This window comes from Chrysemys picta, chromosome 13, assembly GCF_011386835.1.
Source record: "Chrysemys picta bellii isolate R12L10 chromosome 13, ASM1138683v2, whole genome shotgun sequence".
NCBI classification, from domain to species: domain Eukaryota; kingdom Metazoa; phylum Chordata; order Testudines; family Emydidae; genus Chrysemys; species Chrysemys picta.
Genome location: NC_088803.1, coordinates 10,533,064 through 10,655,615, shown reverse-complemented (window position 1 = coordinate 10,655,615; position 122,552 = coordinate 10,533,064). Strand labels below are relative to the sequence as shown.

At 47.5% G+C, this 122,552-nt stretch overlaps 5 protein-coding genes and 2 pseudogenes across 5 annotated transcripts; 5 read left to right on the top strand and 2 right to left on the bottom strand.

Moving 5' to 3' along the window:
- The first annotated feature begins 43,135 nt into the window (after positions 1–43,135).
- Positions 43,136–44,068, top strand: LOC101933392 (putative olfactory receptor 10D4). Its single transcript, XM_005311989.2, has one exon. It carries the CDS (start codon positions 43,136–43,138, stop codon positions 44,066–44,068), a length of 933 nt encoding a protein of 310 aa, XP_005312046.1.
- Positions 44,069–48,469: 4,401 nt separating this feature from the next.
- Positions 48,470–49,402, top strand: LOC135975111 (olfactory receptor 10D3-like). The gene has a single exon (XM_065565152.1). It carries the CDS (start codon positions 48,470–48,472, stop codon positions 49,400–49,402), a length of 933 nt encoding a protein of 310 aa, XP_065421224.1.
- Positions 49,403–53,646: 4,244 nt separating this feature from the next.
- LOC101933944 (olfactory receptor 10G6-like) lies at positions 53,647–54,658 on the bottom strand (annotated as a pseudogene).
- Positions 54,659–64,731: 10,073 nt separating this feature from the next.
- On the top strand, positions 64,732–68,015 carry LOC101934208 (olfactory receptor 10G6-like). The gene is made up of 2 exons (XM_005311991.2): positions 64,732–65,628; positions 67,917–68,015. Exons 1-2 carry the CDS (start codon positions 64,732–64,734, stop codon positions 68,013–68,015), a joined length of 996 nt encoding a protein of 331 aa, XP_005312048.2.
- A 4,089-nt stretch (positions 68,016–72,104) lies between these two features.
- Positions 72,105–74,885, top strand: LOC101934483 (olfactory receptor 10S1-like). The gene is made up of 2 exons (XM_008175968.2): positions 72,105–73,016; positions 74,859–74,885. The coding sequence occupies exons 1-2, from the start codon at positions 72,105–72,107 to the stop codon at positions 74,883–74,885; spliced, it is 939 nt and encodes a 312-aa protein (XP_008174190.2).
- Positions 74,886–81,522: 6,637 nt separating this feature from the next.
- Positions 81,523–84,859, bottom strand: LOC101934759 (olfactory receptor 10D3-like; annotated as a pseudogene).
- A 21,236-nt stretch (positions 84,860–106,095) lies between these two features.
- On the top strand, positions 106,096–113,845 carry LOC101935057 (mast cell protease 3-like). The gene is made up of 5 exons (XM_005311994.4): positions 106,096–106,184; positions 106,841–106,997; positions 107,189–107,324; positions 110,579–110,839; positions 111,611–113,845. Exons 1-5 carry the CDS (start codon positions 106,127–106,129, stop codon positions 111,758–111,760), a joined length of 762 nt encoding a protein of 253 aa, XP_005312051.2. The 5' UTR covers positions 106,096–106,126; the 3' UTR covers positions 111,761–113,845.
- The last annotated feature ends 8,707 nt before the right edge of the window (positions 113,846–122,552 follow it).

The window sequence follows — 122,552 nt, the reverse complement described above, 5'->3', positions numbered from 1 at the left end:
AAGCAAAGTGAATTATTGAAAGGCAAAAGCACCCAGCATGTCTGTGACTTTAAACTTTAAAGGAAATTGCTTAAAAAGGGACAATCCAATTAATAGGCTGGGTTAATACAGAAACACAACACTTGAAGGGACTAAGCCATAAAGAGCCTCAGATAAGCGAAGAATGAAAGAAAATGTGGATGTGCCAGCGCCATCTACTGGATAGTGATTGTAGCAGCAGTGAAAATAACAGACCAGACATCTGAGAGCAGTTAGCAAGTGTCCAATAGAAAATAAGAAGATTGCCATCCTCCAACGAACCCCAGAACAGGGGACATAAACTGAGGTCAGTGCGGTGGACCTCAGCGTTAACTGAACTCGCCAATGAATCTGGAGAACCTAGAAGTGCTACCAGACATTTGTCCTGCTCTTGCCTATTCCAGGTTTACATGAGAAGAAGTTGTGAGACTGCATTTTTGGGGACTGCTGTGAGGGAGAATTGGATTTGCTTTTCAGCAAATATATGTCTATTTGTTTAGGGCAGATTTGTGCCAATAATTTTCAGATTAGGGCAGCTTTTAGCTAATATTTTCCAGTTTTTGACACATTTTTCACCATTTTTTAGTTTGCAGCAGTTTTCAGCTCTTTTTTGGGGGGACTTTTGGGAAGTTTTAGGCAATTTTTGGGGAGGTGGCTTTCAAGATAAAGTCTAAATTTTCCATGGGGAATCAAACCCCTTTTCTGAATAGCTCTTAAATAATAATAGGAAGGAAAGGAGAGATTAAATCATCTACCTTGCAAACGAGATTTGGGTAAAGCTGAGAAGAGGAGGAAAATCAGCAGAAGAAACAGTTGGAATGAGTTGGATGAAATTTTGAGCACCTCAAGGAAAGATCTGAAGTGACAAGATGGATCAGAGAAGCTCACATGCACAGGTCAGGAATATCATCATGGTACTGGTGTCTTCCATCTTCACGGACTGTCATAGGTTTCACCCCCACTCTGGACTTTAGAGTACAGATATGGGGACCTGCATGTGAACCCCTAAACTGAATTTCCAGCTTAGATCTGGTTTTGCTGCCACCACTCCCAAGTACTAACTCCCTTCCCTGGGTAGCCTTGAGAGACTTCTTCACCAATTTCCTGGTGAACACTTATCCAAACCCTTGGATCTTAACACAAGGAGAATTTAACCATCCCCTCTCCTTTCCCCCACCAATTCCTGGTGAGTCCAGATCCAATCCCCTTGGATCTTAACACAAGGAAAAATCAATCAGGTTCTTAAAAATAAGACTTTTAATTAAAGAAAAGAAAGGTAAAAGAAAACCCTCTGGGAGATAGCATACAAGCTGATCTCACAGACAACAGATTCAAAACACAGAGGATGTTCCCCTGGGCAAAAACTTAGTTACACAAAAAATACCCAATTTGATTATTCCCTAATGCCCAAGACAAGTTACAAAGAAAATAAACATAAACCTATTTTTTCCCTTCACTAATATTCACTACTTGATAAGAGGCTGATTTCTGGAGCTTTCCCACTCCGGTCAAAACTGAAACTGATTCTAAACAAAGGAAACTTCCCTCCTTCCTTTTGAAACATCTTATCCCCACATTGGTTCCTCTGGTCAGGTGTCAGCTAGGCTAGGTGAACTTCTTAACCCTTTACAGGTAAAAGAGGAGACTTAGGAGACAGGACATAAAGAGATGCAGTCCAGTGGGTTGTTTTCTTTGGTGTACTGGACATCCCTGAAGAAGAAGAAGAAGAAGAAGAAGAAGATAGGCTTTTGGTCTAGGCCAAAGCAGTACTGCCAGATGTAGACGTTCTGCCTGGGCTCCACAGTGATCTGGATTGATTCCTCTTCCTCCCCGGCTTTGTCCAGTACTCCTGCTCCATGCGGATGCTTTTCCTGCCATACTCGTGTGCAGGAAGAACTGGGATTGGATTATGAGCTTCATCCCCACAGGACATCTCATTGCAGATGCTCCAGTTGTGCTCGGTGATTGGCATCTCCTCCATGGCATAGCCCACCTTCTGGTGATCCTGTCAGACAAGATGATAGTGGGGTCTGTGGCAAGGCACCTTCTCGATCTCACCAGCCTCAGCTGTTTTTAGCCTGGGTGAGACAGGCTTGGGGTAAAACAGTCCCTCTTGGCTGCACGGGGGCAGTCCATCCTTCTCTCAGCCAGTCTTTTGGGCTTGTTTTTCTCCCTTATGGGAGGGAATGCAGCCTCCCGTCCTTGTCAGGCTCGCTCTCTTACTGCTACTCGCCTACTGGCAGCTTGACTCCTCTCTCTCTCTTCTCCCAACAGGGGAGGGTTTAAAAAGGTCTCAGGTAGCCCTTAGTTGGAATCAGCTGATCCTAACTGACCTCAGGTAATTCCCTCTCAGCTGATCCTAATTGATCTCTGGTAACCCCTTCTCAGCTGAACCTGATTGACCTGTAGTCACCGCTCCTCAGTGGATAGGGAGGAGGGCCTTTTAACCTTCTGGGACTGTTTTCTACCCTCCCTCCCCCCGCAGTCATCTGTCCTGGGTTTATCACAAGTCGGAGTCATTGTGCAGGGTCTTGATACATTTTCAGCCCCCAGAGGAGGTGCCTTTGGCAAGGATCAGTCCCCCAGGGAAGAAGATCAGCCTGTCAAGTGGATGGAGTAGAAGAAGATCAGTTTGGGGTAGCTCTCATCATAGTACAGGTGAAATTGAGCCCCACACTTCTGGTCCACCTTGATTAGAGTTAGGAATAACTGGATCTTGAAGTAGTAGAGCCCCTTGCAGCATTCAGGGTCCAGGGGGAGTCACAGCTGCCTTCATCTGTGCTCAAAGCCATGACCCAGAAGCCTACATTCTGGTCTTCAAAGAGGACACTAAATGTGCCACCACACTTCACATAGTGGTCCCCACCATGGTACCTGAGATACAGCTCATAGATGTTGACACTCTCATCCATGCTCAGGATCTTCACCACCTGGTAAGAGCAGGAATCCTGGGTATAGTTGCTGAAAGGAAGAACCATGAGACAGAGGTAGCTGATATTTCATACACGTGACTGAAGGACACCAGTCTATTATCTTGTATTATATCTGTAATTTTTGTTAAATCTTTTTCTATCCAAATTGTTTTCAGGATGGAGGTGGCCTTGATATTGAGGCACGGATTATCCCATAATGGTGAAAGAAGAGAATTAGTAAGATTGGATGCTGTGATCATCTTAACACATTGCAGGATGCCCCATGTAGATGCAACAATTGGATTTTTCCTTAAGAGTGTGAGTAACCTCTTAAGCTACATAAAAGAGAGAAAACCAAATAGTGTAACTAAGCTATTTTCAACCTCAAACCAGGCCAGTGTGTATACCTAGCTACTGGAGGGGAACCACCTTACTATAGGATGTGTTTGGAATGCTAGATAATCTAGATGATCATGTAACCCTTCTGCCAGGTGGAAATGGCAGCAAGAAGGGCCAGGTTCAATATCTAGGGGTCCCTTTTCAACAATACAACACAGAACCAGCTTGAGACCCCACCCAGTAACCTGGGACAATTACACATGCAACCCTGGGTGCCCCTGAGAGGCAATACTTCCCCTCTCACCAGCATAGAGCCTGAGTGTAGAAAAGAAACTTTTAATAAAAGGAAAGAAGTCACCCAACATTAATTTTGGAAAATGTCACAAGCAGGACTCATAAACTTAAAACTGTAAGCTGAAGACGTACCCCCGAGTACAATGGGCAGTGTCCTTTCACCTCAGGTTCTTAAGTCCAGCAACGAAAATTTCCTTTAACGTGTCCCTAACTACGCCCTCCACTGCATCTCACTCACTGCTGATGTCCTTGGTCAGTGAAGACCCAGAGCCCTTCAGAGGTGCATCTGCATAAGCAAACCTCCTATCCTGGTGGGTGGGGGGTGCATCTTACTTGCTCTGCTGCCCAGGTCCTCACTCTCACATCAGAAGCCCTGCCAGCCACTCTACCCCCTCTGGGATGTTTTCAGGTCCCACTACTTAACAGCTCTCAATGATTTCAGCTGTTAGTGGGGGAGTCTCATGGCTAGTGCAGACTGGGCAGTCTCTTGCATCAGAGACACTGTCCCAAAGTAAGACTAATGCTTAGGCCTGGTTATCAGTGATTTCAGCTCTGTTCATGTGCAACAAGTTTCTCAATTGAGTCTTAGGGTATGTCTACACTACGAAATTAGGTCGAATTTATAGAAGCCAGTTTTATAGATATTGATTTTATACAGTCGATTGTGTGTGTCCCCACATAAAATGCTCTAAGTGCATGAAGCCGGCGGACCGTGTCCACAGTACCAAGGCAAGCGTCGACTTCTGGAGCATTGCACTGTGGGTAGCTATCCCACAGTTCCCGCAGTCTCCGCCGCCCATTGGAATTCTGGGTTGAGATCCCAATGCCTGATGATGCAAAACAGTGTCGCGGGGGGTTCTGGGTACATGCCGTCAGGCCCCTCCCCCTCCATCAGAGCAACGGCAGACAATCGATTCGCGCCTTTTTACCTAGGTTACCTGTGCAGACAACATACCATGCGAAGCATGGAGCCCGCTCAGCTCAGCTCACCGTCACCATATGTCATCTGGGTGCCGGCAGACGTGGTACTGCATTGCTACACAGCAGCAGCTAATTGCCTTTTGGCAGTAGACAGTGCAGTATGACTGGTAGCCTTCATTGGCGATCTGGGTGCCGGCAGATGTGGTACTGCATTGCTACATAGCAGCAGCCTCTTGCCTTTTGGCAGTAGATGGTGTATTACGACTGGTATCCGTCGTCGTCGTACTCCAGTTCAATCAGAGGCACCTGGGCAGACATGCTTTGTCTCCTGGAGACTCAGTCCTGCCGGCAATCCTATTGAACCATCTTGACGATGATGGCTAGCAGCCGTAGTACAGTATCTTCTGCCAAGCACCCAGAAGATGCCGAGGGCTATCAGTCAAGCTGCACCGTCTGCTGCCAGCTTAAGATGTAAAAAATAGATGTATTCATTTGCTTCCCCCTCCCTCCGTGAACTTAACGGCCTGCTAAACCCAGGGTTTTGAGTTCAATCTTTGGGGGGGGCCATTCTGTGTGACAGTTGTTTGTGTTTCTCCCTGATGCACAGCCACCTTTGTTGATTTTAATTCCCTGTACCTGTACGCTATGTCATCAGTCGCCCCTCCCTCCCTCCGTCAGTTTCGTTTGGCTTTTCCTGTCTACCTGGTCAGTGCATCTGAGTTGAGAGTGGTGTCCAGAGCGGTCACAATGAAGCACTGTGGGATAGCTCCCGGAGGCCAATAATGTCGAATTCTGTCCACACTACCCCAAATCCGACCCGCAAAGGTCGATTTTAGCGCTAATCCTCTCGTCGGAGTTGGAGTAAAGAAACCGGTTTAAAGGGCCCTTTAAGTCGAAAGAAAGGGCTTCGTCATGTGGACGTGTCCAGGCTTAATTCGATTTAACCCTGCTAAAGTCGACCTAAACTCGTAGTGTAGACCAGGGCTTAATCAGCTCTGTTATTACACAGTGGAGAGAGGAAGGGTCAGATGGTGTCTAGGACCCTTATTCAGGGCCCACACCACCAAGTACAGGTACAGATTCTTTCTCCTTCCCCCCACCCCCAAACACCACTGGGCTTTAGCATCTGCTTCCCCTGTCTAGGGAGTGCAGTTTAGAGTGATTCTCTCAATCAGTGCATGCCAAGCACAGTTCTGGATAACAACCCATTAGTACCCCTGTCCCCAAAAACAGAATGACTGTGGTCCAACACCAGCCTAAAGTGATCATTTGGGGAAAGCAGCCCCATCGTGCTGAGCACCTAGGGCCCAAGCAAACAAGGTCAGCTCCTGAAGTCCTCTTCCCCAGTTCACCACAAGGTGTCAGGGGAGAGCTAATTTGGACCCTGCTTACACAAATCTGTCAATCCCATACCTCCGGTTACCCTGGATGTATTAAAAATCTTGTGTAACAAGTGAGGCTATTTTTACCCCATATAAATTACATGAAAGGCCTCTTTACTTGAGCAAAAAGTCAGGGAGAGACCTTGAAAGGCAATAGGCTAATTATATAAGCTACTCTTGGACAGATGTTCGTGTTGACTGTTTCTGCTCTCCCTAATAAGGAGAGAGGGAGGAGATCCCACCTCTCTACATTCTTGGAAATTTCTTTTTATATATAGTCCATATTTATAGAAACAATTTTGGGAAGATTAGGACAAATGTTAAGGCTTCAGTAGGTTATTTCCTTGCATATTTGCAATGGAAAATGCTGAAACTGAGAAGGAGCTGCCCTTTCCGATATATCTATAGCTTTTGATTTAGTTGAGTTAATGTGAAAATCAGAGCTCATTCCAAAAATTTCATAAACTACCTTCAGTAATGATGGGATTGATGAGGATGGATTCTTCAATAGTACAAAAATGATGCACTGAGCTTTGGACACTGAGTCTGGAAGATTCTAAGGTCACTCAGCTCTTGAAGGACCATGAGAAGCCTGAGGCTTGTGACGCCTCTTCCTTTTGTTCCTCTCCCCAAGCTCATTTCTCATTTTTTCACAGAATCAAATTCCCACCCCCAATTTCCATGTTTCTTTTATTTCCCACCATCGTCTCCACAGAGACTCCAGCTCCCAGGCCCTTCCTGTCTTCCTGCTGCTTTGCTTCTTTTGCCTCCATTTTTACTCTTCTATAGACACCCCCTCCCCCACGCACACACAGACAAAGGAGAAAACAAAGGAAATTCAATCCCAACAACTTGGTGAATGCTGAAATAATCAATTCTTTATTTAGGCTTCACAATTTCCTTGCAGTTCAGCAGCAGATTCAACCCTGAAATGATCCCAAAGCAGAATTCAGACTGCAGGTTATAATGAGAGAAGCCAGAGAAAAGATGCAATGCAATCATCTGCCCTGGTAACTAGATTTGGAGGGAAACTGGGGAATGGGAAGCAGATGAGCTGGGAGGAGAGTGCTGGGAAGCTGTAGGCACGGATTTGAAGGGACTGATTTAGTCCCATCAATTTCCAGAAAGCTAATGCAAAACTCAACTCAAGAAGCTCTGGTTCCTACAGACACAAATAGAATTCATAGAATTCATGCCAGGCTCCACCCTATAACTTCAGGCACATAAATACTTTTAAAAAGCTGGGCCCGTGTCCACTACATTTAGAAGAACAATACAAGCTTGTGCCTGTTTTCTTTCAGACTGATTGTTGCTTTCTGGAATTGATAGGGATTGTCTGGCACAAGAAAGAAAATGAATTATTCAAAGGCAGAAGCACCCAACTTGTGTGTGACTTTGAAACATTAAAAGAAATTGCTTTAAAAAGCGGGGAACCCAATTTGTAGGCTGTTTTAATACAGGGATGGAGTGTTAAAAATGAAACAGTCAAAGAGCCTCACATAAGCAAAGAATGAAAATGTGGATGCACCATCTACTGAATAATGATGGAACCAGCAGAGAAAGTAACAGACCAGGAATCTGAGAGCTGCAGGCAAGTGTCCAAAAGAAAATAAGATTGTTATTGTCCAGTAAACCCCAAAACAGGGTACATAAACTGGGATCATAATGATAGACCTCAGAGTTTTTCTGGACCCACCAATGAAGCTGGTGAACCTAGAAATGCTGCCAGTCACTTGGACAAACCATGTGTCCTGCATTCCTCTGAGCTAGGCTTACCAGGATGAGAAGCAGTTGTGATACTTCCTTTAGAAGATTGTGTCTCCTGGTGTTTCTTTAATCTTAGTATCTGAAAGTTCCCCCATTGTGTCTGCTTACATTGTAGCACATAGTTGAGGAACCGTATCTTGGATTTTGACAAAGCTGTGCCATTAGCATGTTGTTCCTTCCTCAGCCCAAGTAAATAGCCTCAAAGAACCTCCAACAATAATTTTAAGCAACTGCTTCTGCTACTTTAAACTAATCCCTTTCAAAACCCCACACTAGAACAAACAGGGAACAGATTACTAGAATGCCTTCCAACAAAGTGCTCCAGAGAACTATTTAAAGTGTGACAAATGTATTTGAGAGACTGAAGAACAGATTATAAAATAAGGCTTGGTCTACACTACATATTAACTTTGTTGTAACTACATCACTCAAGGGTGTGAAAAAAATCATGAGGGACATGGTTATACTGACCATGTGTAGACAGTGCTATGTTAGTGAGAGCTCCCTCCGACCTAGCTACCGGCTCTTGCATAGGTGGTGTTATTGAGCCAACTAAGTGATTGGTCTATGGTATAAGTCCTGGGCCCCAACACTGGTCTATCTGTGTCCATTGAGTGCAAGACTGCATGTGTATTTTGAGTTTGCTACTTCCCTAGGACATTTGGTGTTTCTTGTCTTTGATCTGTGAAATCGATTATGATATACTTTGTTGCCTGCAGCAGTACTGTCCAGGGTACACGTAGATGTGAGAAGAGCTAAGCATTAAAATGAGAATGCTAAGGCTTCTGAACTCAATAATAAGGGGTTATCCTAATTAAATTTTATTCAGACATGGACGGCAAATGTAGCTTGCTAAATTTCACCTTTCATATCCACTCTGGCACCTTGGCAAATCCATAGTATTGACCCCCCAATTCTTACATAAAACTCTTCACAGATTCCCTGGTTTCTACTGGACTCTGGACTGTGAGGGGGCCCAAAACAAATTCTAGGCTGTGAGTAACAGTAACAATTAAGGAGAGAACATCCCATTCCGTCACTGACATTACAGGCAAGATTTGGAACAAAGTTTGGGAAAGGCTGTGAAGGAGGTGGATGAAGGACAATGGAAGAAGGAGAAGTGGCTGGGGGAGAAGTGTCGGCCCGCTGGGTGTTGTCATCATAATTAAAGCTGTTTGAAACATTGGTTTTCAGGGAAAATTAGATTTTTTTTTTGCAAATGCAAAATATTCACAGCAAGTGTCAGCTTCCCTCAGAATCTATGTTATTTTTTTGGCCAGAAAACCTGAAAATGCTTGGCTACCAATAAAACATTTTTCAGTTTTCAGCAAATACGTTTTTGTTTGTTTTGACAGCTTTCTGCCAATAATTTTTCAATTTTTTTCAGTTTTAAGCACTTTTGTGCCCAATTTCCTGCAGTTTCAGCAGCTTTTAGTTATTTTTTTTATTTGTTTTTCACTAGAAAGTCTCAATTTTCCATGGGAAAATCAAACACCATTTTCCAACCAGTGTACTAATAGCAATAGGAAGGAGCGAACATTTAATTAAACAATCTTTGTTGCAAATGAGATTTAGATAAAGCTGGGAACAGGAAGAAAACCAGGAGGAGAACAGCTGGGATGAGGTGGGTGAAATTTGGCCAGTCCAGGGAAAGACCGGAAGGGGTAAGCTCACATGCACGCATCCCGAATAGCATCATGGTGCTGGCATTCTCCATGGACCCTTAGGGGACTGGAGGCAGAGGGATGCGGTCGGGTGGATTGTTTTCTTTGGTAAACTGGAGGTCCCTGCAGAACAAGATGGGCTTCTGGCCTGTGCCAAGCTGGTACTGCCAGATGTACAGGTTCTTTTTGGGCTCCAGGGTCACCTCGATTGACTCGTCTTCTTCTCGGGCTTCAGTCCAGTCCTCCTGTTCCGTGCGGATGCTTCTCCCACCGTACTTGGCCCTGAGGGAGAACTGGGACTGGATGATGAGCTTGGTGAGGTCTCCGGCCCCGAAGGACATCTCAGAGGAGATGCTCCAGTTGTGCTCAATGCTGGACATCTGTTGCTTGGCGTAGCCCACCTTGCGGGTGACCTTGTCAGACCAGGTGACGGGGGAGTCGGAGTCATTGTGCAGGGTCTTGATGCACTCCCAGCCACCGGTTGAGATGCCGTTGGTGAGGGTCAGTCAGGAAGAAGTTCAGCACATTGGGGTGGATGGAGTAGAAGGAGGCCACCTTGTCATATCTGACATCCCGGTATAGGTAGAACTGAGCCCCCCACTTCTCGTCCATCTTTATCAGGGCTAGGCAGTCATCGATGCCGAAGTAATAGAGCCCCTTGCAGCATTCAGGGTGCAAGTCGAAGTTCAATTCACCTTCAGCTGTGTGCAAATTAGTCACCCAGCGGATTTTCCCTTGGTTTTGGAAAACGATGCAGAATGTCTTACCAGCCCTCCCATAGTGGTCCCCGCCACTGCACCTGGGATGCAGGTTATAGACCTGAGCTCCTTTATCCGTGCTCAGGTCTTTAACCACCCGGTAGGAGCTGTCCTTGATTATGTAGATATTGGATTCTTTCCTGCTGCCCACATAGTGATCCCCACCCTGGCAGGCAGGGTGCAGTTTCTGTATCTTGATGTTGCACCCCCTCTCAAGGAACTCAGTTGTCTGCAGGTAGCAGCCCAGGTCGGAGCGGACAATGCAGTCTCCATTGTCATTGCGGAAGATGTCTGCGCTTGGGGAGTCCTTCCGAGGGACGAATGATCCAATGACTGTCCTGGAGCCCTGGAGTGGGGACAAAGGGGAGGGGGCGGGAAGGGAGCAGTTGCAGAAGGATCAAGGCAGCTTGAGAAGACCATGTGCTTGTGGGGTTGGACTGAGAAACGTCAGGGGACTTCTCTGTTTCTATCAAGGGAAAAACTTTTCAGTGACACCAGGAGTGAATCGCTCAGGGCAATAACAACTCCTCTTCACTCACCCCAGTGAAGCTACGGCCGATATACACCAGCTGGGATCTGGCCCATTGCCACCAATAGCGCTATGGCCCATTAAAACCAGCTGTGAATCTTCGATGCTTGAACACCCCCTGCCCCCCAGTTCCAACAGTGACCAGGCACCTGGGATAGGAATTGGGGCAGCCCTGGGAGGTGTCTGCAGTTAAGTCTCCTAGATATGCCTGGGCCTGCAACACTATCTCCAGAGGCTGGGATTGTCTTGAGAGAGGGGTGGGAGGGGAAAGCCCAGAGTCCAGCCTTGGGAGGATCCTGACTCACAGGGGATCCCACTTACCACCATTGATCTATCTGACTGGGCCATGTCTCCTCCGTCTCACCCTGTAAGTACAAAGGGCTGCCCTGTGTGGAGATAAAGAGGTGAGGAAATAAGACAGCAATGATGCAAGATAACAACCGCGGCAAATAATGTTTTTAAATATCTTGTCCTACTAGGAAACCTATATTTATATAAGTTTCCTAGTCACAAATCAAGCATTCTGGAGCTAAGTCTCTAAAACATACTAATCTAGCTGTCCTAAGAATGAGAAATTGTATTAATTCCTTCCATATATGCATAAACTTTCACAAAATTTCAATAAAAAAGGAGCTAAGCTCACTGTGGCTGCCCGGTTGCTGTAAGCAAGTTTATTACATTTTCATCGGCAAGGCAATTTGGCACTAACTCTTGGCCCCACATTTTAAACATCTTAAAACACCAATAAACATCAGCATTTTAATGTATGATAGATAGATAGATAGATAGATAGATAGATAGATAGATAGATAGATAGATAGATAGATAGATAGATAGATAGATAGATAGATAGATAGATAGATAAAATGAGCCCTGGTTCATAAGCTAAGCATTGAGTGGTCGATCCAGAAGCCCTGTATGTTAGACAAGAGCCACGGCTGAGGGGCTTCTCTTGGCACCTCTGGAATGACCTTTTCCCCTCCAACCAACCTGAAGAACTGAGCAGGGACTATATCTATATATATACATATATGCTTTTAAAGTATGCATGAATGTTTCCATTTCAATTCAAATTTCCAACCAACAACTAAATGGATTTTTTTTCCTATTAGAAAAAATTTAAAACAACTAGTTTTGATGTAATTAGTTGCCCATGAAGGGCGGAGGAGTTCAGCCCTCCTCCCACAGCTCTGCAGATGTCCCTCAATCCCAACCTGCAGCCCCCTGCTATCTCAGCTCTGAGCTGGCTAGTCATGAGGGAGGTACTCACTTTGAATTCACTGTCCCTGTCCCTGTCCCTGTCTGGGTGTCTTCCTGTAAGGTGAATGGAGCTGGAGATTGCTGTTGAGGATCCTCCTCAACATGAGACACTCACAAAGGAACCAGGTTATATCAGTCAGACATTCCCACCCACTTCCCCTGACCTGCCTCTCTGGGCATCACCAACACGCCCTGCTCTTCCCTGGATTCCTGGAATGTACTTCCCCCTCCTCCCCTGCCTGGACAGTCTCTCTGAGCCGGGACACACCAGTTAATGAGCCATCTACGCCCATGTAGTCCCAAGGCTTGTGCCCTAGATTGTCCTAGGTAACAATAGTCCAGCTCAGTCTGTCCTGTACAGTTGCTAAGGAAATTAGGGCAAAGCTGGAGGCAAACAGCTGGAACAATTTGTATTGTTTAGGTGAAAGGAGCAGAGCTCAGGAGTCTGCAGAACTGGTGTTAGAAGCCTGAGTCTGCTTGACATGAGCTGAAAGGGCCTCAGGTTGGGAGGGAATGTTTATAGCTGAAAGGACCAAAATGCATTTTGGTTGGTGAATGGCAATGGAATGAGGCTGTCACCCCTTCTCGGACCTTGTTTGTCTGGTGTTCATGCCTGGGAGAGAGGGCACAGGGGATGTTCAGATCCTGAAAATTGTCCAGAGCAGACTGTTCTGGAGAGGGACCCAAAAAACATTGTCACCTCCCCCAGCTTTGGCTCCATCCTGACCATCACCTGGGATGGAAGATTTAGGGTATTGCTTTCAACTCCTGTGCCCCCCCTTCCCCCAATCCCATGTGCCCTTTTACTTTCCTGCCTTATTTCTTCTTTGGTCTAAGGATACATCTGCACTGCATCATGTGCCTGGGTCCATGTACCCTGCCTGCCAGACCATGCTTTCCAAGCTTGCCTACAAACATCCACTCAGCACTGGTATGCATGCCTCATGCCCACCCCATACCCGGGCCAGTGCATTCACACATGTGTGATGTACTCACACATCTCTGGCGCTGTTCCTTTTGCGGCATATCCCAGGGCCTTAGCGCCCTTGCTAGCAGTAACCGCTACAGGGATTGGGTCATGGTGCATTGGTGGAGATCTTCTCTGTCCGTCCTGCAGTGCTTGGTTGGAAGGGCCCTTATGCTGCCAACTCATCCGCTGAGCCCTTTCGGGCCTGCAGGCTTCCTGCTCGTAGGCACAGGCCATGGATCCAGCACCGACTCCATGCTCATGTCTTCACTGCTCTTGCAGGAGTCAGGCAGCATAGGTCCGAGATGCGGGTGGACATTTCTGCTGCAGTGCCCAAGGCAGGTCTTGGAGGGGGTCTAGCCATGGCAGTCATGCCACAGTTGATATAGCTGATGGTGGCTGCTATCACTGTGGATCCCCCATGGGCAGTCTGCAGCTTCTAGGAACGGTGGATGCTAGGTGCTGGTTTCACTTTCTTCCCTGTGTTGGAATCCAGCCTGGACCCCATGTGGTGTCCGGGGGATCACGGCCCCAGCTCCACCTACAGCTCTGGGACTAGCTGGGCTGCTGCTTCCTCTGTGGGCTGCCCCTCAGGCTCATCCCCAGATAGGTCCTCCAGATATGAGCCCAGGATGCCCTTGGCTACTTCACCCGTGTTGGCTAATCTCATGCTGGCAGCAGCACCAGGGTCTGCTCTGGTGACTGCATGATCTGCTCTGGTGGTGTCCCTGTCCCCACTGCCTCTGCCTCTGGGTGCCCAAGTCCATCCTGGCTCAGCAAACTGTCATGCATGACTCTGTTCTGGTTCCCAGCAGCAATGGAATTGCTGGTGCAAGGGGCAGGTAGTTGGGGAGCTCCCGGATGCACCCTTCCCATCCTTCCCTTTGCAGCAAGTGGTCTTGAGGTGCTTGAGCTGCTCCCAGCCCTGAGAACTGTCCAGTGGATCCAGCTTCCTTGCTGAGCTTTCACAAACATGCTGATTTCTTGAGTCCTGATAAAATCCTGGACCTTGCTGGCCCACATGTTGACCAGAACCCAGGTGTGTCTGGCCTGCTGTCAGCCAGTGGCTTAGGGGCACTGTGTAGCCTATAAGACTAACCTGCTTGCTTGTATATATATATATATATCTTTTCTTATAGTTTAAGTATTTGATGTATTGTGATAGGTTTATAGATTTATATTAAAAGTAAGTTTGGCTGTAATGCAAGATCTACCTACAGGCCAAAAGCCTGTATGTTAAGCTAATGTGAAGTTAACACCTTTTGAGACCCTCACCCCCAAAAGTAAAATTAGACAAAACACCCACGCAGATGTCTAGAGACCTTTACCTGGACCAATAGCCTTAAAGGGTGGAAACAGGGGGTTTTCCCACAGACTTAACAAGTACACCACAAGAGACTGATGTGCGTACATACCTGTCATCAATACGCACATACATACCAGCCTATGGGGTAAGTGTACCCTAACATTTCTGTGGGTAAGGAATGAAATTTGGGCATAAGAGGAAGGAGGTCTGGCATTTGCCCTATAAAAGAGGTAACCCACCTCAATAGAGGCTCTCTCGCTCCGTTCTCTATTATCTCCATTTTCTCCGTTCTTACTTTACTCCATCTCCATTTCTCACTATCTCCGTTCTCACTTTACTCTATTTTTCTTTACTTTCTCCACTCTATCTACGATGACTGCTACTATTCGTAAGCTATACTTGTTTTTCTTAAACTTTAAGTCTCAAGGGAACTAGGCTAAGCTTGGTTTCCCTAAGTTTTATTCTTAGTTTGATTATTAGGTTTTGCTTTAAGTTTAAGTTAGTCAAGTAAACCCTAGTCAGCTTTAATAGCTCTTAGCATTTTCTAAGCACTGCATCCCTCACTCAAAAATTGAGAAACCTGAACCACACGGCTGTTCCTGTGTCTCTTACCACCAGGTTATCAAGGAAGGGTGTAAGTATGTTAACCAAAGCTTTGTTACATATAATACTGTATTATCATATGTATCTTTTAAATAGCAGTAATGCAATTGTAACTCTGTAACTCTGGATATTTTACCATTTACTTACTATTATTAATTTTAATAAGAAGTCTTTAAGACTATATCTGTCTCAGTGTAAGCTTCCTGTCATACCCCCGAGAGTCCTTTATAAATTCTGTGGAGCCTGATTCAGGTCAAGAACTTTTATCTTCTGATCAAACAGATTGGCGAGTCTAAACCCATACTCATTAATATTAATAATAATTATTATTAAATACAATTAAATTAATAAATTAAATTCCCATATTATCCAAATTAATATTATCAGTACACCCTAAATCAGGCTACAACTGGCTCAGTTTTCCAACAGGCTGGGCCAAGGTATGTTTGAAGTCAAGCAATCCACATGGAAAAGAAGGGTTAAATATCAGTGGCTGTATTTGAACCAGGAGGTGAGTGGGAAGACAGGAGACAGAAGGCCCAAGATGTGCGGGCCCAGGGGATTGTGCGGTAACATTGGTGAACCATGCAAACATGAGCCTGGCAAGAAACCTTCAGCTGTGTCCTTGCTGCCAGGTGGCCAGGTACGGTCACATGGGCTTGGACCCATACCTCTGAGAAAGGAAGCTCTCCTGTGTCCGAAGAGGGGACAGGCACATGTGAGAGGGCTTTGTGTGCAGATACTTTGGGCTTAAACATGTGTCAGGGCCTGGGCCATTCTGTAGACCCACCCTGTGAGAGCTTGGACAAGCCACCTCCCATCTCTGTAAGTCTCCGTTGCATCCTCCTCTAAGTGGGGTTAAAATAAAACTGCCCTTGTGGATGTAGGTCTGCAGGGGAAAAACTCCAATTGATGTCAGGGGGTTTGTGAAGGTGCCCTGGGCTTGCCAAGGCATGCAGGGTAGGGTAGAGCAAAGGGAACTGGGCTGGGATCCCACCTTCACTGCTGCACTCACAAGGAAATGCTCTAGTCCAGGGGACCCTTTGGTGTTCAGTGATCACTTTGCAGGGTTTGCATAAATACACCTTGCTCCTATTATGCTCTGAGTCTGTGCCTCTGGGTTTGCCCAGGGAAACTTCCTGCTCTGAGTCCCTTAGAAAAGGATGAGCTGAGCAGAGAAAGAAACACCCAGCAAGGTAGCAGAGCAAACCTGGAAGACGAGTCCCTGCTCAGTTCTTCAGACTGGTTGGAGCAGAAAAGGTCACTCCAGAGATGCCAAGAGAAGCCCCTCAGCCCTGGCTCTGGTCTATCATACAGGGCTCCTGGATCCACCACTCAGTGCTTAGCTTATAAACCAGGGCTCAGGTCTTTGCTTCCCATTGGACCCAGGGCTTCAGCTCTCAAAGGTTTTGTGTCTCCATCCTAACATGCTGGCATGTGGGACTGGAGGATAAAACCCTCTCATCTGGAGCAGGCTGTTAGCACTGTGGCCTGATTGACAAGCCGAGCATCTGAGCAGGGACATCTCCCGGGCACCCTGACTGTGAAATGAGCGTCGCTATGCACATCATAAATGGAAACAACCATTCCAAAAGTCAGACATAAGGGTGCACAAATGGAGCTGTTTGGAGAGCACAGGATGAGCCCAAGCCTGCCATAATAGGGGATTGCAGGCTGGGATTCTGGGGCATCAGCAGAGCTGTGTATGGAGGAGCCCAGTGCTGGGAAGCAGAGAGCTGTGGCTTGGGACTGATGAGAACAGAAGAGCCATTTAAAGTCTCCACCTTTGTCAGCAAATCTGTCTCTTCTCCACTCCCCACCCGACTTGGTGAATTATTTCCTTTTACTCCGAATACTTTGGAACGTCTTGGAACTGGCTTTGTTTGCTGGGTGTAAAGTCCCATATCTCCCTGGCTCCCTGCCCAGCCGGGCTACAGATAACAATTAATGAAGAGGAAGGAGGCTCAGGAGATTTCATTTCAGAAGAAATTTCACAGAATAGAATCAGAAATGTGGGGCTGGATTGCTCCTCGAGAGGTCATCTGGTCCATCCCCCTGTCCTGAGGCAGGTCCAAGTAAACCTGGACCATCCCTGACAGGTGTTTGTCTAACTTGGTCTTAAAATCCTCCAGTGATGGGGATTGCACGAGCTCCCTGGTGTAGTAAGATGAGGCCCTGAAACATAAACCCTTGGTATCAGAGGCCCAGTATGAGGCCTGAGGCCTGAACTGAAGTAATGGTCAAGACTTTGCTAACATAAAACAAAGTTAAGCTGTGAGCCAGAGGCAGGCCCTGGTTACAGAAGTTGGTAAGAAGGCTGCTAATTGCACGTATACATGTATCTAAAAGGTGGACCAGGATGGCACCAGAACAGTCCGGTTCAAACACATTCCACAGAAATAATGAGGAACAGGCTGACCCATCCTAAAAGATAGGGTCAAAAGAATAATATGATGGATAGACTTGTTTGTTCAAACCAACATGTACCAGGAGAGAGGCAGTACCCCAATATGCAGAGGGGTTGCACCTTGATATGTCAGGAGTGATGTGTAACTTGTTTGTACCTGTGTATAAGAATTCATCCCTGGGGCACTGTCTTTGTCTGGCCTAAGGGGCAGTGGTAAATCCTGCCAGAGACCGAGCCGGTCCATTGTCAGGGTGCACATATGTACTAGCAGAACTGTAGACATCTGATCCGGGGAGCTAGAGACTGTGTTTCGTTTGGCAATAAATGTGGCCGGGTGCCTTCGTACCTTATCAGAGTGTGTGGTCATTGGGTGGTTCGCTTGAGATCTGCTGTGCCAGCAATCTGCACAGAGCCGGGACAGCACACCAGGAGAACACACACGCACGCAGCTGACTGTTATCAACATTGGACAGAGCAGAGCACCACACCAGTGACGTCTGACAACACCTGGGTCACCTGTTCCAGAGCTTAGTTTCCCTTAGATTTAGAAAGTTTTCCCTACTGTCTAACCTCAATCTCCCTTGCTGCAGATGAAGCCCATCACTTCTTATCCTATCTTCTGTGGACATGGAAAACAAGTGATCCCCAATCTCTTTACAACAGCCCTTCATGTATTTGTTCTCAGGTCCCCTCTCAGGCTTCTTTTCTTAAGACTAAATCTGTCCAGTTTCTTTAATGTTTCCTCATAGGTCAGGTTTTCTAAGCCCTGGTCTACACTACGAGTTTAGGTTGAATTTAGCAGCGTTAGGTCGATTTAACCCTGCACCCGTCCACAAGACCAAGCCTCTTTTGTCAACTTAAAGAGCTCTTAAAATCGATTTCTGTACTCCTCCCTGGCGAGAGATTTAGTGCTAAAATCAACCTCCCTGGGTCGAATTTGGGGTAGTGTGGATGCAATTCGGTGGTATTGACCTCCGGGAGTTATCTCCGAGTGCTCCATTGTGACAGCTCTGGACAGCACTCTCAACTCAGATGCACTGGCCAGGTAGACAGGAAAAGCCCCGCGAACCTTTGAATTTCATTTCCTGTTCGGCCAGCGTGGCAAGCTGATCAGCACACGTGACCATGCAGAGCTCATCAGCACAGGTGACCATGGAGTCCCAGAATCGCAAAAGAACTCCAACATGGACCGAACGGGAGGTACTGGATCTGATCGTTGTATGGGGAGAAGAATCCGTGCAGGCAGAACTCCGTTCCAAAAGACGAAATGCCAATATATTTGCCAAAATCTCCAAGGGCATGATGTACAGAGGCTACAACAGGGACACACCGCAATGCAACATGAAAATTAAGGAGCTCAGGCAAGCCTATCAATAAACAAAGGAGGCAAACGGTCACTCCGGGTCAAAGCCCCATACAAGGGGGGAGACATCATGCAACAGGGATGAGGATTTTGTGGATGAAGAAGATGATGATGAGGAGGAGGTTGAGGATAGCGCACAGCAGGCAAGGGGAGAACCCCTTCTCCCCGGCAGCCAGGAACTGTTCAGCACCCTGGAGCCAATACCCTCCCAACCCTCCAAGGTGGGCTCCCGGACCATGAAGCCGGAGAAGGCACCTCTGGTGAATTTACCAGATGCATTCACGGCCAGTATAGCTACTGGAAAAGTCTGTTAACATGTCTGGGGATGGAGTGGAAATCCTCCAGGGACATGAAGCTCTCCTGGAGGTACTCTAAAAGCCTTTATCTCTCTGTGTTAGCCTCAGGAGAGTGATATCATTCATGGTCACCTGGTTGAAATACGGGAAATTTGTTTAAGGGGGCATTCAGAGGTGCCCGTTCCTGCTGGCTGTTTGCCTTTGGTTGAAAAGAAATCATCCCCGCTGTTAGCCACACGGTGGGGGGAGGTCCGTTCATGCTGAGCTGTTCGCGTTTGGCTGACAGGGATCTTCCCTGATACTAGCCATGTGGTGTGTGTATGTGTGTGGGGTGAAGCGATCATCCCAGAGAATTGGGAAGGGGGTTGGGTTGTGCTGCACATTCACTCTAAAACCGCAGCCCCTCCTTTTAAATGGCCAACCCAATGGGCTTTGCTTGGTATGGGAAAGGAGGGCGCTGCTGTTTGAAACCATTCCCACATGTCATGAAGGTTGAAGAAGCCAAAACCCTTTGCCTTACCATGGTTGCCTGCAAGCCGAACCAGCAGGCACTCAATATAAGAAGCAAAATGCGACCTTGTAGCAAAAGCACATGTGCTATGTAATGTGAATCGCTTGATTCTGTGTGAAATAGTCTTCCCTTCGTTCTCTAAAATGTATCTTTTTAAATACTACTCTCCCTTTTTTTCCTCCTGCAGCTGCAAATGTTTCTATGCTCCCCCTATCATCTCCGTCCCAGAGACTACTGCAGATTAGAAGGCGAAAAAAATGCACTTGCAATGACATGTTCTCAGAGCTCATGCAGTCCTCCCACACTGAAAGAGCTCAGCAGAATGCGTGGAAGCAAACAATGGCAGAGTCCAGGAAAGCATTAAATGAATGCTATGAGAGGAGGGAGGAGCATGATGAGAGGAGGCAAGATGCAATGCTGAGGCTAATGGGGGAGCAAACCGACATGCTCAGGCATCTGGTGGAGCTGCAGGAAAGGCAGCAGGAGCACTGACCGCCGCTGCAGCCCCTGTATAACCACCTGCCCTCCTCCCCAAATTCCATATCCTCCTCACCCAGATGCCCAAGAACGCGCAGGGGGAGGCTACGGGCACCCAGCCACTCCACCCCAGAGGATTGCCCAAACAACAGAAGGCTGGCATTCAATAAGTTTTGAACTGTAGTGTGGCCTTGTTCTTCCCTCCTCCCCTCATCCACCACCCCACCCGCTGCTTCCCTCCTCACCCACCCTTCCCGGGCTACCTTGTGAGTTTTCCCCCTATTTGTGTGATGAATTAATAAAGAATGCATGATTTTGAAACAATAATGACTTTATTGCGTCTGAAAGCGGTGATCGAAGGAGGGAGATTGGTTGGCTTACAGGGAAGTAGAGTCAACCAAGGAGGCAGGTTTTCATGAAAGAGAAACAAACAGAACTGTCACACCATAACCTGGCCAGTCATTAAACTGGTTTTCAAAGCTTCTCTGATGTGCAGGGCTCCCAGCTGTGCTCTTCTAATCACCCTGGTGTCTGTCTGCGCGTAATCAGCCACGAGGCGATTTGCCTCAACCTCCCACCCTGCCATAAACATCTCCCCCTTACTCTCATAGATATTGTGGAACACACAGGAAGCAGCAATAACAATGGGAATATTGGTTTCGCTGAGGTCTAACCTAGTCAGTAAACTGTGCCAATGAGCTTTTAAACATCCAAATGCACATTCTACCACCATTTTGCACTTGCTCAGCCTGTAGTTGAACAGCTCCTTACTACTGTCCAGGGTGCCTGTGTACGGCTTCATGAGCCATGGCATTAAGGGGTAGGCTGGGTCCCCAATGTTAATCATAGGCATTTCAACATCCCCAATAGTAATTTTCTGGTTTGGGAAGTAAGTTCCTTCCTGCAGTTGTTCAAACAGACCAGAGTTCCTGAAGAAACCAGCGTCATGCACCTTTCCTGGACATCCCACATTGATGTCGGTGAAACGTCCCTTGTGATCCACCAGTGCTTGCAGTACCATTGAAAAGTACCTCTTGCGGTTTACGTACTGGCTGCCAAGGTGGTCCGGTCCCAAGATAGGGATATGCGTTCCGTCTATCACCCCATCACAGTTAGGGAATCCCATTGCAGCAAAGCCATCCATTATGACCTGCACATTTCCCAGAGTCACTACCCTTGATAGCAGCAGCTCAGTGATTGTGTTGGCTACTTGGATCACAGCAGCCCCCACAGTAGATTTACCCACTCCAAATTGATTCCCGACTGACAGGTAGCTGTCTGGCGTTGCAAGCTTCCAGAAGGCTATCGCCACTCACTTATGAACTGTGAGGGCTGCTCTCATTTTGGTATTCTTGCACTTCAGGGCCTGGGAAAGCAAGTCACAACGTTCCATGAAAGTGCCCTTACACATTCAAAAATTTCGCAGCCACTGGGAATCATCACAGACCTGCAACACTATGCGGTCCCACCAGTCTGTGCTTGTTTCTCGGTCCCAGAATTAGCATTCCATGGCAGGAACCTGCCCCATTACCACCATTATGTCCAAATTGCCAGGGCCCGTGCTTTGAGAGAAGTCTGTGTCCATGTCCTCATCACTCTTGTCACTGTGCTGTTGTCACCTCCTTGCCTGCTTTTGCAGGTTCTGGTTCTGCACATACTGCGGGATAATGTGTGAGGTGTTTACAATGCTCACAACAGCAGTGGTGAGCTGAGCGGGCTCCATGCTTGCTGTGGTATAGCGTCTGCATGGAAAAAAGGCACAAAACAATTCTCTGCCATTGCTTTCACAGAGGGAGAGGCGGCTGACGACATATACCCAAAACCACATACAACAATGTTTTTGCCCCATCAGGCATTGGGGGCTTAACCGAGAATTCCAATGGGCAGCGGAGACTGTGGGAACTGTGGGATAGCTACCCACAGTGCACCACTCCGTAAGTTGAAGCTAGCCACAATAGTGAGGACGTACTCCACTGACTTAATGTGCTTAGTGGAGACATAAGCAATCGACTGTATAAAATAGATTTATAAAAATCGACTTCTATACAATCAACCTAATTTTGTAGTGTAGACATATCCTAAACCTTTGATCATTTTTGATGCTCTCCTCTGGCCTCTCTCCAATTTCTCCTTGTCTCTCTTAAGGTTTGATGCCCAGAACTGGACACAGGACTCCAGCTGAAGCCTCACAAGTGCTGAGTAGAGCGGGACAATGACTTCCCATGTCTTACATACGGCAGTCTTGGTCATACACCCCAGAACACTATAATCCTTTTTAATATCTGCATCACATTGGTGGCTCATATTCAATGTGTGAAGCACTATAACTCCCAGATCCTTTCCAGCAGGACTACCACCTAGACCAGGGGTGGAGAACTTTTATCTGTCAGGGGCCACTGACCCACAGAAAAAATCAGTTGAGGGCCACAACCAGCCCCCCCCGGGGGGGCGGGGGGGGGGGCTTAGGTCTTCCACTGGGCTCTGGGGCCAGAAATGAGGGGTTCAGGGTGTGGGAGGGAACTCCGGGCTGAGGTAGGGGTTTGGGGTTCCAGAGGGGATGAGGGCTCTGTTTGGGGGTGTGGGCTCTGGGGTGGGGCTGGGGATGAGGGGTTTGGATGCAGGAGGGGGCTCCGGGCTGGGGGAGGGGTTTGGAGTGCAGGAGCGGGCTCAGGGCTGGGAATTGGGGTGCTGCTCTGGCTGGGGGTGTGGGCTCTAGGGTAGGGCCAGGAATGGGAAAGGGGGTTGGGATGTGGGATATTCAGGGTGCAGGCTCTGGGTGGGAGTTTGGGTGCAAGAAGGGGATCTGGGTGGGGAAGGGGGATTGGGGTGCAGGTGGTTGCGGGTGCAGGCTCTGGACAGGAGGCACTTACCTCAGGCGGCTCCCAGGTGGCAGTGCAGCGGGGCTAAGGCAGGATCCCTGCCTGCCCTGACCCCATGCTGCTTTGCTCCTGGAAGCAACCACCAGGTCCGGTCCCTAGGCAGAGAAGCCAGGCTGCTCTGTGCAGTGTGCGCTGCCCACACCAGCCTCCCATGCAGCTCCCATTGTCCACAGTTCCCTGCAGGGACGCAGTTCGAGCCGGCGCTTGTGGCACTAGTCCCACGGGGGAGGGAGGTGGGAGGCTTGGGGTGTCCAGCCTGCAGCGCGGAGGCTTGCCGCTGGCTGGAGGAATTGAAGCAGCAGGCTGGATCCAGCCAGCGGGCCGGAGGTCCCCCACCCCTGATCTAGATGTTTAGTCCCCATTTTGCAGCTCTACATTTCATTTTTCCTTCCTAAGTGTAACACTTTGCACTTGTCTTTATTGAATTTCACTTGGTTGATTTTAGATGAATTTTCAAATTTGTCAAGGTCTTTTAAATTCTAGTGTGGTCCTCAACAGTGCTGGAAATCCCTTGGTGTCATCCTCAAATTTTAAAAGCATACTCTCCACTGCATTATCCAAGTCATTCATGAAAACATTGAATAGTTCTGGGCCCAGGACTGATCCCTGTGCTACCCCATTAGATAAGCCCTCTCAGTTTGAGAGCCAACCATTGATAACTACTTTTCACATACCAAAAGAACCAGGGTCACCCAGCGAAATGAATAGGCATCAAGTTTAAAACAAATATAAGAAAGTACTTCTTCACATAACACACAATCAGCCAGTGGAACTTATTGCCAGGGAGCGATGTAAAGGCCAAAAGTATAACTGCGTTCATTAAAGAATTAGACAACTTAATGAAGAATAGGTCTGTCAATAACTATTTGTCAAGATGGTCATGACTGCAACCCCGTGCTCTGGGCATCCCTAAGATGCTGGGACTGGATGACAGGGATTGGATCACTTGATAATTGCCCTGTTCTGTTCATTTCCTCTGAAGCAACTGGCTAGATGGACCATTGGTCTGACCTAGTATGACCGTTCTTATGTTCTTGTGATTGATGCCCCCTGGAAGTGATAGGAATTGTCTGGAACAAGAAGGACAATGAATACTGAAAGACAGAAGCACCAAACGTGTTTGTGACTTTGAAACATTAAAAGAAATTGCTTAAAAAGCAGGGGGAACCCCATTTAATAGGCGAGATGAATACAGAAATACAGTGTTTGGAATGACTAAGCCATAAAGACCCTCAGATAGCAAAGAATGAAAGAAAATGTGGATGCACCCGCGCCATCTACGGGCTAGTGATTGTAGCAGCAGAGAAAGTAACAGACCAGAAATCAGAGCTGGTGGCAAATGTCAATAGAAAATTAGAGGATTGCCATCCTCCAGCGAACCCCAAAGCATGGTATATAAACGGGGGTGATCATGGTGGACCTCAGAGAACTGAACCCACCGATGAAGCTGGAGAACGTAGAAGTGCTACCAGACACTTGGACAAGCCATGTGTTCCGCTCCTGCCTCTCCTAGGTTTATGTGAGAAGTTCTGAGACAGCATTTTGGGGGACTGTTGTAAGGGAAAATTGGATTTTTTTTTTTTTTGCAAAAGGAAAATATTCACAGAAAGTGTCAGTTTCCCTCAAAAACAGTCATTTATTGCCTGAAAAATGGCACAATTTTGGCTCAAAACAAGCCATTCTTCACTTTTCAGCAAATATATTTTTGTTTGTTTTGGGCAGCTTTTAGCCAAAAATTGTCAGGTTAGAGCAGCTTTTAGCCAGTATTTTTCAGTTTTAGACAAGTCTACATTTTGCACTCAAAAATCAAACAGCATTTTCTGACCAGCTGTAATAATAATAATAGGAAGGACAGGAGAGTTAATTCAGTCATCTACATTGCCAATAAGATTTAGGTAAAGTAGGGAACAGTAGGAAAAACAGCAGGAGAAACAGCTTGGATGAGGTGGGAGAAATTTGTGGAAGCTCAGGGAAAGATCTGAAGTAGCAAGACTGGACCAGAGAAACTCACAGGCACAGGTCAAGAATATCATCATGGTGGTTGCATCCTCTATTCACACAGACACTGAGGAGACCAGAGGCAGTGGGTTGTGGTTGGGTGGGTTATTTTCTTTGGTGAATTGGATATCCCTTCAGAACAGGATGGGCTTGAGGTCTAGACTGTGGCTAAACTGTCAGATGTAGAGATTCAAACTGGCCTTCATGGTCACCTGGATTGACTCCTCTTCCTCCCAGGCATCGTTCAGTCCTCTTACTCTGTGAGGATTCTTTTCCGACCATACTCAGCCTTAAAGGAGAACTAGAACTGGGTGATCAGCTGGGTGAGTTCTCTGGCCCTGAAGGACATCTCAGTGGATATGCTCCAGTTGTGCTTTATGCTGGACATCTGCTGCTTGGCAATGGACCACTTTGTGGCTAACCTTGTCATACCAGATGATAAAGAAATTGGAGTCATTGCATAGGGTCTTGATACACTTGCATCCCACATAGGAGGCATCTTTGATGAAGGTCAGGCCCCCAGGGAAGAAATTCATTACACCAGAGGGGATGTGGTAGAAGAAGATTTTTCTGCAGTAGCTCTCATCCTGGCAAGGTGGAATTGAGCACACCACTTCTTCTCCACTTCCATCAGGGTTAGGAATAGCTGTATCCTGAAGTAGTAGAGCCCCTTTCAACATTCAGGGTCGGGGGGGAGTCACAACTGACTTCATCTGTGTTCAAATCTATGACCCACCAGACTATGTCCCGGTCTTCAAAGATGATACTAAATATCCCACCATGGAACCTGGGATGCAGCTCATAGACTTTGGTTCCCTCATCCGTGCTCAGGTCCTTCATCACCCAGAAAGGGCAGGAATTCTGGGACATAGCCACTGAAAGAAGGAACTGTGAGACAGAGGTAGCTGATATATGACACACATGTGATCGAAGGAAATTAGTCTATCATCTTGTATTACCTCTTTAATTTTTGTTAATTCTTTTTCTATCCAAATTGTTTTAAACATGAAGTTGGCCTTGATATTGAGGCACAGATTATCCCTAGTGGTACAAGAAGAGAATTAGTAAGATCAGATGCTGTGATCGTCTTAATGTGTTGCAGGATGCCCCCTGTAGATGCAAAGATTGGATTTTCCCTTAAGGATGTGGATTGCCTCTTAAGATATAGAAAAGAAGAGAGAGAACCAAATGTCATAACTAAGATTTTTTCACTCTCAATCCAGGTTGGTGTGTACACAGAGCTATTGGAGGGGAATTAACTTACAATGGGGTGCAGTTGGAGTGCTAGATAATATAGATACATATCTGGCAACCCCATACCTCCAGTTGCCCAGGATTTTATAAAGGTCTTGTGTGACCAGTGAGGCAGTTTTCTATCCCATATAAATTGCATGAGAAGCCTCTTTATTTGAGCAAAGAGCAAGGGAGAGACCTTGTGGTAAATGGTGGGGGGATCACCCTTTTATGGACACCCACCAGTCAGTTAGCTATAAAAATCCTTCTTAGTAGCTGTTCTCTCACACTTGCTTCTTATCAAACTGTCTGTACTGAGCTATCTTGATTATCACTTCAAAAGTTTTTTTTCCCTCTTACTTAATTGGCCTCTCAGAGTTGGTAAGACAACTCCCACCTGTTTATGCTCTCTGTATGTGTGTATATATATCTCTTCAATATATGTTTCACTCTATATGCATCCGAAGAAGTGGGTTGTAGCCCACGAAAGCTTATGCTCTAATAAATTTGTTAGTCTCTAAGGTGCCACAAGTACTCCTGTTCTTTTTGAGGATACAGACTAACACGGCTGCTACCATGAAACCTGTAAAGGATTAAGAAGTCTCACTGAAATGCTTAGGTAAGACGAAGTGAGTTGGCACCTGGCCAAAAGAGCCAATGGGAAGACTAGACACTTTTAAAATTGGAAAAAACCTTCCCCTCTGGGGGCTGTTTGTTGTTGTTATCTCGGCTGGAGAGACAGAGCAGCAGGTGTGCTGTAAGAAGCTTGGCCCAGGTATGAAAATCATCAGCATCCATACCTAGACTTACTCATTTGGAAATACAGATATGGAAGTAGAACAGGAAATGTTTAGTTAGACACGATCAGGTTTATCTCTTTATTTTGGGTTTATGGATTCCTCTGCCCTAAACACAGACGCTTTTGGGTTTTTTTGTAACCTTTAAGCTGGACCCCAAGAAGGCCATTCTTGGTGTTTTATACTTTCAGTTGCTCTTTTAATATCTAGCAACAGCCTGATTTTCCAGATGTGTTCTCTTTCTCTTTTTATAAAAATTACCCTTTTTAGAACAGGATTGGATTTCTGTGTCTTAGATCTGTGCACATGTTATTCATTAGCTACTAAGAGGAACAAAAAGAACAGGAGTACTTGTGGCACCTTAGAGACTAACAAATTTATTTGAGCATAAGCTTTCATGGGCTACAGCCCACTTCATTGGATGTAACCCATGAAAGCTTATGCTCAAATAAATTTGTTAGTCTCTAAGGTGCCACAAGTACTCCTGTTCTTTTTGCGGATACAGACTAACATGGCTGCGACTCTGAAACCTAAGAGGAACAAAGGGTTCCAGGTTCAGCTGGTGGAAATAGCGGATTTCTTTTTCTTTTCCTTTTCTCGGCTCTTCCCCGGAGGGGCGGTGAAAGAACTTGAGGGTACCCCACAGGAAGGAATTCCCAAGTGAGCCTTCCTGGGCTCTCAAATGGGTTCTGCACTTGGGTGGTGGCAGCAGTACGACACAAGACCAGGGGGATCTGTAACCTTGGGAGTTTAATACAAACCTGGAGTGGCAAGTATTCTTTTTAAGGTTTTTGCGGGCCTCCACCTTCTGCACTAGACGTGCCAGAGTGGGGAATCAGCCTTGACAGACCTCAAAAGGCAATCGGCTAATGATATAAAAATCACTCTTGGACAGATATTCATGTTGACTGTTTCTATTCTCCCCAGTAAGGATAGAGGGAGGAGATGCCACCTCTCCATATCCTTGGAAATGTCTTTTCATATTTATACAAATAATTTTGGGAACATTATGATAAATTTTAAGACCTCAGTAAGTTAATTCCTTGTATATTTCCAATGGGAAATGCTGAAACTGAGGAGGATCTGGTCTTTTGGGTATATCCATACTTTTTATTCTACTTAATGCAGAAATTAGAAATCTTTCCAAAAGAGATCAACTACATTCAGTAATGTTGGGACTGATGAAGATGGATTCTTCAATAGTACAAAAATGTCATTAGCATATCAACTGACTTTGTATTCTTTCTTATTTATAGAAACACCTTCAATGACTGAGTGTTGATATATTTACATTACCAGTGGTTCAAGAATGAGATTAAAAAGGAGCAGTGTCATGCCACTCTTTCTAGCCGAATATGGAAAATGCTGAAAATCTTAACTTTTTTCAAATGCTTTCTCTGTGTCTAGAGACAAGGCTATGGAGAGTACATTGACATCTGAGTTTGCTGGATCAAGTGAGTGATTTTTCTCCTGTTATCAGCACCCAATCTTCCTGCAATGAAATCGACCTGATCTGTGTGTATAATTGATGGGATGGTGACATTCTGTTGTATCATTAACATTTTTACAGTTATTTTGCAATCTCAGTCAGATATCAGTAAAAGTCACCACAGTTCCAGACGTCTTTGTTCTTCTTTAATATTCAAGCAATTAAAGCAGTTCGCATGAGACGGGGTCCTTTTTGGAATGTTTCAGTGAAGACCTTTCTACAAATAAGGAGTAAAAGCAAATTTGGGGCACAAAAATAGTAATGTTAAGAACATGAAGCCTTAAGGTGGCTCTGAGAGATCAATCACTTTCATAGGGATACATGGAAGAAGTAGAAGCATAAAACAAACAGTTACATGTCATGAAAATTAACATGATTTTTTGGCTCATAAAGGGTAATGGTTTCACTATGAAAGGAAGGTCCATTCCCATTAAACGTTTTCCAGAAACAGGCAAAACAACTGTCAATAAGACATGCTATTTCGTTAAAAACCTGTAGAGACTCCAACAAGAAGCCACAGTAGGTTATGTTTTCTTTTTCAGATGGCTGCGTGCTTTGGAAGTAAAAACCAACCCAGCACCGAGACAGATCAGTGAATATAAAAACTGGAACTTAACCATTAACACTCTTATCCAAAAGTTCTGTCTAGCTGTGGTGTAAAGTAAATGTTATTAGGAAGTAAAAACATTTATTGTAGCATTTTGTAAATGGAAAATGAATGCTTGTATTAAAATTAAGCAATCGTATAAAAGATAGAAAGGCCCTAGATTCAAAACAGATCAGAGAAATGGCTCAGGGTTACATCTATTGAAAATATTGTTTAATAACATTTAGTTTATTAACATGCCGTGTGTTAAATTTCACCAGTCTGCAGTCACTCAGGTTTAGTCAAACATGTTCACAAACTATTGAAAGAATTTATGAACAAAAAAGGAAACTTTTGCATCAGTCTGCCAAGGTGGAGCAGCACCAAAGCGAAGGCAGTTTCGTGGAATTGGCAGGGAAGCCCAGATGTTCGGACTGGTCTGTCACTCAGACAGCAAGCTGACAGAGAGACGCTGTGGGAACATGACCTAGCGTTTCAACAGAAGCTAGCAGCAGAAGTACTCAATCCATTACATGAGCAAGGCTTTCTGCCAGAATTAGCATATTCCGAAGAGCAACAAATTTATTAATAAACGACCTTTAACTATTATAAATCTACATATATATAAAATGTTGCAAATGTTTTTAAATGTACAAGATAAAGTCAATTTCCTATCAGGAAAGGTGAAAAGAAAACACAATGAGACAAGCTCCAGCTGCTCCCACAGACTCATGAGCTGTGTGGGGGGAGCCCAGTGCTGGGTTTGCAGGGGTTGCGGGTCAGGATTGAGAGGCACCAGAAGAGCTGTCACCCTTCTTCTCAGTGATGAATGGCATGAAGCTCTCTATCCAGAACCTGCATCGCTATGGAGTGAGGAGGTGTATCAAAGCGAATGTCTCCCCTTCACGGTTCCAGAGCTCCGCTACTTGCCAGGCCGCTGGGTGAACTGAGAACCAGCAGTTCTGTTCGGCCTTGTGCTGTAGCATGTCCTCCCCGTTGAGGGAATATCTGGTGATGGCTCGGATGACACCGGTGGCATCGTCCAGCTCACAGCTGTGCAGGACTTGGATATAGTAGGGCTATGGGGGCAAAGTGATTGCATGGCTGAGCATGTACCTGCCACCACGGTGCAGAGGAGGGGGCGAGCTTTCTCCTCTAACCCACTAGACCCCACTTCCTTCCAGAGATGGGGGTAGAATCCAGGAGTCCTGACTCAGAGCCCCCTCCCACACAGTCCTAGCCTCTAGGTATCAGGGAAACCACTCCTCTCTTGTGTCTCCTCCCCCAGCACCCACCGACTTCCTTCAAGTCGCCCACCCATCCCCTTCACAAGCCGAGCCAAACGCTGGGTTTGAGACTCACCAGCCTTTGGGGAACTGGAGTTCATCTCCAGCACCAGGCCTGGTACTTGGTTTCCACCCAGGAGTCCCAAGACAGACATAGAGCTCTGCCTACTCTCCAAAACTGGTCAGTCTCCTGTTTGCCCAGCGTGTAGCCATGGCGAGGAGCCAGCCTGCTGGTCTTGCAGTCATTGGCTGAGAGCACCAAGTCGTTCATCCTCTCCACATTCTGCCGCTTGGGCAGACCGGGAGCTGCCTGGGGAGTGATCAGCTGGAGATAGAAGAGATGGTGAACCCCTGTAGAAAGGAGAATGACTTTGATGGGAATGGGACCCAGACATCTGGGACAACAACCCAAGGGGGATCTGTAGCACCCAACCCTAGGAGAAAGGGACTGGGGTGAGTAATGGAACCCAGGTGTCTGGGAGAACAAGGGTCACTTACCAGCTGAGGTGGCGGAGCAGAGAGACAGGAGTCAGAAGGCCACGAGACAAGTTTAGCCCAAGGAGCCGTTGCCTTGGAGGGGATAGGATGGCAGTTCTACAGGTTGAGGCCTCGGACCAGGACCCAGAGAACTGAAGAGGGCTCTTCCTGCTCTGACAGGAAACACAAGATAAGAAACCCAGACCCACAAGCTGAGTAAAATTCAACAAAGACAAATTCACCATCCCTTCACTGCACTCTCGCCGCATCACTGGAAGCCTCACACTCCAACAGCACAATAAATATTTAATAACTCCTGTTTCTGCATCTAAGTCATCTCTGTTATAATATGTGTTTCCTTTATGGAGGTTTTCTGAGAGCACATCAGAATAGTCCTCAGCTGCTCCAACACACAGCCTTTGCACTGGGTCGGGACTATGCAGAGACACAGGACTTTGTGGGTAGATGTCAAGGGTGGGGATGGGGTCACAGGTATAAGGAGAGGGGTTGTGGTTGTGGATGCAGGTAGTAAATGAGGACAGGTGGATGACAAGCCTTGGATAGTTTGCTTGTGAAAATCTGTACTTTACTAGCTGGGGGGAATTATGGATCAAGAGAAAGGGAAGAGCCTAGAAGATTCTCAGGATATTCTCAGGATTTCCTGTTGTTCCCTGGTGTGTGTTGACTGTATCAGTTGCTGTAAAGTCTCTCTTATTCTTTCTCCTAGGCTAGAGAGACTCCATGTGTTTCCCAATCCCATTCCAGTGTTTAATGTTTCCCATATGGTATCCCTTTTAGCCATTCCTCTTCTTTCTACATCCCAGGCCCAGTACATTTTGTATTGTGCAATCCATTTAGAATAGTTAGGATAATGTTTATCAATCCACTCCTCAGGGAATAAGTTGATAACAATTTTAAATCTGGACCCATTGTATATGTATCTACGCCCGTGGTCAAGGTCTGGAATTAACCATTCTATACGTTCAGAGGAACAATTGGTTACATTACGATGTTCCTGGGTCACTTTAGTTAGTCCACTGTCAGTTAAGTGTTTCTTGATTGGGCACTTACTGAGAATAGTCCTTCCTCAAGAAGCTGACCAAATGCTTCACTGAGGCTACTTAGAATCAAACACATTGAGATACAAGTACATAGCCAACATTCATAACTTCAAATACAAAAATGATACACACATACAGACAGCATAATCCTAACCAGCAAACTACAACCTTTCCATAGACACCTCACATGACCTCCTCTGTACAAGACCTGGTGCAACCATAGTCTTGGTTGCAACAATGATCTATACGGTCACAGTTCATGTTAATAACGTCATAGTGGATTCATGGGGTGTTAATTTGTGGTTTCTGTAAGCAACAGAGTGTTACTTTCCACATTTCCTGCAATAGTACTGCACCCATGGCTCCCAAGCTGTGTGATACCATTAAGTAAAAAGATGTAGTTGAATCTGGATATGCTAATACTGGTGCAGGCATAACTGCTTCCCTTAACTTTTTGAATGCCTCATCATGTTCTGGGCCCCAGTGCCATTGTTGGTTTTTCTTTATTAGGGACCACAGGGGTCTGCAAATTTCAACAAAATTTGGTATAAAATCCTGGACAAATCCCATAGCTCCTAACAATACCCTAACTGAATGCACATCCAGTGGCTTAGGGAGGGTGCTTAACATTTCCACTCTTTGTTTGCTGATAGTACAACCCTCCTGTCCCAAAACAGTGTCTAAATATTCAACTTCTTGCTCTACCAGCTGTGACTTGTCCCATGATAATTTAAATTCTGTTTTCTCCACTATTCCCAGGACCAGCTTAGTTTGATGTTTACACTCCTCCTGGGAAGCCACATAAGAAGTAACCCCCGGCTGATCCAAATTGGGGACTGGTCTCACATCCTTGTCACATGAGCATCGTGGTAGCCCATTGGGACACATTGAAACGTGAGCTGATTGTTCTGGAATGAAAATGCAAACCGAGACTGACTCTCATGGGTTAATGGAATAGCAAAGAAACAGTTATCAATATCCAACACAGACAACCATTTAGCGGCTACAGCTATTCCAGCTGGTACAGCTGGGCGAGTAGCTGTTATTGGTGCTATCAGGACTGTAGCCGCATTGATTTTTCTATAATCAATCGTGAGATGCCATCTTCCGTCCCGTTTTCGCACAGGCCAGATCGGAGAATTGTATGGACTTTGGCATTCCACCAAAACTCCTTGTTCTTTTAAATCCTGTAGCAATTCCTCTATGTGTGGAAGAGCTTCTGCAGGATAAGCATATTGAGGAACTGGTTTTACAAATTTTCCTACTAGGTGGAGTTGATTATGGCTTATTGTGCTAGAATGTTGTTGGCAGGTTCTCTAGCTGATACGAAAGAAAAGCAGATAACAGATTTGTTATATGATGGTTTAAGGGAACCTCTTAAGATGTTTATAGGTTCTTGAGAGGAGCTGGATCAGGCCAAACTGATTAAAATGGCCCGAAAGGCAGAAAAGGTGGTAAGCAGAATAAGTGGTTCCTCCTAGAAGACAGTCAGAGAAGTGTCTTACAGCAATCGAACAGGTTACTGCGGTCCCAATCATGCCGGTATGGGACGTGGAGTGGAACGACCCAACAGAGGACATGGAGGGTCCAGTGGAGGATCAGGGTGAGCACACATATGGGCTTTACTCCAGGAGAAGGGAGTGGATATGGCTTGCTTGGAAGAACAACCTTTGGAGGTTTTATTGAATGTTGTGAGTGATTTGACAGGGAGTAAGCCCCCGCCGGTGCCACAACCTAGGACTAAGGCTGTTGAGATTGTGGGAACAGGTATGGGCCCTTATGGAGTTGTCTCAGGAGTTGGCTCAGATGGACCTGGCAGTTTCCCGTCAGGGTAGCCCCACATCTCAGTAGGGGTGCCCTGCCCTTAGCAATCTCTGCCCCCAAGATTGGATGCTAGTGGCTAAATTGCAGCCCCACATAACTGGTGGATTCTATGTGGAGGTGGGGCATGTGGGGGCAGGAGGAAACATACAATGGCTGCTGGCGTTAATTGATACAGGGGCAGTGGCAACTTTGATTAAGTCGGTGCTGGAGGACGTACAGAAAGGACAGACTATTCCTTTATTTGGATTTCAGGGCGGAGGAGTGAAAGGGATTTTATTCAAGAGTTTATCATGGGTGATAGGACACAGTAAATTTTGGATAGATACCGTGATCTGTGATAGCATGACTGAAAATGCTGTCTTAGGTGCAGATGTGGTACAGCAGGAGAAATGGATAATTGATCTGGTAGGAGGTTGGCTGTGGAAGAGGGAGACAGAGATTGTGAGTGAGCAGGTGATTTCAGGAGGATTAAGCAAAGGAGCTTGCAAAGCTGTATCAGTTGTGGTGTTACCAGATAATGAATGGACACAAGAATTCCCTATGCCACGGGCCAACAAGAACATTTGTAAACCCCGTCAAATGCTTTCTCTGCATCTAGAGATAAAGCTATGGAGGGCTCGTCTGACATCTGAGATTGCGGGATCAAATGAGCAATTTTTCTAATATTATCAGCAGCCAATTTTCCTTTAATGAAACAAACCTAATCTGTGTGCACAATTGATGGGATGATGGTGTTCAGTCATGTAGCTAACCTTTTTGTAATTATTTTACATGTGTTAAATAGAGAAGTGGGGCGGAAGTCGTCACAGTTGCAACCACCTTTGTTCATCTTATAATTAAAGTAATGAAAGCAGATCTCATATCATGAGACATCATTCATTTTTGCAATCTTTCAGTGAAGACCTTTTAATGAGTAAGGAGTAACAGCAAAGTGGGGGGGCATAAGAATAGAAATGTTAAGAATGTGAAGCCATAAGGTGGGTCTGAGCAGAAAATCACTTCGATAGGGGTACAAGAAAATACTATAAGCTCAAAACAAACAGTTATACTTTGTGTGAAAATGAATATGGCTAATATGGTTTTATGGCACATAAAGGGTAAGGGCTGCACTATGGAAAGAAGACACATTCCCATGAAATACGTAGAGTTTATCACAAATGGACAAACCAACTGTTAATAAGACATGTTGTTTAATTAAAAACACCTAGAGGTTCCAACAGGAAGCCACAATAGCTTGTGTTTACTTTTCAGGCAGCTGCATGCTTCAAAAGTAAAAATCAACCCAGCACCAAGACAGATCAGTGAATATAAGACATGGAGCTTCGCCATTAACACTCTCATCCAAAATTTCTCTTTGGTGGTGGTGTCAAGTAAATGTTACTAGGAAACAAAAACCCAGATGGTCGTGATTTGGAAATGGAAAAAGAATAATCATAGTGAAACTAAGGGGGGAGGGATAGCTCAGTGGTTTGAGCATTGACCTACTAAACCCAGGGTTGTGAGTTCTATCCTTAAGGGGGCCACTTAGGGGTCTGGAGCAAAAATCAGTACTTGCTCCTGATAGTGAAGGCAGGGGGCTGGACTTGATCCCTTCCAGTTCTAGGAGATAGGATATCTCCAAAAAACAAGTAAGCAATTGTATAAAAGATTAAAATGCCCTAGATTTAAAAAAATATCTTATGGTTACATCTATTGAAACTATTTTTTTTTATATTTAGTTTATTAATAGGCCAAGTGTTAAATTTCACCAGTCTGCTGTCTATTTACAATGTTTTCAAACCAGTGAAAGATACTATGGACAAAAAATGGAAACTTTTGAAATGCATGAGCCTGCCAAGGTGGGGCAGCAGAGAACCTGAAGGCAATTGGTGGAATCAGCACGGGATCAGAGATGTTTGGGACTGGTATGTTGACAGAGAGATGCTGTGGATCAGAGATCTTTGGGACTGGTATGTTGACAGAGAGATGCTGTGGGAACATGACCAAACATTTCAACAGAAGCTAGCAGCAGAAGTACTTGATCCTTTACATGAGCAAGGTTTTCAGCCAAAATTAGCATCAAAGTATCATATTATGAAAAACAACTAAGCAAAAAGTATTTAACTATTGTATGTAGCACCCCCTATCCACCCGGTAACCTCCTTTAGCACCAATCCCTTCCTGGGTTTTGATGCACAGGCCTGGGTTCTTCTGGATCCTGCCTCCCACTCAGCAGGATGTAATTTCTTTATTTTCTTCCCATATGAATTTATTTGGCAGTGCCTCCAGATCCATGGGACGCCCACATCTTGAATACTGTGTGCAGATGTGGTCACCGCATCTCAAAAAAGATAAATTGGAATTGGAAAAGGTTCAGAAAAGGGCAACAAAAATGATTAGGGGTATGGAATGGGGAGGAGGAGATTAATAAATCCAACCCCCTGCTCGAAGCAGGACCAATTCCCAACTAAATCATCCCAGCCAGGCCTTTGTCAAGCCTGACCTTAAAAACCTCTAAGGAAGGAGATTGCACCACCTCCCTAGGTAACCCATTCCAGTGCTTCACCACCCTCCTAGTGAAAATGTTTTTCCTAATATCCAACCTAAACATCCCCCACTACAACTTGAGACCATTACTTCTTGTTCTGTCATCTGGTACCACTGGAACAGACTAGATCCATCCTCTTTGGAACCCCCTTTCAGGTAGTTGAAAGCAGCTATCAAATCCCCCCTCCTTCTTCTCTTCTGCAGACTAAATAATCCCAGTCCCCTCAGCCTCTCCTCATACGTCATGTGCTCCAGCCCCTTATCATTTTCGTTGCCCTCCGCTGGACTCTTTCCAATTTTTCCACAGCCTTCTTGGAGTGTGGGGCCCAAAACTGGACAAAGTACTCCAGATGAGGCCTCACCAATGCCGAATAGAGGGAAATGATCACGTCCCTGGATCTGCTGGCAATGCTCCTACTTATATAGCCCCAAATGCCGTTAGCCTTCTTGGCAACAAGAGCACACTGCTGACTCATATCCAGCTTCTTGTCCACTGTAACCCCTAGGTCCTTTTTTTCAGAACTGCTGCCTAGCCGCTCGGTCCCTATTCTGTAGTAGTGCACATTGGAAAGCATAATCCCAACTATACATATAAAATGATGGGGTCTAAATTAGCTGTTACCACTCAAGAAAGAGCTCTTGGAGTCCTTGTGGATAGTTCTCTGATAACATCCACTCAATATGCAGCTGCAGTCAAAAAAGTGAACAGAATGCTGGGGATCACTAAAAAAGGGATAAATAATAGGACAGAAAATATTATGTTGCCTCTGTATAAATCCATGGGACACCCATATCTTGAATACTGTGTGCAGATGTGAGATATCCTATCTCCTAGAACTGGAAGGGACCTTGAAAGGTCATCGAGTCCAGCCCCCTGCCTTCACTAGCAGGACCAAGTACTGATTTTGCTCCAGATCCCTAAGTGGCCCCCTCAAGGATTGAACTCACAATGCTGGGTTTAGGAGGCCAATGCTCAAACCATTGAGCTATCGACCTACTGTGGTCATCTCATCTCAAAAAAGATATATTGGAATTGGAAAAGGTTCAGAAAAGGGCAACAAAAATTATTAGGGGGAGAGATTAATAAAACCGGGACTTTTCAGCTTGGAAAAGAGATGGCTAAGGGGAGATATGATTGAGGTCTATAGAATCATGACTGGTGTAGAGAAAGTAGATAAGGAAGTGTTGTTTACTACTTCTCATAACATAAGAACTAGGGGTCACCAAATGAAATTAATAGGTAGCAGGTTTAAAACAATGAACAGTCAACCTGTGGAACTTCTTGTCAGAGGATGTTGTGAAGGCCAAGACCATAACAGGGTTTAAAAAAGAACTAGATAAGTTCATGGAGAATAGGTCCATCAATGGCTATTAGCCAGGATGGGCAGGAATGGTGTCTCTAGCCTCTGTGTGCCAGAAGCTAGGAATGAGCGATAGGGGATGGATCACTTGATGATTACCTGTTCTGTTCATTCCCTCTGGGGCACCTGGCACTGGCCACTGTCAGAAGACAGGATACTGGGCTAGATGGACCCTTGGACTGACCCAGTAGGGTCATTCTTATGTTCTTATACCTGCCTACTGTAATTTCCACTCCATGAATATGATGAAGTAGATTATAGCCCATGAAAGCTTATGCCCAAATAAATTTGTTAGTATTTAAGGTGCCACAGGATTCCTTGTTGTTTTTACTGTGATAAAAATTATTCCATTCTCCCACCCATTTCTGTTGTAAGCTCTTCAGGGCTGGGGCTGTCTCTGGCCATGTGTGGGTGAAACCCCTATTGCAACTCGGCCTCCAGGCCTTCCGCACAACAGAAACAATAGTGTGTTGTTCAGAATTATCCCTGACTCCTGGGATGTGGGTTTAACCTTGTCCCTTGAAATGAAAAAATAATACAATAAAAGAAGTGAAAGGAACCTGTGGGAGATGCCATGAGCCTGGCCCCTGGCACTTCTCCCTGCAGAGCAGCACATGCGAGCCCAAAACCACGGCACAAGAAACAGCCCTGACTTGGAGGGAAGAGCGCTCCCTACTGAGTTGCCTCCATCGCTCCCTGCGCTGCAGCGTCACCATTGCACTGCGGGGGTTCATCCTGAATTTTCTCTGTTGTTTCTTTGTGTTTCTTCAGGGAACTAATTTCTACAGAGCCACAAATCCAGACTATGCTGCCTGAGAAATGAAAACCTGGAATGGAAGTTCAGTGGAGAAATTGTGCACATTGATTTAAGAAAACGCAGTAGCTTCTGATGGACAGTGGGAAAGCTCTCTTTACCTCCAAGCCATGGGCACTGGGTGGCCGTAGAGGGAGAAGCAGGGTGAGCAGATGCCTCTATACTATTTTGTAAATGAGAGCTGTATCAACTCAACTAGGGTAACCAGATAGCAAGGTGAAAAATCAGTTCAGGGAGTGGGTTCTGTAGTAGGAAGAGAGCCTGAGACATAGGCCCTTGTATCAAAGGCCCGGTATGAGGCCTGGGCTAAAGTAGAACTGATATAAAATACAGACAAGCTGTGAGGAAGAGACAGGACCTGCTCATAGAATCAGGCAAGAACAGGGCTGATATTGCAGTAATACAGGTTCCTAAGAAGTGCTAGGCAAGACCATTCATGCAAACACATCACGATAGTATGTGGTACCAGAGTATCCTGTTATCAAGGATGGTACAAAAACTTTCCCCAAGGATAACAGGAACACACTGACCCCTCTTAAAAGATAAGGTCCGGATGACAGTACATAATACAGATGTTTTGACCATACCAACATTTTCCAGGTGAGGCGTGATAACTAGCCAAATTGGGGGAGAGGGGGGCAGTAACTAAATATGTCAGAGGGGCAGTATGGAATTTGTTTGTAACAGGGTATAAAGATGTATCTCAGAGGGAGAGTCTTTGTCGGTCCAGTACAGTCTCTGTAGAAGTGTCCCTGTTTGCCCTTCAGTAACTCACTAAATCACTTTTTGCCTCAGTTTCCCCAACTCTTATACATGGCTAAATAAAGCCTTTGTCACTCTCAGCTATTAAATGTGTATCACATTGAGATGGGGATTGTCTCTTACTATGTGTCTCTGCATGGTGTGGCACAAAGCGGCCTACGTCTCAGTTACAAACTGTAGGTCCTACCATAATACTGATGATAAAAATAGTGATAATACAAATTAAAATACTCAAGGGCAGTTCCTTAGAGACTAACAAATTTATTTGGGCATATGTTTTCATGGGCTAAAACCCACTTCATCAGATGCATGGAGTGAAAAATACTGTAAGCAGTATATACATTACAACACATGAAAAGATGGGAGTTGCCTTACCAAGTGCGGGGGTCAGTGCTAATGAGGCCAATTCCCAACAGGTGACAAGAAGGGGTGAATATCAACAGAGGGAAAGTTACTTTTTGTAGTGTCTCAGTCACTCCCAGTCTTTATTCAGGCCTAATTTGATGGTGTCAAGTTTGCAAATTAATTCCAGTTCTGCAGTTTCTCATTAAAGTCTGTTTTTATGTTTGTTTTGTTGAAGAATGGCCACTTTTAAGTCTGTTATTGAGAGTCCAGGGAGATTGAAGTGTTCTCCTACTGGTTTTTGAATGTTACAATTCTTGATGTCTGATTTGTGTCCATTTATTCTTTTGCATAGAGACTGTCCGGTTTGGCCAATGTACACGACAGGGGGGCATTGCTGGCACATGATGGCATATATCACATTGTAGAGGTGCAGGTGAATGAGCCCCTGATGGTGTGGCTGATGTGGTTAGTTCCTATGATGGTGTCCCTTGAATAGATATGCAGACAGAGTTGACAACGGGTTTGTTGCAGGGATAGGTTCCTGGGTTAGTATTTTTGTTGTGTGCTATGTTGTTGCTGGTGAGTATTTGCTTCAGGTTGGGGGGGCTGTCTGTAAGTGAGGACTGGCCTGTCTCCCAAGGTCTGTGAGAGTCAGGGATGCAGACTAAGACGGCTACCCCTCTAAAGGCAGTTCCAGTTCTGGTGTTCATGGCAACGACACACGGAACTCAGCTCATGCAAGCAAGAGTAACTTCTGAGCCTGGTCTCCAGAGCAGTGAGGCTCAGCCTGGGAACTTGTTAGAAATATCAACATTTGAATTAACCTCAATGGCCATTGCACCCCGTGGGATTTTATGCCTGGGCTGGAGATAACACATCTACAGAGATTAATTATCACGTCTGCTTCTGCCCCTGCATTCTGTCTCCAAAGTAAGATGCCCTCAGAGGAAGAGTGGAAAATGATACAGATTAGAGGAATCACGAGGGATCTTATTACAACCGAGGTGCTAGGGCACCAGCAAATGGATGGATGAGATCATCGCTGGAAACCCCCCTAATCTAGCCCTGTCTCTCTCACATCCCTCTCTGTGTGGGGGTCTGTGGATATGTCCACATTAATGTACTTCACACCGATTTAGCTAACCACTCCTCACCCCTTAGCGCAGATGCACAGTAGAGGTCTGAGACGAGGCGTGGGTCTATTATTCCGCTTTCTTGGCTAGTAAAGAAGCAGCTTTGGTTCAGTGAAATCAGCCCTAATGCTCTAAAGGCCCCGACTCCTGAACCCTGATTGCACAGAGGGGAGGGTAAGAGAACAGGCCTCAGGCTTAGAGAGATGCTGAGTGAGGTTCATCCCAAAGAAAAGAGAAGGGTGTTATGGCCAGTGCTCGGGCTGGAACGAAGTCTGGACCAGATTCCCGGCTCTTCCACAACCTCCCTTTGTCACCTTAGACAATTCAATCTGTCTGAGAGTTTCATCCGGCCAGTAGGAATTGGGTGTCCAATGCCCAGTGAAATGGAATGAGTTGTGGGAGTCAGGCTCCTTTGAAAATGTCACCCTGAAATTATCTGTGCCTCAGTTTCCCCTTGTAACATGTGGCTGATAATTCTCACTGTGTTTGGCTTAGTTAGCTAGTGAGCTCTGACAGGCAGGATCTGTCTCACCCTGTGTCTGTGCCGCATCCAGAACAACGGTGCCAGGATCTAGCTGGAGTTGCTGGGAGCTACTGTACTGCCCCAAATGACTCAATGCTCTTCTTGGAGTCTCTGGTATCTTGCAAAAATGATGTGAACTCGTGCGCAGGACATCGGCTGTCCTCCATCTACACAGGGGTGAATGTCACCCTCACACATAACCACACCACTGCATGAATACATCCCTGTGCGCACAGAGACACAGAGATGGGGGCAGGAGAACAGCAGGACATACAAACCCAGGAGAAAGCTGTGCTGGATACAGAGGCCTCCAGCTGAACCTCCGGCCCAGTTTACTCCTATTTCACACCACTGGGGGGAATTCGCTGGCTTGTGTCACAGAGCCGGAGAGCCTAGACGAGCAGGAATGTCCCATCCCCCCTCCAATGGCTGGGCCAGATTCTCAGCTTGTAGAAAACTACAAAGCTCCTGTGATTGCAGTGGTGTTACTCCTGATTTACACCAGGTGCATGGCTGGGAGGGGAAAGAGCCCCAGGGAATCCAATGGAATTGCTCAGGAGTTAGGTCATGGGGAGCAAGACTTGAATCCGGACCCTGGTGGATGAGGGGATCCAGTCGATTCAGTTCCATGGCGCTACGTTTATTGATGCCGCCTGAGGGCCAATCCCAGAGGTCCATGAGCATTAGCTGAAATGATGCCCAATCTCCATTAATTGGAGACTCTGCCAAGGTCTCAGACCAGGAGCCTCTCGGGGATTTAGGGCCCTGGTCCTGAAGGGCCTGAAGAAGATTTAAAGACCAGGGAGGCTGTAAGGAGGTTGGAAGCTGTGAGAAAACTGTGGGGTCTGCAGCAGTGTGGGGTGATATGCTGCAGATCAGGTCTCCCGGTTGGATACCAAGCACCCAGGCTGTGCACTTTTCCTGGGCAATGGGCCGTTTGGGATAAGAAAGCTGGATGGTGCTAGACAGGAGTCACGGCTGGGGGACATTAAAGGAGAATTCCTGTCAACTGGAGCAGCCTCTCCCAATGCAGACAGGGTTAGGCTCCTGCTTTGGTAAAGTTCTTCTCTCTCTGTGTCTCAGTCTGTGTCTGTCTCTGAACCTGTCAGTCTCTCCCGCACCCCGAGAAAGGTGTCAGCCAAATATTTTCTTTAGAGAGAAATCGATCCAGTCATCCATCCATCCTTCCCTGTGCAGTACCTGCCTGTCTGTCTCTGTATCATTTATCATCCTCTCTCCATCTGTCATAACCTGAACCCACCAACATCTCCCCTTCCTGTGCCTCTCCTGCCTGGGAAACTCCCTGACCAAATGCAAGTGGACAATTCATCATTCTCCTTCAAAGCTCACCTTAAAAAGCCCCCTGTCCCATCTACAGAGCCCAGCCTGCTGTTCACTGCAGAGCGATGACAAGCTGTGTCTAGGGGCCCTGGAACAATTTGTGTAGTGAGAGTGTGGAGTGCCATTGAACCAAACTGTGAACCCTGGATATGATCGAAACCACGTCAAGCCAAGGGGTGCTTCAAAGCCCCCAGCACCCCTAGTTCCACCACTTGTGGCTGTGGCTCTTCCCCTTCTCCTTCTTTCCTTTTCCTTCTCTCTCGAACCCCAATAAATACCCCCAAACAACTCACAGCTCTAACAAAGCTGAGCTCATTCACCACCACACTCATTGGTTTGTATGTTCCATCCTCCCCCTCTTCATTAACACAAACATGTCACAGCTCATGCATTTATAACAACAAAACCCTACAAATACACAGCGCTGCACTGCACACAGGCCATTCCTCGGCAGAGAGGGTGAGAGAGAGAGAGAGAGAGAGAGAGAGAGAGAGCAAACCACAAGTGAGAAACGTTAGCCGCAAATGGAAGGCTGTGAGGTACTGTGGTGAGAACGGGGGGTAACGGCCTAGATAGAATGGAATAGAAGAATTGGAGTAGGTAAGGAGAGTAGAGAAGAAGAACATAGAATAGAATAGAATAGAATAGAATAGAATAGAATAGAATAGACGTCCCCATTGTCTCTTCGTCTCTGGAAGGTAAGATCTTCAAGACAGATATTTTCTCTCTCTATAATCAGTGCCAGCTCAGTGAGGCCGTGACCCCAACTGGCCATCCAGTGATAGAAATATACACCATTCCCAATGACAGTGAATAAGGGGGGCAGTGGAAGAAAGGGTGACCATTGCAGCTGTAGGACGAGAGGTCTTTTTGTTTCAGTAACTCACTGGCATTATTTCTCTCCCCTACCCAGGAATGAGTCCCACATGGGGCTGGTCAACCACACCATGGTGACTCATTTCATCCTCTTAGGGATCCCTAACGCCGACGGCCTCCAGACCATCCTCTTCATCACCTTCTTAGCCTTCTACCTCTGCACGCTGCTGGGCAACCTGCTCATCTTCTCAGCCATCCTCGCTGACCCCCGTTTGCACACCCCCATGTATTTCTTCCTGTGCAATCTCTCCGTGCTGGACATTGGTTTTTCCTCCATCAGTACACCCAAAATGCTGACCAACCTCTGGTTTCAGAGCACGGTCATCTCGCTGGGCGGGTGCATGTCCCAGGTCTTCTTCTACCACTTCCTGGGCAGCACTGAGTGCCTGCTCTACACCCTCATGGCCTACGACCGGTACGTGGCCATCTGCCACCCACTGCGCTACCGGCCCATCATGAACCGGAGGGTGTGCGCCTTCCTGGCCGCCGGCACCTGGATCACCAGCTCTTTCCACGCCACCATCCTTACCAGCCTGACCTTCACGCTGCCCTACTGTGGGTCCAATGTGGTGGACTATTTCTTCTGTGACATCTTCCCGGTGGTCAAGCTGGCCTGTGCAGACACGTACGTCATTGAGACTGTGACCTTGACCAACACTGGGGTGGTGCCCATGACCTGCTTCCATCTCATCCTCGCTTCCTACATCCGAATCATATTTTCCGTCCTGAAGATGAACTCGTCTGAAGGGCGGCGTAAAGCGGCCTCCACTTGTGCCTCGCATCTCACAGTGGTGACGCTGTTCTTCGGGCAATGTGCCCTGATCTACACTCAGCCCCACCTGAGCATAGTGCTGGTGACTGCTGTGCAGATCTTCAGCAATGTGGTCACACCCATGCTGAACCCGGCAATCTACACTCTGAGGAACAAGGAGGTGAAAGCGGCTCTGAGAAAACTGAGAGGGGGTCAAATGCCTGAACATTGATGTGCGGCAGTTGCAGGAATAACCAGTGGCTCTGTGTGGAAATACATCTACATATACATCTGCATGGCTGCTCCATGGCTTTTGTGAACCTCCCTCTCTTCCCCACATCCCCACACAGCCCCATCTATCTATCTGGAGCTCTACACGTCATGGAAATGCTCTAAAGATCCCTAGCTGTCTGACACACTGTGAGGCTGACATGTTCAAAGCAGCCTAAGGGAGATGCACACTCCATCTGCATTCAAATTAATAGGAATTGGAGATCGGAACCTTGTAGAGCACTTTGAAAATCTCAGCCTTATTACACAGATCTGCATAGCTCAAACTCTTTAAATCTATCCTTACAAGGCCGGTTTTCTACTCCTTCAATTATTCTCATGGCTCTTTTCTGAACCCTCTCTGATTTATCAGCCGCCTTCTATAATTGTGAACACCAGAATGGGACACAGTGTCCCAGCAGTGGTTTCAACAGTGCCAAACAGAGAGGTAAAATCAACTCTCTGCTCGGACTCAATATTCCTCCTTAATGCACCCCAAGCGATATAGGGAAGAGAGAGTAGAGTATATAGAGAGGAGAGAGTGGGGGGCAAGGCACTGGGAGAAGAGGTGATGTGACAGCAGGACCCAGGGAAAGGGGCAGCAGGGGTAGCTTGTCCACTGTTCAGGTGTCAGTGGATCCTCACTTTTAGGGAGCTTCCGTCACTCCGGATCCAGATCCCGACTGTGGAGGAGTTTGGTGGAGTTTTTCCAGGGTTAGGGTTGGGATGGACGTCAGTGGAGTTTTCCCAGGGTGAGGGAGGAGGATGCCGGTGTTATCCTAGGGTTAGCGCTAGGGAAAAGGTGAAAGGAATTCTGCTCGGATTGAGGCAGGGCAGTTGGGTGACACTAGGGTTCAGGTGATGCATGCGGTCAATACAGTTACCCAGTGCTGAGGTGAGGCAGGAAGAGAATACATTCATGCCAGGGTTAATGAGGGCGAGGCAGGAACTTAGGTGAAAGACATCATCTCCTTGGGGTTCAGTTCCCCACCTGAGACATGGTGGTAAAAATGATTCTTTTCTCCCACCCATTTCTCTTGTAAGCTCTTTGGGGCAGGGGCTGTCTCTGGCCGTGTGTGGGTGCAGCCCCTACTGCAACAGAGCCTCGGGCCTTCCACACAACAGAAACAACAGTGCATTGCTCACAATTATCCCTGACTCCTGGGACATGGGTTTAACCTTGTGCCTTGAAATGAAAAAATAACACAATAAAAGAAGTGAAAGGAATCTGGGGGAGATGCCATGAGCCTGGTCCCTGGCACTTCTATCTACAGAGCAACACATGCGAGTCCAACATCAAGGCATGAGAAACAGCCGTGACTCGCAGGGAAGAGCGCCCCCTACTTCACTGCTCCCTGAACTGCAGTGCCCCCTTTGCACTATGGGGGTTTGTCCTGAAATTTCTGTTATTTCTCCAGGAAACCAATGTCCACAGAGCCACAAACACAGACTATGATGCCTGAGAAATGAAAACCTGGAATGGAAGTTCAGTGCAGAAACTGTGCACATTGATTTTAAAAAGTGCAGTAGCCGCTGATGGACAGTGGGAAAGCTCTCTTTAACTCCAAGCCATGGGCATGGGGCAGCCATAAAGGGAGAAGGAGAGCGAGCAGATGGCTATAGTATTTTGTAACTGAGAACTGTATCAACTCAACTAGGGTGACCAGACAGCAAAGTGAAAAATCAGTTCAGGGGTTGGGTTGTGCAGAAGGAAGAGACTCGTGGGAATTATTTGCAAACCATTATCTTGTGGGTAAGACAAAGGCCTGGGACACAGGAGAACTGGGTTCAGTATAGTCTCTGTAGAAGAGTCCCTGATTGCCCTTCAGTAACTCACTAAATTGCTTTGTGACTCAGTTTCCCATCTGTTATACGTGGCTAATTAAATCCTTTCTCACTCTCAACTATTAAATGTGTATCACATTCACAAAGGGACTGTCTCTTACTATGTGTCTCTGCAGGGTGTGGCACAAAGCAGCCTACATCTCAGTTCCAGACTGAAGGCTGTACCATAATCACAATGATAAAAATAATGATAATACAAACTAACATACTCAAAGGCAGTTCCGGTTCTGGTGGTCATGGCAATGACACACGGAACTCAGCTCATGCAAGCCAAGAGTAACTTCTGAGCCTGGTCTCCAGAGCAGTGAGACGGCTCAGCCTTGGAACTCGTTAGAAATGTCAACATTTTAATTAACCTCAATGGCCATTGCACCCCGTGGGATGTTATGCCTGGGCTGGAGATAACACATCTACAGAGATTAATTATCATGTCTGCTTCTGCCCCTGCATTCTGGCTCCCAAGTAAAATGGCCAACAGAGAAAGAGCAGGAAATGATAGAGATTACAGGAATCGCAAGGGACCTTATTACAACTGTGGTGCTAGGACAGCAGCAAATGGATGGATGAGATCATAGCTGGAAACCTCCCTAATCTAGCTCTGTCCCTCTCAAATCCCTCTCTGTGTGGGGTCTGTGGATATGTCCATATTAACATACTTCACATCTATTTAGCTAACCACTCCTCACCCCTTAGCGCAGATGCACAGTAGAGGTCTGAGACGAGGCGTGGGTCTATTATTCCGCTTTCTTGGCTAGTAAAGAAGCAGCTTTGGTTCAGTGAAATCAGCCCTAATGCTCTAAAGGCCCCGACTCCTGAACCCCGATTGCACAGAGGGGAGGGTAAGAGAACAGGCCTGAGGCTTAGAGAGATGCAGAGCGAGGAGAATCCCAATGAATAGAGAAGGGTGTTACGGCCAGTGCTCAGGATGGAACCCAGGAAATCTGGACTAGATTCCTGGCTCTTCCACAACCTCCCTTTGTCACCTTAGACTTGAATCCAGACCCTGGTGGAGGAGGGGATCCAGTCAATTCAGTTCCATGGCGCTACTCTTATTGATGCTGCCTGAGGGCCAATCCCAGAGGTCCATGAGCGTTAGCTGAAATGATGCCCAATCTCCGTTAATTGGAGACTCTGCCAAGGTCTCAGACCAGGAGCCTCTCGGGGATTTAGGGTCCTGGTCCTGAAGGGCCCGAAGGAGATTTAAAGACCAGGGAGGTTGTAAGGAGGCTGGAAGCTGTGAGAAAGCTGTGGGGTCTGCAGCAGTGTGGGGTGATATGCTGCAGATTAGGTCTCCCAGGTGGATACCAAGCACCCAGGCTGTGCACTTCTCCTGGGCAATGGGCCGTTTGGGATAAGAAAGCTGGATGGTGCTAGACAGGAGTCACGGCCAGGAGACAGAAAGGGAGATTTCCCGTCAGCTGGAGCAGCCTCTCCCAATGCAGCCAGGGTAAGGCTCCTGCTTTGGTAAAGTTCTTCTCTCTCTGTCTCTCAGTCTGTGTCTGTCTCTGAACGTGTCAGTCTCTACCTCGCACCAAGGAAGGTGTCAGCCAAATATTTTCTTTAGAGAGAAATCAATCCATCCGTCCATCCATCCTTCCCTGTGCAGTACCTGCCTGCCTGTCTCTGTATCATTTATCTTCCTCTCTCCATCTGTCATAACCTGAACCCACCAACATCTCCCCTTCCTGTGCCTCTCCTGCCTGGGAAACTCCCTGACCAAATGCAATCAGACAATTCGTCATTCTCCTTCAAATCTGACCTTTTAAAAGCCGCCTGTCCCATCTACAGAGCCCAGCCTGCTGTTCACTGCAGAGCGTTGACAAGCTGTGTCTAGGGGCCCTGGAACAATTTGTGTAGTGAGAGTGTGGAGTGCCATTGAACCAAATTGTGAGCCCTGGATCTGATGGAAACTATGTGAAGCCAGGGGGTGCTGCCGAACCCCCAACACCCCTAGTTCCATCACTTCTGGCTGTGGCTCTTCCCCTTCTCCTCCTTTCCTTTTCCTTCTCTCTCTAACTTTGATAAATACCCCCCAAACAACTCACAGCTCTAACAAAGCTGAGCTCATTCAAAGCTGAGAGAGAAAAAACTACTAGTCAGAAATGTTAGGCACAAATGGAAGCCTCTGACATACGGTGGTGAGAATGGGGGGTAAGGGCCAACATAGAGTAGAACTGAAGAAATTGTTGTAGGTGAGGAGAGAAGAGAAGAAGAACATAGAATAGAATAGAATAGAATAGAATAGAATAGAATAGAATAGACGTCTCCTTTGTCTCTTCCTCTCTGGACGGTAAGATCTTCAAGGCAGATATTTTCTCTCTCTATAATCAGTGCCAGCTCTGTGATGCCCTGACCCCAACTGGCCATCCAGTGACAGAAATATACACCACTCCCAATGACAGTGAATAATGGGGGCAGTGGAAGAAAGGGTGACCATTGCAGCTATAGGACGATAGGTCTTTTTGTTTCAGTAACTCTATGGCATTATTTCTCTCCCCTACGCAGGAATGAGTCCCACATGGGGCTGGTCAACCACACTGTGGTGACTCATTTCATCCTCTTAGGGATCCCTAACGCTGACGGCCTCCAGACCATCCTCTTCATCACCTTCTTAGCCTTCTACCTCTGCACGCTGCTGGGCAACCTGCTCATCTTCTCAGCCATCCTCGCTGACCCCCGTTTGCACACCCCCATGTATTTCTTCCTGTGCAATCTCTCCGTGCTGGACATTGGAATCTCCTCCATCAGCATCCCTAAATATCTGACCATGCTCTGGGGTCAGAGCAGAGTCATCTCACTGGGTGGGTGCATGTCCCAGGTCTTCTTTGGGCACTTTCTGGGCAGCACCGAGTGCCTGCTTTACACCGTCATGGCCTACGACCGGTATGTGGCCATTTGCCACCCACTGCGCTACCTGCCCATCATGAACCGGAGGGTATGCGCCCTCCTGGCCGCTGGCACCTGGATCACCAGCTCTTTCCACGCCACCATCCTTACCAGCCTGACCTTCACGCTGCCCTACTGTGGGTCCAATGTGGTGGACTATTTCTTCTGTGACATCTTCCCAGTGGTCAAGCTGGCCTGTGCAGACACGTACATCATTGAGACCGTGACCTTGACAAACATTGGTCTGGTGCCCATGACTTGCTTCCTCCTCATCCTCGCATCCTACATCAGGATCATCTACTCCGTCTTGAATATGAACTCGGCCGAAGGGTGGCGCAAAGCAGCCTCCACTTGCGCCTCGCATCTGGTGGTGGTGACACTGTTCTTTGGTCCCTGTGTCCTGATCTATACTCAGCCCCAGCCAAGCAAAGTGCTGATGACTGCTGTGCAGATCTTTGGCAATGTGGTCACGCCCATGCTGAACCCGGCCATCTATACGCTGAGGAACAAGGAGGTGAAAGCAGCTCTGAAAAAACTGAGAGTGCGTCAAATGCCTGCGTGTTGAGGTGCAGCAGCTGCAGGAATCGCATGTGAGTCTGAAGGGAAATACATCTAGAAATATATCTGCATGCTTGTTTCATGGGTTTTGTGAACCTCTGTGTCTCTCCCCATCCCCACACAGCCCCATCAATCTATCTGGAGTTCTACAAATCACAGAAATGCTCCTAAAAATCCCTTCCTGTCTTTTAACATACTGTAAGGCTGACATTTTCAAAGCTGTCTAAGGGACCAGCATACTCAGTCTGCATGAAAATTAAAAGGAATTGAGGTGCCAAATTTTGTAGAAGACTATGTGAATCTCAGCTTTATTACTCAGATCTTCAGAAGCAAGTACAGCATCTTCTGCAAATGCAAAAGGGAAGGAAAAAAATTCCCTTCATCTTCTGGTATGAACCACAGCTCACCGAGCAGCTGCCCTAGGTAGCTGCCTAAAATTCCTGGGGGAACCATTGGATTTTTCACGATGCTCAACATATTTGTGGTAAAATTTGCAAAACCATCTAAGTGCCTTAGGAACCTAACTCCCAGTTTCAAAAGTGATGGAGGCATTTAGGAGTCTTATTCTCCCTGAAAGGCTGTGGGAAGTGCGCGTCTGAGGACCAGATTTTCAAAGGCATTTTTTAGTCATCTAATAAGGTTTCTAAGAGCACCTCGAGCGAGTCAGGCACCAGACTCCCGCTTATTTTCCATAGGAGTTAAACACCTAACCTATTTAGAATCTCTATGTGGAATTTACTAAACCCCTTCATAAAGCTAGACCTGATGGCAGATTTTTAAAGATAATTAGGCACCTAGTGGGAGTTTCAAAAGATCTGCTCATAGAAATCAATGAGAGTTAGATGTCCAGCGCCAGATTTTTAAAGGTGTGACAGATACGGCAATTTCCTGCATAAACCTGATTGAATTAAGTTTAATCCCTTGGGGTCTGTTGTATTACAAATACAATTATGCGTGTATTATTGTGGACTGAATGTAACTTTTCTAGACTGATGAATGGAATCTCGGGGAAATGTGAGGAACTTCAAAGAACTGTTTGGGACAGTATATGTGAAGGAGGGTATTCGGTACTTTGGAGGTCTTTCAAAGCTATGTCACATGGAGAAAAAACCCATTCTCTATGGATTACCTAGATCAAACTCCAGATCAAACACCTCATCCTGCATAAAGAATGGACTAAATTTGTCATGCAGGAGCTAGTTCTGAGCTGAGGCTGTTATGAGCTGGTAACCATGGAAGAGATCCGGTTGTGCGGTTTGAAGGACTAATCCCCTGACAGAACCCATGATGGAGTTGGGGTGGTCTCTGCTAAGCTTATTACTATGCATGTAGGTTCTTTTACGGCTTTTAGTGTTTTCTCTGTATTGCTTTTACCTTAACAATAAAATACGCTTGCTTAGGAAGAACTGTGTGGTAACTTATAACTGAGGCCATTACGCCATGCACCACTCACAGGGGAGCAGCAAAGCAGGGCTGCTTAGGCAGCCTGGCTTTTGAGGGAATAATGCAGTGAAGGGAACTGTTAAGCCTGGAAAAGCCCCAGTCAAGAGGGAGAGAGACATGGGTCTCCACCCAACGAAGCCTACAGGTAGGGAGCTGGAAGCCTGAGAGAGATGCCCCTGCTGGACCACTATAGAGAAATACCAGTGCAGTTCCTCTGAACTGTGACAATAATATGGGCCTAAACTCCAAGGCCCATTGGAAAATCCCACCATGTGCCTATCTGCACCGGAAGGTGGCAATATACCTTTGAAAATCTGGCCTATGTCCCATGGAATTTCAGTGAGAACAGGGCACCTTAATGGCTTTTGAAAATGGGACCTACTCTCCTAAGTCAATTAGGTGTTTTTTAAAAATTCACCCTCTACTTAGATAGAGCTAGAAAGATAAATAAGTAAACAAAGGTATACAAATGCTAATAGAAGATTTAACTAATGTGAGAACTCTACAGTTTTCACACACAATGTGTTTTGGATTTGTGCAGCTTATGTATTGTGTCTTCTGCATGCGGTTGTGCTTGAAGTTTGAGTAATATGGAATGGGACTAAACCTAACCTGGGAATAAAATGGTGGTTTTTTTTCTTGTTTCCTGCCCTCAGCTCTTGTTTGCTTGGAACTTCTCTCTAAGTTTTCTGTGCTTTTTCTAGGTGTTCCAATGAAAAATAAATCTGGAATCCAGTGTCCGGAGAGGACTGGGCCCATTTATGAGACCAGGAGAGAACAAGTGAAATTTAAGAGAACAGTAAAAATATGAAATGAAAATAGTTGGATTTTAAGGCTGGAATTTCCAAAGGAAGACAAAAGTCGATGGCAGTTAGACACTTAGCTCCTCGGAGGTGCCTTTGAAATTCCCACCCTCAAGTAAAAGTGTGATAGGAAGTTCACCAGGGGGCGCAGATGGTCTGCTCACTGGTTACTTACCACTTAAGCCCTAAACCAGTTTTTATACTTGCACACTTAGCCTGGCAAACTCAAGGCCACAAGATACTGAAGCCAAGAGCTTCTTAAATTTCAAAGAAGGATCAGACAGATGTACAGATGAGAAAATCTTGAGTTATATAAAAGCCAGTCACTATCATCATTATTAAGGACTAGTAATAAATGATCCCTTGAAGCTTTTCTTTGGTGAGAAATTGGGTTTTCAATGGAACTGCGCAGGGGAAAACATCACCCACTAGATGGGAACGTAAACCTCTACGACTGAAAAATTGATTACATCGACACACAATGAACTGAGCACCAAGGAAAGTAATTCTACTGGGCCAAAAAGTTATAGAACTCTCACTACATATAGATATGACCATATGCCCAGCCCCTTGCTGGTATAAACTGACATGTCCCCACTGATTTCAATTCACACCAATTGGAGATCTGAACCATTGACTCCCATGGAGCTAAGGCGGGTTCACACCAGCTGGGGATCTGCCTCCACTGTGGCAGGCACTGTGCAGAGTCAGTCCTTGTCCTAAAGTGCTTATGATCTAAACAGCCCAAAGGAAGTGGCACTAGTCCCATTTTACAGATGGGAAACCAAGGCAAGCAGAGTGCAAGTGACACAGGCTATCTGGAGTCCCACTGGTGCCAACTTTCAAAAGTGCCGGAGGTGCTCAACCCCCGGCTCTGCCCCAGGCCTCCACCCCCACCCCCACTCCCACTCCACCCCTTCCCCCAAGGCCCTACCCCCACCCTGCCTCTTCTCCCCTTCTCCCCTTCTCCACCCTGGCCCCACCTCTTCCTGCCCCATTTCATCCCCTCCCCTGAGTGCACCACGTCCTTGCTCCTCCCTCTTCCCACCCAGCGCCTCCCAAATGCTGCAGGGCAGCTGCTTGCAGCAGGCAGGAGGCTCAGGGAGGGAGAGAGAGGCACTGATCAGCGGGGCCTGGTAGCGGATGGGTGGCACTGGGGGGTGGGAGCAACTGATACAGGGGCTGCCGATGGATGCTCATCACCCACCAATTTTCCCCGTAGGTGCTCCAGCCCCAGAGCACCCATGGGGTCAGTGCCTATGTGGAGTCCCACTCCAGTGCCTTCACCACAGACCCTTCCTTCTTTGGGAATCATTGCAGGTTATTTTTCATAACACCGACGTGCCTACAGGCCCCTTGCAAGGATCACATGTGTGCTGCACAGAGATAGAGGCCCTGAAGAGAGGACATTCTAATCGGAGAAAAGACAGAACAAGTACATGTGGTATACTGGGTATGGGGGTTTACAAAGATAAGACCATGTGGTGACATAGCCGTCATGTTATTTTTATGAGCTGAAGAGCTTGGACAGTTCCAAGGGCTGGGCTAATGGGACAGATGGACCAATGGTCTGATGCCGTTTGGCCGTTGCTGTGTTCCTAAAGCAAGTCCAACATCTTGGATTCTGCCCCGGCATCCCTTCTTAGATGAGCTTGAAATGTGGCCAGAATGGCTTTTCTCTGGCTCCTGCGACTGGAGCCTCTCCTTCTCCTCCAATCTGTAATGACTTTGGTCTAGCAACCCTGGGTGTTAGGCAGTAGGGAAATGAACCGCATGGGGAAACTGATGCCAAGTGAGTTGCCAAAGGTCATGCAGGGGCCTGTGGCAGAGCAGTAAACAAAGAACCCAGGAGTCCTGACTCCCAGCCCTCCCTGCTCTTACCACCAGACACCACTCCTAACTCTGAGAAACAGAAATACAACCCAAGAGTTTCGAGTGCCAATCTGGGCATCTCTACCCATAAGAGAATTGGAACAAACTCCAATAGTGCCCAGGAACCTGGAGTTCAATTGGTAGAACCCACTCCCCTCCCAGAGACAGGGAGAGAACCCAGGAGTCCTGATGCTAATCTCCAAATCCCTCTCTCCCTGTTCAGTTCCCAGACAGCTCCTGCTGGTTCAGGCCCCAGCAGTTTGCTCTCCCCCAGTCTCATCCTGGCAGCTTTCATCTTCTTGTTCCTCAGAGTTTAGATAAGGGGGTTGAGGAGCAGGGTCACTGTGGTGTAGAATACAGCCACCACCCTGTCCACAGTGTGCTGGGAACCTGGCCTCAGGTAGATGAAGACCACAGGCACATAGTAGGTCACATAGCAGGTGATGTGAGCCTCACAGGTGGAGAAAGCCTGGTGCATGCCCTTGGCAGAGTGGATCCTCAGGATGACCAAGATAATGTAGACATAGAACATCAGGATCAGCAGGAAGCAGGTGAAGGTTAGGAATCCGATGTCTCCAAATGTCACCAGCTCATTGAGCGCCGTGTCCCCGCAGGCCAGCTTCAGCACAGCCAGGATATCACAGAAGATGTATCCCACCTAGTTCTCCTGGCCGTAGGGCAGCAGGAAGGTGAGTGCCATCTCTATCAACGAGTGCAGGGAGCCACCTAGCCAGGTCCCTGCTGCCAGGCACAGGCAGCCTCTGAGGTTCATAATGATGCTGTAGTGCAGTGGCTTGCTGCTGGCCAGAAGTGGTCAGAGAGGAAGCACTCAATGCAGCCAAGGAAGTGGAAGAAGAGCTGGGCCATGCAGTCCTGGAAGGAGACGGCCCCGCCGCCTGGTAGGAAGCCGGCCACCACCTTGGGCACCACCACTGAGGAGACTGTCATGTCCAGGAAGGACAAATGGCAGAGGAACTTGTGCAGTGGGGCTCTGGGACCACCAACAGCAGGACGAGCAGGTTCCCACACAGGGTCAACAGGTAGAGGAGGAGGAAGAAGAGGAACAAGGGAATCCGCTGCTCTGTGGGGTATGTGAGCCCCATCAGGATGAAATGTATTAGCTGGGATCTGTTCCCACACTGCATTCACCTGGTCTATGTCCCTGCCAGTGTACGTGGGGTGTTAATGATTAACCAAGGAGAAACAATGGGTGATCTTTGCAGGGGTGTTTGGGCTAAAACTCACTGCTATGCAGAAGACAGATTTGAACCCCTGTACACCAGTCCAGGGGATCCCAATCCCTTCCCATCTCCGGGGATAGAATCCAGGTGTGCTGACGTTTAGCCTGCCCTGCTCTAATCCAGTAGAAGCCACTCCCCATCCCTACACAGGCCAAATCCCAGTTCCCACTGAGCCCCATTTGCCTCCCTGAGCTGGCATTGAACCCAGGTAGGGTAACCAGATGTCCTGATTTTATAGGGACAGTACCAATATTTGGGGTGTTTTCTTATATAGGCTCCTATTACCCCTCCCACCCTGCCCCGATTTTTCACACTTGCTGTCTGGTCAGCCTAAGCCCTGGCTCCCAGCTCCCCTGCTTCAGCCCACTAGACCCCGCTCTTCTCCCACACCCAGGAACAGAACCCTGGAGTTAAACAGAGATACATTCAAATAAGTAACAAAGTCACATTGATACATATCAGGGTGATTAGCCATGGGAACAGACTCTGAAAGGAAGTAGAGCATGCTCTGACTTGTGCGATCTTCAAGTCAAGATGGCCTTTGTTGAAATAGGCATTAGTCAGGTGTGAGTTATTGGGCTTGACAGTCTTTGGTATCCAGGAGGTCAGATTAGATGCTGCTGCTGGTCTCCTCTGGCATTAATCTATCAGTCTATGAATCCACACATCCGGCCGTGGCGCCTGGCCATGTGTCCAAGTTGGGCTGCTGTGGCCAGCATGCTAAGCCATTCTCACCTGCTCCCTGCCATTCCCTGAGGTCTCCCTTGGCCTTCACCCCTTTACATCTCCCAGACTACACAGAATATAGCCTTGTACCCCACATGAAGCCAACCTCAGGCTGGAAGGGTTTAAGGGGAAACTTGCTTGTGGAGATTAGCCCAGAGTTGTCCACTTCAGGGTCCTTGCCCCTGCCTCTGACACAGCTGGTATGAGGCACGGTGGGACTCCTGGCTGGAGGGGTCCCACTGCCGATCCAGTCAGGCAGTTTCTCTATTTCTATTAATAATTTCTTTGCTCTGTTTAGTTTCTTCTTCAGCTTGGATGTTTCCTTTCTCTCTGCAGCTCCTTATAACCTTGCACCCTCTCTGTTCTCTCTCCACTTTTCCCCCGGTGTATTTCACTCCCCTGGTCATGCACAGCTAGGTCAGTGTTAAACTGTTGACATTGGCTGTGTTTTTAAGCACATAATGATGCCCTCCCATTGGCAAACTCCAGTGGGGCAAGGTGAAAGAGCTAGCTCGTGTATTTCATCAGAGAGGAAAGTCTGTGGCCATGCTAGAATGGATTGCTCGTGCAGGTTGCATCTGTTGCTCACTATGGACATTACACCGAAGGTCCTACGTTTGTTTAATGTAATGCAGCAATTCTCACAGAAAACTGCTCTCCCTGATATTCCAGGCTGGCCTCCCCCTCTGAGCCTGTCCTGAGCCCAGGGCTCTGTGAGGAGGTGCTGTATTGCAGAGAGTGGCGTGGGTTACTCATTAGGGTGTGCGCTCTGCTTGGAGTCAGTGCTGAGTCCAGTGTCCCAGCAAGCTCCTAGGGGGATATTGTGTTGCTGGGAGGACAGTGGGGGGCTCAGTAGATGGCCCTGTCCTCTCTGAGTCATTGCTGACACCCATGTCCCAGCATGGCAGCAAGGGGCGCTCTGCTGCAGAGAGCGGACTTGTGGGGCTCAGCAGGGAGTGCTTGGAAATCTCATGGCACTTTTTGGTCAAAGCAGATATTTTACCCTTCATTTTCTAACTTGGTTAATTACATTCCAGTTACAGAGGCAGCGCTAATGTAGAGCAGGTCGTACCCCCAGCTGGAGTAACTCGCCAAGGCACCATTGGGGTTATTGCCCCTACATCTTTTTACACTGAGAAAATTCACTTTGACTCTTGGTTGTAATGTGTGGACCCCTCGGTGCATGTCTCTCTGACTATACAAGAGCAGGTCTGCTTTCAAAGCAGGCCTGGGCAGCAGATGGTTTTCCCATTCCATGGAAATTTTTGACATTTTGAAATTGTTCCTGTTATGAATTGGGATGAAAAGTCAAAATGTTTGTGAGTTAAAAATCTGAAAAAAATCAGTTTGGGTGACATAAAAAGCATTGTTTTTAGATAATTTCACAATGTTTTATTTCTCTGTTAACCTTTTTTCCCCTTTTAAACATTTTTAGTGTATATTTACTACAATTTCAAAATGAAGTCAACCCCCCCAAACTTTGTGGTTTGACAGGAGGTTTTCACAATCTTTGAAACTTTTTGAGTTGGGTGTTCCACTGAACACAATACTGCTTCGCAAGCAGTTTTCATTTTGTTGAATTGGCATTTTCCAACAAAAAAAACGAACAACATTGAAGGGAAGAGTAAACCTTTACAATAGGAGGTGTTTTTGATCTTTCTTCTTTCATCCCTGAGATAAGCTCCCCGGAGAAAGTGGAAGCAGAGGCATCAGCCTACTGAGAAATCACTGGATTTTACATCATTTCAGTGAAATGACAGCTGGAAAGGATGGGCTGCTTCTTAAATACTTTAATGTCTGAACAGTTTCTTTTGTCCTAGGTAGCTGTATCAGTATGGAGGTGGTTGATCACGGTTCCATTGTAAAGTGGAGCCCAGCCTTGGATTTAAAGCAAGGGTTCAACATCTTTGTTACATACAAAGGAATTGGAGACGGTTCAGAGAAGCGCCATAAAAATGACTTGAGGGCTGGAAAAATTTTCCCCAACGAGGTTTAAGGGGATCAATCTATTTAGCTTATCAGAAAGAAGATCAAGAGGTGACTTGATAACAGTGTATAAGACCCTCCATGGAGAGAAAAGACCAGGTACAATTCTCCTCTTTCGTACAGCAGAGAAAGGCACAACAAGAAAAAACGATTGCACACTGATGTCAGACGAGCTCAAATTAGAAACAAGCCATGCGTTTTTTTTAACAGGAAAGGTGATCAATTATTAACATGTGCAACAACGGAAATGTTGGATTCTACATCTCTTGGAGTCTTCAGATCAACATCGGATGCCTTTCTGGAAGATACACTTTAGTGAAGGACAAGTTATTGGATTCACTACAGGAGAAACCATATGAAATTCTCTGGCCTCTGTTACTAGAAGATCTAGTGGTCTTGGCCTTAAAATCCAGGAGTCCATGAAAAAAATCACTGCATAGTCAAATATTACAGCTCTTACTCTCTGGGCACAGAATGACCTTTCTCATGATTTACAAATAAATCAGTTAATTTGTTGATGGGTTAAAATGGGTCCTTTTAATATTAACACCTGGTGTCAGATCATTTCTTTGAGCTGAAGGATCTTAACAATAGAATAGCTCCGAGGTGCCGAACTTCTCCAATAGTTAAAATTCACTGAAATCTTGTGAGCTGGCTACAGCCAGAGACTTTTATTAGGATCCATGGTCCTTCCTCCCAATTATTTTTCATACATGAAAATTTCTGCTTCAGAAGGGTCTGATGAACAACATGATACTACAAGAGGTACATGTAGAACTGACCTCTGCCAACATGGCTGCCATCTCCTGCTGTTCGCAATCAGACTCAGGAAATAACACACACAGTTTGGTGGCCATGTATCTCCCGTTGTTCTCACTGGGACTGAACCATAGACTCATAGATTCATAGGACTGGAAGGAACCTTGAGATGTCATCAAGTCCAGTCCCCTGCACTTATGGCAGGACCAAGCACTATCTAAACCATCCCTGATAGACATCTATCTAACCTACTCTTAAATATCTCCAGAGATGGAGATTCCACAACCTCCCTAGGCAATTTATTCCACTGCTTAACCACCCTGACAGTTAGGAAATTTTTCCTAATGTCCAACCTAAACCTCCCTTGCTGCAATTTAAGCCCATTGCTTCTTGTCCTATCCTCAGAGGTTAAGGAGAATAATTTTCTCCCTCCTCCTTGTAACAACTTTTTAGGTACTTGAAAGCTGTTATCATGTCCCCTCTCAGTTGTTCATTTCCACACTAAACAAACACAATTTTTTAAATCTTCCCTCATAAGTAATGTTTTCTAGACCTTTAATCATTTTTGCTGCTCTTCTCTGGACTCTCTCCAATTTGTCCACATGCTTCCTGAAATGTGGCGCCCAGAACTGGACATAATACTCCAGTTGAGGCCTAATCAGCCCGGAGTAGAGCAGAATTACTTCTCCTGTCTTGCTTACAACACTCCTGCTAATACATCCCAGAAGGATGTTCACTTTTTTCCCAACAACGTTACACAGTTGACTCATATTTAGCTTGTGGTCCACTATGACCCCCAGATTCCTTTCCGCAGTACTCCTTCCTAGGCAGTCATTTCCCATTTTGTATGTCTGTAACTGATTGTTCCATCCTAAATGGAGTAATTTGCATTTGTCCTTATTGCATTTCATCCTATTTACTTCAGACCGTTTCTCCAGTTTGTCCAGATAATTTTGAATTATAATCCTATCCTCCAAAGCACTTGCAACCCCTCCCAGCTTGGTATCATCCGCAAACCCTATGAGTGCACTCTCTATGCCATGATCTAAATTGCTGAAGACATTGAAAAGAACCAAACCCAGAACTGACCCCTGTGAAACCCCACTCATTATGCCCTTCCAGCCTTACTGTGAACCATTAATAACTACTCTCTGGGAATTGTTGTCCAACTACAACAAGGAGTCTGGTGGCACCTTAAAGACTAACAGATTTATTTGGGCATAAGCTTTCGTGAGTAAAAACCTCACTTCTTCGGATGCATAGAGTGAAAGTTACAGATGCAGGCATTATATACTGACACATGGAGAGCAGGGAGTTACTTCGCAAGTGGAGAACCAGTGTTGACAGGGCCAATTCAATCAGGGTGGATGTAGTCCACTCCCAATAGTAGATGAGGAGGTGTCAATTCCAGGAGAGGAAAAGCTGCTTCTGTAATTAGCCAGTCACTCCCAGTCCCTATTCAAGCCCAGATTAATGGTGTTGAATTTGCAAATGAATTTTAGTTCTGCTGTTTCTCTTTGAAGTCTGTTTCTGAAGTTTTTTTGTTCAATGATAGTGACTTTTAAATCTGTAATAGAATGACCAGGGAGATTGAAGTGTTCACTTACTGGCTTATGTATGTTACCATTCCTGATGTCCGATTTGTGTCCATTTACTCTTTTGCGGAGGGACTGTCCGGTTTGGCCAATGTACATGGCAGAGGGGCATTGCTGGCACATGATGGCATATATGACATTAGTGGATGTGCAGGTGAATGAGCCCTTGATGGTGTGGCTGATGTGGTTGGGTCCTCTGATGCTGTTGCCAGAGTAGATATGGGGATAGAGTAGGCAATGAGGTTTGCTACAGGGATTGGTTCCTGGGTTGGTGTTTCTGTGGTGTGGTGTGTAGTTGCTGGTGAGTATTTGCTTCAGGTTGGGGGGTTGTCTGTAAGCGAGGACTGGCCTGCCTTCCAAGGTCTGTGAGAGTGAGGGATCATTTTCCAGGATAGGTTGTAGATCGTGGATAATGCGCTGGAGAGGTTTTAGCTGGGGGCTGTATGTGATGGCCAGTGGTGTTCTGTTATTGTCCTTGTTGGGCCTGCCCTGTAGTAGGTGATTTCTGGGTACCCGTCTTGCTCTGTCAATCTGTTTCCTCACTTCCCCAGGTGGGTATTGTAATTTTACGAATGCTTGATAAAGATCTTGTAGGTGTTTGTCTCTGTCTGAGGGGTTGGAGCAAATTCGGTTGTATCTTAGGGCTTGGGTGTAGACAATGGATCATGTGATGTGTCTTGGATGGAAGCTGGAGGCATGTAGGTACGTATAGCGGTCAGTAGGTTTCCGGTATAGGGTGGTGTTTATGTGACCATCACTTATTTTTACTGTAGTGTCCAGGAAGTGGATCTCTTGTGTGGACTGGTCCAGGCTGAGGTTGATGGTGGGGTGGAAATTGTTGAAGTCCAGGTGGAATTCTTCAAGGGCCTGCTTTCCGTGGTTCCATATGATGAAGATGTCATCAATGTAGCGCAAGTAGAGGAGGAGTACTAGGGGACGAGAGCTGAGGAAGCGTTGTTCTAAGTCAGCCATAAAAATGTTGGCATACTGTGGGGCCATGCGGGTACCCATAGCAGTGCCACTGACTTGAAGGTATAAGTTGTCCCCAAATCTGAAGTGGTTGTGGGTGAGGACAAAGTCACAAAGCTCAGCCACCAGGCTTGCTGTGGCCTCATCAGGGATACTGTTCCTGACAGCTTGTAGTCCATCCTCATGTGGAATATTGGTATAAAGTGCTTCTACATCCATGGTGGCCAGGATGGTGTTTTCAGGAAGAACATCAATGCATTGTAGTTTCCTCAGGAAGTCGGTGGTGTCTCGAAGATAGCTGGGAGTGCTGGTAGCACAGGGTCTGAGGAGAGAGTCCAAATAGCCAGATAATCCTGCTGTCAGAGTGCCAATGCCTGAGATGATGGGGCGTCCAGGGTTTCCGGGTTTATGGATCTTGGGTAGCAGATAGAATACCCCTGGTCGGGGTTCTGGGGGTGTGTCCATGTAGATTTGTTCCCGTACTGTAGCTGGGAATTTCTTGAGCAGATGGTGTAGTTTCTTTTGGTATTCCTCAGTGGGATCAGAGGATAGTGGCCTGTGAGGTCCAACTAGTTATGCACCTACATTATAGTAGCTCCATCTAGGTTTTATTTCCCTAATTTGTTAATGAGAGGTCATGCGAGACTGTATCAAAAGCCTTACTAAAGTCTAGATCAGGGATCTCAAACTCAAATCACCACGAGGGCCACAGGAGGACCAGTACATTGGCCCGAGGGCTGCATCACTGACACCTTTACATATAAAGATACAAAAGCCCCTGCTCTGCCCCTGGCCTCGACCCACCCCACCCCTTCCATGAGGACCTGCCTCTGCCCCACCTCCTCCCACCCCTTCCCTGTCCCCATTCCAACCTCTTTCCCAAAGTCCCCACCCCAACTCTACCCCCTCCCTGCCCTTAATCCAACCCCTTCCCCAAATCCCCACCCCTGCCCTACCTCTTCTTCACCTCCTCCCCTGAGCATGCGGCTCCCTACTCTTCCCCCTCCCTCCTGGGAAGCGCTAAGTGCCTTCAAACAGCTGTTTGGCAGCAGGAAGCGCCTGGAGGTAGGCAGAGCAGTGGGGATGTGGCATGTTGCGGGGAAGGGGGGGAGCTTGGCAGGCTGCAGCAAATAACTCCAGGGGCCGCATGCGGCCCGTGGCCCATGTGTTTGAGACCCCTGGTCTAGATATATCATGTCTGCCACTTCCCCCATCCACAAGGCTTGTTACCCTGTCAAAGAAAGTTATCGTGTTGGTTTGACATATTTTGTTCTTGACAAATCTATGCTGACTGTTACTTGTCACCTTATTATCTTCTAGATGTTTGCAAACTGATTCTTTAATTATTTCCTCCATTATCTGTCCTGGTACAGAAGTTAAGCTGACTGGTCTGTAATTCCCTGGGCTGCCCATAAAAGCTTTATCAGTGGTGGTTGCTGGTTTCATTCTTGCTGGAAACAAGGTGGGAGGAGTGGCCATTATGGAAAAGGGCAGCTCATCTGAGGGAAGCTGTGGTTTCACTCCCCTTGAGAACTAAGGGGAGTGAGGCCATTTTGAAAGATGGATGTTCTTTGTGAGTGCCTATAAAGAAGAAGATTTTATGTGCTGGCAGATAAACCGCCAGTTATGAAAAATAGCCAAAATTACCATTTAGATATAGATATACACACAGAGAGAAAGGTTGGGGGGGGGAGTGAGAGCAAGAGATACACATATAAAAGTAACTCAGAGGGAAGGGGAGGAAGTGGAAACTTAGATTGTGGGGGGACAGGGACAAGAGGGAAAGGAAACACTGTGCATGTGTAGACAGAAACAAGGAATGCAAGAATGGAACGGGTGTGTGTGTGGAGAGGAATGTGGGGTGCTGGAGGGAAGGAACTCGTGTGTGTGTGTGTGTGTGTGTGTGTGTGTGTGTGTGAACGTGGGGTGCAGGAGGGGGGTGGACCGGGTGTGTATTTGCGTAGGAGAATTTGGGGTGTAGCAGGGAAGGGGATATTGGTGGGGTGTGTATGTGAGAGGATCCCTGCAATACTGAGCCCCTGCCCCACTCCCTGCAGCACAGCACCACATAGCAATGCACCGGGGCATTGGGTTCAGCACTGGCAGCTAGTGGACAGCTCCCTCTACAGAGCCCCCTGCCCCACTTCCCTGCAGAACAGCGCCCCCTAGCATCATATTGGAGTATTGCAGGCAGTGCTGATTCAGAGAGGAGAGCACCCCCTGACTGAGTCACCACCCTAGTTCCTGCAACACAGCACCCCCTAATGCCACCTTGGGTTCAAAACAGATTTGGAGGGGAGAGCAACCCCTGCTGACCCCCCTCATCCCATTGCATAAAACAAAGCACCCCCTAGTACCATTCTGGAGCATGGGGGTCAGCACTGACTGGGAGGGGAGTGTGCCCCCTACTGAGCCAATACCCCACTCCCTGCAGTCCCGCACTGGGCCATTCTTTTAAGATCCATGGTCTCCTTTAACAGCTAAGTCAATGCTCTGTCGCCTTCATTTTTGCCCCAAACAACATTTCTAATGATGACCATTGGGCTTTGCCGATGGGGGACCTCATTACTTGCTTGAAAATATAGCAAATGTCAACAGTTTAATATGAATGGCACTGGAGGGAGAGAAATACACGAGGGGGAAGAGGTGAGAGCACAGAGACTAGTGCAGGAGGGACACCAGGTTAAAAGAAGCTGCAGAGAGAAAGGACACACCAGAGCTGAAGGCAAAATTTAACAGAGTGGAGCAACGATGCATAGAAACGGAGATCAGCACTGGGACATACCCAGCTCAGTCTCCCACCGTGAGAGGCAAGTTCACGGACTCTGCAGCCGGCAACTCCGGGACAATCTCCCATAGGGGATGTTTACCCCGAGTCCCTGTCTGTTTGGGACTGGCATCACATTGGAGCCAAAGCCACCTCCTGTGTGAAATGTTTGATTGGTGGGATTTAAGGGAGATCTCAGAGCACTGAAGAGAGCAAATAGGACCTGCTTGAAGACCAAGTCATGCATCCCAGCCACAACACACTCCAGGTAACTGTATCCAGACGGGCAGCTGCAGGACTGGTCTGTCACCTGTTTCAGTCTCTCTGCTGCTCTTCCTCACTACAGGGCCAGGTCCCTCACTGGTGAAAATTCCCATTTCCCATGGAAAGTGAGTCCTTCATGCCACGGAACAGCCACTCACTCCTTGATGGTGGCCTGAACTGGCAACATCAGGGGAAGGTGTAAAAACCTCTGCAGGGGGCAGTTCCAGTATTGACTTTCCAGAGAAGTTTTTTTCCTATCCCAGGTCACTTAGAAGTTGAGTTTTTCCCCAGAGTGGGAAGTTTTATCCCCTTCTGATCTGTGGAGCACCCCGGTTGAAATCCACACCTGCGCAGTGGGACCAGCATGAGGACTAGACACCAAAGTCCTCAGGTCAGGGTTTTAGAAGGACTTCCTCTTGTCAAGCGTGGGCTGCAGGGGGTTAGAAGATGGGGAGGGGATACTAGGATCAGGACTCTTGGGTTGTAGGGTTGTATCCCCAGCCCTGGGAAGTTAATGGGGTCTAGTGGGTAAGATTGGGGGTGGGGTGGGGCTTCTGGATTATTTTCACAGCTCTGGATGGTGAGTGAGAGGTAAGGGGTGGGTAGGGGATGTGAGTCAGGTCTCCTGGGTTGTATTTCCAGCTCTGGAAGGTAAGTGGGTTCCAGAGGGTTAGAGCAAGGGGGGTTGGTTGCCAGGACTCCAGAGTTAAGGTCCCAGCTCTTGGAGATGAGCAGGGTCTAGTGGGGTGGAGCAGAGAGGGAGAGACTGGGAGTCAGGGCTTCTGGGCTCGATTCTTCTCGTGGCACAGGAATGAATCTTGTCCCAAATGCCCCTGCAAAGATAATCCATTGCTTCTCTGCTCATTAATCATTAACACCTGGGTTCACCTTCAGGGACACAGACCGAGTAAATGGAGTGTGGGAACCGATCCCAGCTGACCCATTTCATCCTGGTGGGGCTCCCATATCCCCCAGAGCTGCGCATTCCCTTGTTCCTCTTCTTCCTCATCATCTACCTGTTGACGCTGTGTGGGAACCTGCTCATATTGCTGGTGGTGGCCCGGGAGCGCCGGCTGCACAAGCCAATGTACTGGTTCCTCTGCCACTTGTCCTTCCTGGACATGACAGTCTCTTCGGTGGTGGTGCCCAAGGTGGTGGCTGGCTTCCTGTCGGGCGGCAGGGCCATCTCCTTCCAGGGCTGCGTGGCCCAGCTCTTCTTCTTCCACTTCCTTGGCTGCACCGAGTGCTTCCTCTACACGGTTATGGCCTATGACCGCTTCCTGGCCATCTGCAAGCCACTGCACTACAGCATCATTATGAACCACAGAGCCTGCCTGTGCCTGGCAGTAGTGACCTGGTTAGGGGGCTCCCTGCACTCCACCATACAGACCGCGCTGACCTTCCAGCTGCCCTATGGCCAAGAGAACAGGGTGAGATATATCTTCTGTGATATCCCGGCTGTTCTGAAGCTGGCCTGCGGGGACACGGCACTCAACGAGCTGGTGACATTTGTGGACATCGGCTTCCTGGCCTTCACCTGCTTCCTTCTGATCTTGTTGTCCTATGTCTACATTGTCTCAGCCATCCTGAGGATCCACTCGGACGAGGGCAGGCGCCGGGCCTTCTCCACCTGCATGGCTCATGTCACCGTGGTGGTGACCTACTATGTGCCCGGGTTCTTCATCTACCTGAGGCCAGGATCCTGGCACCCACTGGATGGTGTGGTGGCTGTATTCTACACCATGGTGACCCCGCTCCTCAACCCCCTCATCTACACGCTGAGGAACAAGGAGATGAAGGATGCCCTGATGAGACTGGGAGGCAGGAAACTGCCGGGCCCTGAGCTATGATTATCCTGCTTCCAGCAGGAGCTGCCTGAGAACTGGCCAGGGAGAGAGGGACTTGGAGACAGAAGTCAGGACGTCTCTGTTTTGTGGGGGAGCTGGGGTCAGTGGCTTGGAGTAGGAACAGCTGAAAGTTCAGATTTTAGATTTATGCCCCTGACTCTGGGAAAGGAGCAGGTTACTGTGCTTGGAGCAGGAGGGCCGGGAGTCAGGAATCTTGGGATCTGTCCCCCGCTCAGGGATGGGAATGGGGCCTTATGATTAAAGCCTGGATTCTTTCGTTCTCTTCCTACCTCTGCAAACATTTGTTCCAATTGTGGAATGGTTAGAGAAGAAGGGACTGGAGGGGAGGACCCCTGGGTTGTAGTTTGGGTTGCCAACTGTCTAATCACAGAAACTCAAACATCCTTGCCCTGTCCCCTGCCCCTTCCCCGAGGCCATGCCCCGTCCTCGCTCCTTGTCCGAGGCCCTGCTCCCGCTCACTCCATCCCACCTCCCTCCATCGCTCATTGTCCCTAACCCTCACCCACCTTTATAGTCTGGGGCAGGGGGTTGGGGGTGGGATCTGGGCTGGGAGATGGGATTGAAGGATTAGATGTGTGGGAGAGGGCTCTGGGCTGGGGCAGGGGGCTGGGGTATGGGCTCTGGGCTGGGGGTGGGGTCAAAGGGTTAGGTGTGTGGGAGGGGGCGCTGGGCTGGGGCAGGGGGTTGGGGTGTGGACTCTGGGCTGGGGGGTGGGGTTGAGGGGTTAGGTGTGTGGGAGGGGGCTCTGGACTGGGGCAGGGGGTTGGGGTGTGGACTCTGGGCTGGGGGGTGGGGTCGAGGGTTAGGTGCATGGGAGGGGGCTCTGGGCTGGGGCAGGGGGTTGGGGTGCAGGGGAGGTGAGGGCTCTGGCTGGGGTTGCAGGTTCTGGGGTGAGGACAGGGATGAGGGGTTAGGGGTGCAGGAGGGGGCTCGGGGCTGGGGCAGGGGATTGGAGCACAGGAGGGATTGAGGGGTGCGGGCTCCAAGCAGTGCTTACCTTGGGCAGCTCCCGGTCAGCGGCACAGAGGACTTAAGGCAGGCTCCCTGACGGTCCTGGCTTGGTATGACTCCCAAAAGCAAAAAGCACATCCCTGTGACTGCTCAGCAGGGGGGTCAGGAGAGCTCTGCACACTGCCCATGCCTGCAGGAGCTGCCCCTGCAGCTCCCATTGCCTGCAGTTCCCTGTTTCCAGCCAATGAGAGCTGAAGAGTTGGCGCTTGGAGCAGGATGTGGGGGCAGTGTGCAGAGACCCCCCTGGCCCCCTGGCCCTGGCCATCCCTACACCTAGGAGCCAGACATACTGCCACTTCCAGGAGCCACACAGGGCCAGGGCAGGCAGGGAGCCTGCCTTAGCTGCTATACACCGCAGGACTTTTAGTGGCCTAAAATCTCCCAGATTGGCTTTAGTCACCTCGGGGAGATAGAGCCCAATTACAGGAGACTCCCGGCCAAACCAGGAGGGCTGGCAACCCTCGTTGTACTTGATGCTGTGAGAAGGTAGTGGGGCTTAGCAGGTTAGATTGGGGGCGGGGAGGGGCTGGGAATCCTCCTGTAATCTATCCCTACAGCTGGAAGGGGAGTGGGGTCTAAGGGTAAGAGTAGGGCGGGGAGGGGACTGGAGGGTCTAGACACCTAACAGTATGACAGGGGGTCTAAATCCCCAAAATAGGCAATTGAAACAACTGGTTGCATACAATGTCATTGTGCAAAAACGTATACCAGGTAAGGTCTTGTATGAAAGCTTATATGAAAGTCTGAACTCGATGGCCACGCTGAGGTATGAATACAGACTGTGGTTATAAAACTCTGTCTTATGCTCATGACTGGTACTACAAATCCCAACTCCTCACAGCGAGGAGCGGGAGGTCCTCCCAAACCTGTTGTGTACACAACACAGCACAACAAGCCAGAAAAAGACAATGGGGGCTTTCAAGGCTGATTCTCGACTCTGGCACTTTGAGTGCAGAAGTGGGGGCCCTCAAGGACTCCAAAAATTAATACTGGCCACTCCAGGCTCATAATGCTGCCACCACCCAAGTGAAAAACTGCCTTTTGCCAATTGTAGCAGGGTGGTCACCCTGCTCTGACCCTGAAAGGGTTAAAGGCCAGCCCTTGGAGAGGGCTGGGGCTGAGAGCCAAGAAGAAAAGGCTGGGAGGCAGCCAATCAGGGCCAGGCTGGGCCATATAAAAGAGCTGCAGGGCCAGAAGGCAGGGAGCTTCCTGGGAACAGAGTGTACCTGAAGCAGAGCAGTGCTGGGGAAAGGCAAGAGGAGCTGGGGAGCTCCAGCCTGGCAACTCCCCAGGCTGAGGCCTTGTTAAAGGCCTAAGGAGGCATTGGGGCCCCAGAGGTGCAGTTCGGGGATAGGCAGAGGCAGCTGGTCCAACCCCTTTGTCAGTGATGAATGGCCATTACAGACGGCAGTCTGCCCCTTGAGGCTAGATGATGACTGGCAGTACCCACTGAGGCAAGGTGGGTGTAGAGGGTTGGGGGTTCCCCTGGGAGGGGAGACACAGTGTGTGGAGGTTCTGCTGGGGGAAGAACCCTGAGGTATTGGGCACTGGGGTCCGGGAGGGACACAGGGGCCCTGAGGCAGGAGAGACACCGGCCAGCAGGGGCACTATGTGCTGGAATTGAGCTAATTCCTGAGGAAACCAGCAGGAGGCACTGCGCTGGTGAGTGTCGATCTGCTACACCAATCCAGAAAAAAAACTCAATTGGAAAGATTTTTTTTTCTGAGGCCCCTCGGCTTTTCCAACCCTCCCTCGGGGCAGCCAAGAAAGAAAACAAAAGAAAGGGGAGGCTCAGCTGTTGTATTAGCTGATTAACCTATGCACAGCCTCTTGACCTCCTAAGACACAGAAATCTAATCAAGTTCTTAAAAAAGGTAAATTTTAATGAAAAAAGAAAGAGAACATCTAAAAACTAAGGCTGTGAGGGATTGAACACCAAAAATGACTTTCTTGGGGTCCAGTTTACAAGCAAATCAAAAGCACCTGGGGTTAGCACAGAGGAATCCACAAGCCCAAAATGAAGAATTCATTCTAATCACGTCTAACTAGACATTCCTGATCTACTTACATATCTGTGGTTTCCAAGGAGTAGTTTCTAGGTATGATGCTGATGATTTTTATACCTGGCCCAAACCTTATAGCATGTTGCTGCCTTGTCTACACCCAGCATCTTTTTCCAATTTGAAAGGATACAGCTTCCCTATTGGTTCCCCTGGTCAGGTGCCATCTCATGTTTAGCGTCTCTTAACCCTTTACAGGTAAGGCAATTAGAGAACAGCTACTAAAAAGGACTTTATAGCTAACTGAATGGTGGGGAGTTTCACAAGGGTGCTACTCCCCCTCATTTATCACAGGGGACCATTAGAGTTAATGGGGAAACACTGAAACAATGTGAAACCGAATCTCTCTCTCTCTCTCTCTCTCTCTCTCTCTCACACACACACACATACACACACACACCTCTTTATACAATCCTGCAGTAACATGCGGTCCAGGCAGAAGGGGACATAAAATGGAGGCTTCTGGACTTTTTGTAGAATGCCATAGAGTTTATGGCCAGGTGGGAACATCAGCACAGCCAGTCTGCCCATCTGTATCTCACAGGCCACCAACCCCACCCAGCATCCTCCCACTGAAGCCAACACATGAAATTAGACCAAGGATTACATCCACAGGCAGAGAACAGGAGAGACCGAGATGCACCATTGCCTGGGTGGGGGTGGGGAGCTTCCCTGCACTGGTGGGGGTTTGATTTAGTGAGACATATCCAGGTGACCCTGGCAAGCGACTGCACCACCACCACCACTGCAGAGGAAGGCCAGAAAACCCATGGTCACTGCCTGGGGGGAAATTCTTTCCCAGCCCCGCATAGGGTGAATTGGCAAGAACTGTGGGTATTATCTGGTAATATCTGTGGGTATTCGCATCGGCCAGCTGTGCAGCTGCTCTAATTCAGAGGTGCTGCGATGACTCCAGTGGAGCTGTGGCTGATTTACACCGGATGGGGATCTGGCCACAATGACTCCAATTGACTCTGGTGGATTTACACTAGCAGGGGTTACCCACTGCTACTCCAGCAATGTGCTTTCCCCAGCCTGAGCTTGGCTAATGCCCCTCAGGCTCAACCCAGACCCCCCCCCCGCCCCCCACCCCACAGTGCCTGGCCTGTTTGAGCGATGCCCTGCCGGTTTTTCACCACTAGATCATGCTCAATGCAGACTCATCCCAGTAAAGCTCCCGGGACCTTGGAAGCTGCCAGAGGCATGTTAAAATGATCTCCATGTAGCTAGCAGCAACGCAGCCCTGGCTAGCGAACATCCGACACTCAGCGAAGAATCCCAATGGGTTGCCCTCTCTCCCCTGCTGATAGGGTCTGGGAACGGGAGACCTGGATTTGCGTTAGACAATTAGCTCCCAGGAGCGTGATGAGCAGTGTACCCAAGGGTGAAAATATCTTTCAAATACTTGGCTGACTTGGGCACTTTGCCACAGCGGAGACAATAAAGCATCTGTTCCTCATCCCGGTACCGTGAGAGTGGTGAGTGCATCTGAGCGGGGAACGGCTTTTCTTTAGGGACAGAGGGACTGCCAGAGCAGGTTAACCCAAGGTCCATCCAGCCCAGGCTCTGATCTGAGGCTCTGGTACCAGCTGTTTCATAGGACACACGGTACAAGAAACTCTAAAGAGGGCAGCTAAGAATTCACCTGCCTTTAGTGGGTCCTTTCTCCCTAACCTCTCCCAGTTTGGGATCAGCTCATTCCCAGATCAGGGGAGGATACCACTCTTCCTGCTTTATACAAATCCCCAGATTTCATGCTGGCTGTCATCTGTGCAGGCATTCTGGATGTTGACTTTCCTGTGTGGACAAGTGTTGGAACTGGAACCGGAATCATGCAATAGACACGTGGGCCAACAAGGTCAGCTTCCAGCATCATTCAGTGGTTGATGACACTCCAGGATGCCCTTCCTGCATCCGGCAGGCTGATGATGGGTGAGAAGAGGAGAACCAGGCTAGATAGATAATGTGCAAGAGACAACAAGATTGGTATGTATAGGGATAGATAGAGAGATAGATAGTGACTGGTTAGGAGGTGACAGACTGGTAGTCAGGCTATTTATCTACCTACACTAGCAGGACATTGTTCACAGATGATGTGAGATGAGACAAGATGAGAGGAAGGACGGTCCTGCAGTGACGTCACTAGCTGTCATAACTATAAAGGGAAGGGTAACAGCTGTCCTGTGTACAGTACTATAAAATCCCTACTGGCCAGAGACTCCAAAATCCTTTTCCCTGTAAAGGGTTAAGAAGCTCAGGTAACCTGGCTGGCATCTGACCTAAAGGGCCAATAAGGGGACAAGATACTTTCAAATCTTGTGGGGGGGAAGGCTTTTGTTTGTGCTCTTTGTTTTAGGAGGGCGTTCGCTCTCGGGACTGAGAGGGACCAGGCATCAATCCAGGTTCTCCACATCTTTCTAAACAAGTCTCTCCTATTTCAAACTTGTAAGTAAATAGCCAGGCAAGGCGTGTTAGTTTTCCTTTGTTTTCTCAACTTGTAAATGTACCTTTTACTAGAGTGTTTATCTTTGTTTGCTGTACTTTGAACCTAAGACTAGAGGGGAGTCCTCTGAGCTCTTTAAGTTTGATTACCCTGTAAAGTTATTTTCCATACTGATTTTACAGAGATGATTTTTACCTTTTTCTTTAATTAAAAACCTTCTTTTTAAGAACCTGATTAATTTTTCCTTGTTTTAGATCCAAGGGGGTTGGAACTGTATTCACCTGGAGTTGATGGGAGGAAGGAGGGGAATGGTTAATGTCTCCTTGTTTTAAGATCCAAGGGGTTTGGATCTGTATTCACCAGGGAATTGGTGAAGGTCTCTCAAGGCTTCCCAGGGAGGGAATCTATTGCGATGGTGGCAGCGGACCAGAGCTAAGCTGGTAGTTAAGCTTAGAAGTTTTCATGCAGGCCCCTACATTTGTACCCTAAATTTCAAAGTGGGGATACAGCCCTGACACTAGCCATGGATCTGAGACACCTGAGTTTAAATCTCCTGCTCTGATGTGGGCTTCCTGCATGTCTTTGAGCTGTTCTGTGCCTCGGCTCACAGGCCGTAAAACCGAGGTATTGTGAGGAAAAAATACATTTAAAAGTCTGAGGCTCTCACATACAACAGTCATGGGGTCTAGATAGATACCGGAGGGGATGAATAATCTCTGTGCTTTGGCTTGCAATGAGGGGCGGGTGGGACACTAGAGTGAGAGGACCTCTGAGTTACGGTGTCATGCTACTCCATTGAACTGTGTGTGTGAGAGAGAGACAGACAGACAGACACATACTGGGATAACTTCTGCTCTAATTCGTGCTGCTCTAGTTACTGTTGCTTTGCACGGGGGAAGCAGATGAAGCCAGGAAACCAAACGCCGGTGACAGAATTCATCCTGGAGGGACTCCCAAACACCAGGGAGCTTCCCTCTCTCTTCTTCCTCCTCTTCCTCCTCCTCTACCTGCTCACCCTGCTGGGCAACGCCCTCACCCTGCTGACTGTGCTCTGCGATCCTCGACTCCACGCCCTGCCCATGTACTGCTTCCTCGGCCACCTTTCCTTCCTTGACGCCTGCCTCTCCTCCGTCACTGTGCCCAAGATCCTGGCTGGCTTGGTGGGGCCCAGTGGCAGGGCCATCTCCTTCGGCGGCTGCGTGGTGCAGCTCTACGCCTTCCATTTCCTGTGCAGCACCGAGTGCTTCCTCTATACGGTAATGGCCTATGACCGCTTCCTGGCCATCTGCCACCCCCTGCGTTACAGCGTGGTGATGAGCAGAAAGACCTGCCTGTGGCTGGCCGCTGGCACCTGGCTCACTGGCTCAATCCATGCCGCGGTCCAGGCCTTCCTGACCTTTCGCCTGCCCTACTGTGGCCCCAACCAGGTGGAATACTTTGTCTGCGACATCCCTGCTGTGCTGAAGCTGGCCTGCGCCGACACAGCCACCAACCAAGTCGTCATTCTGGCCAACATTGGGGCGGTGGGGGCCGGCTGCTTCCTGCTCATCTGCGTTTCTTATGCCTACATCGCCTCCGCCCTCCTGAAGATCCGCATGGCCCAAGGGAGGCAGCGATCGTTCTCCACCTGCAGCGCCCACCTCACCCTGGTGCTGCTGTACTATGGGCCCCCAGTCTTCATATACCTGCATCCCTCTTCGAGTCAAGCATCCGACGGCGTAGTGGCTGTATTCTATACTGCAGTCACCCCTCTACTGAACCCCTTTATATACACCCTGAGGAACAAGGAGATGAAAAAGGCCTTGAGGAAACTGGTTTGTGGACAAATACTTTCTCTGCATACATAAGATAGACCCAAATCCTGGGAGACTTGCAAAGAAACCTAAGGACACAAGATGCCCATCTTCCACGGGTGCAGCGTTCTCTTAGAGCCTTATGGTAGTCCAGCCAACACTTCTCTTCTATCTTGCCACTTTGGTAGGTTGTCTTCTTCAGTGCCATTCATTCCCTGAGGCTAGCAAAAGCTCTCCAGTCAGCACCTAGATTATTGTTCACAGTCTGAGCTCGATGGTGGCAGTTTTTCGAGGTGGAGGAGTCAATGAGGAGGTGTCTCAGGCTCCTGAACTCTCCCAGCGGGGGACTCAGCTGAGTTTCCCTGTAACAACAGTGTAACCGGTGAGGATCTAATCTCCTGGTACAATCACAGCCCCGATGCTGTTGAGTCTGAACTTTTGATGAGCTTAAACTTAACCCAGACTTGATGTCTCTGTCTGAACTTTTAATCAAAGCTCTGACCTGCGAACTACTCATGACACCCCCCCTCCCCTTAAGTAGCCATCTCCCCTTTTCTCTACTTAATTTACATTTTAACCTGTTTTATCCTGTAGAATCTTGATTGATTATACATGACCATTATGATCTGTTAATCACTTTGTTTACTTCTGTGTATAAATATTGATGCTCACCCCTAATAAACTTGCCACACTTACTCTGAAGCCTTTCAAGCTAAGGATAGTGTGAGCCCGTTGATCAACGAATTGGTGTCTGGTCTCTGACAGATTGTGAGCCCCATACCAACTCCGCACGAACTCGGGTGCTGGATAGGTGAGTGAGGACTTGCTTTTTTACCTAACAATGCTGCCCCGCCAGCTGTTTTCTGGGGCTATAACTCCTTGGAGAAAGGAGGTCAGTTCAAACCATTCACCTACAAGATGTGCGAACCCCTTATGATAAAGTATCTCATACAACATACGACCTGAAGAGAAGTGACAGTCTGACCATTTGAACTATTGCTGCAGCTGTTTTATCTGCCTTAGGGTTTGATTCTTTTACTTATTTTGGTTGTATCTGGAAAATAGCAATAATAAAACTCCAGATCATTGAAATCAATGGGAGGGTCTGGGCCAAAGTTCTTTGTATTTAGCTGTGACACTTTTGTTCTCTCCTTGCAAATGTCTCACCTTGGCTTAGCTCCCCTCTGCACACAGCCGGGTTTCCTTTAGCTACAATTCCCTTCTCTTTCCAAACATACATTTGCTGTTTGCCAACCTCTCGTGCTGCGGCTAACAAGCCCCATGGGGGCATTCATTCAAAGATCTCCCTAATTAGCCCTGCAGATTACACACTTTGCAAGCAGGGAGCAAAGGCAACAATTAAAAAGTCATGGCAGGGAGGAACTGCAAGATATTTAACGAGCCACAAGGGGCACCAGAAATTACATGGTAACATTTTGGCCAAGCAACAGGAAAACACACTGCACAGCTCCTTAAATCTTTAGTTACAGCTGTGCAGCTGTGTGGATCTGTCTGCTTCCCAGCCAGCGGCCGGCCAGAGGCTCAGCAGCTGTATTTTGGCTACTCTGATTTACACCAGCTGGGGATCTGGCACCACTGAGTTTATTGTAACAACACCAATTCACCCAGCTACAGGTCTGGCCCTTTGACTCCGATGGTGCTATGGCCGATTTCCAGCCACTGGTCATCTGGCCCCTGTCTATTCTGGGCCCTTAATTCTAAATTACCTGTTCTGTTCATTTCCTCTGGGGCACCTGGCATTGCCACTGTCAGAAGGCAGGATTCTGTCAAGATGGACCTTTGGTCTGACCCAGTATGGCCGTTCTTATGTACTTTTTATGAAGACAAAACTGTTCTGTGTAGAAGGAGAAAGTGTCTCACACAAAATAAGAACCAGATGAGAGGTGACAGACTGTCCATTTTTACTATTGCTGCAGCTACCTGGGTTACATTCCTTAGGGCAGTGGTTCTCAGCCAAGAGCACCGCATACCCCTGGGGGTACGCAGAGGTCTTCCAGGGGTACCTCAACTGAAATGTCAGTACACTATTTATATTCCAATTGATTTGTTTTATGGTTAAAAATGAGAAAGTCGGCCATTTCCAGCAACACGTGTGTGTTTTTATGTCTGATTTTGTAAGCAAGTAGTTTTTTAGTGAGGTGAAACTTGTGGGTACACAAGACAAATCAGACTCCTGACAGGGGTACAGTACTTTGGAAAGGTGGAGAGCCACTGCCTTAGGGCTTTATGCGGTTACTTATCACCATAGTCTCAGCGCCTCCCATATAAAAAAATGGGAGGGATGATACTAAATGAGAATAAGGACACTGCTGATAGGAGCCGGGTTGTGCCTCGGGAAAGCAGGCCACTAATAACAATGAGACTCACGGCTTAGATCTCCCAGGCTCCAGCCTTGTGTTTTAACCTCAAGGTTACTATTAGCATCCCATCTGCTCTGGACAAAGCTGAACACCAGGATGCAATTCCTTTCCCCCAGCTTAGTTTTATATGATGAACTATAGGGACTTACTATCAGAGGGGAGCCGTGTTAGTCTCTATCCACAAAACCAACGAGGAGTCCATGCATCTGAAGAAGTGGGTTTTTTACCCACGACAGCTTATGCCCAAATAAATGTTAGTCTTTAAAGTGACACCAGATTCCTCGTTGTTTTTATAGTGACTGACACGTTCTGGAACAGGGAGTTTAAGGCCAGAAGGGACCCTTAGATCATCTGGTCCCATCGCCCGTATCACACAGGCTGGAGAATTTCTCTCAGTTGCCCCTGTATTAATTGCAATAAATCATGCATGGCTAAAACATCTTCCCAAAGAGCCTCCAGTCTGGATCTGTAGACTTCAAGAGATGGGAAATCCACCACTTCCCTTGATAGTTGAGTCCAATAGTTAATCGCCCTCACTGTTAAAAGAAAACAACACTGTAGGTCTTATTTCTGGGCTTGGAAGTATAAGATTTTTATTGGTAAATGTTGGTAAATGTCAATTTCCCAGTGCACACACACAAACCGACGAAAAAATATTTCTATCCATAAAAACTGAAATTTATCGATAGGCAAAAGGAAGGAAAATTCTGCCTGAGAACTTACTATAGTTTAATTTAAAGATATTGACCTTTTATATTTTCACATGCGATGTTGACCCTCCCACTACTAATTTTGTACAAATAGATAAAATAATTTTAAAAATGCTTAAAAATAACCATGGACAGGATCCATCAAAACTGAATTCTGCCAAGCCTACTTATTTCACATTTGTCTGGCTGTAACATCCAACTATTGCTCCTCATTCTGCATTTCTCTGCAAGAACATAAGAAAACAACTTGGACTGGAGGACAGAGCTTCAGTGCAGATAGTAGAAGGGTTTTATCATTATTGGCAGTAGTGCTGAAGGGGTGTAGACGCCCAGACAGACAGTCTAGTCCCTTCCCTAAAGAACTGACAGTCTAAGGGTGACTCCCCTGACTCTGACACTAGTGGCTGTATGAACTTGGGCAAGTCCTTTCTGCTTTCTGCGAGTCTCCCTCCCACTTCTGGTCCGCCTTTCCCCGCTGTATAGGTAATCCATTGGGGGTAGGGAGCCTTTGTCACTATCTGTTTTTAAAGCACCCATCAGGCTCCATATAGAGGCATAAGAACATAAGAGCATAAGAACAGCTCTACTGGGTCAAACCAATGGTCCACCTAGCCCAATATCCTGTCTTCTGACAGTGGCCAATCACAGGTGCCCCAGAGGGAATGAACAGAACAGGTAAACATCCCCGTCGCTCATTCCCAGCTTCTGGCAAACAGAGGCTAGGGACCCCATCCCTGCCCATCCTAGCTAATAGCCATTGATGGACCTATCCTCCATGAGGCCCTTAGGGTACATCTACACTACAGCGGGGAGTCGATTTAAGATACGCAAATTCAGCTACGTGAATAGCGTAGCTGAATTCGACATATTGCAGCCGACTTACCCCGTTGTGAGGACAGCGGCAAAATCGACTTCTGCCGCTTTTTGTCGGCGGCGCTTACTACCACCTCCGCTGGTGGAGTTAGAGCGCCGATTCGGGGATCGATTGTCGCGTCCCGACGGGACGCGATAAATCGATCCCCGAGAGGTCGATTTCTACCCGCTGATTCAGGCAGGTAGTATAGACCAGACCTTAGATGCTTGCTAAAGTAATCACAATATGGCATTAGTCTATTTTGGAGATGGGACACTAGGGCCCAACAGATCCTCCAGGCCATTCTCAGGCTAAACCTGAGGGTAAAACCAGACCCCTTCTCCATATTCCTTACCCTCTGCTGCCCCTTAGTGGCTATTCCAGTCCAACCACTTACAGCTGTATCAATCTGAATTTCATTGAAACTCTGTTTGCATTCACTTCCCCTCATCTTTTTTATTTATTTATTTGATTTATTTTTTATTCCGGTTACATTTCTTTGCCTGACAGTGAGACAGGTTGATGCTTCACCTTGTTACCCTCTTGGGCCAGCTGCTTATAACCATATGTATGGCTTCTCTGACGTCGGTGTGTGTGTGCTATATCGATATTCCTTAAACCAGGAGAGCATAACATGGGCAGGAAATCCATGAATTATAGGGACCGAGCATTAGCTGGGAGAAATGGGACCAGCTCCCCCAGGTGTAAATGCAGCTCCACTGATCTACAGCAGCTATGGATCTGCCCATGTCTTCAGTGGAACTATGGCCAGTTTGCTCCAGCTGGGGAAGTGGCTGAAGGACCCTGATGAAAGCCAATTAATTTACACCAGTGGAGGATCTGGCCCAGTGCACGAAGAAAAACCCATTCCCTGCTCCCCTCCCCCCCCTGGAAATGTACCGATTTCCTTCCAGCCTGAAAGCCACCCCTGCAGGCTGAGCTGTGTCACAGCTTCCCCTCATTCAAGGTCACCTGCAGTTTCTGTCACTTCCTTCTGCAGCAGAGTCCCTGACAATGAGCCTGGCTGCTGGTGCTGGCTCCAGGTGTTCAGGTTCTGCAATGAGCAGGGGGCCATGGGTTGGGATTTCCAGGCTGTTGGGGAAGGTTTTTTTCTGAAAGAAAGGCACTCTGATACCACGGTGATGGGCACCCATAGATAGACAGAAGGATGGGCAGATGGTGCAGAGGGAAGGTGAATGGATGGACAGGCAGACCACACAGAGGGAAGGATGGACAGAGTTGTTAAGGCTGATTCTCCACTCTGGCACTTCGAGTGCAGAAGGTGGGGCCCACAAAGACTCTAAAAATTAATACTGGCCACTCCAGGCTGGTAATGCTGCCACCACCCAAGTGAAAACTGTCTTTATCAATCCAGAAAACATTCACTTGGGAAGTTTTTCCTGAGGCCCCTCCGCTTTTCCACCCCTTCCTTGGGGAAGTCGAGAAAGAAAACAAAAGAAAAGGGCAACCCAGCTGTTGTATCAGCTCATTAACATATGCACAAAACTTTACCTCCTAAACCACAGAAATCCAATCATGTTCTTAAAAAGGTAAATTTTATTGAAAAAAGGAAGAAAACACATTTGGAAAATTAGGTTATTGCTAGATATTAAAAGAACAACTGCAAGGATTGAGCACCAAGAATGGCTTTCTTGGGGTCAAGCTTAAAGGTTACAAAGCAAACAAAAGCACCTGGGGTTAGCACAGAGGAATCCACAAGCCAAAATAAAAAGAGATATTTTGTTGTGACATTGCAGCCCATAATGCTTTATGGAAATATGCTTATGAATGTATATATGGCATAACTAGAATATGTTCTATGCTACATATGCCATGTAACATATCTCTGCAAAGGTTATGATCTACTGAATATATTCATCCTATTTGTATACATGTATCATTTTTCTATTCGAAGTTATGAATATTGGCAGGGAACTTGTTTGATTTTAAGTAGCCTTAGTAAAGCATTTGGTCAGCTTCTTGAGAAAGGAATGTGTAAATTAAGTGCCCAATCAAGAAACACTTAACTGACAATGGATCTTGGAAGATTCCAATCCACATAAGAAGTCTTCCTGGAGACATTCAAGATACCATGTGGGCAATGGCTGCTGCCTGTAAAAACTGAGTCATGCATGGACATGTGACTTGCCCATGTGACTCCAAAACTCCATCCTGGAGCTGCATAGAAGAGAGGAGGGGGTCTCCACCCACAAAAGAAACTCTGTTTAAACCCCTAGGAGACCCCTCCATTATCTCTTCAGCTGGCTCAAGAGATAGCCTCTCCACTCCCAAAGGATACCTGAAAGAAACTGGAACAAAGGACAGTAACCACAGTGGTGTGAGTGATTGCTGGACCCAGACTAGAAGGAGGCTAGTCTGTAAAAGAAGTTTATTGAAACTTCTCTGAGGGTGAGATTTTATCTGTATTCGGCATAGACTTGCGTGTTTTATTTTATTTTACTTGGTAATTCACTTTGTTCTGTCTGTTATTACTCGGAGCCACTTAAATCCTACTTTTTGTATTTAATAAAATCACTTTTTATTTATTAATTAACCCAGAGAATGTATCAATACCTGGGGGGGCAGGGGGGGCAAACAGCTGTGCATATCTATCAGTGTTATAGAGGGCAAACAATTTATGAGTTTACCCTGTATAAGCTTTATACAGGATAAAATGGATTTATTTGGGGTTTGGACCCCATCGGGAGCTGGGCATCTGAGTGTTGGAGACAGGAACACTTCTTAAGCTGTTTTCAGTTAAGCCTGCAGCTTTTAGGGGACGTTGTCCAGACCTGGTCTCTGTTTGTATCAGGTTAGCATGTCTGGCTCAAACCAGATAGAGCACTGAAGTCTCAAGCTGGCAGGGAAAAGGGGCTCAGAGGTAGTCTCAGCACATCAGTTGGCAGTGCCCAAGGGGTTTCTGTGATCCAACCCATCACAATCGTGTCTGTCTAAACATGTCCTGTTCTACTTACATATCTGTAGTTCCAAATGAGAAAGTCTAGGTATGGATGTTGATGATTTTCATACCAGGCCCCGCTTACAACATATTTGCTGCCCTGCCTCTCTGCAGCCGAGAGAGCAAAGACCCTCACCCCAAGCAGTTTTTTTCCCAATTTGAAGCAGTACAGCTTCCCTACTGGTTCCTCTGGTCAGGTGCCAACTCATTTTAAGCCTACCTCTTAACCCTTTCAAGGTAAGGCAACTGGGTACAGCTTCTAAGGAGGATTCTATTGCTAACTGAATGGTTGGAGAGTTACACAAGGGTGCTACCCATCCCCTTTTACCACAAGAGTGAAGAGGGAAGGAAAGAAGAACAGAAAGCACAGAGGGAAGGTGGGTGGATGGATGGATGGACAGACAGACAGCACAAAGGGAAGGGTGGATGGACGGACAGACAGAACAGCACAGAGGGAAGGGTGGATGGACGGACAGATTAGCACAGAGAGAAGGGTGGATGGACAGACAGAACAGCACAGAGGGAAGGGTGGATGGACAGACAGAACAGCACAGAGGGAAGGGTGGATGGACAGACAGACAGAACAGCAAAGAGGGAAGAGTGGATTTTCATTTGCTTGTTTTCTCCTTTGTCAGTACAGAGTTGCATGTATTTTCCCGTCATTGTTGAGCAAGAAAATGTGGATTAAACCCAACCTCCTCCTCACAGCTGCATTGGCCCAATATACAGTGACCCAGGACCAGTCTCAGGCTGCTGACCTTGAAGGAGAACCCGTCCAGCTCAACTGCTCCTGCACAAGCAATGATTCCGGCTTGCATTGATATCGCCAGCTGCCGTTCGTGGTGCTCCCGTCCTTGAGTGGCAGAGACACCTGAGAGAAATTCACCATGAGCCTGGAAACCAAAACCAAAAGCAGCTTCTGGGAGCTGAACAGTTTCCACCTGGTAGACAGAGCTGTGTATCTGTGCTGTGAGCACAGGCAGTCCCTCACACAACCCTGGATGAGGGAGGAGCAGGAAGAGAGGAGACAAGAAGAAATTAGAATAGAAGAAAGGCTATGAGCAGCAAAGAGAAGAAAGGAAAGTAGGATATCTGTAGGGTGACCAGATCACCACACTAAAATATCGGGACATACTGGGGTACCATCAGCCCCGTCCACAGGGCACAATGAAAAATCCAATGGTTTTCCCAGGAATTTTAGGCAGATACCTAGGGCAGGTGCTCGGTGAGCTGTGGTTCATGCCAGAAGATTAAGAGAATTTTTTCCTTCCCTTTTGCATTTGGAGAAGATGCTGCACTTGCTTCTGAAGATCTGTGTAATAAAGCTGAGATTTACATAGTCTTCTACAAAATTTGGCACCTCAATTCCTTTTAATTTTGATGCAGACTGAGTATGCTGGTCCCTTAGACAGCTTTGAAAATGTCAGCCTTACAGTACGTTAAAAGACAGGAAGGGATTTTTAGGAGCATTTCTGTGATTTGTAGAACTCCAGATAGATAGATGGGGCTGTGTGGGGATGGGGAGAGACACAGAGGTTCACAAAAGCCATGGAGCCAGCATGCAGATGTACTTGTAGATGTATTTCCATGCAGACTCACATGCGATTCCTGCAGCTGCTGCACATCAACACGCAGGCATTTGACCCCCTCTCAGTTCTTTCAGAGCTGCTTTCACCTCCTTGTTCCTCAGCGTATAGATGGCCGGGTTCAGCATGGGCGTGACCACATTGCCAAAGATCTGCACAGCAGTCATCAGCACTTTGCTTGGCTGGGGCTGAGTGTAGATCAGGGCACAGGGACCAAAGAACAGTGTCACCACCACCAGATGCGAGGCGCAAGTGGAGGCTGCTTTGCGCCACCCTTCAGCCGAGTTCATATTCAAGATGGAGTAGATGCTCCTGATGTAGGATGCGAGGATGAGGAGGAACCAACTCATGGGCACCACCCCAATGTTGGTCAAGGTCACGGTCTCGATGACGTATGTGTCTGCACAGTTCAGTTTGACCACCAAGAAGATGTCACAGAAGAAATAGTCCACCATATTGGACCCACAGTAGGGCAGCGTGAAGGTCAGGCTGGTAAGGATGGTGGCGTGGAAAGAGCTGGTGATCCAGGTGCCAGTGGCCAGGAGGGCGCATACCCTCCGGTTCATGATGGGCAGGTACCGCAGCGGGTGGCAAATGGCCACATACCGGTCATAGGCCACGACGGTGTAAAGCAGGCACTCAGTGCTGCCCAGAAAGTGCCCAAAGAAGACCTGGGAAATGCACCCTCCCAGTGAGATGACTCTACTCTGACCCCAGAGCATGGTCAGATATTTAGGGATGCTGATGGAGGAGATTCCAATGTCCAGCACGGAGAGATTGCAGAGGAAGAAATACATGGGGGGGGGTGCAAGTGGTGGTCAGCGAGGATGGCTGAGAAAATGAGCAGGTTGCCCAGCAGCGTGCAGAGGTAGAAGGCTAAGAAGGTGATGAAGAGGATGGTCTGGAGGCTGTCGGCGTTAGGGATCCCTAAGAGGATGAAATGAGTCACCACAGTGTGGTTGACCAGCCCCCATGTGGGACACATTCCTGGGTAGGAGAGAGAAATAATGCCAGTGAGTTCCTGAAACAAAAAAGACCTCTCGTCCTATAGCTGCAATGGTCACCCTTCCTTCCACTGCCCCCCTTATTCACTGTCATTGGGAGTGGTGTATATTTCTGTCACTGGATGGCCAGTTCGGGTCACGGCTTCACTGGTTTGGCATTGGTCATAGAAAGAGAAAATATCTTACTTGAAGATCTTACCGTCCAGAGACAAAGAGACAATGGGGACGTCTATTCTATTCTATTCTATTCTATTCTATTCTATTCTATTCTATGTTCTTCTTCTCTCCTTGTCTGCTCCAATTTCTTCAGGCCCTTACCCCCATTCTCACCACAGTACCTCAGAGCCTTCCATTTGTGGCTAACGTTTCTCACTTGTGGTTTGTTCTCTCTCTCTCTCTCTCTCTCTCTCACTCTCTCTCTCTCTCTCACACACACACACACCCTCTCTGCAGAGGAATGGCCACATGTGCAGTGCAGCATTATGTTTTTGTAGGGTTTTGCTGTTATAAATGCATGAGCTGTGACATGTTTGTGTTAATGAAGAGGGGGAGGATGGAACATATAAACCATGAGTGTGGTGGTGAATGAGCTCAGCTTTGTTCGTGCTGTCAATTGTTTGGGGGTATTTATCGGGGTTCGAGAGAGAAGGAAAAGGAAAGGAGGAGAAGGGGAAATGCCACAGTCAGAAGTGGTGGAACTAGGGGTGCTGGGGGTTCGGCAGCACCCCCTGGCTTCACATCGTTTCCATCCGATCCAGGGCTCACAGTTTGGTTCAATGGCACTCAGCACTCGCACTACACAAATTATTCCATGGCCCGCAGACACAGCTTGTCATCGCTTTGCTGTGAACAGCAGGCTGGGCTCTGTAGATGGGACAGGGGGCTTTTTAAGGTCAGATTTCAAGGAGAAAGACAAATTGTCTGTTTGCATTTTGCCAGGGAGTTTCCCAGGCAGGAGAGGCACAGGAAGGGGAGATGTTGGTGGGTTCAGGTTATGACAGATGGAGAGAGGAAGATAAATGATACAGAGATAGGCAGGCAGGTACTGCACAGGGAAGGATGGATGGACGGATGGATCGATTTCTCTCTAAAGAAAATATTTGGTTGACACCTTCCTTGGTGCGAGGGACAGAGTGACAGGTTCAGAGATAGGCAGAGACAGAGAGAGAAGAACTTTACCAAACCAGGAGCCTTACACTGGCTGCATTGGGAGAGGCCGCTCCAGCTGAAGGGAAATCTCCCTTTCTGCCTCCTGGCCATGACTCCTGTCTAGCACCATCCAGCTTTCTTATCCCAAACGGCCCATTGCCCAGAAGAGGTGCACAGCCTAGGTGCTTGGTATCCAACCGGGAGACCTAATCTGCAGCATATCACCCAACACTGCTGCAGACCCCATAGTTTTATCACAGCTTCCAGCCTTCTTACAGCTCTCCCTGGTCTTTAAATGTCCTTCGGGACCTTCAGGACCAGGACCCTGAGTCCCCGAGATGCAATTGGTCTGAGACCTTGTCAGAGTCTCCAATTAACAGAAATTGGGCATCATTTCAGCTAACGCTCATGGACCTCTGGGATTGGCCCTCAGGCGGCATCAATAAGAGTAGCTCCATGGAACTGAATCGACTGGATCCCCTCCTCCACCAAGATCCAGATTCAAGTCTTGCTCCCCCTGACCTGACTCCTGAGGAATTCCATTGGATTCCCTGGGGCTCTTTCTCCTCCCAGCCATGCACCTGGTGTAAATCAGGAGTAACACCACTGCAATCACAGGAGCTGTGTAGATTTCTACCAGCTGAGAATCTGGCCCAGCCATTGGAGGGGGGATGGGACATTCCTGCTCGTCTAGGCTCTCCGGCTCTGTGACACAAGCCAGCGAATTCCCCCCAGTTGTGTGAAATAGGAGTAAACTGGGCCGGAGGTTCAGCTGGAGGCCTCTGTATCCAGCACAGCTTTCTCCTGGGTTTGTATGTCCTGCTGTTCTCCTGCCCCCATCTCTGTGTCTCTGTGCGCACAGGGATGTGTTCATGCAGTGGTGTGGTTATGTGTGAGGGTGACATTCACCCCTGTGTAGATGGAGGACAGCCTACATCCTGCGCACGACTTCACATCACTTTTTGCAAGATACCAGAGACTCCAAGAAGAGCATTCAGTCGTTTGGGGCAGTACAGTAGCTCCCAGCAACTCCAGCTAGATCCTGGCACTGTTGTTAAGGATGCGGTACAGACACAGGGTGAGACAGATCCTGCCTGTCAGAGCTCACTAGCTAACTAAGCCAAACACAGTGAGAATTATCACCCACATGTTACAAGGGGAAACTGAGGCACGGAGACTTTCAGGGTGGGATTTTCAAAGGAGCCCGGTTCCCACAACTCATTCCAGTTCACTGGGCATTGGACACCCAATTCCTACTGGCCGGTTGAAACTCTCAATCAAATTGAATTGTCTAAGGTGACAAAGGGAGGTTGTGGAAGAGCCGGGAATCTGGTCCAGATTTCCTGGTTCCAGCCTGAGCACTGGCCGTAAGACCCTTCTCTTTTCTTTGGGATGAACCTCGCTCTGCGTCTATCTAAGCCTGAGGCCTGTTCTCTTACCCTCCCCCCTGTGCAATCAGGGTTCAGGAGTCGGGGCCTTTAGAGCATTAGGGCTGATTTCATTGAACCAAAGCTGCTTCTTTACTAGCCAAGAAAGCGGAATAATAGACCCAAGCCTCGTCTCAGAGCTCTACTGTGCATCTGCGCTAAGGGGTGAGGAGTGGTTAGCTAAATAGGTGTGATTTACTTTAATGTGGACATATCCACAGACCACACACAGAGAGGGATGTGAGAGAGACAGGGCTAGATCAGGGGGGTTCCAGCAATGATCTCAGCCATCCATTTGCTGGTGCCTTAGCTCCGCGGTTGTAAGAAGGTCCCTTGTGATTCCTGTAATCTCTCTCATTTCCTGCTCTTCCTCTGGGGGACATCTTACTTGGGAGCCAGAATGCAGGGGCAGAAGCAGACCTGATAATTAATCTCTGTAGATGTGTTATCTCCAGCCCAGGCATAAAATCCCACGGAGTGCAATGGCCATTGAGGTTAATTAAAATGTTGATATTTCTAACGAGTTCCCAGGCTGAGCCTCACTGCTCTGGAAACCAGGCTCAGAAGTTACTCTTGGCTTGCATGAGCTGAGTTCCGGGGGTCATTGCCACGAACACCAGAACCGGAACTGCCTTTAGAGGGGTAGCCGTCTTAGTCTGCATCCCTTACTCTCACAGACCTTGGGAGACAGGCCAGTCCTCACTTACAGACAGGCCCCCAACCTGAAGCAAATACCCACCAGCAACTACACACCACACAACAAAAATACTAACCCAGGAACCTATCCCTGCAACAAACCCCGTTGTCAACTCTGTCAGCATTTCTGTTCAAGGGACACCATCATAGGACCTAAGCACAACAGCCACACCATCAGGGGTTCGTTCACCTGCACATCTACCAATGTGATATATGCCATCATGTGCCAGCAATGCCCCTCTGCCATGTACATTGGCCAAACCTGACAGTCTCTATGCAAAAGAATAAATGGACACAAATCAGACATCAAGAATTGTAACATTCAAAAACCAGTAGGAAAACACTTCAATCTCCCTGGACACTCAATAACAGACTTAAAAGTGGCCATCGTTCAACAAAAAAACCTCAGAAAGAGACTTCAATGAGAAACTGCAGAACTGGAATTAGTTTGCAAACTTTACACCACCAAATTAGGCCTGAATAAAGACTGGGAGTGGCTGGGTCACTACAAAAAGTAATTTTCCCTCTGTTGATACTCAAACCTTTCTTGTCAACTGTTGGGAATAGGCCACATCCACCCTGTTTGAATTGACCTCGTTAGCACTGATCCCCCACTTAGTAAGGTAACTCCGATCTTTTCATTTACTGTAATATATATACCTGCCTACTGTATTTTTCACGCCATGCATCTGATGAAGTGGGCTTTAGCCCATGAAAGCTTATGCCCAAATAAATTTGTTAGTCATGGGAAATACTAACAGTGGTGGAAAGACTCATTCCACAAAAACAGAAATCCAAAAAGCGACCAACAATCAAAGATTGGACCACAGACACCCTAAGCTTGGCCACCATGTAAAGAACGGTAGACTGTGTGTAATGTGGTGGAGTGGCTAAGGAAGTATAAGAAGGGCCTCTAGCTCAGTTGAGCCTGAGCCACGGAAGGAGACAGATGTCCGGGGGCTGCTGCAGGCCCCAGTTTCTGCTGCCGAGTAAAGGATCACCCTGACTACAGAGGAAGCTGAGAGTGGAGGAGACTAACTAGGATTGTTGGCAGGTTAATACCTTGAAGAGACAGAGGACCCCTGGACTACGGAACCCCTTGCTCAGACTGTGGTAAGAAGTAGCTGAGGGAAAACAGATGCTGGTGCAGTTTGTTTGTCAGAACCTGAGTCAGCGTGTTGTGGTGGGATCCCCACTGACTCATCCGCCATTGTTAGAGCCCTGGGCTGTGACCCGGTGGAGTAGGGTGGGCCCGGGTCCTCCCTACTCCTGTAGCCTGGGGTGGCAACCTCACCACCTTAGGATGAATGGCCTGTTTGTTGCTATGCCAGGCCTGAGGGTCAGCACCACCAGCCTACTTGGCGACTCAGCCCTACCCCACTAAAGGGTCCTAGGGTCCGGACATCTGATTCGCTAACTCCCTAATACTGGGTGGTGCCCCAGTGACGTAGTGAGCCAGAGGGGGAGGGAGAATCGCTAACCCACTACACTGTTACAGAGATACCCAAGAAAAGTTGTTAGAGACATGAGATGCTTTCCTGGAAATTTCCAAATGATCCAATCAAATGCATGGGCCCCCACCTCACCTCCTCCTCTTCTCTACCCACTTCCTTCCCCTCCCCATCTTTATCCCCCTCCTCTGAGTTTTGCTTCTAGTCGTTTTCTTCCTTTAATAATTTTTCTTTAGTGGGATTTTTATAAGCAAATTGTGTTTGTAAATTGTGGTATACAGTGAGGGATTGATATTCTAACCATTCATATTACAGATAATATGTCAAGCCTAGCTTAGGTGTACAGCAAATACTTAATATCTTATGAGAAGTTTTTGCATGATGAGGAGTTTATGTATATTTTGTTGTTTGTTTTCTCACTTTCTCTCTCTGCCTTTTTAAAAAATTAATAAAAAGTGAATAGAAAAAAAAATACTTTGGGGGCTTTCAATGAAAAGTCAAAATTTCCCATGGAAAAATAAAAGCCTCTTCGGACCAGTTCAGAACAAGTCTCAACACACATGGGTCTCTGGGCATGAAACCAAATCTAGACAATCGATGTAAAGACATAAGAGTGGAGGGGACAGAAGGGCAGGGGAAGAGCTAGTGAAGTTGAAGGACAATGTTGTCACAAAGTTAAAAGGGGATAAACTGGGTAAGGATAGATGGAGATGGAAGTGAGAAAGTCTCTGACCACCAGAGGGATGTAGGATTTAGGAACTGCGAGACTGCACCATTTGCTTTAACCCCAGGCAGCCCCCCATATGCAGGCACTCATATGGGTGACCCACTGCTGGTTCTGTGGGGTTAGCTGGCCACTGGGAAATTTCCAATGCTATCAGCCAAGTTTAAATCACAGGCAGAGTTGAACCAGTTGAACTACAGATGTGGTTTAAAATCAGTTTAGTTAAACCAGTGCAAGTCTGTGTGTAGCTCACACCTGACCGTTTTCAGCAATGTCTTAGTAATGTTAAATTGGCATCCAAATCAACCAGGCTGTTTGAAAATCTGTTGCTGTTATTTGCATATGGTGCAACCAACCTTGATCAGGGCTCCACTTGTGCCAGGTGCTGCACAGACCCCGACCAAGATCAGCACCTCTATTGTGCCAGGCACTGCACTGAGTCTGGCCGAGATCAGGGCCCCGTTGTGCTGAGCTCTCCCAAGACCCTGACCAAGTTCAGGGCCTTGTTGTGCCAGGTGCAGCACAGCCCCTTCCCTAAACAACTTCATTGTAATGTGACAGCACAGACGAAGGAGCTAGAACCCAGGAGTCCTGACTCCCAACCCCCCAAGATGCTCTAACCTCTGGACCACACTCTCAAGCTAGGGATAGAGCCCAGGAGTTGGCTCCCAGCCCCTACTTAAGATCCCCCTGTGTCTCTCTCCTACTCTCAGTCTCTCTCTGTGTCTCAGGGGGTTTATCTCTGTACCAGCTCTACCACCCAGGTTCCATCGCCACCAACTCCAAACCCTTCCCTAGCTGGGTCCTGGGAGCCAGCGATCGCCCTGACAGAAGCATCTGACTCTGGGGAGGAGCCAGGATTTGCAAACAGCCCAGAGAGCTGCCGGCTTCATCCCCCACGATCCCTCATCCCCCAACACTCATCAGCCCCAGCCCCGGGGGGCAGGAGAAAGGCCACGGGCAGCAGGATCAGGATCAGCATCGTCACTGTCTGGGGAAAGTGACAGTGCTCGTGCCTCAGTACTGGGGGATTTATAGAATCAGCAGGAAACCGCAGATCACGTTCACTCTCCCCTCATGGGGAGCTGGGACCACACAGGCACCCTCAGAAACCTCAGCATTACTCCACTGACACATGGGGGTACGAGGGAGGGAGCTGGGGCTGGAAAACAACCTCTCTCTGGAGGAAGGAGCCCAGGGGAAAGTCCCTCTGGGACGGGACATCTCTTCCCCACCTCCCAGAGCATCTGGGAGCAGGGCCCCCTGGGGCCTGCCTGGAGCCCAGCACACCTGGCGCTGGGCTCATCTGGAGCTCACCCGTCTCCTCTGCTCCAGCAGCTCATCTGGTGTGGAGTGCGGCCAACGCTGAGTCACCCGCTGGCTTGGCTCAGCTCCCTGCTTCCTCCCCAGTGTGCGTCTCAGAGCAGTGAGAAGGGGATGGGGGCCCTGCTATGACTTCCTGTAGCCCAGCCACAGAGCCCATGGCAGAAATTCTCCAAGAAACTGGGGAGCACGTAGACCACGTTGGACATGGGGGAGCACTGATACCATGATGATGGGTGATGGGAAAGGCCCTAAACAGATGGTGCTGGAGCCGTGTTCCTCTGGGCCTGCCCCATGGCTGGCATGGTTGAGTAAAGAGCAAATGTCCCCACACAACAGGGGTGACCCCTTGGAAATGTGACCCTGGCTGACAAGAGGTGTGAACATCTCACGCATCTACAATTCTGGGACCCAGAAAGTGGCTTAAAATTGCACTGAGACCCCGACCCCATTTCTCCAGCAAGCTCCGAGCTCTCCTGAAATGCCTTGGTGTATTTCGTAAAGCCCCGGCATCAGGAGTCATGGGATCACCTGCAAATGTTGGCTTCTCTTGTGGTAAATTGGATGTTTTCAGCCCATGAAGCTGCAGAGAAGAGCTTAAAGACGTGACCCATAAAAGCATAAAGACCCCTGGTCTGCTCCTCATCCGTCCCACTCCCTCAGGGTGCCCTAATACGACTGAGACAGCACCCACAGAGAATGAGAACCCCTTATTCATTCCCAGATGACGTCTTCCCATCCCCCACGAGCGGCATCTTCATGGCCTGTCTGAGTTGGGGGCAGCCCAGAGGGGTTACAGCCCCAGCTGGGTGGGGACAGGAAACCTCAGGGTCAGGTTCCCAGTGCATACATGGGTGCTAGGCTGTCCTGGGCCATGTACACCCAGCCACATGGCAGGGAGAAAGGACGGGCCCCCAACATGTGCAGACACTCAGCATCTTGGGCTCTGCACAGCTGGGGCTGTGTCCAGTCTGGTCCGCCCTATGGGATCAATTGACTCGGCCTCTGAAACTGGCTGCAGTGGGGTTTTTTTTTGTGTGCTGTTGATGTACCCCCAGTGTGCGGGGCCTGGACGGTAAAACCCTCCCATCTGTAGCAGGCTATCATCCCTGAGGCCTGACTGTCAAGCTGAACATCTGAGCAGGGATATCTCCCTGTCCCCCTGGCAGTGAAAGCTGCATCCCCACGCACGGCCGTGTCACGAATGGAAACAGTTCTCAGAGTCAGACATTAGGAAGCACAAACGGAGCTGTCTGAGGGCCTGAGTTCAGGACTGACATGGATGGTCTGCAGGTCGGGATTGATGGTCCCCAACAGAGATGACCCATGCCTGCCCATAGTGGGGGCGCAGAATGAGGGCAGCCGGTTTCAGCAGTGCTATCCAGCATGCTCAGTCCATGTTAGCATGGTCAGTATAAGCTAAGTAGCTAGTCTAGAGGGGGCATTCGTGGTCACATACCGCCCACCCCCCACCGCACCGCCTCTGGCCTGCACCAGCAAGACCGTTAAATGTCTATGTCTTTGTCTGCAAATTTGTTATTTCTCCACTCCCCATGGGCTGAGTCATTTCCTTCTTCTCTGGGTTCTTAGAAATCTTTCAAGACCATTTTTTTTTCTCGGTGTAATGTTTCATAACTACCAGGCCCCTGGCTAGCTGGTCGCCAGATAACGGGCAACGGAGGGGAACAAAGCTCAGGGGATTTCATCTCAGAAGACATTTCATAGAGTAGAATCATAGAAATATCATCCTGGAACGGACATCGAGAGGTCACCTGGTCCATCCTCCTCTTGTGAGGCAGGACCATGTCAAGGTAGACCATCCCTGACAGGTGTTTGTCCAACCTGGTCTTAAAAACCTTCAGTGACGGGGATTCCACAACCTCCCTTGGGATCCTATTCCAGAGATTAACTTCATTTAGGGTTAGAAAGTTTTTTCCTATGACTAATCACAATCTCCCTTGCTGCAGATGAATCCCATTACTTGATGTCCTACCGTCAGTGGACATGAAGAACAATTGACCCCCATACTTTTTAGAACAGCCCTTATCTTATTGGAAGACTGTTCTCAGGTTCCCCTTAGCCTCCTCTTCTCTAGACTAAACATACCCAGTTTTTTTCACCTTTCCTCCTAGGTCAGGTTTTCTAAATCTTTGACTATTTTTGTGGCTGCCCTCCGGAAGCTCTCCAGTTTTTCTAAATCTCTCCTAAAGTTTGGCACCCAGAACTGGACACGGTAGAATCATAGAATCATAGAATCATAGAAGATTAGGGTTAGAAGAGACCTCAGTAGGTCATCTAGTCCAACTCCCTGCTCAAAGAAGGACCAATCCCCAACTAAATCATCCCAGCCAGGGCTTTGTCAAGCCTGACCTTAAAAACCTCTAAGGAAGGAGATTCCACCACCTCCCTAGGTAACCCATTTCAGTGCTTCACTACCCTCCTAGGGAAATAGTCTTTCCTAATATCCAATCTAGACCTCCCCCACTGCAATTTGACATTATTTCTTCTTGTTCTGTCAGCTGCCACCGCTGAGAACAGCCGAGCTCCATCCTCTTTGGAACCCCCTTCAGGTAGTTGAAAGCTGCTATCAAATCCCCCCTCGTTCTTCTCTTCTGCAGGCTAAATAAGCCCAGTTCCCTCAGTCTCCCCTGATAAGTCATGTGCCCCAGTCTCCTTATCATTTTTGTACCCTCCGCTGGACTCTTTCCAATTTGTCCACATCCTTTCTGTAGTGTGTGGCACAAAACTGGACACAATATTCCAGCTGTGGCCTCAATAATGCCGAATAGAGGGGAATAATCACTTCCCTTGATCTGCTGGCAATGCTCCTACTAAGGCAGCCCAATATGGCATTAGCCATCTTGGCAACAAGGGCACACTGTTGACTCATATCCAGCTTCTCATCCACTGTAATCCCCAGGTCCTTTTCTGCACAACCGCTGCTTAGCCAGATGGTCCCCAGCCTTTAACAGTGGATGGGATTCTTCCATCCTAAGTGCAGGACTCTGCACTTGTCCTTGTTGAACCTCATCAGATTTCTTTTGGCCCAATCCTTCAATTTGTCTAGGTCACTCTGGACCTTATCCTTACCTTCCAGCATATGTACCTCTCCCCCAAGCTTAGTGTCATTTGCGAACTTGCTGACGGTGCAATCCACCCCATCATCCAGTTCATTAATGAAGATGTTCAACAAAACCGGCCCTAGGACCAACCCATGGAGCACTCCACTTGATGCCAGCTGCCAACTAAACATTGAGCCGTTGATCACTACCTGTTGAGCCCGATGATCTGGCCACCTTATAGTCTGTTTATCCAATCCATACATTTTTAGCATGCTGGCAAGAATAATGTTGGAGACAGTATCAAAAGCTTTGCTAAAGTCAAGATATATCACGTCCACCACTTTCCCCATATGTACAGAGCCAGTTATCTTATCACAGAAGGAAATCTGGTTGGTAAGGCATGACTTGGCCTTGGTGAATCCATGTTGACTGTTCCTGATCACCTTCCTCTTCTCCAAGTGCTTCAAAATGGATTCCTTGAGAACTTGCTCCATGATTTTTCCTGGGACTGAGGTGAGACTGTAGTTTTCCAGATTCTCCTTCTTCCCTTTTTAAAAGATGGGCACTATATTTGTCTTTTTCCAATCGTCCAGGGCATACACTGATCGCCGCGAGTTTTCAAAGATAATGGCCAATGTCTCTGCAATCATATCAGTGAACTCCCTCACCACCCTCAGATACATTCCATCCAGCCCCATGGACTTGTGCCTGTCCAGCTTTTCTAAATAGTCCTTAACCTGTTCTCTCACTACTGAGGGCTGCTCACCTCCTCCCCATACTGTGCTGCCCAGTGCAGCAGTCTGGGAGCTGACCTTGCCTGTGAAGACCGAGACAAAAAAAGCATTGAGTACTTCAGCTTTTTCTAGATCATCTGTCACTAGGTTGCCTCCCCCATTCAGTAAGGGTCACACACTTTCCCTGACCTTCTTCTTGCTGATAAGATACCTGTAGAAACCCTTCTTGTTACCCTTCACATTTCTTGCAAGAGGCAACTCCAGTTCTGCTTTGGCCTTCCCAATTATACCCCTGCATGCTCGAGCAATATTTTTATACTCCTCCCTAGTCATCTGTCCAAGTTTCCACTTCTTGTAAGCTTCCTTTTGGTGTTTAAATTCACCAGAGATTTCTCTGTTAAGCCAAACTGGTCACCTGTCATATTTGCTACTCTTTCTGCACATCGGGATGTACTCACCAGTGCCAGGTAGAGTGGGACAATTACCTCCTTGGCTTACATAGGACACTCCTATTAATACCCCCCAGAATGTTACTAACCTTTTCCCCAACCGCATCTCACTGCTGACTCATATTCAATGTGTGATCCACTATAGCCTCCGGATCCTTTTCAGCAGTACTAGCACCTAGCCAGAGATTCTCCATGTTGTAGCTGTGCATTTGATTTTCCCTTCGTAAGTGTAGCACTTTGCATTTGTCCTTATTGAATTTCATCTTATTGATTCCAGATCAATTTGCTAATTTGTCAACTTTGTTTCAATATCTAGTCCTGTACTCAAAAGTATGTGTAGTCCCTCTCAACCTGATGTCATCTGCAAATATTATATTTATATTCTGCAATCCATAATCTAAGCCATTAATGAAATGACTCCTGCTGCACCCCACTAGAATTGTTCCCCCAGTTTGACACACAACCATTGATAGTTTTTGAGTTGAGTCTTTTGACCGTTTCTCCCAGCACCTTATAGTAATTCCCTTAGTTTATTCATGAGACTGTTTGGTGGCATTGTGTCAAAAGCCTGACTAAAATCAAGATACATCATGTCTATTGTCGTCCCCCCCTCTCCCCATCCACCATGCCAGTAACCGTGTTAAAGAAGGACATTAGTTGATTTGGCATGATTTGCTCTTGAAAAATTCATTTTGGCTATTCCTTGTAACCCTATTATCCTCTAGGGGCTTCCTAATTGATTGTTTAATTATTTGATCCAATATCTTTCCAGGTATCAAAGTTAGGTTGACTGATCTACAATTCCCTGCATTCAATTTGTTCCTCTTTTGAAAGATTAGTACTACATTTTCCCTTCTCGTCCTCTGGGACCTGTCACCGATCCATTGCTAGGTCCCTTGCGAGGTGAAACTCATTTTGGGCCCTAGCCTTCCCCATTTTGTTCGTACATGCTAGTCCTAGTCTTTTGTACTCCCCCTTAGTAAGTTTTCAAATTTCCCCTTTATGGATTTTCACAACGTTAAAGAGTTTCTGTTGGAGCCATATTGGCCTCTTACTATTCTTCCCATCTTTGATTTGCATAGCGATAGTTTGTAGTTGTGCCTTTAATATTGCCCCTTTCAGAAACTGCCAGCTCTCCTGAACTACTTTAGCCCTTAGATTTTCTTCGCATAGGACCTCACCTATACTCTTCTGAACTGGTTAGTCTGTTTTTTGAAGTCCATTGTTCTGATTCTGCTGCTCTCACTCCTTCCTTTCGTTAGAATCAGGAATTCTATCATTTGAGGGTCACTTTAGCTTAAATTGCTTTCCACCTTCAAAAGTTTCAGAGTAGCAGCCGTGTTAGTCTGTATCCGCAAAAAGAAGAACAGGAGGACTTGTGGCACCTTAGAGACTAACAAATTTATTAGAGCATAAGCTTTCGTGGACTACAGCCCACTTCTTCGGATGCATATAGAATGGAACATATATTGAGGAGATATATATACACACAGACAGAGAGCATAAACAGGTGGGAGTTGTCTTACCACCTCTGAGAGGCCAATTAATTAAGAGAAAACAAACTTTTGAAGTGATAATCAAGCTAGCTCAGTACAGACAGTTAGATAACAAGTGTGAGAATACTTACAAGGCGAGATAGATTCAATGTTTGTAATGGCTCAGCCATTCCCAGTCTTTATTCAAACCGGAGTTGATTGTGTCTAGTTTGCATATCAATTCTAGCTCAGCAGTTTCTCGTTGGAGTCTGTTTTTGAAGTTTTTCTGTTGTAATCCTTGTAACAAACCCCGATGCCAACTCTGTCCACATATCTATTCCAGTGACATCATCATAGGACCTAATCACATCAGCCATACCATCAGGGGCTCGTTCACCTGCACATCTACCAATGTGATATATGCCATCATGTGCCAGCAATGCCCCTCTGCCATGTACATTGGCCAAACCGGACAGTCTCTACGCAAAAGAATTAATGGATACAAATCTGACATCAGGAATCAAAATACTCAAAAACCAGTGGGAGAACACTTTAACCTGTCTGGTCATTCAGTGACAGACCTGCGGGTGGCTATATTACAACAGAAAAACTTCAAAAACAGACTCCAACGAGAAACTGCTGAGCTAGAATTGATATGCAAACTAGACACAATCAACTCCGGTTTGAATAAAGACTGGGAATGGCTGAGCCATTACAAACATTGAATCTATCTCCCCTTGTAAGTATTCTCACACTTGTTATCTAACTGTCTGTACTGAGCTAGCTTGATTATCACTTCAAAAGTTTGTTTTCTCTTAATTAATTGGCCTCTCAGAGGTGGTAAGACAACTCCCACCTGTTTATGCTCTCTGTCTGTGTGTATATATATCTCCTCAATATATGTTCCATTCTATATGCATCCGAAGAAGTGGGCTGTAGTCCACGAAAGCTTATGCTCTAATAAATTTGTTAGTCTCTAAGGTGCCACAAGTCCTCCTGTTCTTCTTTTTCCACCTTCAGATTCCCAACCAATTCCTTCCCGCAGATTCAAGTCTAAAATGCCCCTCCCTCTCGGTTTTTCCTCCACCTTCTGAAACAAAAAGTTGTCCCCAAGACATTCCAGGCACTTATGGGAAATCTTGTGTCTTGTTGTATTACTTTTCCAGCAGATGTCTGGTAGTTAAAGTCCCCTTCCCTCCCCGCCATCTGCCCTCTTTACTTGTTAATTTCCCAGGCTGGCTTGTGTCCTCTGGAACCAACACAGAGTTTTATGGAATCCCATCCCTGGGAGTGTTTCCTCCTCTCCCAGATCTCTGTCACCTAGGGCAGGGGATCCCCAGTCACTCAGCTCCCCAGGGCAGGGGAGCCCCAGTCACTCAGCTCCCCAGGGCAGGGGAGCCCCAGTCACTGGCAGTCTGAGCTGCCTGTCCGACCAGGGCAGTTAGTTAAACAAATCACTAGGATCCAGCTACTCTCTATGCATTTCCTTCTGCTGTCAGTGGTGATGGGAAATGGGAGATGGGACCTTTCCTCTCTGGGGGGCACCAGCCCCGATCCCGCCCCAGGTCTGGACTTTGTGAACTGGGCTGTAGATGATGTGAATTGTAAAATTAAATAAATTAGTGGTATTTTTTTAGTGGTAATTTGTGTATGAATCATTTTTTAAATACCATCATTACATTGGGATATGAGCTGCAGTGCGTCAGTTTAACCCACAAACATTTAGGTTTTGTAGCAGTGTTGGTGGACAAGGTGACAGAGGTGGAGGAACCAGATAGAGTATTAGATGAAATCATCAAACAGACGGATACACATAAGATAAAAGTTAGAGCGTGGTCTGGGAACAAAACAGCGCATATTGTACAAATAAAATGAAGATGCTTGTTGTAAATAAAATGTCAGTTTAAAATGTCGGCTGAATTGTGTTTTATGGAGCTCTAGGGTCGGGGTGGTTGTCAAAAGAGAAGTAGGTTGAACCCGTGGTATACTTGTAGTTAGGTTATAGCTTTTCAACAACACAAAATATATGGACGGCCTGTTCCTCTAACAAGGGCCCCTGGCTACTTGTGCATGAGGGATAGGCTGTTGGGGCATCTGGGCCATTGGAAAGTAGCTCCAGAAACCCTCTTAAATGATACCATCTTCTGCTTTGGCTGTGCCTTTTAATTTTCCTGCAGGCCCTCTGCATTAGGACTTTAGTGATCATGACACCTCTGTTTTCAGCAATGTCTCAGGTCTTTCATCTACTGGTGCATATTATTTAATGCTGTACAGCATCTAGGGTTACAGTTTGCATAAAAGTGTTTTATAAAAACACAACAAAAAATTCTCTAAGGTGTCGAGACAAGATAATAATAAACAAAATTGTAATTGTTGCTTTGCAGGCACCGCTACAAAGTATCTTCAAGTATGTAATTCCTCTTTGTTTTTGTTAATATTATTTCTGCTAGGCCGTTGGACAGGGGAGATAATACCTCGTAGAGTGGGGAAGGGATTCTGAATGACAAACGCTCACCTGTGCACAAACTCACAAAGAATGTCTGCCTACAAAACTGTGTCGCTAAAAGAGATTTCAGTCAGTTATCAATATTCTCCTAAAACCTCAGGACAGCTCTCTTATCCCCATGCCCTGTTCTCTATGGCTGTGGCTTTTGTCTTTTTAATTGTTTTATTGTAAAACCCTTCATGTGCCTGTCTGTGTGTGTGTGTGTGTGTGTGTGTGTGTGTGTGTGTGTGTGTGTGTGTGTGTGTGTGTGTGTGTGTGCGTGTGGCTTTGGGGCATAGGGGGAGGAGATGATTAACCACACCCTGGACTTTTAAAGCTCTCTTTACAATTTACAAGTAGAGCGCTTTTCAAATTCTAGGCAATTCGTTTACACAAAAGTTTAAAAAACAAACTAGCACTATATTTTGAAGACCCTGCCTAACCCATGTAGAAAGCTATAACATGTCTTTACATTTTATTTTATTATTGCAAAACCCTTCTTTACATGAGGGTTTTGCATTATATTCCTGTCCCCTAGTAACTTATTTCTTCACAATTTACATTCCCATGTAACCTAATTTTACCGGGCGGGGGCAGGGGGGAGGAGAAGGAGGTTGATCTTACCAGGTAAGTCAGTTAGACTAAGATCTTTTTGTTGCAGAGATGATCATTATTTAGTTATGGAAATTGAGTAAATTTAGCATCTTTTTAGGCTTATGTTATTTCCTTTTAAGGTCTGTGTTTTTGCTGCAAAATTAAAGAGCTTTTTAAAAAATATGCTGCTTCAAATTGTCCTCACTTCATGCCAACTTCTTTTTTTATTGAAACACATATGGAAACTCCCCTTGGTTGTGACAGTTTTCATATTCTACTCAGTTGTTGTTTTGGTACTTTAAAAACACTATTTTTCAAAGGATGGGCTAGTGTATCTTAAACATCTTTATGTCACTGAATTTCTACAAAATATTCCTAAAAAAAGACCTTGTCATGTTAGAGCTCATTCAATGCTGGGGTTTATGGTTTACTGAGGGCTTGTGTTTCTTCAGATAACCAGCGTGGGTGTTTATCTTAGAAGAGGTGTCTCTTTGTTGTAAAATATAAGATTTTCTGTATTTCAAAAAAAGAGCTGATTTTTGTATAAGCTGCTTTCTTAGTGTCATTCACTGTAAGAACCTGCTAATATAGGTTCATTTGAACTTTTATTGTCCATGCTGGGAATAGGACTTTCACCCTTTACAAAGTTTACAGCTAAAGTCATTTTATGGCTTGGGGTCTTTCTGAGGGTTGGTGTTTTTAACCCTGGAGTTGTCGGTCATTATCTTTATCTTAGAAGAGGGGCCTCTGCTTGTAAAAGTTGTACAATTTCTTTACAGAACTTTTCCTTTGCGAAAAAAAATTAAAAAACAAGCCAGTGTTTTTTTGAGAGAAGGAGAAGGTTTTGTTAAAAGATGTATCTTTATATTCACTGTTAGCCAAAGAATTAAGAAACGAGCTTATCTTCAAAACAGTTAGAAGGGAGTTTTATCTATTTTCTCCTCATTGTTGTCTTCTAGGAACAAAAAAGAGGGGGAACCGGATGCTCCATAATTTCTCTCTTTTAAACTTTTATTGTCAGTGCTGCAGATAAGACATTCACTGCTTTGCATAAATCTAAAGCAAGTTGGTGTATTTTTTGAGGGAAGTTAAACATCTTTTGTTAAAAAGAGTATCTTTATTTTCACTGTTAGCCAAAGAAAAGTGCTGATCTTCAAAACAGAAGGGGGAAGGAGGAGAAAATACAATGTTTTCTTTAAAATTTGAAAAAAGTAGCTAATTTTTGCTTAAGCTGTTTTCTTAGTGTCGTCCAGTATAAAACCAGCTAATATTCCTGTCATGCAGTTATATTATTTCATGATAGGAAAAGAATTCCTGGACTTAGCAAAAGTGTTAAATGGAGGAAGGGGGGTTTCTTCAGGTAGACTATCTCTGAGCTTCATGTAGTCACAAAGCGATAGTTTTTGTCTTATAAAAGCATGCTAATAAACATTTTGTTGCAGTAGTTAACAGCTTCAAATAACAAGGGGGAATGTGGAGGTACTTAGCGTACTCCTTCACACAGTTACACATTTCTTTTGAAATTTTCTTGGATATGACCTCCTCCCTTTATAAAGTTTAACATCTGGGGGAGGGGGGAGGGAGGTGGAGGGCTCTTGTTTTAAAATCTTGTTATGATATAATTGGTTCAGGAAGAATTCATGCTACCATGTAGAACAGCTTGTGATTGGCAACTAGTTGGCAGCTGGTATCAATTGGAGTGCCACCAGGGTTGGTCCTGTGGCTGGTTTTGTTCGATACCTTCATTAATGATCTGGAGAATGGTGTGGTTTGCACCCTCAGCAAGTTTGCAGATGACACTAAACTGGGAGGAGTGGTAGATATGCTGCAGGGTAGGTATAGGATACATAGGGACTGTGGTGGGGCGATGACTCACCGACGTGGCGCCTTCTGCTGGACGTCTCGGGAATTAGCTCTTTCAAGCCCAGAGCACCCTCTGCAGGCTGGTGGCTCGCCTGCTGCGGCCCCCCTGTCCCTCCTGGACCCTGGTGCCCCTCTACTTCAGGGTTCTTCCCCCAGCAGCAACCCATTGTCTCTGAGTCTCCCCTCCCAGGGTAAACCCCAACCCTCTATCCCCACCTTACCTCAGTGGGTACTGCCAGTCATCAGCTAGCCCCTGCTCCCTGGGGCGGACTGAAATCTGTAAACCACTCATCATTGGCAAGGGGGTTAGAACCTGCTGTCTTTGCCTATCTCTGGGCTGCCCCTCTGCAGTCCCAGTACCTATTTGAAGGCCTTTAACTAGGCTTGTAGCCTGGGGCTTAGCTAGGCTGGAGATCCCCAGTTCCCTCTTCCCTTCCCCAGCACTGCTCCATCCAAGGTACCCTTCTCAGCTCCCAGGCAGCCAGGTCCTTCTCTCTCAAAAAGCTAGAGAGAGAACGTCTGTTTCAGTCTCTGGCCCTCAGCCCTCTTATAGGGCCAGCTGTGGCCTGATTGGGGCATGGCCCCACCTGTGGCTGCTTCCCCCAATGAGCCTAGCTTTTCCTCCGCCCCAGCCCTCTCTCAGGGCTGTTTTAAGCCCTTCAGGGCATGAGCGGGGTGACCACCCCAGTACAGGGAAGTAGACAAATTATAGGATTGGGCCAAAAGAAATCTGATGAGAACCATCCTCGAACAGGAGTTTGATTTCCCTTCTTTTTCTCTCCCCCCATCACAGCTGATTGAGACTGATGGAAAAAGGCCTGATGCTGGCCTGAGGATTGGCAACACCTGCCGGCCTGACAAGTCAGGGGTATAAAGGCTGGGAAGGAGCCAGGAGAGAGCCAGGCAGTAAGGGAGAGGGCAGTCAGGGAGGGAGCTGGAAGCCTCCTGGCTGAAGACTGATTCTGCCTGTAAACAGAGGAAACCCTGTAAAGACTGTGTATAGTTTGGCACAGGTGGGACAATGCTAGGTGAATTAAGACATGGGTGTGGCACAACGCTGAAGTCTCTCTGAGCCTGATTTGGGAGGGGAAGCAGGCCCAGGAAGAGGGTCTGGTCGTGCACCCCGTTACAAGGGGGCAGTGTGCAGCGTGACTGGCTGGGGCCTGACTACTACCAAGACAAATGCCCAGCCCTCACCAACCCTGCAGGAGGTGGAACTGAAGATCATGGGCAAGGGCGTGTGTCTTCCTCAACCATATCGGCACTATGCCCTGTCCAGGATGCTGTGCGTGGGGGATCCCCAGGACTCATAGACTCATAGACTTTAAGGTCAGAAGGGACCATTATGATCATCTGGTCTGACCCCCTGCATGCTGCAGGCCACAAAGCCGTCCCTACCCCTTCCCTTGACTCTGCTGTTGAAGTCCCCAAATCCTGTGGCTTAGTGACTTCTGCTGCTATAAATGTGAGGTGTCTTGCAGAGGATCCTGGGTCTTCTCAACATCAGAGCACGGCGTCATTCCTGGTGAGTGTGGGAAATGGCCATGCAGCACCCGGGACAAGATGCTGCTAGAACTGTACACTGACAGGGCTGGCCAGAATTGGGAGAACCAGTATCCATGGAGAGCCAGCCAGAGACCAGGAACTGGAACTGATTAGATCCTAGCCCTAAAGGCTGGAGGGTAGAAATCAGGGACCAAAATTGGCCAGATCCTAGGAATCAGAGATGGAGGCTAGGAATCAGGGACAAGAACTAGACTGGTTTTTTAAATGTGGAATGGATCCTAATTACTTTGGTTCAGGAACTGGCCAGATCATAGACATCAGGAGTGGAAATGAGCTTCATGTTCAACAGGTTCTAGAAATCAGGGAGAAGAATCAGCCACGTTGTGGAAATCAGGGATGGATCTTATTAGTGAGGGACAGATTCTAGATATCAGGGTTGGGAATCAGCTGGATAAAAGGAAATAAAAAGGGGAATTGCTGAATCAAGATCCCAGGGTGGATCTGAGAAATCAGCAGGAGGTCCTAGAAATAAAGGGCAGGAGTTAGCCAGACGCTGAATATCAGGATTTGGAATCAGGGATGGGAATTGAGCAGGTTAAAGAAATTTGTGATGGATGCTAGAAATCAGACACAGGAACTGGCCAGATTCTAGAAATCAGGGACATGGTCCAGCTGGATCCCTGGAACTTGGGGTGGGAACTCCATGCAAGTCCTGAGAGTGACTTGACCGTGAGACCCCAGGAAGAGGGTTACAGAGCTGGATTTCAGGAATGTGAATATAGAATACAGCTTGCCCTTTGTTTGGACATCTATAAACCCACACCTGATTTTTACTTCTCAGGCGACTCCGGAGGCCCCCTGGTCTATGACAGGAAGGCCCAGGGCATTGTCTCCTATGGCAAACCTGATGGGTCAGCACCCCAGGTTTGCACCAGGGCATTCAAATACATCCCGTGGATCAAGACTGCGCAAGCTGACGCCATAAATGGGAGCATTCATCTCTTCTCACATGATTGGAGAGACAGTTGAGCATTGCAGAGGCATGGCTGACTGGCTATTGCAGATGGATGGATGGATGGATGGATGGATGTGTAGCCAATGATTTTAATTGATTGTTCATTTATTGTGTGATGTTATGATTAACTAATATGTTATGTCATATATAATCATTGTATACTAAATAGAGTTACATTGTAGGATTATAGAAAGATAAGACCGATCAGTAGTTACAAGTGATAATTAGGTACAGGTTGTACCTCCCTGGCCTGGCACCCTCACGACTTACCGGTCCCGAACCAGGGAATTTGCAGGACCAGGGGAGGTCCATTTCTGCCCCTTTGCTGCCAGCCACAGAGCTGTGCTGTGGCTGGAGAGGGGCCGGCATTGATGGAGCAGGTGTGGGGGTGCTGGGGGGAAGAGGCAGGGCATCTGCAGAGCCCCACAGCCAGGACGGCACTGCATCCCCTCTCAGTCAATGCCACTACAGTGCGAGGCTCTGTAGTCACCCTGCCTCTTCCCCGCAGCACTGCCCCATCCCTGCTCCTCCCTCTCCTTCCCTGAGCTTTAACTCCAAGCTTCTGAAGCTCTGGGAGGGCAGGGGAGGAGTTTCTAAGCCTGGGGCTGTTGGCTTTTCCCGTGAGTGCTCCAGCCCTGGAGCACCCCCACGGGGTAACCGACGATGCTGGACCAAGGATGTTGCCGGACCAGGGAAGTCCTGATAAAGGAAGTACAACCTGTATTAGGTACCTCAATAAGGAGGGCCGAAATGTAAAGCCTACAGGCCTGGTTTGGCAAGTTCATGTATTGGACAGTGAACCTGCAAGCAAGCAGGCATCTGCTTAGTAACAGGGCCTGACTTTTGGTCATAGCCTGATTCTTGCTAACTTTACTTTAACTCAGAAGGGCCTGATTTAAATTCAGGCCTTAGGTCTTACACCAGGATCCTTATAGCAGGCCTCATGTCTCAGGATCTCTCCTGATAATACCCTCTATGTCCATCCGCCCCTTCACTCTATCCATCCCTCCTTCCCCATCCACAACCTTCTATCAATCCATCCTGCCATCCATCTCTCCCTCTCTCCCTATACATATGGAAGTCTCCATCCCTCCCTCCCTCCTCACACACCCTCTCCATCCATCCATCCATCCATCCATCCATCCATCCATCCATCCATCCATCCCGTGACAGTGTTACCCATGGCTGTAGTATCTCAGTTCTGTTCATGCCTTCACCTCTGCCATGTTTGCCTGTTAATTTCACTCCATCTTCTGTCTGCCAGAATCCATGGAGTCTAGTGATATTCAGCCTTTGTCAGTGTATAATTCCTTCCAGGGCCTTTAGAACTGGCCACCACCATCATAGACAGCCAGGCTGGCATGTGCAAAGCCACCTGCAGGAGTGAGGTGTCTAAATCCCATTGACGTTCAGTGGGTGTTGGGCCCCTAATACCCTGGAACCCCTTTTACAATAACCAGTCCATCCTGTCAAGTGCTGGGGCTCAATCCCATGGAATCCCAGTACCCGGCATCTCCCAATGCGAGTATATGGACAGATTTTCAAAAGCACTGAACATGCAATGGGCCTCCTATAAAGTATGGCCAGGAGCAGGTACACACAGGAGTCCACTCAGCCCCTCACCCAGTGCAATGGGAACAGCTTCTTATGGGATCCAGCCTCACCCCACACAGCTACCCTTCGTGTGAGGGTGGGTGGGGAATGGACATGGGGCCTTTCCTTTCTAAGGGCCATTGGTTTCAATAAAGCCCCAGGGTAGGGATTGGCTGGCCCATGAGCATGGGGATGGGACATTGGGCCTTTTCCCTCTCAGAGCGCCAACTCTCCCAGACAAGACTGGCTGGCTCAGCAGGGTTGAGAATCTGATTAATTGTTTTGGGAATGGTCCCCAATCTGGGTGTCTGTGGGAAGTAGTACTGTCACAGACGGGGGGATCTAGTCTCCGTGACCCAAGTCCCTCACTGCTCACACCCACATTGCAGGGCAGGGGGAGCACTGGAAGGATCAAAGGGCCGGTTCCCACCAGAAGCTGAGCTGACAGTTGGTCAAATCATGACTCCCACCACAGTAGCACCAAGTCAGGGTGAGAGCTAAGACTCTATTGTTAGGTATTGAACCACCTCCCCCAGATTCACTGTAGATGTGCGAGGTACCCAGCAGTGCACAGGTGCCAGGGGCACCATGGAGGTCCCAGCTATGTGTGTCCCCAGCTGTGCTTGGCACCAGAATGGGCAGCCCCATGTTGGGCAGGGCTCCAGGGTCTTAGCTGTGGGGGGCGTGACCTAGTTGGCCCGGATATTCCACCCGCCCAGGAACAAAGATGGCCAAGGACCACCTGGCAGGTGGAAACATCACACTGAGGCATCCCCCTCCACCCCCATCTCTGCTCCAACCCAGGCACCTGGAGGAAGAGGCCAACAAAATCGATTCAGTGGATGTCTCAGCCCTAGCCACATGCCACAACAGGCATGTGCACAGACCGGGGTGTGGGGGGGTCTCAATGCAAGCTGCATCGGGGTCAGCTCTGCCCCATATGTGCACACTGCTCCAGACTCTGGAGGGCGACTAGCCACAGAGGAACCTTCTTCCAGCTCCTTCACCGGGACACAAGGAGAGAGATGGGCGGCGTTGCTGTGCAAGACAGCAGACAAGCGAGTCTGTGAGCCTGCAACTGGTGAAGGCCCCAGTCAGACACAGGAGCCTTCCTGTTGCAGAGAGATGCTAAGATGAGGCCGAGTTGACCATAGCACAGGCCTCAACTGGGCCCTTCCTCTTAGCAGCTGAGCCACCTCCCCCCGCTCAGCAGACCTGCAGGGCACTGCCTAGCATGAGCGCAGCCGTTCGATGCCCATGGCCCCAACACAATGGACTCACGGGCTGAGAGGTCTCAGATGGCAACTCCCCTTTTCCACCCTCTCCCCCCAGCTAATGTGGTGAGGGGGTCCAAGTGCTGAGATGGGAGAGCCCTCACCCACATCCCGGCGTGCATGGCCCTGAGGTTTCCTGCCTTGTATTCCCATTGCCCAGGCAGATGCCCCCTCTCCAGCAGTGCCCTGACAATGCTGCTTGTGCTCCTGCTCCCCAGGGCTCAGGGTGGTGATTGGGGTAGCATAGTGGCCCCAATCTGCACAGCCCCCAGAGGGTTCAGGGCCCCAAATATGCATGTCCCCTGGACTACAGAACCCCAGATATGCACAGGCCCAGGGGTACAGGGCCCCACAAGTGCACAGCCTCCAGGGGTGCAGGACCCCAGATGTGAAAAGCCCTGGGGCTAAGGAGGCCAAGATGTGCACAGTCCAGGGGTACAGGAAGCCACACCTGCACAGCCTCATGGGGTGCAGGGCCCCACATGTGCTCAGCCCCCCATATCTGCTCAATCCCCAGGGTGTGCAGCGCCCCAGAGCTGCAGTCTCCAGGGGTACAGTGCTTCAGATGTACAAATCCCCAGGGGGTGCAATTCTCCATAATGCACATCCCCATAGGCTCTAGGGCCCCAGATGTGCGCAGCCCCAAAGGTCTGCTTTCTGCTAGTTCTGCAGGGTGGCCGGTGACTGCCTTACCCTATGTATGAACTCCTCCTAGGCAGGATGCAGGGGCTGTGGTTTACCCTGAGTCAAGCGTCACCAGTCCTATAAATGACCCCAGAGACAGACACATCATCTCCTTCCCCAGACGCCCTCTGACGATGCTGCTGCTGCTCCTGTTTCCCATGGTCTTTCCCCTGCCCCCCAGGACTCAGGCTGGTGAGTACAGGAGGGGATAGACCCCTCTGGCCTCAGAGGGTTTAGAGCCTGGCACTACTGGAGCTGTCTGCATGGCTCCTTGCCAGAGTCAGATGCTTCCACCAAGGCCATTGGTGTGTCCCCAGACCCAGCTGGAGTGCTGTGGGACTCCAGGGCCTATCAGTGTTTGCCCAGGACCCAGCTAGGGAGCCTCAGGTCCGTAGGGCCTGGGGAAGTTATCAGTGTGTGTGTACCCAGAACAAAGCTGAGGTGCCCCCGAGCCTTGGGGTCTGGGGGCATCAGTGTGTGCCCAGGACCCAGCTGGGGAGGCATAGGGTCTGGGGCCAGGTGGGCAGAGACCTAAAGGGGCAAGGGGAGAGGAGGGGGTTGATGCTACCATAATAAATCCCCTGAGAGGGAGGCAACACACAGAAATTCAATAAGCTGCTGATGTGAACGGCCAGCTCCTAGACAGGAAATGCAGGTCTGTGCAGCCTGTGTGGTTAGAGCGGGGGAGGAGGGACTAGGAGCCAGGACTCCTTGGTTCATTTTCCAATTCTACCAAACTCTGGCCTCGGACTGGGTCTGTTCAGTGCCTGATCTCGGTTAGCGGCGGGATACACCAGCTGGATGGATTGGGGACCTGAATTAACTCCTTCTCTTGGCACCTCTGCCAGGGGAGATCATTGGAGGACAGGAAGCCCAGCCTCACTCCAGACCCTACATGGTTTTTGTGAAAATACACAAAGAAGGAAAGGGAGGAAACATGTGTGGAGGTTTCCTGATCCGGGAGGACGTGGTGGTGACGGCAGCTCATTGTAACTGCAACCTTGGGTAAGAAATGCAGGATCCCTGCCCCTTAGGCAGCCATTCTCCTAAGCTGGGGCCAGGTGAAAGCTACTCCCCACCCAGCAGGGGAAAGGCCCTGGAGTGCTGGCTTGATCTACACACACACACTTTAATGAGGTTAACGAATCCAGAGTATTGGTCTGTCTGCAGCACCTGCATCCCCTTGTATTTCACAGCAACATCTCTGTGCTCCTGGGAGCCCACAACTTTGCAATAGATGAACTGGGAAGGCAGAAGATTTGGGTACGTCGCCGAATCCCCCACCCTCAATTCAATGATGAGACGTTTGAAAATGACATCATGCTGCTGCAGGTACTGCCCTCATCTCACCCCCGACCCCCAGTGACCTCACACTGCTGCAGGTATCAGCCCATCCCATCATCCCACTGTGACGGATTCCCCCTGGGGTGCCACTTGGAACTGGGGTACCACTGAGCCCGCCTGACCCAAAAACCTGGGCTCCCTTTACCCTGTAATGGTGTGACAGGCTCTCAAATCCCCTCCAGCATATATACAGGTAGTGACACACCCAGCTGCAGCTTCACAACAATGTTGTGATCAGCACTGCATGGGAAGGGGGCCAGAGACCCAACCCCGTGGGATTCCAAACCCCATCACAGGCGAATTCTCCTCTAGAGACAACCCCACCCCAAAATGAGTCAGCTCAGTGAGCACAAGAGTCGGCATTACCTGCAGGGAGCACTGGCCTGGGGATAATCTGGAGAGCGACTGAAAGATAGAAGCGAGGATGAGTCAGAGATCTGGGGAGGGAGGAGTGTGTTGGGAGTCAAGAATGCTGGGAAAAAGGCAGGGGGGTAGAGTGAGAATGGGGAGTGGGATATGTGATGGGCTCCCCCTGGGGGGGCACTTGGAACTGGGGTACCAATGAGCCCACCTGACCCACCAGACTGGGCTCCCTTTACACTGTAATGCTGAGGCAAGCCAGCTAAGCCCTCCCTCAGGCTTCAGACTGCACTTTACCAGCACACATACAGGTAGGGACACACTCAGCTACGGCTACACACACACAGATGCTGAGATCAGCCCTGCATGGGAAGGCTCAGCCAAGGAATTGCCCAGTACTCAAGTGCCCACCCCCATCTAGAGGGAAACCCAACATTGTACCGTCTTGCGCTGCCCAGAGAAGTCTACAGCGTTAGCTCATGAAATTTGCCCCCTCCTGCAATGTGGAGAGGGACATGCACAGCTTTCTGCTCCAAGTTATAATTTCCATATACACACTGGGTTTTAGACAAAACAAAACAAGTTTATTAACTACAAAAGATAGATTTTAAGTGATTATAGGGGATAGCAAACAGATCAAAGTAGATTACCTAGCAAATAAAACAAATATGCAATCTAAGCTTAATATTCTACACTGCTTACAAGTAGCAAAGTCCCACCCTAAATGTTGTTTTAGGCAGATTTCAGAGATTCTTGAAGGCCAGTTGCATTTGCCTGCAGCTTAAAACTTCAGATATTTCATTCACAGGCTAGACAGCCTTCCAGCCTGAGCTCAGTCCTTCTGCCCTCATTCAGTCCTTGTTTCTTAGATGTTTACAGCAGTCATCCTGGACGGGGATTCAGTGAAGAACGAACCATGATTATGTCACTCCCTTGCCCTAAATAGGTTTTACATATGGCGGGATTTTTTTGTCTTCCAGTGTGATTCCCACCCCTGGTCAGTAGAAAAATACTGATATTATCATGGAGTCCAGTACCAGGTGGCTTGATCACATGATCCTGCAGCGGTAACATAAAGGCTCTTTGCAGTATTCCTAGGAAGGCTTGCCTAGGAAGGCTTCCTGGTGAGAGATTAGCATCTTCTAAGAATTTACGAGCCAGCAATCTAGAGTGATTGCATTCTGTCTAGTGGGTGTTCCCCAGGTGTAAACACATTTGCAATAAGTGCATAGACAATATTTCTTACTTCAGATACAAAAATTATACATGCATATAAATATGATAATCATGTTCAGTAAATCATAACCTTTTGAATGATATCGCACATGCCTTATCTTGCACAAAATATATCATAATTGTGCAATACTCATACCCTAACATTACTATGAAGAATATTGGTGTGATTGGCTCAATCACAGAGATCCCCTTGGGCCTGTCTCCTGTTTTGCTGAAACTACCTCTGAGCCCATTTTTCCTGCCAGCCTGGGCCTCCAGAACCCTGCCTGGTTGAGCCAGACATGCTAGCCTGCTGCAACACAGACACAGAGTCCAGGCCACAATCCCAAAGCTGCAGGCCTTAACTGAAAACAGATCAGCAGGTTACCTATCTCCAGCACTCAGAAATCTAGCTCCCAATGGGATCCAAACCGCAAATAAATCTGTTTTAATCTGTATAATGTTTATATAGGGTAATCTCATTAAATGTTCGCCCTCTATATCACCAAAAGAGAGATATGCAAAACTGTTTGCCCCCCCACCACCCAGGTAACAATTACTACACTGGGTTTATTAATAAACAAAAGTGATTTTATTAAGTATAAAAAGTAGGATTTAAGTGGTTTTTAGCAATAACAGACAGAACAAAGTAATTCACAGAACAAAATAAAACAAAACACGCAAGGCTAAGATGAATACACTAATAAATCAGTTACAAATGATAACTTCTCACCCTAGATGTTCCTTCGGGTAAAATCCTTCTCAGGTCAGTTGCCTTTTCTGATCTGGGTCCAGCCTGTTCTCACCACTGTGGTTACAGTCCTTCTGTTTCCAGGTGCTTGCAGGTATCTCTGTGGGGTGGGGAGGCCACCTCTTAAGCCAGCTGAAGACACCTATTGTTTGCTTCCCCACTTTATATAGAACTTCCCTAAGGTGGGAAACCTTTGTTGGAAATCCCACCTCTCTCTGGAAAAGTACCAGATTCAAGATGGAATTCAGTATCAGGTGACAGGGTCACATGTCACTGTAAGACCCCAGTCTCCATTCTTCCTGGGTTAGCCCACAGGTACACAGGAAGGCTTGCAGATAATCAGGGCCATTCACACCTCATTGTTTCTGAAGCACCCTTAATGACTTCCACTTAATATGTTTTCATCAGTAATACATGTTTATATCTTATTCTCCTAATTCCAGACATAGAAATAATACATGCAAACAAATAGGATAAACACACACAGTGGATTATAAACTTTCCAATGATATCATACAAGGGGTATTTAGCGTACAGCAGTTATGTCACATTCATAAGCATATTTTCATAAAGCATATGGAGAGCAACATCACAATGGGGTGTAATTCCATCCCAACCTCCGTGAATTCACACTACTGCAGGTACCACTTTCATTCCACCCGCCCACCCCCACTGACCCCACACTGCAGCATGTAGCACTGCAGTCACATCAACCCTCCACCAGTGACCTCACGCTGCTGTAGGTATCACTCTATCCCATCACCAAGCCCCCAGTAGGCACATGGCATCACAGATTTTCACAGTTCTCATGGGGATGTCCCACCTGGTCCCATCTAACTCCATCCCTCCAGGACAGGATGCATCCCCCAAGAGGAGTTTGATTTCCCTTCTCTCTCCTCCCCCCGCTGCATTACAGCTGACGAACAAGGCCAAGCTGACCCGGACTGTGGGCACCATCCCCCTGTCCCAGAAGAAGGTGAAGCGGGGGGCAGTGTGCAGCGTGGCTGGCTGGGGCCAGACCAGTATCAGAACAAACGACAAGCCCTCTCCAACCCTGCAGGAGGTGGAACTGACGGTCATGGGCAAGAGAATGTGTCTGTCTCGGCCCTATCTGCACTATGTCCCGTCCAGGATGCTGTGCGTGGGGAAACCCCAGGAGAGGAAGTCACCATTCCTGGTGAGTGTGGGATGGGGCACACAGTGCCCGGGACAAGGTACTGCTAGAACAGGAGACTAACAGGGCTGGGCAGATGGGGAGAGTCAGGATCCATGTTGAGCCAGACAGATCCTGGGAACCAGGAATCAGAATTGGCCAGATCCTAGGAATCAGGAACGGAGGCTAGAAATCAGGGACAAGAACCAGGCAGTTCTTTCAAATGAGGAATGAATGCTAATAATTTGGGACAGGAACTGACTAGATCACAGAAATCAGGGATGGAAATTATCTGGATGTTCAACAGGTTCTAGAAATCAGGGACAAGAATCAGCCACATCCTGGAAATCAGGGATGGATCTCAGTAGTGAGGGAGAGATCCCAGAAATCAGGTTTGGAAATCGGCTGTATCCTAGGAGTCAGAGAGGGGAATTGTTGAATCAAGAACCCAGGGGTGGATCTGAGAAATCAGCAGGAGATCCTAGAAATCAAGGGCAGTAGTCAGCTAGATGCTGGACATCAAGATTCGGAATCAGGGACGGTAATTGAGCAGCTTAAAGAAATTTGTGATGGATGCTAGAAATCAGAAACCCAGAACTGGGCAGATCCTAGAATTCAGGGACAGGGGTTGGTTGGGTCCCTGGATCGTGGGGTGGGAGCCCTGGGCATGTCCTGGGAGTAACTTGACTGTGAACTCCCAGGAAGCGGGGTACAAAGGTGGATTTCAGGACCGTGAATAGAGAATGCAGCCCGCCCTTTGCTTGGACATTGGTAACCCTGGTGTTTGCTTCTCAGGGCGACTCTGGGGGGCCCCTGGTCTGTGATGGCAATGCCCAGGGCATTGTCTCCCATGGCAGCGGTGACGGGTCAACTCCCAGTGTGTTTACCAGGCTCTCCAAATACGTGTGCTGGATCAAGAAAACTCTGTGCAAGCGGAAGCCTTAGAGGGGAGCATCCATCTCTAGTGTGAGTGGAGATATACATGGGTATTGCAGAGCGATGACTGGCTATTGCAGATGGATGGATGGATAGATGTGTAGCCAATGATTTTAGTTTATTGCTCATTTATTGTGTGATGTTATGATTAAACAACATGTTATGTCATTGTCAGAGAATAACAGAGTTCTCACTTTTTGGTTGGGTACAGCAAGTCAGATACTTTATTTTCTCTCTATCAATTGCATAGAGGGAGAGAGCGCTAAACAGGTCTCTCAACAGGTAAACAATTACAGCAAGCATTTATATCTTTTGTTACAGACAATAATGAGCAACAGCTGCATTTTGTTTATACATAGGTCATTCTGATATCTTGTTTTGCTCACTAATGTAGACTCTCAGTCTACATTCCATATTATCTACACATTATCTACACAAGGTCACAACAACTTCTCACACAGTTCTTTCCCACTCGCCTCACACATTCCTCGCTTCTACAAACCTCGCGTTATTAGGATTACAGTTAGCCTGATTCTTGCTAACAAACTGTCATGCATTGCAATCCCCTTCCTGTCAGTTCTTTCTCTGCTTCCACAACCCCCCCTTTTGTACTACTAGTACAACAAACATTTTCAAATCTCTATTTGCATTAAGTCTTGGAATTCAGATTTTACTTCAGATGCTTCAAGCTTAGGGGTTTTGATTGGATGTAATGACAGTGCATGATGAGCATGGACATGAAGGGTAATACTATTATTACATCCTCAGCAACAATAACATAATCCTAAACTAACTAATAGCAATACAAGCAATAACATTCCCACAGAAATAATATGATGGGGTTTTTGTACAGTTTTAGTCATAAAGCACAATACATCATACTTAGTACATAAAATAGACACTCTATAAGCTGTATGAAAGGCATACTTTTCAACTTGATATATATATATTGAAGCATGTGAATTTGCCCTTGTACTTCAGAGATTTTCTGAACCTTTGGTAACAGTGAAAGCAAATTTTGAAATCGATCAGGTACTAAACTAGTCTAATTAAAGGGTATCTGGAACCTAAGGGCTACTTGGAAAATTCTATCTGCAGGCCAGTAAATAATATGATTGCCTGCAGTGGTAATGAGATTAAAATGTATGTCTTGCAATGTGGTGGCTTTAACATACACACAGCTATCCTTAGCTTGAAAAAGTAAGTGTCCTGTCAGGGTAGTTCCTTGTCCCCTACCCTCCCAGCAAACGTAGTCATGAAGAGTAACAACTTCTCCTGGCTTCAGTTTACAGATACACTGAAGCTGTGGGGGTTCTAATGGCCAAAATGTCCATTGACTCCCTAATCCCATTCAAATGTCAGGTGTAATCCTAGGAGCACTGACTAAAAATTGATTGGGCATACCAGGTAGTCTAATTTCCCAGATGTCTCGGTGAATTACCCAATTCCATATGCACCCTCTCCGTGGACCTGGCGGGATTTGGTATGTGGGAGCCCATACCCTCCCAACCAGTCCATATGCTTGGAAGGAGCACTGAGAACATCCGCACTTCCACCCAGAAAGTCTCCAAGTATGTCTCCATGGCCACAGATCAGATGGTACTCCTGATGTGTCCGTAAGGGCAGTGGGCCAAGCCTGATGCTCTAGATCATTCCAAATGGCCATTAGCTGGTCATTCAGGAAATCCTGAATTCTGAACATGCTAGATCCCACTGCAATGCCTTCCCAGCCTCAGCGATATTCAATGCCATCTCTGTTAGCAACTTCTGGGTCATTGAACTAAGGGAGGAAATAACATGTAACTCACCAACTCCAGCCTGTACCTGGGTTAGCTGTGCCCCAATTTCTCATCATGTTTTTTTGGTTCTTAAAAATATTCCACATTCCCAAACATGGGTCCCACAAGTTTCTTCCTGCCAGTGTATAATTCTTTTTTTCTTCACCAGGGTCAGTTCTTAATGTCTTTTGTAGTCAGGAATCCCTGGACTTTGTGGTTTCAATGAAACAATGTTCCTTCTTCTCTTTTCCTGAAACAGTGTGGTTTAGCATCATACAGGGGAGAGGTTACTAGCACATCACCCTGTAATGGTTTTGCGTCTTCTAAAAAAAATTCAAAGGCACAGTAGGTCTGTCAGTGGACAAGGGAGAGGTTACTAGCACTTCACCTTGTCTTTTTTTTCTTTTTCCTGCTGTCCGGAAGGCACAGCAGAGCTAGAAGGAGAAATAGGCTTATCATCAGTCGGAGAGTCCTCTCAAGGTGGAGGGGTCTTTTTACAGTGAGAAGCATGGGTCCAGGTAGGCAGTCCTTGGCACTTCACAGCAGTGTTGGTGGTTAACAGGACTTGGAAAGGGCCTTTTCAGTGTGGAGCCAAAGCAGTCTTTCGTTGATGGACTTTACGTAGACTTAGTCGCCTTGTTTCAATGAATGGCAGGGCCTTTGGGTAGCACTTCTTTTATCTGTGAGAAAAGAAACCTAACACATTTCATTAATGCCTGGCAGTGTTTTGCAGATCTCATAGTTGCTTGGGCACATTCAGTCCTCCCTTTTCTTGGCTGTCAGCCAAGTCTTAGCTGTGGCCAGTGTCCTTGGATGGGGCCAGCATCTTATCTTTAGACTGAGCTTGCTAGCTATTTTTTTCCAGTTAACTCATTCTGTTCTTTTTCCTTCTCCTTCTTTTTGGGTTCTTTTAACCTACAAAGGAAAATTCCACTCTTCACTCATACACCTTTTCCCAACAATGAACACATACACATTGCCATTATACAGTACATTAGTCTTATTATTCAATGTATGCCATGTACACCCTTCCAGTAAAATAACTTCATTACAGAGCTTTGGAGCAACAAACCAGGACAAGCACACCCACTTTTGAGGAGTCCACTCAGTACAACCTCTGGTGTCCAATAGCTTTCCTCCCTCCCCAGCCCTCTGGCTAGAAATCTGAGGTAGCAAGAAGGATCCCATGGGCAATATGGGGAGTGGGTTAACCTTCCATGTCCTTGCTTCCAAAGACTGTTGGTATGCAAATTTTAACAACAATTTTTCAATTAAAAGATCTGGCCAATGAAGTTTCTTTTTCTTACTTAAGCAAATGTATTAGACTTTAGTATATCACATTTTCCAGATTTATTCAAACACTTTGTAATCCAAGTTGAATAAAACAAGTATCTGCTTTTTGATTTAACCCTTCTATTTAATTTTGAACTAGACTGTCTTATGAAAATGTTAAACACAGCAATTCTGGCCACAAGACAAACACCACAAGACAGGACATAGAACACAAAAATAATTCCTATTGTACCAGTAAATGCATGGTATGTTGAATGCTGTTCAGCTGGCATCCGTTTTCTCTGATGATCTGAAAGATAAAGAACAGAGGTCTACCCCTTCTGGGCAGTCAGGCATTGCTTAAAATATTTCCTTTATATACACATACTCTTGTTGATTTTAGACAAAACAGAGGAATTACCCCATATTTCCTTGTATTTGTTTCAAAGGCAGCCCAGGTTTCAGTGGCTTCTACCTTAGTAGTTAGAAAATTGCATTAATACCGATGCTTTCTGGTTTGCTTCCGGATCCAAAGCTACCCACAGCTTTAAGATTCTTACTTAAAAAAGGACACAATTAACTTTCCCAGACTTTTGATTGCCTTTTACTTCTAACTCCTGCTTTCAAACACCCAGTGATCTGAAAAAGACAACACAACCTATATTGGTAGGTTTGCATTTCTTTTACCTCTGCTACAATATACACTGCACATGTTCTGGGGAAAATGCACATCCTATCTACAATTCAATTTCCACAACACTAGCCACATCAATTTTTACACAAGGTGTAACTGTTTCTTTTTTGAACACCTGGTAAAGGCCATTTACTTAACATATAATCCAAAGATCTATCCTTAGAGGGTTTTACCAGAGACCCACCCATCTTCCTGCTGACACTCTAACAGAGAATTACTCAGAGAACAGAGGGAATTATGGCCTAATAGGATCCTATTACAGGAATTTCTACTAATACTGACCGCTACAGGGGACGGGACAGAAGCATCCCAATTCGACCTCAGAGCTTCATCGCACGCGATGGCTTCCACTCTGAGGAATTACGAATGAGAGGCTCAGTTCTGTTCACACACCTAACGCCCAAATGTATAAGACAGAAATTCATTAACGGGTTAACCAGAACAGAACCAGACCAGAACCAGATAGTGTCTCCTTATCCTATTAGAACTCACCTTATCGGAACATGAACCCCGGGGGCTGCGGTGAAGCAAAGAAAAGGGGTGAAACACCCCATTGGCGCCGTTCCCAGTTCGCCACAGCTGTCCGGAGTCCAATGTCCGAGCTAGGAGAGTCCCGGTGGAGTCGCCAGAAACTGTCACTGAATATCAGGTCCACCTAGCTGAGAGCCAATAACAGCCAGACAGGGATAAGGAAGAGTTGCTTTATTCTGCAGAAGAAAGGAGAGCCTTGTACTTTGGTACAAAGATTCTGTCTTACACATATTTTACCATTCCAATTATTATCCTGGGGATTTGAAATCCCATGCTTATAATTACTTACTCCTTTCCTTCCACTATGCCCTCAAAGTTTCCAACCTGTTTTCCAATCTCTCTATCTGTTGCCTGACCGCTTGGGCCCGACCCTGCTTTTCTCACTAAACCGTCCCTTCCACGGGCACCAGCTTTTTCACTACCAATTTAGCTAGGAGGGTGGGCTTCTCAACTAGCCCCCACCCTTCCTAGTCTCTTCCCTTAAACATTCTTACTCACAGGGCTACCCGAGTCCTCCCTCATGAGGCTTGCCACCTGGGCAAAACGCATGGCTCATTGGCGTTTAGCTATTCAATTTTCTTTTGTGGCAAACACACTGCAGTTACAGCATATGCAAACACAAATGGCTAAATTCTGACAAGTCCCTGAAGGACCGGTACTTGCTCAGCCAATGCTTCCTTTTCTGCCTGGAAGTCCTGTCTCAAGGCTTGCAACTTGCCCTGGGCGTAGGGTTGAGCTGCTGCCTGGTTCATGATCTATGCTCTTAATTGCTCAATTCTAGTTATCAAGTACACAACTCTTCCCTTTTCTCCAACTTCTCTATTGCCCAGTCCTGCTACGACTGGGGTAGATCCACCTGACACCCTTCCCGGTCAACCGGGGTGGAGAGAGGAATGCTAAATCCCTCTCCGGTTCTCAGACTTACTGCGGCTGAGAGTAGGCACACTTTCATACTCACACACGTACGTCCAGACTGGCCACATCTGTGTATAACGTTCAGACAAGGTGCTGTGCAATCTCCAACTTGCTTCCTCTCTTGGGAGGGCAGTTCTTTTATGCCCTGGGGTCTCCTGGGGCATCTTTTCAGTGATTCCAGTCCAGGCCGGCTGCCTGCGGCTTCTTCAGCATCCCCAAACCACACCGGCTCCAGGGTCGCAAAGGCAGACTGTTGGATCTCACTGGACAGTTAAGCTCTGCAAATGTAATCTCAGCACTGTAACTTGTATTGCCTTTGGTTTCACTATGTCTATATTTTTTTCACAGCCAGCTGGGGCCGAAAGTCGTTTTTCTTTGTACTTAGCCTGGTCTGCATTGATTCTTGACCTGAATGCAGATTAACTTTCTCTTTATCTCTGGACCAAGCTGAATTTCAAATTAACCCGTTCCTTTCCTCAATAGACAAATAGCTCCCATTGTGTGTCAGAGGCTTTTTGGTGATTAAAAGCTCCTCTGAGATGTATGATCTTATCTAGTTTGAAGGTACCTTCTAGTGGGCATTGTTTAGCTGGATTTGCACGCGTGTAATGATTCCAATTCTCTAAATACCTGCAGGTTTTAGGACCATAATGTACGTACATGAAATCAGATGGGGTACCCTTAGGGGGTGAGAGGGAATGCTTAGACTGTCTCCCACCCATTTCCCAATCACACACACAGGGAGGAGGATGCCCTGTCCGCTCTAGCGGCACATAAAATAAGGATCTCTCCCTACAGGGTATTCACACAGGAGAGACTAACGAGGATAGCCACGACCCTCCTAAACCTCCCTTCAGCAAAGAGCATTGGCTAGTCTCAGAGAGATGGCGCCGCTTACTCTGTTGCATCCAGTGAGATGATCAGACTGTCAGTGGCTCACACGGAGAGGAAAAGGGGAGGAAAGATGGGTTCACACACTCCTAGACCCAGGTAGCTTCCTCGCCAGACGATGCCAGGCCAAGTTAGCCCACCGTGGGTCGGATCTCCTAAAAGATCCTCTAGTTACCGGGCTTGCGTTAGAGTAGTTCTGGTCATGAGCCAAAAGACTTCACAGAGTACTCTGGGCATCTTCCGGTAACTCTCAATTCACACTGGTGTACACACACACACACCAAGGCCTCTATCTCCAAATACCACAATGCATCTGTACGTTATGTCCAGACTCAATACACTATGAGGCGGTAACAACCCCTCTTGAGGTGGTAAAAACCTCTCAGCACCGGTGCATACCTATGCATCTCTCATATGCATATATGGGGGCGGCGAAACTAACAGTTCCCCAGAACCACATACAACTACCTTATTGGGGGCGACAAAACAATTCCCCAGAACCGCTCTGCATCTGATCTTGCAGTTCGGATGGCGTGAGCCCAACAGGGACAGACGGCCCCACGGACAGTCCTCCTCCGACACCCCAATAGAGATTTCAAAAGGTCTCCTACCTCTATGGTGGTGCCATGGGGTTCGAAGGGGAACGATCCATAGCAGCTGCCGGTGCCTCTGTGGGCGTTGCCATCCCGAGCCCCAAAATTGTTGGAGAATAACAGAGTTCTCACTTTTTGTTTGGGTACAGCAAGTCAGATACTTTATTTTCTCTCTATCAATTGCAAAGAGGGAGAGAGCTAAACAGGTCTCTCAACAGGTAAACAATTACAACAAGCATTTATACCTTTTGTTACAGACAATAATGAACAACAGCTGCATTTTGTTTATACATAGGTCATTCTGATACCTTGTTTTGCTCACTAATGTAGACTCTTAGTATACGTTCCATATTATCTACACATTATCTACACAAGGTCGAAACAACTTCTCACACAGTTCTTTCCCACTCGCCTCACACATTCCTCGCTTCTACAAATCTCGCGTTATTAGGGTTACAGTTAGCCTGACTCTTGCTAACAAACTGTTATGCATTGCAATCCCCTTCCTATCAGTTCTTTCTCTGCTTCCACACCATACATAATCTTTCTATGCTCATTAGAGTTAAATTGTAGGATTACAAAAATATAAGACTGATCAGTAGTTAGAAGGGATAATTAGGTTTTAGGTGTCTAAGTAAGGAGGGCTCAAATGAAAGGCCTACAGGCTGAGGCCTGTAAGATAGTAGCTTAGCCACACTAGGCCATAGGCTTAAGAAATGCTTGACATAAGAGACCAAAGAATGACCCTACGCCACAAGATTACAGGGAAAGATGTACCCATATGTGGTGCTGTGAAAAATGAACAATAAGAGTAATTTTTTCCTTCCAAGATCACCGGTAGTGACATTTTTCTAACTCATGCCCTAACTGCAGGGTGCACAATGTGCATAAAAGCTAATGAGGCATAGTTGGAATCACATTATAAAAAGAGGATGCCCAGATTAGGAAAATTGAGCTTCCTATTGGAAACACCAGCAGGAACCACCCCTCTAGTGATGATCATTTGGCCAGGCAGAAATCAGACCTTTAGAATATCACTAAAGGATGTGAGTATAACTATATTTGTAACGTGTGCACAGGTCTTCATAGAATTTCCATATGCTTCGTTAATCATAACTTTAACTGTAACTTTAATAAAACTTGTAAAACAGACTGGGCCTTTTATGTGCGAAATTTATGTGTGGTCACATCCTTTTGTCCTTATGTGTTCCTAGAGACTCTAAATCTGAAGCAAGTAGCAGAGGTGACTTTCAGTCTGTGAGTTTGAAACTGTAGCCACTAGAGCCGAACCTACAGTGGTGTAATACCAAACTACAAAATTCACTTTAAATAAAAGAAAAGGAAACATATGAATGGATATTGCAGAAGGGTGGATGGAGAGCTGGACAGATGGATATTGTGGATGGATTGCTAGACAAGGCAGATGAGAAGACTTAAGGATATTGCAGAAGGATGGACAGACAGAGGATGGATAGATACTGTGGAACAATGAATGGATGGATATGGCAGATGAGAAGGTAGAAGGATGGATGGATGGGCAATACAGAAGTATGGATGGATGGATGGATGGATATTGCAGAAGGATGGCTGGATAGATGGATAGATGGATGGATGTATATTACAAGAGAATAGACAGATTGATATTGAAGAAAGATGGATGATCATGAACAGATACTGGAGAACGATGAATGGATGGACATAGTATATGAGAAGACAGATGGATATAGAAGAAGGATGTATGGAGGGATATTGCAGCGGAAAGGAGGACAGAAAGCTATTGATGTTCCAGAGAAATGAACAAACAGTCGAGCCTGCTGTGAGATCTCCCTCCAGAGAGAACTTCCTCTTCTTATTTTCCAAGGCTACAGTGGTTGCCCTAGCCTTACAGATTCCATTCTATGTTTCTTCCCCACTGTCTTTTTAAAATTCATCTGGATGTCCTATGCTGACATCACAGCATCTCCATATCTCACCAAACTCCATGGGGATTTTCAGGGAGAGGATAAGGGGGTTCCCTAGCTCGTAGCTTTCTTCCATATTAGATCACGATTCCTGCAGAGGACAATTCACCTACTTACCAGATCAGCGGTCAGGGTCACCAGTGTTGTCAGTTGTTGGCTGCGTGTGTGTTCTCTCTGTGTGCTGCACTGGCTCTGGCCAGGTAGCCGGTACAGCAGACTTCTATCGAACCATCCAAGAAGACCCCAGACACAGTTCAGTGGTGAAGGAGCTTGGCCAGGTTTATTGCTGACAAAGCACAGTATTACTGCCCTATATGTGCTACAGGTACACGAACACATTTATGCCTGTGACAATGGGCTCGGCTCATTGAGGGGGGTGACAGTCCACTGCCCCCAAAACCAGACAAAGACAATCCCTCTGTGACCCCCCTTTTATACACTGCTGCGAATAAGTTATGTATTGCCCCGCTGATATGGTTAGTTACCCCCAATTTACCATGTCCCTGTTTCGCTCAAAAGATCTCTATCCATCACCCTGTCATCCTGACCTTATCTTTAGGAGGAGTTGGTGTTTCCCTGTGACACCTTCAGGAAGTGTGTTTACCTTGTATTAGGATGTTCTGGCACAGTCCTTCTGGAATATAGTTATGTGATTACTTAGTGCCTAGGAGTGCTTGTGTTTTTGCAATACCAGCCCTGTGCTTGGCAAGTTCATGTATCGGAGAGTGAATATGGAAGCAGGCATCTGCTTTGTAACAGGGCCTGACCTTTGTTCATAGACTGACTCTTGCTAACTTTATCTTATCTCAGCAGGGCCTGACTTTAGTTCAAGCTTTAGGCCTTCCACCAGACCCCTTATGAGAGGCCTCATGTCTCAGAATCTCTCTTTTGACTACACCTTCCATGTCCATCCACCTCGTCTATCTGTCCCTCCCTCCCTCCACATCTACACCCTTCTATCAATCCGTCCTGCCATCCTTCTCTGCCTATGCATCTGCAAGTCTCCATGCCTCCCTCCCTCCCCATACACCCCCTTCCTCCCTTCCTCCATCCATCCATTCCCTGACAGTGTTACCCATTGCTATAGTATCTCAGCCCTGTTGGCGCCTTCACCTCCACCATGTTTGCTTCTTAATTTCACTCCCTATCCTATAGCTGTCGGCATCTATCAAGTTTAGTGACATTCAGCCTTCTTGGGTGTTTATTTCCTTCCAGGGCTTTTAGAAATGGCCACTGCTATTGCACACCGCCAGGCCGGAATGTTCAAAGCCACCTGCAGGAGTGAGGTATCAAAATCCCATTGACTTTCAGTGGGCGTTGGGCCCCTAACATCATGACCCCCCCTTTACAATCACCAGCCCATCCTGTCATTGAAGCTCAGCTCCCAGCATCTCAAAGTGTGGGGATATGGGGAGATTTTTACAAGCACCGAACCTGCAATATGGCCAGGAGAAGGTACAGATTGGAGTCCACTCAGACCCTCACCCAATACAATGGGAGCAGATCCTCATGGGACCCAGCCTCACAGTACACAGCTACCCTTCATCTGGGGGTGGGTGAGAAATGGATATGGGCGTTTTCCCTCCAGGGGGCAGCAGCCCCCATCCAGTCCCAGGGCCGGGGACTGGCTGGCTCAGGGGGATGGGAGATGGGGCCTTTCCCCTCTAGGGGGCTCTGACTGCAAACCAGACCCAGGGCTGAGTACTGGCTGGTTCAAGTGGGTGGTGAATGGGACACGGGGCCTTTCCCTGCTAGGGGGAGCCAACTCCCATCCAAGACTGGCTGGCTCAGGGAGGGTGAGAATCTGATGCATTGTTTCTGCCTCCACCTGCAATATGGGGGTCTTTGGGAAGCCATGCTGTCAAAGACAGGGGGCTCTGGTCTCCTAGATCCATGTCCCTCCCCCCAGCTCACACCCATATGGAGGGGAAGGAGAGCCATTGAGAAGGATCAAGGGGCTGGGTTCCCACCAGAAGCTGATCTGAGTCTTGGTCAAACCACGGCTCCCCCCACGGTAGCACCAAGCCAGGGAGAGAGCTCAGACTCTGTTGTTAGCTGCTGAGCCACCTCCCCCATCTTTGCTCCAGATGAGTGCGGTGTCCAGATGTGCACAGCTGCCAGGTGTAGAGGGGGAGATCCCAGCTAGGTGTGTCTCCACCTGTGCCT

Coding starts and splice junctions, on each gene's coding strand:
- LOC101933392 (XM_005311989.2), top strand. CDS start 43,136: ATGGGGCTGGTCAACCACACCATGGTGACTCATTTCATCCTCTTAGGG.
- LOC135975111 (XM_065565152.1), top strand. CDS start 48,470: ATGGGGCTGGTCAACCACACTGTGGTGACTCATTTCATCCTCTTAGGG.
- LOC101934208 (XM_005311991.2), top strand. CDS start 64,732: ATGGAGTGTGGGAACCGATCCCAGCTGACCCATTTCATCCTGGTGGGG. Junction 65,629..67,916: donor AGGAGATGAAGGATGCCCTG/ATGAGACTGGGA, acceptor CTTCCTGGGAAC/AGAGTGTACCTGAAGCAGAG.
- LOC101934483 (XM_008175968.2), top strand. CDS start 72,105: ATGAAGCCAGGAAACCAAACGCCGGTGACAGAATTCATCCTGGAGGGA. Junction 73,017..74,858: donor AAAAGGCCTTGAGGAAACTG/GTTTGTGGACAA, acceptor TGTTCTGTGTAG/AAGGAGAAAGTGTCTCACAC.
- LOC101935057 (XM_005311994.4), top strand. CDS start 106,127: ATGCTGCTGCTGCTCCTGTTTCCCATGGTCTTTCCCCTGCCCCCCAGG. Junction 106,185..106,840: donor GCCCCCCAGGACTCAGGCTG/GTGAGTACAGGA, acceptor CACCTCTGCCAG/GGGAGATCATTGGAGGACAG. Junction 106,998..107,188: donor CATTGTAACTGCAACCTTGG/GTAAGAAATGCA, acceptor TGTATTTCACAG/CAACATCTCTGTGCTCCTGG.